Below are 137,852 nucleotides of genomic sequence, written 5' to 3'. Positions count from 1 at the left end.
CAGAGGATATAATTGCATGGATTCTAGTACATCTTAAAATGCATGACCGAAGGTCAAATGCATTTCGATTAGGGATGTCAATCCAACCCGAAACTCGTGGATCAGCCCGAATAATCCGATAATATTATAGGATCTATATTTTTACAACCCGAATATAAAATGGGCTATATGGGCCAACCCAAGTGGGCTGGCGGGTTAGGCGGGCTTACCTGATAGGATTGTGGGTCAGCCCTATGGTTACACTTTTCAATTAAAATAAAATAAATTTAAGATTTATTTTAAATATAGATCATGCTTTCATAATTTTATTAGATTTTGCTTTCATAAATTTTATGTATACAAGATTTCAATATAATATTACTTATTTTAGAAAAGACAAAAAGGATTCAATTACGCTAAACGCTTTTGTTCTTTGCAAATTTATGATTATATTTTTAGAATACATTAATTTTAAAATTATTCTTTTTCAAGGTTCATGAGATTTATTTAAAAAATTATTATTATTTTATACTTCTTCTGTCATTGCTATTCGCTCTTTTCTTCTTCTTTTTTCCCTCGTTTTAAACTATTTGCACTATTTCTATTTTAAATAAGAATTATCGTATTTAATTTAAATATTATAGTTAATTAAGTGTCTCTTATAGGGATAATTACACTATACATACAAAATATTTAACAAATGTTTCAAATTAGTACAAACAGTTTTAAGTTAGTATATATCATACAAAAAAATTGACTAGTATTTCAAATTAGTACATTCCGTTAAAAAACCACTAACACCGTTACTTTTATTTTATTTTTTATGCTATTCTTTCCAAAATTATTTCTTACTGGTATTATTTCTTCAAATAATATCTCGTGCATTGCCATATAGGCATCTTATCACACAGCAAATGTGCAAATAATTGTAGCTAATCTATATAAATAATTTTCAACGAATTTTTCATCCTCCCTAACTGAACGCATGCACAAACAATTCCACCTTATCTTTGATAACGTATATAAGCCATATATTATACTATATATTTTAGTGAATGATTCATCTTCTTCTAGCTAACCATGTAATTTTTTCTATTTCCTTTATCCTATTCTTAATTGGTTTTAGCCTTTTTTTTTCACAGACAAACACACATAGATTCAATCTCTTTCTCTAAAAAATAGTAAAATAAAAATGGACGTGCTGCTGCAACTATAGTAGCTAGTTTTTGGATGACTTGCAGCACCGAAATGACCTTCTTCCACCCCAATTTCGTTATGCAAATTCCTCATGAAAATACTTATCTATTCTAATCATATTTTTAGATGATAATTTTAGAGTGAATAAGATGAAAAATAAGATAAAGTAACGGTGTTAATGATTTTTAACGGAATGTACTAATTTTAAGCACTAATTAAACTTTTTGTATGACATGTGATAACTTAAAATTTTTTGTATTAATTGAAACATTGATGAAATATTTTGTATGAATGGTATAATTACCCGTCTCTTATAAAGTGTTCCCTTATTACACTTAAATTATTAATTTAATTACACTGATTACTCCATTCTTAATTTACGATTCAAAAAGAAAATGTACGAGTAGCATGAGATGGAAGGAGTACAATAATTGTGTTATCATTATAGTAATAATTATATTGTTTATAAAATAAAGAAGAGTAAGTAATCCAATTAATTTATCAATGAGAAGCAGTGGAAATGAATTATAAGTTTTAATTAAATAAAAATTGGAACCAAGCATTGTTGAATATTTTGGCCGATTACCCCGATGGGTTAGGGTCGAAAAATCACAATCCGAATAGTCTGTTCCGAATAACCTTACAACTTGAACGCCTCATTTCTCTCTCTCCCTCAACGGTATCCAACTCCTTCCGCCCTGCCATGCGCCGCTACCGGCCCCGCCTGCCTCTCTCCGCTTGCCTCGCCGTCCACCGCCCACTTGCTTCCTCCATACTCGCCACACCTCAAAGCTCGCCCAGTTGTCGTTCCCCGCCGTCCTCAGCCTTGCCGCCTTCGTCACCCGTCGTGTCGCTGCCTAGCCGCCCTCACACGCCAGCCTAGCTGTGGTGAGCTACGGCGACTCCATCGGCCAACAATCGCCCTCTCCTGTTCTCATCTCTCTTTCCGTCGCCGTTGCCACCGCCGCCCGCCTCGCCCGTTTTTCTCCTTCCTCTCCCTTTCTTCTTCTCGTTTTTTTTCTCACGTCTCTCTCACGGTCTCACGCCACCACCGCTGTTGACGTCACTGTCGCCACTGCATTCAACGGCTAGACTCACCGCCGTCAACCGTTTCGTCTCCATTCACGCCAGCGTCGTCGCCCGTGTGAGGTATTTTTCTGTAATTTTAAGTCATGTTTTCAAGAGTTCTAGTTTATAACTTATGTTTTGGTCGTTAGGTGCTCTAAAGATTTTACCTTTATCCCTCACTGGACAGTAGCATCGCTGTCACTTCCTCTTCATCTCCGGCATCTCTCTCGCCGTCTCACCCGCTTGCTGTCGCTGGAGTCGTCGCCGGATTCCAAGCAGAACCTCACCTATTATACTGCAATCAATCATAAAATAAAATCAGTCCACAAAATCCAGATTCTAGTGCAACTATTTAAAAATGTTTTAAATCTTCTTCAAAAAATTTACATTTGGTTGCACCATTTTTTATCCTATTATTTTTAACATAGCTCTAGAGTCTATACAGTAAAGTCATAAACCACTCATCAAAAATGGTAACATTTGTGGGAAAAAAAATAATTACACAGTCAGCTTCCATTTTTCCCTCCAAAAAGGGTGTTATGGTAATTTCAACAAACTGCCACTTTTAATTATTTAAAAGTGTTTTAAATCTTCTTCAAAAAGTTTACATTTGGTTGGACCATTTTTTATAACATAGCTCTAGAGTCTACACAGTAAATTCATAAACCACTCATCAAAAATGGCAACATTTGTGAAAAAAAAATAATTGCATAGTTAGCTTCTATTTTCCCTCCAAAAAGGATGTTATGGTAACTTCAATAAACTGCCACTTTTAAGTAGAAGTAGTATAAAATTTGCACTGAAATCTCATTCCAAATAAAATTAGGGTCAACATCTAAATATTATCTCGTTTAAGACAGAAATTTATGTTTGAGTTTCGAATTTTCTCCTCTAAGATGAATGTATTGATTTTCAATTGTGGGAAGTCCAAAACACGAACAAAGTTTGTAAATTTTACAACCTAATTTTAAAATTTATGAATCCGTGCAATATTGTACGGCTCAGGTGAATTTTCACAATAACTTGATATTATCTACAACACCAATCAAGTACCAAAGTATTCACAGTCAATACATTCGTCTTTGCCAAATTTAAATTCAATACATAACAATATATACTCACGTTTCAAGATTTTGGAATTCATAAAACAAGATACATGGATTAAAATCTTAAACAAAAATATATTATCTCAAAGAAAAAAAAAACTTAAATTTTAACTATATATAACTATATACATAAATTAATCAACTTGTATATCTAACAAAACTAAATTAATTCATTTATAAATAAAAACTTTAATTAATTTCTACCGAGGAGTACTAAAATAAATTACTACACCTAAATTATTTACTTAAATAAAAAAGAGTTAGATTTGTAAAAGCCCAAACTGATGAAAGCCACGCCTCCATATACCTCTTCTCTCCCCTTTCCCGGCGAAACCCTCCCCTCCCTCTCCTACTCTCTCACCTCCGCCGCCGCCCTCTACACACGTCAGCTCGTCCAGCAGTGAAGGTTACTACGTGATCATTGTTTGTTTGCAGGAATACTTAACACATTATTCTCGTAATTAGAAGAATTTATAGTCTTTCCCTCCAAAATTTAGCTCAATGGAATTGCTCAAAATAGTCCCTAAACACTCTTTATATTTGTATATTCGTATAGATTTCCACAATTGGAGGCGATTTCAAGCTTCAAATTCAAGCGTAGATTCACCCTGAGAAGTACAAGATGGTAGTGAGAGAAGACGATGCTGATTTGTTCAATGGTTTACATGAGAAAGGGTATGCATATTCAGGCAGTATATGTAAATATGCCTAATTTATATAGGCAATTGATATACAAAGATGGCCGTTTTTCAATATTATGATCACTTTAATTTGTGTAAGTAGACTGAATATCGACAAACAAGCTCTTGCTGCCCCGGTGAAGAAGGCCGTGGACAAGTTCAAATTAGTCCCCGAGTTTTTGAAGGTATGATCTTTTCATTGTTTATGTTTGTAATTGCTGTGCTTATAATATTTTTTTCCTAATTGTATGAGGAAGTCAAGTGTATGGGACATTGGTTCATATAAAATAGGTGAAAGTATTTGTTTTTTTACTTTATAGTGATCTGCTGTTCAATTTATTGATGATTCCTCCGGTTGAAAATGTTTCCGAATATCCTTTATTTCTTCTTCTTCTTCTTCTTCTTGTTCATGCATCTCATAGGGTATCACTTGTTTTGTTTATAATTGTTTTGTATTAGCTCTGCATAAGAACCTGATACGATTAGGATGATGATAAAATGATAAATAACCGGGGAGGAGGGGAGGGGGAATTATTGCTAATTCCATGTGAGACGGCTCGTAAAACAACATTTCGACTCGTTAAATTACTTTTGAATGAATTATATCTTCACTATGTTTCGGCTGCTGGTTTATGTTTTTATGTAGGTGAGAGGTCTCGTCAAACAACATTTGGATTCCTTTAATTTCTTTGCACGGATTGGGATAAAGAAGATTGTTCAAGCCAATAATCTCATCACCCATAGCCGAGACCAAAATATTTTTTTGAGGTGAATAAGTTTATATTGGTAGTTTTATTTGCAAGGAGATATGCATATCAGGACATAGATTTACTAAAGTTTGTTGTTCTTTACATAATAACAACCTTTTACTATTAACTTTGTTGCAGATACAAAGAAGTAAGAGTTGGTGAACCATCACTGATGAGTGACTCTGTCACTGATAACCTTACCCCCCAGAAGTGTCGTCTGTACGACATCACGTGAGTCCCATTCGTCACAATTTTCTACCTCATATCTGATAGAGTGAAGATAAAGTTATCAATAAGTGTTAACTTTCAATTTTTGACATGCCCGTTAAATAGCTTAATGAGTCTTAAAACACCCCACCCCATTTTTATTGAAAGAAGACATGATAAAACATAAGATTTTGTGCTTATATGAAAGATGGTTTGATGTTTATCAAATGCTGATAGGTATATGCATCTTCTCAAAGTTGCTTCTACTTTTTTATCTTGCAACGTAATCGAAAAGGTTTGTCCCAGTACGGAACTTTTGGGAAATTGCATGTTTATAAATTATGACAATTGACAGTGATAGGTTTGTTATTAGTAACAAAGAACTAGTTATCACGTTATTCCTTTTGGTATTCAGCTTGTAGCTCATCACTAAAGTTTATGCAGAAAATATGAAGTAGAAGTTTCTGTATGCAAAACTCAACTACTCAACTATTACACCTCGAAGCTACCTTTTCGTTGCTGCGACATAGTCATGTGCACTATTAACTGCTCTTATGCAACTTAAACGTAGCACCCAAGATTCTCTGCTCTATCATTTCATCTTCTAGACACCTTTCAATAATCTAGGGAGCTAGCTTAAGTCATTCTTTTGATATGCTTTTTCACAAACTTAAAAGCCAATTGTCATTAGAACACACAACAATTCTCAACTTATGTATTTTTTCTTTATTTTGTCAGCTATGCAGCTCCAATATACGTGAACATAGAGTATTCGAATGGTGCAAATGAAAGGGTTCAATCGAAGGTGATTTCACGCTTTATTATTGTGAAATGTGATTTTTGGATCAATGGTATATGCACACTAACTATTTATGCTACATTTTACAGAATAATGTCATTATTGGGAGATTGCCTATCATGCTAAAAAGTTCCTGTTGTGTATTGTATGAGAGGGATGAAGAAGAACTTGCCAGATATGGTATAATATCCTATGGTTTCGCGATTTGATTTTTATTTATTTATTTCAAAATTCATATTATATCCAAGAGCTAGAACTATTTTCTTTACTTCTTTGCTTGTCTGCATCTGTTTCTCAGGTGAATGCCCACTTGATCCTGGAGGATATTTCATAGTTAAAGGGACAGAGAAGGTGACATTTATGTATCACATCATGGCATTTCTATTTTGATGCCCAAGATATTTTTCTAAGATCATCAAATTGTGAACTGTGTTTATATTCCATCTATTCTTTCAGGTGATTTTGATGCAAGAACAACTTTCAAAGAACAGAATAATCATTGATACTGATCAAAAAGGATGGTGAGATGTTTTTTTTTTGAGAGGGGATGGTGAAATGTTTGATGTTTATCTTTCTTAAAGCACGGGCAGTTTATAAATGCATACTGTAGTTGTTAAAAGCAATAAGCATAATGTTTCAGAATTCAGATTCCCTAAGAAGTTTACACTGGTATAATAGCTAGAAGAGTCCCTGTATATTGGGGAATGAGCAACATGCTCAATTCCGTCAGTCGTACAAGAAAATCCATTTCATTGAATCATATATGGAATAAAATTTGATATCCATCTGTTCCACCCTTTTTATCATATACTTGAGACGAAAGCAGACAAGTTGCAAAGGGAAATAGATCTTGGCTGCGGACTGCTCTTAGCTTCTTCCACAGAAATCAGCATAGTTCTCAGTGCTTGTTAATGGCATTGACTAATTACAATCACATATTTTGAAGTAATTTGTTATTATGAGGACTTTATTGTTGGATGTTCTAAAAAAATAGTTAAATGAGATCACATAACCTGGTGGCTGGATTAAGGAAATTCAAAAGACAAGAAAATCAGAATAACTTAGCTTTGTGATAACTTTGATTTCCATCTTGTGATTGTTGCGTTCTCTGACTGAATTCCTAGGTCCTTTTCATTTCAGTGTGCAAGCATCTGTTACAAGCAGTTCGGAGACCAGAAAAAGTAAGACTGTCATAAGGATTGAGAAAGAGAAGATATATCTTCACCTGAATGGGTTTACAAGCAAGGTTGGCATTACTCTTTGAATGTTGCATTTGAAATATCTGGATCTTATTGATTGTTGCACTTCCTATTTCCTGATCATAATTGTAGGTTCCCATTATGATAGTCCTGAAAGCTATGGGTATGGAAAGTGATCAGGAGGTTGTCCAGATGATTGGAAGAGACCCTCGATACAGTGAATTGCTATTGCCTTCGATCGAGGTATAGACTGAAGTACTCTTCTGATAATTTTGTTCTTTCTTTGCTTAATAAAACTCCAATGGACCTCTTAAACGAGAGCCTGGATTGTTTCCAATGCAACAGAAATTGGCTTTACGAGAGCCTTAACTGCTAAGATAAGCTCCAGAGTAATGTTGTTTGTACTGTCTACAGTCTGAATATGTACTTACATAAGTATCTTGTCTTGATTCCAGGATAGTGTGAAGGAAGGTGTACATACACAATCTCAGGCCCTGGAATTTCTTGACCGAAAGGTTTTGATCACTGAAATGTTCACTTGTTTCTTTTCTTTTTCCAAATAACTGAGAAGAGAAAAATTTGAACTGATAGGCTATTGCTATATAAAGATAATCAAGCAATTATATGAATTAATTAGAGTACGAAACTGCCAATGTCTAGATTGATCATTTCATTTGAATTATGTTTGCAACATAAAGCTCTTGATGAAGCTATACTATAAGCTATTCCGATGCAATGACTTTTTATTCTTTTGATGAGCCTTTTCTTTTTTTGAGATATTTGGGAGAACCTTTGGGTAGCTACTAGAGGTTAAAACATAACGAGATGAATATCACTATGTGAATTGCCTTGACACACCTTAATTGCTCTATTCTTAGCGGTTCATCTAGCTGGTGGCTCAGTCTAGAGTTGTAGATAGATATTTATAATATTGAATATTATCTCGATATTTAGCACTAATGTTATTGTTTCCTGTTGTAGGTTCAGAAGTCCCAATTTTATACACCAATAGTGAAGGTTGGCTTAGTCATATCATAATCCTACTTCTGCCAACAATTTTTTCTTTAGATTCTAAACACTTTTATGATTCTTCTTTTGCCATACAGGAAGGGCGTGCTCTAAAAATTCTTCAGGAAACATTTCTTGCCAATGTTCCTGTAAGTTCATTTGAATATTCTTTTGCCATTGACTTATTAAATATACTAATATGAGACCCACTCACTTCCATACCTCTCCAACCCAAACTACCCCATCTCACACAGGTGCATGAAAACAATTTACGTCCAAAATGCATATATGTTGCTGTAATGCTGAGACGCATGATTGAAGCAATATTAAACAAGGATACATTGGATGATAAGGTACTCTATCCTTCCTTACTGCTTGAGCTTAGTATTTCTTCACATAATGACCATCAATCTATTGTCTTATGGTTTTGACTAACTTAAGCTGTCAAAAATAATGCTCGGGTGTATTCAAAGTTATTGTATCCTAGTTACTGCCATGAAATTCCTGGAAGCAAGAGAAGAAATCTTGGTAGCCAACAAGATCTGGCTATTTTCTGTTCTACTAGTTTGGGGGAATAACAAATTATTCAGTTCGTATTTTAACTTAAATTCTGATTACTGAATTGGACATTCAATCTTTGCTCAAACATTTCATGATTGGGAGACATCAGTGCATATTTAGGCTCTCATATTATCCACCTTTCTTGTGCACTCCCTTGGACATTTTCTTACTGACTTCTTGAGCTATTTTCTGTGATAATCTTTAGAAAGAACCAACTAACCCCGAGGAGCAATCAAGATTTTTCTATTTCTTATGTAGTTGTTTGTAATCACACATTGTTAGTGACTGGACTCAGACCATCTTGCTTTTCTGTTTTTCTTTGTTTTGTTGGAGCGGAAATATATTTAAGGAATTTAACCTCTATATTATTGTTCAATTGTACGCTGTACTTCAGAAGAACCACTTTGTGCCATTTTTTAGCATTGTCATTTGTTCATCATTCATTCCAGGATTATGTGGGCAATAAAAGAGTGGAGCTATCTGGCCAATTGCTAGCACTACTTTTTGAGGTATGTAAGTGGTCTTATCTTTAAAATATTCCACTTATATGATAAAATCTGGTAATCTCTTTCTTTGATTTGTATTCTAGGACTTATTCAAGACAATGAATGAAATGGCCCAACAAAAGATTGAAGCCCTCCTAAATAAGACAGCGCGTACTTCTCGGTTTGACATTTCCCAGGTTTGTCCTAATGGCTTTAGTTAAGATATCATTACATTGTAGAAAGGTATTCATAAATGTTGGAGTATTACTTTACTTCTAATTTCTAACCATTATATGCATCTAATGTTCTTTCATACCTTAATAGGAGGTATGAATCTTTCACGAGTTAGGCAACTGTTGGTGTTCATTCGCACAATTATGCTATATCTCATATATTGCTCTTATAAGCCATGCCCATAATTAACAAAGCGAAAATCATGCTGTAATCTTATAACGATACCCGTATTCCCGTAAGTGATCTCAATCTTTGTTAGATCAGTTTTATCTTTTCTAGAGCAGTGGACCCAATTCCTCCATCCCATTTGGTATGTTTACAGGGGGGGTGTGGGTGGGGACCATTAAACCCCAGACAGCAAGTTAGAAAAACCCGTCTTTGTAAGGTAGCTACCCACTACTACTTGAAGTAAAAAATCTCACTTCTTCCTCCCTTGTTGTGCACTGCATTCCCTTTTTCACTTTCTTCTGTTTGGCAGACTTAGCAATCTCTCTCCTGTCTCTCTACTATCCCTTTACCAGTTGGAAGATTTCTTATTACAATCGCTCCATTTTCCGTAAATGTCTGTTCTGCTTCTTTCTATTAAGGAAAACTTCTTACTGTAATTATCATTATGTATGTCCACAATTACTACAACAAAGTACACATCTGAACCTCATTCCTCTTTCATTCATTTGGTAATTTGTTGCGTGCTTCCAGCATATAAGGAATGACTGCATTACTAATGGTTTAGAAAGAGCTCTCTCTACCGGAAATTGGGATATCAAAAGATTCAGGATGAACAGGAAAGGCATGTCACAGGTGTGTATAACATTGGATGTTTATCCATCTTCCTCTCAAGTGATTGTAATTATTATTATCAATTTCTTTGTTTCTTTTGCTTGCTTTTACAGGTTTTAGGTAGACTCTCATACATAGGAACTGTAGGGCACATGACAAGGATCGCTCCACAGTTTGAAAAATCTAGAAAAGTCAGCGGCCCTAGAGCTTTACAGCCTAGTCAGGTGAACTGATAACATTCTCAGAGTCATTATTTATTTTAATCATTTAATATATTGTTTGAGACACCGAACAACTTCATCTGCAGTGGGGAATGTTGTGCCCTTGTGATACTCCAGAAGGTGAATCTTGTGGGTTGGTGAAAAATCTGGCACTGATGGCGCATGTTACAACTGATGAAGATGAGCGCCCTCTCATTGCTCTGGTACTCAGCATTAACTTGACCTGAGATTCAGCTTGGAGTTTATTGTTGTCAAAGTCACATCATTTTCAGGCCCCTCGCCCACCTAAACAATCACGGATAATTATCCTTTGGCACGTTACACGTGAAATAATTTATTAGAACTAGGGGTATCTACAGTCCCCGACTTATAAAGTGTCTTGCATTTTGATCTGTCATTGATTGAGGGAATTTTGATTCTGAAAACTAGGCTAGCACTACTATCCTAAACTTAGCAAACTATATGGTGACAGAACCTAGAGTTATCAGATATTAGTTTTACAGAGATAAAAATTCTAATTTAAGCTATACTTTAGGCAGATGTCTCTATCATTTCTATCAAGTATATCTATTGATTTGAAATTTGTTACTTGTACGTAGTTACTATAATGCATGCAGAATATATCAACACAAACTGAACAGTTTTGCTTCAATTATTCTCTTTTATCCTCTCTTCCTGGGCAGTGGAGAAAGACTCTTGCTCTAAGTCTCTAATTAGAACATACTTCAAAATAAAAGGAGAAAAGCATGACTGTGATCTAATTTTTGGGTTAAAGAGAGTGAAAATGAAGGATTTGATAAGTAAGAGACACACACTAATTTGCAAGTCAAAAATGTATGTCTTCTTTACATGCTTTTGTTTTCACCCTTCAAATTGGCAACTAAGCTCATTGCAAATCATATTGTTGGCTTTATGTGATAGTGCTTTATGTTCCAAACTATTATGATGGTGCCGTGACTTGATAACACATGCATGTTCATGTGATAGTGCTACGCTCTTGGGGTGGAAGATTTGGAATTGCTCTCTGCCGAAGAACTTCACATGCCAGATTCGTATTTAGTTATGTTCAATGGACTTATTCTTGGCAAGCACAAAATGCCACAAGTATGATTCTACAAGCAAAAAGTCCTTTTATTCTATGTTCAACTACACATATTGTCATAATCTTTTCTTGTCTTTTGGTGTTCATTTTTAATATTCACTCTCTTTATCAGACATTCGCCAATTCAATGAGAAAACTGCGAAGGGCTGGGAAAATTGGCGAGTTTGTAAGCATTTTCGTTAATGAAAAACAGGTTAGTCTTTATCCTTTTGAATCCAAATTAATATACACGAGAACTCAGCATCCTGACGTTGATTTAGCTGTCAGTTGTATTTCAACATTGATCTTAAACCTCAAAATCAGTACTTGTTTCACTCTTTACTTATTTTGGAGCAGTTGCTCCCAGAATGTGCTAGAGATTTCTCATGTGTTGATCTCATATGAAAAAGTTTAACCGCACCAAATTTTAACAATTACTGCCTTGTGATCAATAGAATATATGCTCTTGCAGCGCTGTGTTTACCTTGCTTCCGATGGTAGTCGTGTTTGTCGTCCACTTGTAATTGCCGACAAAGGTGTATCAAGAATTAAGGAGCACCATATGAAAGAGCTGAGGGTAACACTAACGATGTTCTGTATTTTTCTTATATGACTTCGACCACTGAGCTGAAAAATTTGTTTGCATGAAGGATGGAGTCCGCAACTTTCAGAGTTTCCTGAAAGAAGGCTTGATTGAATACCTTGATGTAAATGAGGAGAACAATGCTTTGGTTCGCACCTGTCTCTTGTTATTAGACTTGTTTAGTTATTAGATTCCCCATCATAGCTTGTCTTACTTATACATCATTGTTAGATCGCCTTATATGAAGAGAATGCTAGAGAAGAAACGACCCATATTGAAATAGAGCCTTTTACCATATTGGGCGTGATTGCCGGGTTGATACCTTATCCTCATCATAACCAGTCACCAAGAAATACATATCAGGTACTTTTCTTTCTTTCTTTCTTTTGTTCGTTCGTTCTTTCGTACCTTGAACTTCCCCAAGTTTCCTATCTAATAATTCTGTGCATTGTTACATTTGAAGTGTGCTATGGGGAAACAAGCTATGGGCAATATTGCATATAATCAGGCAAGTTACTTAACATGACTCGTCTTGTTAGTTAAGCTGTATAGTATTTGTTTGAACTTTAAATTTTTGGGGATTTAGTGTTTTGACTGCTTTATAGAATATACATAGCTTTCTCTTTTTTGTTATTTTGGCACATAATGGCCAGATTCTTGATGGATGTTGTTGGTTACTTGAAACTTGTCATGCTCAGATTTACTGGTGCTTGTTCTAGAAAATGAAATAAGTGAGTAGAATACAATTTCTGCTTGTGTAACAACATGGTCTCCAAACTGCTTGTATATGGCTTAAATTGGTCTGTGATCTATGGACTAGAGAAGATTTCCACACGTTGAACTTTTGCTACTATATTTTAGACAACACCCGCTATTACTTTTGATTCTATGATAGTGCCAAATATATGTTTGACTAGTGTTACTATGAGATTTATGACAGTTTCCTTGTTTGCTCAAAAAGTAGAAAATTGTTCTCGACCTCTCAAACACATGTTTTTCATAAATTAATGCAAGGAAACAAGGGCATTCTGCCGAGCATGTATTCTACTGACTCCTGCTGTCCAATATAATTTAAATCCTGATTTTTTGCATTTCAGCACACACTTCATCATGATCTTTTGCTTAACGATATACTCCCTCCATCCGCCATTAGGAGTCCCATTTTGCCATTTCGTTCCCTCCGCAATTAGGAGTCCCGGTTCACTTTTACTATAAAAAATAGTATATAGGTCCCACATTCTACTAACTCATTAGACTCACCAATACTACATATAAATATGGGACCCACATTCCACTATCTTTTTCCACCCATTTTCCTTTATATTTCTGAAAACATGTGTCGAACTCAACCGGGACTCCTAATCACGGACATGTGGAGTATTTCTAAGTTTTACCATTAGTCAGAATTCCTGATTAATACTAGTATTCATTTGACATTTTAGTTTTTTTTTTTTTCTGTTTCTGTACATTTTCAGTGAGCTATCTTCCTGATTTATGTGTCCTCTCTTCTCCAACCTATCTTGAAATTGTTTGTCTTTGCAGTTGTGTAGGTTTGACAGTTTAATCTACCTCTTAGTTTATCCACAACGGCCATTACTAACTACACGAACAATTGAGCTGGTTAGTGGATCCTATTTGCCTTTTGTAATATGGAAGTCATGAGCACACAACTAATGATTTCTTCTCAGGTCTCCTATGATAAACTAGGAGCTGGACAGAATGCTACTGTTGCAGTTATGAGCTATAGTGGATATGACATAGAGGATGCAATTGTTATGAATAAGTCATCATTGGATCGTGGTTTTGGTCGATGCATTGTAATGAAAAAGTACGTGCGCATCTCCATAATTAATTTTTAGCTATCAGTTGAAAGTGTATTTCCTGTGCTTTGTGTAGACAATTCTGATATATGTTTGGAATGTGTTCTGGCCAACAGACTGGTAGCAATTAACCAGAAGTATGCAAATGGCACCTCTGATCGCATTATTAGACCCCAAAGAGATGGACATGATGCTGAACAAACACAGGTATAACGTCAAATGATGATTGCTCTGTAAATTGAACTACAGAATACGAAAGTTGGTTAATGCTATATGCTTTATACTCCCTCCGTCCGCGAATAGGAGTCCCGTTTTTCCATTTGGTCCGTCCGCGAATAGGAGTCCCGGTTCATAATTAATATAAATGGTGAAGAGGTCCCACATTTCACTAACTCATTCCACTCACATATCATTTAAAACTAATATACAAGTGGGACCCATATTCCACTTACTTTCTTCCACCCACTTTTTTTTAACATTTGTTAAAACCCGTGCCGGAAATAAATGGGACTGAGCATGGTTAGGATGCTAGTAGTCCCATAGTTAATTAAACTAATCACACATAGTATGTTCTGTGGTTTGAGAGCTTAAGGGACTTTATCTTAATCACACCGATTCAGTAGCAGTTCATGATATTTTTCCGACTTCAGTTCATATTCTTCTTGTGCAGATTTTGGATGATGATGGATTAGCATCTCCTGGAGAAATAATTCGTCACCGTGATATCTATATCAACAGGCAGTCCCCCATAGACACAAAAAGCGGAGGCAGTATCAGCAACACCGTAAAGCTTAAGGATAGGTCTATTCTTATCTCTCAGTCAATATGTCATGATTTCTTCAGTAGAAACCTGCAAACTTATTTTGCATATTGGTAATTTCAGTCAATATAAGTCAAGTAAACAATATTACAAAGGTACTGAAGGAGATACAGCTGTCGTTGATAGAGTGGCACTCTGCACTGACAAGAATAGCAACTTATGTATCAAATATATGATTCGTTCTACTCGTAGGCCAGAGGTAGTAAAATATTTCTGGATTGATGATTTTTTAAATCTCAAGTGCTTTCAAGTATCTTCACTAAATAAAAAATCTTTTACATAGGTTGGTGACAAGTTTAGTAGCCGTCATGGACAAAAAGGAGTTTGTGGCACCATTGTTCAGCAGGAAGATTTCCCATTTTCTGAACGTGGAGTATGTCCAGATTTAATCATGAATCCTCATGGATTTCCTAGGTACGAAACTACTATCTGCTTGAGCTCTTAAATCCTACACTGTATATTGTGATTATCTTGTTTTAGATAGCTTGGTGATAGAAAATCAGTCTCTAACGATGTAATAATCTACATTATTATGCTGTGTACTATCAGCCGTATGACTGTTGGGAAGATGATAGAACTTCTTGGTAGCAAGGCTGGCGTTTCTTGTGGTAGGTTTCACTATGGCAGTGCATTTGGGGAGCCTAGTGGTCACGCAGATAAAGTTGAGACTATAAGGTACAAAATGCTGCTTACCTATTAGACCTCCGTTTTTTTGCTTATCTTCAGATGTCAGCATTTTTATTCATTTTTCTCTTGTTCACTAACCTTTTCTAATTTATCAGTGAAACCCTTGTGAAGCATGGTTTCAGCTACAACGGGAAGGACTTTCTCTACTCAGGTTTTTCTATTGTACAGTTTTACTTAAGTGAAAGAACCATCTCATACGACTTTATCTAATCGATACATGTATTGTGTTGCAACTTGTTTGGAGGCAGGAAACTACGTACTTGAGTTGCTTTGGTGAATGTTAGTCTTATATTTCTTTTACAGGCATCACCGGCGAGCCACTGCAGGCATATATTTTCATGGGGCCCATCTACTACCAAAAGTTGAAACACATGGTAGTGATTGTTTTCTCAAATTGTGTGCATATAAAAACAGATCATCAAGGATAACATATTTGAAAATTTATGTGTATTGTTTAACTAGATTGAGTGTTTGTTTATGACATTCTGTTTATTGTGCTTGAAAGGTCCTTGATAAAATGCATGCTCGAGGTAATGGGCCACGTGTTATGATGACTAGACAACCCACAGAAGGGAGGAGTAAAAATGGAGGTCTGAGGGTGGGTGAAATGGAGCGTGATTGCTTGATTGCGTATGGAGCGAGTATGTTAATACACGAGCGCTTGATGCTCTCGAGTGATCCTTTCGAAGTTCAGGTAAGCTCTGTGCCTTTAGCTTATATGACATTTTGTTTGTTATTGATCATTCTGTGATCAAAATAATTATGTTACACCGTTTGCCAACTCGTGATGCAGGTATGCCGCAAGTGTGGCTTGATGGGGTATTACAACGAGAAGCTCAAAACGGGTATCTGTTCCATGTGCAAGAATGGGGAGAATATATCCACAATGAAAATGCCATATGCTTGCAAACTTCTATTCCAGGTAATAATGCTTGTTTTTGTGTAAATCTTCACTATGAATAATCTTGAATCGAATCCAACACTTATAAATACAATGTATTTGCATGTGGCAGGAGCTACAGTCCATGAACATCGTCCCGCGTTTGAAACTAACAGATGTATGAACGTGGGCATCGCATGCGTCACACTGTACATAATAGTTTTGGTGATAATATACCTTGTGTTGGACCTTAGGGGTTTTTTCTTTTCATAAATTTTGTGAAATAGTGAAGGATTAAATTATGTTTCTTTTGTTCATATTTTGGGATTTGAGATCTTATTTTTAGTGTTTTGCTTGCTCTATTTACATACGGCCATTAAATAATTGGGAGGTATTCTTCATATCTTCTGTCATGATTGTTTCTTTGAAATTTAATTCAGTCCATAAGGTTTAACATAATTTGGTGGAAACCGACGTTACAAGTTATCTACTATTTCTTAACATAAGGTTGAATTTCATCTTGTTAGTTCAATTTCAAAGAAAATCAACCCATCAACTCAATATAGGAGTATCATTTTTAAGATATGACATCCTTGTATAAAATTTATTTTTGACGCAGATAACAAGTCATCATGTGACATTATTGTGTTACAATTCAACCATTGAAGTGTTTTTTATCGATGATAACATTCATGGAGTTTGAAAGAGTTTGATTTTTGCTATACTAGTTTCAGTGTTGTGTATTGTGAAAAATTCGATCTTTATCATCCTAATTTTTTCAAAGAAACTTGATTTAGTTTACAAGTGCATCACGCACAACAAGGGTCCATAGCTCAGTGGTAGAGCAATTGACTGCAGATCAATAGGTCACCGGTTCGAACCCGGTTGGGCCCTTTAATAATTACATTTTATTTTTCTATTTTTGACTCAAATAAATTCAAAACTCCACTTGGTTTAGTTTATTTTCTTGAATCTTGTATAAAAATAATAATACTCTATTCGTATTCCTTTAAAAGTCTCAATTTATATTTTATAAGTAAGCATCACAATCGATTAAATCATTTATAAGATAAGTATATATCATTACTAAGATTAATATTCCATTACTTTAGGTTGAATATTTAACGACCAAATTTGTTAGTCATCTTGGTCGAATTTCCTCACCTCCTTCAATTACATTCCTTTCAGTAAAGACCGCATATGAATCGATATATGATTCGATTTCACCATAATCTCCAATTGTGAACACGGTCAAAATTCAACCTAGTTCCCCCAAATCCTTATCCTATCTCCGCCGCCAACACTCCCACACCCTATTCTCAGCCGCTGACGTCAGAATTGAGTATATTTAAGGTGCAATGGTGGCTAAAGCTCTTGATTTTGAGAAGGTCAAAGAAGAAGAAGAAGCAGCAGCAGCAAAGGTTTCAGTGGTGCAGAGGCCTTTCAAGAGATCTAAAAAGAGCTACATTCAACAATTCCTAAGGCAGAGAAATGTGAATTATCCACAAATTAAGCAAGAGGAGAAGATTGATTTGATTGCAAGTGGATTTGAAGGGAGGGTGAGGAAAATTGAACAATTGCTTAGGATATTAAAGGAAGGGGAATTGACATGCTTCCCTCCTAAACAAAATTGAACATTGTAGACTTACACTTAGTTTGATTTCGTTGTAATTTAGAGTTGTTCTTTAATTTCCTTGTAATTTTTCAAAGCAAAAATTGAAACTTTGGATATATTTATGGAGTAAGATGAATGCTAGTAACATATTCGATAAAACACTAAAACGATGAGACAAAATCGAACAAGAAAAAGAAATGGTAACGTGATCAAAGTTTGATCCTCTTTCATTGATGTGAAATATATTGTTTTACACACAATTAGCACTTTCTATATCTTAACTATCATTGTATATTAAGTTACACACCAGCAAACCGATACCTATGTGTAAGAATATCGCCTTACCAGCAGCAAAAGAATTAATAATGTCACACACAACAGCAGTAGTAAAGCCATCTCTGCTCTTTGAGATGAAGCAATATGTAGTGTCTTTAGGCATGAGTATGCCCAATCCAAGTTCCTCTCTCATTTCAGAAAAACCCACGTGTCGTTGCTCGTTGATGAAGCCAGGATTCGACTTCAATGGCTGATGTTTAGCCAGCATTATGTCTGTTTTGCCTACATGGAGAAAGTGAGAGACAACAAGAAATTACGAGGCAGAGAAGGAACATGTGTCGTAAGAACGTCCGGAAGAATGTTCGGCTGAGCTTATAAGCTTTTTAAAATACTAGTAACTTATAATGTGTTTAGAAGTTAAGATCTCACAAAAGTATCACAATGCAGAATGGCAAAATTATTCTGAAGTAGATTTTTGTATCACACCTTTTTCAGATATTTCTTGTGAAGCTTCATTGCACTCGCGCAAGCTTTTTTGGCATCCAAGCTACCAGTAACGTCGTTGAGAATCTGAAAGTGCAAATGAAGAAGATAAGGACATCAGAGTATTATCCAGAATGTCGATGACAATATATGCAACAAAACTGTCCTCTGTGTAACCATAACTTTTAATTGTAAATATTTATCAGAAAAAAATCCATGGTACGAGGAGACTGGGGGAGATTGGTCTAACCTTAATAACATCATCTAAGCCTCGAGCTTCGGTTAACTTCGAACTCTTGTGCTTAAGGACACCGGCCACTAGAAAAACAGAAATAGGGAGAGGTGCAGCAGCATTTTTGCCTCCACGCCTCAGGTTTTCTCTTTCAAATTTTCCACATTGCCGTCTTGACTTGGACTTCCCTTTAGATCTCTCTGTATTTTCCTTGGTTAGTTCATCATCCTCATACGTGGACACTAAATCAGGGTCATATTCTAGGGCCCACATCATCTGTTCAGTGGATCAATGATTAAAGGAAGTGAAAGGGGAACAGGTTTTAAAATCTTATCATCAATTTTTAACTTGATTCTTATCATCAATTTCAGAGTTCATAAGAGAAAGGCAAATGAGTAAGTTATGGAGAAGTACCTCCCAAAGATATAATGAATCACCAAAAGAAAATTCTCGGCGAAACAAAACCATGAGCATTCGGAAGGCAAACAAATAATCCGCACCACCCAGAGTTTCTGTTCTCGAAATTAAAATGAATAATCATGAGTCACCTGCTTTATTACTTCTTCATAGAGGTGAGAACAAATATACATCCAATTTATGACAGCAACATCATAAATGGCATAAAACTACTAAAGCGTTTATAATGAAATCCTCAGCACCTAAAAAGCTTCCATTTGCGTTTCCAAAGGTCTGTGGTGTGCATTTTTTTTTTAATTTCTTCTTTTCTTGCTTATAGCTAAGTGATCAGTTATAGTGCACAACAATACTCAAATTAATAGAAGTAAGTGCAAGCAAAGTAGAGGCAGAGACTCATCGATGAATTATCTCAATTAAAAAAGTGCATGCTGGTTATGCCCTCTCAGCAATTGACTAAAAATTGATGAGAAAGGGAAAAAAAGAGTTTTACATTTGGTATAGCATCTCACCAGAAGCAGCAAAAGGTATTTAGCTTCGCGTTGCAAAAGTCTTAGTAAAAAGGGGGAAAGACAAACCACACAAGCAATTTATATGATTTACCTAGGTGTTGATGAAGCTTAGGATCAATAACTTGTGTTATGGAAGCTAGGTTACCAAGCTGTGCCTCCACTCCTATAGAGTTCCCAATGCATCTGAAATTTCCTCGCTTCATAGAAAATTGTAATTACCAACAAATACTACAACCATAGGGAGCTTGCAACTAGGAGAAGGTTCTTTGCTTATAAAGATAATAGTTGAAATATAATATCATGCTGAGAGGAAAGCTTCAAAGGTAAAAATAGAATGAACAGAAGATGGTACCAGTCTGCGCATTAAGCGTTCAAAGCACCAAAATGCATCTGCCTCATCCTCAAGAAGAATAATCATCGGCGAGCAAAGATCACTCATACCTGTTCAAAAATGATATTAGAAACAAGCTGTCTTGCATGTTGCATCATGGACTTGATTATTCGAGTGACAATCCAAATCCTCTACAGTTATGAAATTGTTTAAATGTATTTGAGATGTCATGCAGAAAAGAATTATTCGACGGTTGTGTTAGTTGGGTAAATGCTGCTCAATCAGTTATCCATACGATACACAAAACAAGAAGATTTTGTAATTTTCTATACTAAGAACTTTGTCACATGGGCTACAAGTTATGCATCATACATAGGATTAGCAAATTGTGTTGAAGATGAGGTAACGGTAGATGGAGTTGCATACACCTCGTGCTATTGTATTCAATCAAACTAAAATCAAAGATCAAAAGACATGAGCAAACATTGAAGAATACATTAGTTCTTGTGACTCACCTTGGCAGTACCCAATATCTGGGTCAAACCAGGAATAGACAGCCAGGATATCCCAAAGTTTTGACAAATTTTCTTGCTTCTCATAAAATACCAGCGTTCGGTCGGTGCGTAGTACATCAAGACCTACAATGAAACCAAGTAAAAGTCACCCAAACATATATATGCAACTCCAAGTTCACAATATTATGCATACACCAAGCAAGGCTATTGAGAGTTAAAAAAATGAGAGTAAGATAAGCATGTACTTATCTATCACTAACAACCTATTTGATGTAATGTAAGTTTCCACTGGATCTCTTTCTTGTCCATGGGACCACGTCCATTTGAGAGTTTCAGCACTTCAGAACTAGAAGCATCAACTGATGCAAGATACAAGATCAAGGTATTAGAATTAATCTGCAGCCATAATGAGTTTTTAAATTCTTAGTTTGCTGTATATTATAAGGATCAGCTGAGTTTCCTTTAATACCATCCAAATTAGTAAGAGGTGCAGGTTCATCTTCAAGATTAATTTGTTGGAGTACAATGGGTTCCCGTATAGGTTCACCGTCTTCTGTGATAATTGGCGCAGTTACAAATTTCCCCATCCCAACCAAGGGAAACATTTCACGGCACTCTTCTTTCAGCAATGCATATTTTACTCTGAAAGGATGTACAGCGAAATCATGTACTCCCTCCGTCCCATAAAAGTTGAGACAAAACTTTTGGGCACGGAGATTAAGAATTTGTATTAAATAAATAGGAGAGATAAAAAAAAGTAGGAAAGATAAGAGAGAGTAAAGTAAATGATGGAATAAAGTAAGAGTCTTTTGTTAAAAAAGGAAATGACTCAACTTTGTTGGGACGGACTAAAAAGGAATACGACTCAACTTTTATGGGACGGAGGGAGTACAAACCTTTTAAACAGAAATTTCTTGAGTGTTCAACTAACTCTAGAAACAGAATATAAAATCATATTGATTTGACCATGTAATATGCAGAGCAGATATAATTCACTGCACCCAAACTTGGGTGTATTGGCAACTCAGAACAACAGGGAACTATAAAGCACAATGAATGGCTTATGCAACTCCCCAATTCAGTAAAAAAATGGGTTAAGCTTTAGATCTAAAAAGAGCAGAATTTGCTTTCAGAAGAATAGTGCATAGGTAGAACCTATCCAATTTTTCTTGCAACACCCCCAAATCCTAATATTGCCTTCTTGAAAACTGTTGCATAATAGCATTGGATGTTTTGACTAAAAGGAACTCCCATATAGAGCAAACAACAAGAAATAATTAAAAAAGAAAGAAACTAAAGAAGCATAGTAGCTGACTGTAAGAAAGATATAGTTAGAGCACTGAATATCTGAACTTCTGAAGTTCAGAACAAACGTTGATTAGGTAAAGAGCAATGTTCTCAATGTTCACATATTATATAGTGAAAATGAAGCCGTCATATTTGAATACAGATATGCATACATTTCAACCCCTGAACCAACATATACCTAACAGTAGTATGGATTCACCCATTGTTACATCTCCAAGCTTACTTGGTCAAGCTGGTCGGATATCATGCTTCCAATCACAAGAAAATAATCATTCTAACATTTTAGAAAGGAAAATACCTTCGACGCTGTCGTATTTGCTCTCTTTCGTCAAAAGTGCTGTTAGGATCATAACAACCCAATAAAAATTCCCAAACTTCACCTCTAATTGACGGATGAACACCCTATTATTCATCAAATAAAAATGAAGAATTACTTTCAAAAACCATATTTTTATGTAACTGAGCAGTTTCAATACATACAACGGTAGAAACAAAGCAGAGAGAATCGAAAGAGTGGCTTACCCCACTCTGGACTCGACTGAGAATTTTTCCAATATCAAGATAGCCTTCAGGAGAGAAAGCAGCATGCCATTTCCGTGCACTTAAAGTTCTACCAGCCTAATTGCATATAGATAATCCCATACATGGAAAATATAGGAGTTAAAGGGACATGTAAATGTGGAAAATGAAATATTAAAAGGCTGGATTTGAACTGGATTAAAATTTGCATTCTTCCCATGCTCAACATATTTCCCATGAACCACACTATATCAACAAAACAAAGAACTGAAAAATCAAAAATTGTACAGGAGAGACAGTCACACGCTTCATAAAAGTGGCTGATGCTAAAGTTTTAATTTTTTGCTTGCTGAACGTTGTGCAGCTTAAGATACTCCTACTCATCCAATACCATGCATTGTTTATATTGGTCAAGATAACAGCAACAACAAGTACAATAACAATAAGCATTTTTAGCACCTAACCCAATAAATTCATCACAAAAGTCCGATGTAAAGAGAAGGCACACGTCTTTCACACATTTCACTTAGCACGGATAAAATTATCATGCGGCACTCAGTACTATTATCAGTCCAATTGGTTGAATAAACCTTCTGTGAGAGTACTCTGAAATCCATCACCACATAAATTGAGCTGAAAACAGTTTTCATCAGCTACTGTTTCAACAGCATGAACCAATGCATCCTAACCTAATTCTTAAAAAACTTCATAACATATATGTTATCATGTACGAACTCCAGATCTGCAAATCATTCCGAAATTGAGATAAAAACAGATTCTAAATCAAATATATTATCCGATCGTCCGTTTTAGAAAAGAGAAAGGTTCTTCGATCATTTCCAAAATCAGCATATAAAACGAAAAAAGAAGCTAAATCAAACAGCTTGATCAAACAACCGTAAACTCAAAAATATAAAAACAAATGAATTCAAAACCAAAAAACACACAAACCTTGATTCTAAACTTGCTTTGGGGCACATCAGCGCAGTCAGGGCGCACTTGATAGTATGAATCGGCTGGAGTCCCTTCGTCCTTCCACATTTTCCGCGATGCACACCGAAAGATCCTCTCCCTACAACACATTTGAATACAAAGCCGGCTTCACTCTATTGAAAAATTAAACAAATTGAGCTGCGTAATTCACAGAATTCAGATCAGAATTCGACATTACAGCATTCCCCCGGAGATCACTGCCTCCTCCTTCTCCCTCTCTCTCTCTCTCTCAACAGATTTTCAGGTGGAGAAGAATTGAAGATCAAAGAGAAAAATGAATATTGGAAAAAACCGCTGGAACTTGTTTTTCCTTCGCTGGTCTTAATTCTTATTTAATTATTAATTAATTTGATTAGATTGTTGAATAAAAAGAAGCCTTTTTGTTAAAAAATGAATTATAGTTTAGTTGTTCAATAAATTGGAGGTTTCAAATTATTACGTTATTAATGTGATATTAAGTAATGAAATAATATGAAGTAATTGGAAAAGTTGAAGTGGTCGACTTAATTTGGTATGCCTTTTTTTATAGTAAAGTATTTATTTTGGTTTGTTTTTTCTAGAAAAAGCTTTAGTATTTACTTAAAGCAGGTTGAATTGTTCTTCATGATTGGGTCAACATAGAACGTGGAGCTTCACAACATGCCATCATTGGATGTTCCTATGTTAGATAGAAAGAATTAAAATTTTGCCTTGGATGATCTATATATTATAATAATGGAGTATTTATTATTATAAGGTAATTCTAGATGCAATTTGGGATTATAATTATAGGTTTTTGTTAAAATGATAACACCTCTTAAAGTGATACCGTGACACCACATATACAGCAATATTATAAACGCTACATAGCAATCTATAGATTGCTGTATAGCGTGTTGGATATTGTTGGCCGAGAAAAATTGTTGTATACAGTGTTGCATATTGCTAGCCGTGTTTTTTACCCTTTTTTTTTGCCACATAGCAACTTATTATTCGTCCACGTGTACAAATAATTGGCTACGAATTGTGGTATGATATTATTTTAAGAGGTGGTGACACACCCTAACACTCCCCTATCATTATAAATTTATAATAATGTTTATTATTATTTGTCCCAAGACACATAATTTTTAGGATTTTTGTAATATAGAAAATGTATCATGTTAAATTTGAACATGTAGCTTACTATTTTTATTGGGTATTTCGATTAATTCATGTCCTTTCTCATTTAAAAAATAGGAGCGACTAATTGCATGTGTCTATGCACCAATGATCAGTCTTTATTTTTTTCCCTAAGTGCTGCAACTATAATAAAAATGTAACTGTTGGAAAGAAATAAATTGGGAATCAAATATTAATTTGGTCCCATAAATTAGGGAAGACGGTATTTACTTTTAATTGATACTAGGGCAAATCTTAACCATGTATAGAGATTGGCATCGTTTATTTAGTCTGCCTCCATTGGTCATTGTAAATTAAGTTGTTGAATGAATAAAATCAAGTCTTTCAACAGTAACGAAAAACAACTATAATAAAAATGTAATGAAAAAAAATAAAAAATAGAGAAATTAAATAGGAGTAGAAGGAGCCGAATATTAAGGGGATATAACATTGATATACTTAGGCTCTGTTCGGTTGAGCTGACAGTCCCTGACTGCATCCCTTCTTCTTCTTTAATCTCACGTTCGGTTGGTGAGATTGTTCTTTTTCTAGGCCCGTCTCTCAACCGCGGCCCGCATCTAGACCCGTCTCCCCAATAGATTTTTGGATCTTATCTCGCGACTACCCATCTGGGGCTGACCCCTCCGATTATTTAATCTCACCGTCTCTGCGCTTCATTTTGTTCTACATTCTCTCTCTATATGTGCATACTTATCATATTTGCATCTGTACGTAAATATTGAGGTGGGAATTGAATATTGACTATTGAGTTACATTGGAATTTGGATATTGTAATTACATATTATGAGTTATGACAATTTTTTATTAAATAGGGGAACAAAAATTGTAAAGCTGCTATTGGAAAGTAGGTCTTTGATGATGAACTGGTATTATTGCTCCTAATTAAATTGCTTCACAATAATCAAATAAAATAATAATTATTTTTATTTAATTAATTTATTAGTTAATCATTTAAATAATTTGATTTAATATTTATTTATAGTGAATATTTTTTTTAATATTAATCTTATTAACAAATAGGAGTATTGTACTAAAATTATCTTGACAACCAAACAACCACATAACATCCTATACTATTATAGTCTTGGATAAAGCCCATCTCCACTTATCCCATATTGTATCTCAGTATTATTTAATCTAATGAACCGAACGCCACCTTAGTTCACAAACTACAATCCATCTCTGTGATATAACGGATTCATTGCTTGTACTCAAGGGATTGCATAGTATGAGTTGACATTTCGTGGAATTGCTGGATAACTAAGACTGTGTAGTTGGTCCTAGGGCTGGGGAAAAATACCGAAAAAATGATATATCGCTCGTATCTTATTGAAAAATATCGAAAAATTATCGAATTTTTGGTATATCGTAATTTTCGATACGATACGGTATCGTATCGTAAGTTTCCGATACGATAACGATATGAATTTCCTTATATCGCGATATATCGTTTTATATCGAATATATCGAAACATATTGAAATTCAATACACATTGAAGTTTAAAATTATAAATATTTATAAATCCATTTAATTCATTCATATATTTAGAAAATATATATATGAAACCCTAATAAGAACACTATTTATTTTATTGTGTTGAAGTTTTATTAATTTTTGTGTTATTTTTCAGTTTTGAAATTATATTTTTCGATATATAGGTATTCGATACGATAACGATATTTCGATATATCGTATCGATCTTACGATATATCGAAATATTGATACGATAACGATATTGATATTATCCATATCGAAAGTTCAATATATCGAAAGTCGGTATATCGAAACTTTCGATACGATATATCGATATTTTCGATACGAAACACGATACAACGTTTTCGATACGATATATCGTATCGACCCAACCCTAGTTGGTCCTACGACTAAGCTAATATGACGATATCAATCATACATGTATGATCCTAGCATAACTTAACGTTTCATATTTATAGGGGGTAAGCGTGTCAAGCGTCCAATCGAGCGCCACACAACATTGGACCCGTGTTCATCCCGCACTGCTCCATGGTTCGAACCATCTAACTGCACCCGAGTCGGTCGTAGCCAAATTTTTAATTATATGAAGCGCATATATCATTGTAGTAACAAGACATATATTCCTCAATAACTATCCATGCAAGTAAAGTATAATTGTGCAACACATAACAAAAAGTGTACCTTTATATATACTTTGCACTCGAAGCTAAGAAATCACGAGCTTATATATATTGAAGTTCAACCCTCAATAATCATTCATAATCTTCACCATCAACAACTTCAATTTTGAGGAAGAAATGGCTCGAAAATCATATCAGATTCTCAGCCTGGTATGTTTGTTGTTGCTAGTCGAGACGAGCAACGGGTTCGAGTTCAAGGTCGGAGGGCCAACTAGTAGTTGGACAGTTCCTAGCGATCCTAGTGTTGCAATCTACAACCATTGGGCGGAGAAAACTCGCTTCCAAATAGGAGATTCATTGCGTAACTTTCTTCTCTCATTTCCCTTTCTTTCAATTATGCATATATAGTTGCTTAATTTGCTACTAATAATACACACACAAAATAGGGGTGAGCAAAATATTTTAATTCAAATAATCGAATTCGACCAAACGTAAATGTTATTCGGATTAGATATTAATTTTATTTAAAATAGAATTATGTTAATTTTATTTCTAATTTATATAAAACTCTCTATGCATTAAGAATTTTTTGGATAATTTGGTTCAAATCGTAGTTTAGAACTTTTGGGTTTCCGATGGGTTTTTTGTTGTATCATACAGGTTTCGATTTATACTCTCTCAAAATTTACTTTCGGATAGATTTGGATTAAGAAAATTCTTGACTTGAAACACGAATGATCACTCCTAATAAAAAAATTACATCATACATATAAATAATTCAAACGATTGCACGGTCAAAATATTTTCATATTTTAAATTACTGTTACATACATCGTTGGTGCAGTGTTCGTGTACGACAGTAGCCGAGACTCAGTGTTGCATGTCACCGAAGACGACTACAACAACTGCAACACAGCATCACCCCTCCACAAGCTGAGCGATGGCCGGAGCTCGTTCCGTTTGGACCGTTCAGGCCCTTATTACTTCATAAGTGGAGTGGCTGAGAATTGCCGGAAAAACGAGAAGTTGGTGGTGGTGGTTATGGCGGATAGAAGCAGCAGCCATAAGCCGGATGACACAGCATCGTCGCCGCCTCCTCCCGAAGAGGAAACCCCTTCTAACAGAGCTGCCTTTGCAACGGCCGGCGCATTTGCAACTCTTCTTGGCTTTTCACTTGTTTTAGTCATTTAAATTTGAAAATTTATCTCTTGTTGTAATAAAAATAAGTTTATTATTTGCTTGGAAATATATAAATTATTCCGAATTTCATTATCACATTAGAAACCAAACACACATCAGATAAATGAAATGGGCAGTTATATGATAAACCTTAAATTTCATCAAAATTTTAACAAAATGATTCTCAATCTACTCGATTTTAACTTATATCTAAGTATATATAGCCAATGTTGTATACAGAAATTGGTTTCCTCCGTTACATGTTTGCTGATTTCTACTTTAGATCAGAAGTTCTTCCCCAGTTCGATTTTTTTCACCATCCGAATCGTGTTGTGTAGAACAGAGTCCAAGATACCAGCAACCTGCAAAAAATCAAACGAATTTCGACTTCGGTAATCTTAAAGGAGAAGAATCCAATGGATGTCAGGGAGTGGATAAGGAAACGTTGAGCACGAACCGTGAAAACACCTCCGATAATGGCACAGACGTTTGTGATGAAGTGCGAAAAGGACTTAGTGGTGTTCTCGGTTATTAAAACCTGATAGGGGGAAGAGGGTAAAGAAAACGGGAGTTGAAGAATAGACACAATTTAGAAGAAGGATTGCTAGAGCAGCTTAATTAATACCTGCATTGGTGATGGCTCGAAATGAAATTTGGCAACGGGGACTTGAGGACTGTGAATCAAGCTGCTATGGGCAGTGTACTCGTATTCCTCAACTAGTCTATAAGATTTTGTCATCACCTCAATTTTTACAAGTTGAAGATAATGCTCAATCTGCAAATGTAGAAGAAGTTAATGAATTTACTGGTGGATCATCCATGATAGGTTTAACAGTTGAACATTATCCATGAAAGGATAAGCGTGCAATCTCGTTTTGCCAGTAATCAACAAAGATATCCATTAATCAAATCAAACAAAAGATAGTGTCTCCTAAGCAATCACCGAGAAGTTTCCTTATGCAACACTATTGTGAGTCTGTGACTAATGTCGATTATCTTTCTTTAAATGGACGCATCTGGTCTTAGTTTTATAGTTACACATAGAGCGCAAAGACATTGGGATAGCAATTGCTAGATACACTGAAACAGCAGGAATAAACAATATAAGAGATATGGAAGGATGAAAACAACGAGATAAAAACTTACAGTTACATTTGCATTGGAATCGCTTGGATTAGTGATGTACGACAACCCATTCAAGCGGTCATGACTTCCACCCAAATGTGGCAGCAGCCGCTTCAAATCACTCATTACCCGTGGAGTGATCTTTTTACCAAAAGAAAAATGGGAAATAACATGTGACATATTCATTTGAGAAGCTTCAAAAGAATGGGAAACAGAATGAGCAGATATGATAAGATTCCCCGGAACCTGCCCAATAGAGAGAGAAGAGGAGATCTGATATTAAAAATAAATAAATAATGCACTTGTATAGTTTATACATGCAAGTAGGTATGATTCTAGGCTTCTAGCTTTGAGCTATCTCAAGTAATGTTAACGTATGCAGTTCTGCCACATAAACACATCGAATAATGTGTTCCTACCTTCTTCACACGTACAAAACCCTCGATTCTACAGCCTCCTGCTGAAGGTGCAGGCCTTTTCGCATCATCTTTTATCTCCGTGGCAATATTATTGGAAGCACCTTGTGACTGCAACGAAATTGGTGCTACTATATCCTCTACCATCTGCAATGACAAAATATAACTGAATTCCTCATAGGAAGAAGTTATTGGGTTGAGATCACCAAATTTGTCTTAAAAATCCCACTCTCATGATTTAGCAAGGAAAATTGTGGGTCTAGATTGAGATCAGTGCATTATAATTTCTCATTCTGTAACCTCTCCATCCAAACATACTTTTCCATACAGAGTCCAAGCATTCTTACCTTCACTAGACTATCGGTATCTCGGTCGCCATAATATGACTCATGCTCATGGTGGCCATGATCCTCCCTGCATAGGGAAACAGATTTTAAAAGTGGTCAAGTAACAGATTAACAAATTATTGAAACTCTTTCGGTCAAGTAAATAAGCAGAAAGAAATCAGGAACTCAAAGGTATAAACCTGAAGAAATGGGGGAGTGATCAATTGCTAACTCATCATTTAATTGCTAACTACAACTAATTTAAGGCCATAGGATTTTAGAAAACGTGTGGTCTACAATTTGCCACATGTAATTTTCATTTTTATTAATTAAATCGAAAAAGATAAAAAAAAAACTCCAAATTAGGGTTTTGGATGAAAATGTCAATATAGTGTTCCGAAAATATCAACTCAATGCTTTGAGAATGTCAACACAATGCTTTAAGAATGTTAACCCATTGCTTATATTGACATTCTACATGTATTATATTGACATATTTTATATAGTATGTTGACATTTCTGCTTGTACGAAAAAATTAAAAATTTTCGAATTTTTTTTCAAATTTTGACGTCGGAACATATGCATGTAGGATATCGTTGGAATCCTTATGAAATTATCTTTAATTTGATATATATTATATGAATTTAAAGTTTTGGGATTTCTATTAAAAGTTAGTTATAACTAAACATGTAGTTAATTGACATTAATACCCCTATTGATATTTTTTGGAATTAATCCTATGGCCTTATTGATGTTTTCCGTTGATCGTATTGACATTTAGGGATTAATGATCTAAACCCTTAATTTGAATATCTAATGGCTATTATTTAGTTGCAGTTAGCAATTAAGTTATGAGTTAGCAATATAACACTCCCCGAAGAGATGATAGCTGACCTTACATCAGTTCTTTTACGGAAGATCCGAATTGATGGATATCCTTGAATGTGATTCCTGCAAATTTTGTATATAATAGACTTAATACCCAAAACAGAAAAAGGACAAAAGAAGAGAAACATAAGAAATTTAAATATATAACTTAGGATCATGGAAGTGCAGAAATTGATACAAGGTGAAACACGAAACCTATAATGTGAAACAAATAGACAAGCTAGTAGGTGTGCATATACTTGTTAATCGTGTTAGTACAATAATAAAAAGAATATGCAAATTCCTCTCCCCCACACCCCCCACCCAAAAAAAATTAAACTATACTAACAATAATAATAAAAGAAAAGAATGATGAAGACGAAAAGTAATTGGACTAAGTAACAAAATATTATCTCGAAAGTACCTCTTACAGAGATCAGCTTCTTCTGTGCAATCAACCTTGCCCATAAGTATACGTCCATCAATTTCTGGATCATATCTAAAAGAAAACAGATGATGAGCTTCTACATGTGTTATTTGATAAAGATGCTAGTCACTCTATCAAGCATATAGTGCAGTAGTTATAGGTAACTTTCTTTGACCAAGTACAAAAGTAATATGAGAGACGACACCTTTCTCTTATAATTTTGGCTGCTTTCTCCCATGAAGGTTTCTGAAATGAAAGAAAGGAGGCAGATGTGTTACACTATTTACAACCATCCATCCGTTATTTCATTGATTTCCCAAGGGAAAGATAAGAAATTATTGGATTAAGAAATAACTTTGCAGAAAGACAAAGACTAGTGAGGTGCTGATACCAGGCGATTGCTCCAAGCGCACCAAGGGGCATAGAAGTTCACTACCAAAACAGCATGACTGTCGCATGAATCAGGAATATCAGAGGTGCACGTGTAGTAAAAAATAACAATCTGATTTTTAAATTAAAAGTATATGCATACTCATTACTCACTTGTGTGAAATTCTATCAAAATTGAGTCCATTGAGTAAAACAGAACCTTCTCCATGTTCTTCATCAGTTTCTTCGTCATGCTTAACAGCTTTAGTAACTGGTCCTGAGTGAAACTCAAGACCAGTAGGGTTTAATCTGGAATCTATTGAATACTTTCGTATAGTCTTAGTTATGTTCAACCTATTCTGAGAAAAACAAAAAGTGGAGAAAGTCAAATAAAAGTACAATCTGATTTCATTACAAGGAAACGTATACTAGAGCATGAAACTATAGGAAATCTCTTTACTCCTAATAATTCAAAAGAATACTTAAAAGAATTGGAAAGAATGCTTTAAAGAATTCATAAAGATAGTGTATTTGGAGTCAATGAAATAGACATACTGTTCCCAGGACGTCACTGACATCAACCGAAGCAAATTCACAAGACAATGCCGGAAAGCTACAATAATATTTAAGAAGATATCACCATAAGATAAATGGCGAAGAAGGAAAGAACAAAGATTAAAGGAAAGAAGTCATAGACAATATCAAATAATTTGACATTAATAAAATAAATTACCTCATATTGAAACTAATTTTTAGAAAGTCCGCATCAGAACTCTTGTCAACAACAATTGATGTTGAGGTGCTCACTCTCATATAATCATTCAATTCCTACATATGACAGCACAATCATAAAAAGGACAGGCATTTTTTTGCGCCACGTGGTATGAGATGTGGTGCATAAAAAAACAAAAAAAAAAAACATTCATACAGCAGCATGATAAAAATAAATAAAACGGGAGTTATTCTGACTAAAGATTGAATCTCTTTTCTTAGTATGAATGTATGATACGCCATGAATCCATCAATCAGTATCCAATAAAGATTAGTTTCCTACCATTCCAAATAGAAAGATCATGGAAAAGGCTGCTAGAATTGACAATCCAGCACCTGATAATGATGCTTCAGTCAAGTCTCTTGGAATTTTTCTGCAAATATGAGAGAAAAGGAAATGGAAATTTAAGTAAAAGGAGCATTTACACCAGTATCAATGAACATTCAGGACATACTATTCCAAAGCATCATATCTTATAATACTATCAAAACCAGCAGCAGACTACTTGAGAGTTACACTAGACTCAGTAATAGTAGAGATTCATACTCAATACGTGTACACTGTCTTCGATTAAGGCAGTATGCATACATCTAACCATATCATATATGCGAATCACTTATGGTAAACAACATATCTAAGAAACTGCATTAACATTAACTATTTCTATCTACTACAACCATTCCCTGCTTCAAATTGCTTCTTCACAAACCACCTCCGCCAAACCATAGCAAAGAAAATCCATATAGTAAATAAGATGTCCAATTACAAGCTTAAATGTGAAAATACAAAATCTAGTATCACTTGCACAGACTTTATCACTTGAAAAAAACAACGTAAAACACTAGCTCAGATGCGGGAAGAGAAAGAGTATCTAAACTCAAATGCTAGAATTCAGTTAGCTGAGCATCAGAAAATGATCCAAATCAACTCACAAGTGCATAACAGAAGTTAGAAACAAGAAAAAAGACATGAATTGCAGCGAAATGCGGAGACTAAAACAGAAAAGGGAGAATCACCTGTAAAAATCGACGGATTTGATTTTACTGGTTGAGAACATGATTTCGATTTTTCGGATGGATGAAAAAGGGAAGCTAATGGAAACTGCTCAGATCTGTGGAAAGAAGTTAATGTGATTGAACCGAAAGCAAAGGCATTAGCTTTCGTCAACAAGGGGGCAGAGGAGCAAAAGGAGTTTTCAGCTGGAGAAATTTTTTGTTTTCACGATAGTGTGCAGTATAATTTTAATATTTTTTTAATTTTATAAATTACGGAAATTAGATTTGATATTTAAGTAATTTATTCAAATTATAAAGAAAATAAATAATTAGATTTTTTAATTTTTCAGTAATTTTATAAAATTAATAACGCCAAATAATGTTATCGGGTGTTAGAGTAATTATTTTATTGATTATAATAACTAATTAGTGATTAACCTAGCATAATATCATTCAAATCATAACTTTTCATAATCTCAAACTCTCAACTTTTGAAACTATAATATAAAATCACAAGTTTCTTCAATCTTTCCAAACTACATCATTTTGAATATGCTGAAATATTTTAATTAAAACTCAAAATATAACAATATCATTTTATTGTCATATCATATTAATTTTAATTTTGATCATCATCAATTGAGAAAAAATAAAAGATTATGATTTAATATTGTATTAAAAAATTCACTATGAAATTAACTAGTAATCAAGAAAAAATTGTTTTTGAATGATAATCCATAAATTTATCAATACATATTTGAATAAAATATTTGTACTCATAATTATTAATTATGAACAATAATATAATAGCAGAAGTCATTCACATGTATATATGCTGCTCTAATACTGTAAAAGATAAAGAATTAGTATTAATTCTCTTTTTTCTTTCTCCATCGATCCAAAAATGGCCGAAACTCCCAAAACCTCTATTTTAGCTACATCACTTCTCCGCCCGACCTCACTCCGGCACCAGATGGGGCGGCGGCTTGGCCTACGCTGGCTCCATCATTGTTTGCATCTGTATTGTGATCTCTACTAATTCAGAACATGGAGGTGGTACTGGAACGGGAACGAAGGCTATTCTGTCGGAAGAACGTCCAGAATCGAGAAGTCGTGGGGAGGGGGACCTGCCACAAGAAATTAGTACATTCGTCAGTTAACACGATATGCATGGAAATGCAAAACTATGTTGTAAAGGATATTAATAGACGTTTAGTCATAATATAAGTTTGATAATATTCACGTCCACAACCAATAGTCACGTTTTTTCCATTTTTGGTCGTTCATCTTCTATTTTTAGCAACTTAGAAAGTGAGTTTTATTTTCACTACTTCAGCCACTTCTTCTATCCATCTATCTTCCTATTTTACCAATTTTGCATTAGAATATGAAAGGGAGCAACTGTGATAGTTACTTAAGTAGTCATTTTGAATATGAATGCTTACCTTCTTGACCACCTAGGATGTAGAATGGAATATGAGCTATCATTTTCTTATGGCCTTCATTCCAGTTTATGGTGCCTGGGTGTTGTGTTAATTTGCCCGACGTAGAAGGGCCCAAGACCGATAAACATATTGCAGGCTCGTTCATTAAACCCAAATAATCCTGGGCGCGCTTCCACACCCTCGCATCTGAAAGTCGAGAGCGTGCAACCTGCAGATATGTGCCAAATCACTAACAAATCAGGTTTATTTAAGAGGCAAACATAAACAAGTGTGGCAACGAAATAAAATGACCAGCGTTCACGGTTTTGACCTTTGCTAAAGATACACGGGCCCTTGGAAGTAATTCTCGGTGATAAGTGGCAAGTTTTGCTATGGCAGTCACGACAAAACATAGAAGCCTTGACTGGGAAGATTTTCTGAAACTAGAGCTCCCTGAACCATGCGCTGCTTCACCTAACCCCAGGCGACTTCCCAAAATCGAGGACAATATGAGTATCAGCCTATCGGGATAAATGTGAGACCATCCATATCATGCGATTATCTATGAATATGATACATACCTTGCTGATAGATTTTCATATAAAAGTAATTCCAAACTCTCAAATAGTTCACGAGCTGCATCTTTGTGAGATTCACCACCGCCTCCATACTCCCCAATGGCCCAACAGAGCTGTAATCCTAACTCAGTCTGTACAAGAATAAGAGGGGAGTTTGATGAAACAGAAAAGTGAGAATATTTGTACGTTCGTAAGAGAAATGAGCATGCTCTTCAGACCTTTCCAGGATTGTCAAAAGCTTCCCCAAGCCTGTCCACGATAGGCTTCTGCATTTTTTACAAATTAACGTCTCACACGAGTCAAAAACAATTTGATGCACAATTTTAATAAGAAACGAAATTACCCAAACTTCTTGACATTTACCATGTTAGTGCAAGCATTGATTTCTTTTAGGAATAGTCTGCTATGAAATATGCTGGCTTCTCTTTCAAATTGAAAAAGAAGCATTTTCCACTAGTGGTTTAAGAATGTTTAGTGTCCAAATAAAGCTAATTCTAATCATACTTTGGGGGGAAAAGTTACAGGATTAAGCACTATTTGTGGAAGTAGGTGGTGAATAGGAAGTGACTTAATGTGGTGCCATCAATCAATAAAAAGTAGCGATATCAAAATTTAATAAGCAGCATCCAACTTATCTACTTTCTTATAAATGAACTTGAACTTGAACTTATTGCTTGATTTTATATGGTCTAATTTTCAAAATAGATAATGTAAGAAATTACCTTAAGAAGTGCAATGAAATGAGGAGATCGATGAAAGGCAGAAAGCATAAATTCTAAGAGCCTCTTCTGTACCTGCATTGTACATAAGACAAGTCATACCATTCATTAAATAACACTTTCATCACTGGAGTATTCATTAAAATCTGTATTATGTTTAAAATCTGTATTATGTTCATAAACATGTATTGGGGAGGTGGTGCCACAATGGATGTAGGGGACGAGGCCAAAAAAAGGGGTAAACGAAAAGAGGGAAACATCATAAGTGAGGCTGATAAAATGCTATTATTGTTTATATAACATGGTAGTATTACATGGAATATAAAATTGAGAGAAAATATAATTTTACTTCATACAGATTGATGCGATAAGGATGCCAATATGGTGAAGAAAAAAGAAAAAAAATTACCTCATAGCAAAACATTTTGTCTGGAAATAAGGTTGAATATCTCGCCATAATCAAAGGAATCAGAGCACATATTAACGCTGGCATACAGATTAGTTAGAAACCAACATCAGAGTCCAAGAAAACCACTCTGCCCAGATGTACTTACGAGCTTAATTCAATAAATCATATTTTGATAAAGATATAATAAAGAAAAAGCAATCTATATACGTACAATCGTTAGCATCGTAAACTGCTAGTTTGAAATAGGAATCTAGAAGCTGTGGAGCTATTTTCAGTGCTTCTTTCAGTCTATTGGACAAAGGGGTACTTATTACTGCCTGCAAAGCTGATGCCATAGCGGGAGAGGTCCAATGACGTTCCTGAAACATCAGAGAGAGAACAAGGTAGATTTCTTTTAGTATGCCTGACAGTAAGCATATTCCCTAATACTGGATTTTATTTCTTCCTCAATTGCCAATTTCATCTAAAATGGTGGATGGGGATAAAATGAAGTAGAGGAAGGAGTTAAAAAAAAGGATGCCGAGTTCGATGAAGAAAGGGGGGGAAGAAATGCAATATTAATTCTACCCATTACAGAAAGTACCATACAGCAAGGCCCTCATTCTCATCCTTGAGGAGATCAAGAAAGATAGGGTCAGCTGCAGCCATAGGAGCACTATCTTCAGATTCAGAATCTGCACCTCCATCTCCTATCATTGAGCCAGTATATGCCTCATCCATGAGAGCAAGCAGCATCTGTTTCATATGGGAATAACTATCAGTTACAAAATAAAACATAAATGTTCACTGTCATTAATTCTTACACACCTCAGGTGCAGCACTTTTCTGAATTGAAGCTATGCTGCTTCCCACAAGTGACCCTGAACTTCTTTCCACCTTTTCCAATGCCACAACCAATACTAGTTAAAACATAGAGAAAAGGTGTCACGGTCTAGAAACATAAAAAGCAAATTATTGAAAATAGTAGTGACGTGAGAGCAATAATATAGGTCTCAGTCACTTATTCACTTATATGAATCCACACATGATTCAGTATCAACCAATGTCAGTACATTAAAAAGAATGTAACAATAAAACAAGTTGTCAAAGATTTCCCCTTCTTCTTGTCAGCTACTACATTTTTTTGCATGAGAATCATTACAGGCATCCTTACTATGCCAACCCATTTAGTATTGGTGACTTTAACAGGAAACAGAGGGATATGTTTCATTGTAAAGCAATATAAACATTAAATATATGGTTTGAAACTTGTTATCATTCTTAAACAATATATGTACACTAATACACACACACATATATTGTAAGATGCTAAAGTAAGCCCTCTAAGTTTCAAAGTACAAGGGAACTGGAAAGCATCAGAAAAGAAAGCATAAAGTCAAGATAAATGTACTTACTAGGTAAGTCTACAAGGGCCGGAAACAGGGGAATGAACGACCCAGGAGAGATAAATCCAGAGAAAATACTCAGGAATAAGTTTTTTAATCTGCGTGACAAAGGTGCAATATAAATGGGCTAACCAGAAAATAACAATCAAAATTCAATATTCAGAAGACAATAACACAGTATGAGACTTACTTCTCTCCATTCCATGCAATCAGTTTCAGCATTAAAGGGAAGAACTGCAATTTTCAATATAATTGACATACATAAGCAATTGAGACAAACTTTAAGGGGGGAGAAAAGAATGTGAAAGAGTTCAATTCATAAGCCAATGTTTATATTTTAGACTATTATGTGCTTAACAGTATAATACATATATAGGAGATAAATCTCAATTTCTGGCTGTTCACACAGAAACCAAAACAATGTGTTGAATCTCTATGCCACTGAACTTCTAACAACAAAGTATAGCATAAGAGCTGACATGAGTTACAATGCCCATAATGTACATCAATATAATAACTAATTGACATTTTTCAGAAACTCAGTTGTACAATACCACTCTAAAAAATAATTGACGTTCCATGCCACCAAATGGTTGCCCATTCATAAATACGAACAGAGCTTTTTGGGCATAAGTCTTATAGAGTTAATCAGAAATGTTCTTCAAAAATCTATTCCGGGAGTTTTTCAGTTCCCCAGTGTAAAGGTTTTATAAATCCAATCAATAAGTGTCTAAGAAGAGAAAAATCATTGGATTGGACGAATCCTCAGCTGCTGGTACCTTTAATTATTTTTTTATTTTTTTTGCACTTATCATGGGTGATGGGACTGAGCATTGATGTCAAATTTATCGTACGAGTTGCGATAGTTCCAGTTATAAGAATTATCCAAATTATACCTGCGGAAATAATGTAGGGAAAGCCTTCAGAAGTTTTGTTTTGTTTGAGCTCAGAAATGCAAGTGATGCTTCTGCAACAACAGGGTCTGCAAACTCACTGCACCAAAAATTAAAATGGATAGGAGTATAATGAAAATCAAATTAATGATTTGAGATCTATGTGAGGGCATAAGATAATGACTGTGAGAATACATAAGCTTAGAAAATTGATAGAGGAAAGATAACTTACTTTCTTTTAGCTTCAACTTAGCCACAAAAGCAATTGCAAAACTTAGCCAAAAAAACAAAACTTTGAAGCGCCCTCATTTCACTTTTTTATTTTATTTGTTTATAAGAAACAAACAAATTTTATTGCTAAAGAAGATACTACTAGTCAAGCCTAAAATATAGATACTCCTTAATCCAAGCAATACAAATCCAGTCATAGTTAAATCTGATATGGTGTAGGCTTTTTAAGCTTGTTATGATTTGACACCCACTAAGAAACTTAAAGCTTAACCCTGTTTCATACCACTTGAATCCCTTCCCAGTCAAAGAGACCAGCATAGTGCTGAACGATTAGCTCCCATAAGGATGGGTTCACCTTTTTTTCATTAATGAGACCCATAGGACTCATTTGATTGTTAGTTGCTTGAGATAAACTGAAATTTGCTCAATCCCTCAATGTGAGGATTAAAAAAAACCTACTGTAAGTAATCATGTTTATTGATTAATCAAAGTTCACAAACAACAATGATCCTAAGTGAAACCATAAGTAACTTACTGCACTGTTCATACTTGCAATTGGCATTATTAATCTTTTGTATTTATTTGAGACTGGACTTTTAATTACCAAAGCATACAACTCGACAAAATAAATTGGTCAATGCATATGCTGCCACTCTCCCAACTCTATCTTAACCTTATAGGAGAGAAATTAATTTGCTTACCGGCTCAAACACGAGCGGAAAAATGTCCTCAGACTAGGTTCAGCATCGAGTAAAACTATATCTCCAAAATCAAGAAAAAATTGTAGAATTGCCTGATGACAAAAGAGTAACCAAACAATGAGAAAACCACTACAGCAGGCATGTATAAACCAAAAAGGACCTGAACACTATGAGTACTGGCATGCTGATATTAGAAACACCTTATCTAAAGTTGAAAACTTGAAATGTCTATGAAATTCTATACAAACATACAATATGTATTTAGATGAAAAAGTATAGGAAATTCCAGAGCGATAAGCCTAAAGTTACAACAAATTGTTTAGTCAGGAGTCTCTTCTAGCAACATCGTGACAAGGATAACATCAATATCCTCCAAATACCTCATCCAAATTATGAGATTGACCCGACCATAAAAAATTCAAATAACTAAAGAATTTGAGGACGAACTATTGACATGGCTTTATCGGTAACAAACAGTTAGGAATATGATTATACATCTTGAGAAACAGCGGCGATAACACAAAAAAGGACATGTACCAGCAAAAGGAGGCCGCTGGAGGCTTGAGTCTGCGAAATTGAAGCAACACAGCGATGAAATATCTTATTGAGCAGTGGATAAACCCTAGCTACCAGCTCGTCCGATTTCTCGCCTTTGCAGAGCTCATAGAGACTCTTGACCTATACAATCCACATAGGAGATCAGCAAATCAGGAAGAAGATCACCAAAATTGCATAGGCACAGCAAAAATGTAGAAATTGTGATACGAAATTCAACCGAATTAAGAAGGGAAGGATCGGCGGCGGGGTCGGCGGAATCTCTGGCGGCGGAAGAGAGGGATCGGAGATGAGATTCCCATTCTTTATCTTTATCCCCCATTTTTTCCAGTGAAGCTGAAATTGCGATTACCTTGCTCGATTATATCAATCGAGGCGCGCTGGTGAAATCTTCAATCTTCGAAGTGAATCAGTGATCTTCACTGTTCTTTCTTCAGTTTACATGTTTTTGTTATTCCGTGAAATTCAACTGCTCCATTTTTTCATAAAATTTAAAACATTTAGCATTTTCATATTTCAACGTAAAACTATAATCTACTATCATTTCTAAAATTGTGAGATTTATTTAATCACCATATGTGATGATAGTTATTTTAGCATTATGTCCTTTATTCTGTCTGATTTTGACGTTCTATTTGGACTGTGCACATGTTTTTCTACAAATTTCTTATTTCAATTAGTATATTTTTATACATTTTATTTGATTTTTATTCCATACAATTTAAAACATATTATCATTTTCATTATTTACACATAATACCATCTTATCTACTCCATATAATTAAAATCCATGACATATACTAGTTGGAAATATGACACAGACTCTTCAAATTATTTTATATACTTTCAATTTTTTACCAAATCAATAGATAAAACATTTTCTTGCAATCAATAAATAGGGATTCATTGCCTACTCAAAACGCCACAACTTTGTAAACTGACATGGGACAAAAAACAACTGATATATATTGATGGATAATATCGTATCACAACAAAGAAAAGAAGTTTGTCAAATTCAAACACTAACAAAATCTGGTCATACCGCTTGGTACAAAAGCAAATTATGTGTTTCACACATAGGTATCGATCAAAGATTTCCTCATTTCATCGACCAGCGCACTAGGTTTAGAGTCCCTCAGCTTAAACACACTCTCGATAACAGACAACTCGGTCGCTGTGGTGTCTGACCCACAGAAAGCCGTCCAGTCATTCACTGTCAGGCCAGCAGCTATCACGTCGCTACCACGGTTCACAGTCCCAGCGACCAAAGGAACTTGGAGGAGTGTCGAGAGCTCATCTAGATCTTCAATGGATGTATGAGGATGGACCTGTCAAAACGAACAAATTTGTAACAAAGAAAAATGATCCAGATCCTCTTCAAAAAAGAATTGAAGTCTTACCAGGCCACCTCTGTTGGAAAAGGTACAATAACTCCCGACAAGAATATTGCCGGCTACAGTCTGACGGAAAACCTCCACACCAAGCACATCTGCGATCAATTCCTCAGTTTCCTAACAGATATTATTGAACATCAGTAACTTTCTTGAATTGCATCAAGACTAATGATTGGCACCGTATTCAATACTAAGCAGGAGCTAAAAACTTTGCAGTTCCTTAGAATGTTTACCTTGTCGAGGTCAGGATGCGAAAGAGCAACGTGATCATTGCAGGAAATGCAGTTACCTAGGGCAGATAATCTCTCCTCAATTCGCTGAACAACAACGGAATCAGGGAGACTGTTCCTTAAGTGCTGAAGCTCTATTATAAGCACAACACAGTAACAACATCAGGTCTACGAAAATCAGATAATCAAGTAATATTCTTATTCGCAAAAGAAGACCACATCATAGAGAAATAATCAGAATTTTGCAACACAATGACACAACAATATATGAATAAAAACGCTTAATGTGAGCTGCACAACTAGGGCTTCCAGCAGTTGCAGCATCCAAAACAATCCTTTCACAATCCTAATACAGCTATAACTCTAAATTATTACTACTATTAAGTTTTGGGATCACCTTGATCAGTAGTATTGTGAGGCAAAAGCAAACCATTCTTATTTCCTGCACACATAGTAAATTTATTCGTGTAAGTCAATAAGTAGTGTGACTAATTCAAGGAGTCAATAAACAAAACACAACCAAACGCCGACCTGCACATAGACGTCCAATAATTCTGGTACCCGCAACCGAGGCTTTCACCACAGGAATCACATCAGCCAACTCAGCCTCAAATGTGCTGCCACCAAACACCAAGTATTACACTAACGAAATAAATACATAACCACTGCCAAAAGCCGTTACTCGTATGATACCTGTAGAAGTTCTCCGAACCCCCAATCGCAACCAGACAGTAGGCATTGGTAAGCTTGGAGAAAACCCCAATCTCACAGTTATTCTCGTATTGCAATCCTGTGAATCCAAACAAAATTAACAATGACTCTATTCTCTAATACTCGTGTTTAACCAACCAAAAATACTCACTTGTTGCCATAGTAAAGGATAAGGAGCTGGACGATGAACAACAAACGTTCAAATCTGCACATCAAACAATAGATAAAAACCGAATAAAAATCTCCACTACAAAATAAACCGCAACTTAAAGCTGAATACAACTATGAGAGACACTAAACCTAAAACCCTAAAACCCTAAATCCCAAATACTACTAAATTCCAGCTAGGATTGTACAATCGCCGCTATATAGAAATTAAATTAACTACTCAAATTGCACTGCAAGATCAATCCAACATTAGAATCGAATAGTTGCAATACTACTGTTTCAAACACATACACCTTTCTAATTTTTGAAAATGTTGCTTAGATAAACATAGAAGGGGACAGAAATACCTTAATTAAGTAGAAGAATAAGCGATTAATCTCAAGAAGAAGATAAAAAGCGGCGGTGCGGTTCCTAGCCGGAAGCAGAAGCTTGGAGATGGGGGAGGTGAAGAAGAATTTTAGGTCAAGATTTTATAATTTTATTTAATTTTTCTTTTAGGCTTTAAATATTCTGGGCTTGTTTCTGGGCTAATGATTTAGTTTCAGTGAAAACCCAATCAATTGTCTTTGGAAAAAATTAAACATCTGGTTTATATCACAAATTTAAAAAATATTTGAAAAATTGGTAGTAATTTTTAACTAAAGCGACGTTATTTTATGCATAAATAATCGACATATTTTGACTCGACAATAACATTCATTATGATTTCCTAAATACGTGCAAAAAATGAAACAGGTCATATTAACTGGAACTAGGACGGACAATTTTTGATACAACATAATAACATGATACGGACCCCCACGAAATTAACACGACACGAACACGCACGTTCAAGATTTGGGTCATTATTGGGTCGACCCAATAAGAACACGAAGATAACGGGTTGGGTCTGATCGTGTTTGGGTTACACGTGAAGAAAAAAATAATTATTTTTTATTAATTAAAAAATTATTAAACTTTAATTTTTAGTTATTTTTGTTGATTAAAAATATTATACTTTAATTTTATTAATTAAGAAATATTAATTAATTTTTTATGATTATCAAGAAAATATTATGCTTAGATTTTATTTAAAATTATTTTTTTTAATTATTTAATTTTATTATATAGATTTAATATTACAATACTTTAATTTTATTATTTTGATTAAGAAAATAATTATTTTAATTTGGTATTTATTTATTTTATCGTGTAATATCATGTTTAAATCATATAATAACATCATGTGAAGCTAACTTACTATCATTAACAGAGAGTTAAACTTTTTTTAGGTACACAATAACACGCACGAACCCGTTGGGTTGAGACACGATAAGAACCCGATGATTTTGGGTTAGGTTGAGTTGGGACACGATTGGGTTGGGTCGACAATGGATTGACACGATAACGACTCAACCCGCACGATTTGACAGCCCTGACAAGAACGGAGAGAATACTAATGACTAACTCGAACAAAACATAATTAAATTCTAAAATTGAATAGGAAAGTGGTTTAATAATTTTGTAAATCAGAACAAGATCAGTATGAAAAATACGTCTCAACAACATAATGGTTTTGTAAATCGTATTGGTTTTAGAAAAAATGTGTTTCCAATCCTCTTCTAATGCAATGGTGTTTGTTACTCCCTCCGTCCCAGGATAAGTGAAGCACTTCTTTTGGGCACGAGATTTAAGAAATTAATATTTAAAGAGTTAAAGTAGAAAAAGTAAAGTATGAGAGAGATAAAAGTAGAGAAGTAAATAGAGAATAAAGTAGGTGGAGAAAAAAAGTACTCCTAATGCCGGACTAAGGGAGTAAGAGATAAGATTTTTTGCTAAATAGAGAAATAACTCACTTATAGAGGGAACATCCGAAAAGTGAATATGACTCGCTTATTTTGGGACGAAGGGAGTACTTATCATGTAAAACAGTTGAATAACGGTACACATTTTAAAGGAAATACAACAAAAGCCATAATAGGAAAGTTTGCAAAGCAATATTGTAAAGCATTAGAGAGAGTGTACTATGTTGTTCATGATTTGTTTTTCGATAATTATATCATGCTTAATCTGATATATATGTAGCTAACAAGAGAAGGATCTAGAAATGATGCCACACATAAAACTCCTCTAGTGAATGTTGTTGTAATTATATCACGCTTTGTGTGCGTGTTGAGCACGCCCATTGCCAATGAGAACTTCCTTCCAACTAGTATTATGACGTGACAGATCTTTTATTATAGCTTTTATTATAGCTGTGGTGATAACGTTCTCATGCATCGCATCTTGATCTGAGAAGTTGAGCTTGCACTAAGTGGATAGCATGATTGCTTTCTATACATAGGCTAACACATGTCAATGCAATTCATATTTCATAATGTATATCATTGGGGGTTCTTTATTAAGTTCACAAATTATAGTACTATGTTTTTATTACAGAACATAAAATATGTGAGTAGAAATATTATTAACTCGTTTTGAGGTGGGCTCAAGAGGGATAGGTTGTATTGGGACTAGGTGTTTTGAAAAAGGCCCAAATAGCGCCTATTTCATAAGTATCATAGCTCAGCCCAATTGCTCAATCAGATTTACTTGGTATTGTTAAACATATGTGCTATGAGATTTCATTAACATGTCCAAACATTTTTTTGGAATATAAGTACAAGATTGTACTCCATAAAAGTACAATAATAATAATAATAATAATAATAATAATAATAATAATAATAATAATAATAATAATAATAAGCTACAACAAAATATGGTCTATAATAATAAAAATACATTAAAATTTACTTCATAAAATATTAATTATTATTATTGTTCTAATTATTATAGGTTGCCTTTAAAAAAAATATATTGAATATGTAAATAAATAAGAATTCTAAAATTGAAAAAAATAAAAGTAGGGGGAAATATAGAATGGTGGTAATTCTAAAAGAATGCACTACTTCCATTAATTCTAGAATTCTTATCATTTTTAAACAAAAAATAATCAAACACTTAAATTCAATTTATGATCAATTCATTTGCTCACGACATAATAATGCCAAAAGTCGACCTACATATTTTATTTTCTTATTTTTCAAACACCGTATTATGTTTAGAGCACAACAAAACCATCCAATACCAAATTTTTTGTGCATTTAAATTTTCATGATTCCAAGACAATCAATAATTTTTTCACTTCTTGAGAATTTCTTTCCTTCTGATTCGGATACGAAAAGGAACAAATATTTAGTGGAATATTTATTTTGATTAAAATAGTAATTTTATTTAGGCTATATAGGTTGGTAGAGAGTCAACTTAGAACATTACGATAGGTATGTTAATAATTTTTGTTAGTATTGGACGGTCGGCCATGTTGTATCATATTGTGTCCCCGTCCTGTTTTACGATAATTTTTTTTAACAAAATGTAATATAAATATTCAACTGCACAATTTAGTGTGTTAGTTCAATTTCATGATAATTAATTTAATCTGCATTTGTCGAAATATAACGTGAAATATTTAAAAACAATTATCACCAGGATTGATTATTTTATAGTACTAGTAATGTTTAAGCTCCAAGTTTGTTGCGATCGATAAATATTTGTTAGGGTTCATAAATAAAAGATAGATTTTATTGAAATAGTTAAAATAGACCATATGTTAGATACAAAATTGAGGAATAGAAAAGATAATAATTCATATAGATTTGAATTCTATACATTTGTAAATCATAGATTTAGTGTGTTTGTTTGTTCAAAGTCGATTTGGATGAATGTATAAACAATTAATGTTCAAAGCTATCCACTTCATTAAAGCTTTGGGAAATGAGAAAGTATCCCATATTGAAGAAATAAAGGAAAACAGCCTTTTTATGTTTAAAATTCGAAAAATTATTGTATACTAATATTTTTATAAATATCCATTTAATTATAGATATGTATATTTTCCATAATATTTCAGTCTTGGTCATTTGAACGATCAGATCCATTCGATCGATTAAACCATGGATCAATAGCTTTTACGATTCATTCTCTTATTTTTAAAACTATGAAGCAGTCCTATTTCCCACGCAAGAGTTGTCCTTATTAATATTTCTGTTTATTTATTTAGGGAATTTGATAAAATAAATTTGGAGGATCAAATGCCTAATTCGGTTCATCCGGCAGAATAATGGGGTCCTTTTTTTCGTGCACTCAACAAGGTCCGGGGAGTGTTAATCAAGCCATGATTAATTTAATTAAGTCATTAGCAATTCTGATTAATTAACTAAAAACATGTCTACTTATCCAATTATGATATCAATTTCAAATAACTATATTATTCTTTTCATGTGGTTCTTTTGTCACGATCGTCAGGCCTAACTTGGTTGATGCCAATGGAAATTAAATTGTCAGATGTTGAAGGGTTACAAAAGGCTGAAATTGCATGAAGAAGAAATAAAGAACAAAAAAAGTAAAATATAATTTTATATTAATATAATCAGCATTCACATATATAATTATAAAATATAGATCTAATGGAAACTTATAGCAGCATTTTTTTTTGTTGCGTCCAATCCTCCAAATAACCTCTTAATTATAATAATAACAACTTATCATATACTCCTAATTAATTTGAAAATATTAGGCATAAGATAACCTAGCTAGTTGATAAGTCAATTCACCACCAATCAAAAAATCAAAACATAAAAGATAGAATTACGTTGAGTCGATATCAAATGTCTTGGATTCGAGTCTACAAGATTATCGAGTATTATAAAAATAACAACATCTACAAATATATTATGCTATAACAATTATTTATCCTCAAACTCTCACAAAAAAAGAAGCTATTTAAATCCCCACAAACAACCCTTAAATTCATACTCAACCAACCTCTCCATGCTAGAGAGACAATGGCCAAAACCCTAACCCTCCTCACCATCTTCTCACTCCTCCTCTCCCTACCACTCTTCCAAGCCTCCTTATCCTTCGAAGACGGGGAAATCGAGGGGGAATACTACCTCCTCGACTCCCCTATCCCCACCACCAACGCAGCCAGGTCAAGAACCAACCGGTTCTTGGCCTCTGCAGTAAAAAAAGGCGTGAGCTGTGGCGCCGCGACTGCAGCGAGCCACCACAGCGTCGCGACATGCAACGGGATGTGGGCGAACAACGGCACGTGCCTCCTCTACTGCTGCAAGAAGCACTGCCGCAACGTGCTCGGCGACCACAACAACTGCGGCGTCTGTGGCCACAAGTGCCGCTTCGCGGAGCGGTGCTGCGGCGGCGTTTGCACGAATGTGTTGGGAAACGCCGCGAATTGCGGCAACTGCGGCAGGAAATGCCCTCTTGGAGTCAAGTGTGACTTCGGTTATTGCGGTTATGCATAAAAGAGAGAGTTTTTTTTTTGGGGGGGGGGGGATTCCTTTGATATGTAATAAAATTATAGTATAAATTAGTATTGATTTAGCTAGTGTGATACTATATTATTAATTCTCTTTTTATTTCTTTATGCATGATAATTAACTGTTATAGCGTAAGATTTGCTTTTTTGTTAGTCGTCGAAGAAAAATATAACCATTAAGAGAGAAGTGCGAAAATTTATACTCCTAATTACTGTCCACGCTAATAAAATGCATCAGCAACCACGAATGTTAGAATCAAAATTTTCAAAGACTAGTTTTTTATTAATGTTGTTTTTATAATAAAGGGCTATGATGAATAAAATATGAGCAACATATAAAAGAATTATCCTTATTTAATTGTAAGAGCTTCATGTCATCATATTGGACTAAATTGTTAAGAGTTTGATGGTTGAATTATTGTCATGTACTTGAGGGCATGAGGTTTTGGACCGAGTAGTCTTTGGAAATTGTGGAGCCCAAAAACACATACTCCAATACACTTTAACGGTGCTATATAAATGTGCTATTAGACATAAATTCCAAAATTTCCACAATTCATTATGTTAAATTCCCCAAGTTCAACTTTCTATCTCGTTACCGAATATATGTATGCATATCTAAGAAAGTAAGAATTACTTCCTAGGTCCGTTATTAGTAGTTCTATTTAAATTTGCCCTGAAATTTAAGAACTGGAGTATAAAGGAAAGTAAGTGAAAAAGATATATAAATATGTGATCCATTTTATAGTATAATAATACTCCCTTTGTCCCATTAAATATGTAATATTTAGAAATTCACACGAGATTTTATGTAGTATTGTTTTATGTGTTAATGAAGAGAGAGTAAAGTAAGAGAGATGAAAAAGTAAAGATAGAGTTGTTTCTAGTTAAGGAAATGTTTCATTTTTAATGGGATAACCTATAAATTAAAACGTTCAATTTTTAATGAGACAAATGGAGTATTAGTTTTATAATAAAATGTGAATGGCTTCAATTAAATAGTACTCATCCGTTCCATATTCGTGAAGACATTTCTTTTCAGCATATGATTTAAAAAAATATGTTAAATGAGTTAAGTAAACAGAGAATAAAGTAAGAAATGAAAATGTAGAGAGATGAAGGGAGAACAAAGTAAGAGAGAATAAATTAAGAGAGAAAAAATGTATTGCCTTCTGCTAGAAATTGACTTTCACTATTATAGAACGTATCAAAATAACACAATGATTATACTACTACAAAACGAAGGGGGTAGATGTAACAAAATATAGGAAAATGAATCTAAATTGTCACAACATGATACATGCATACTTCATCTATCCCACGATAATACGCAATTTTGATTGAGTAAGCATTTTAATGCATAATAGCTAAAGTATAAAAAAGATTAAAAATAACAATAATTAAAATAATGTTAGTTGAGAATGAGTCTCATCTCAAATCTCAATTGAGAAAAAAACATTTCTTAAATTAGAATGTGTATAATCTGGTAGGACGGACAAAAAAAAAAGTGTACGCAATTTTGATTGTGTAACATCCCGGGTTTTAGAACCCTAATTTTTGAGCCCTAGAATTTATTGTTGATGACGTGGCATCGAGAATGCATTTATTTCATGTGATACTATGGCCGAGTTGAGTTAGGGTTTGCGTTGAAAGTTTGAAAAGTCAAACTTATTGACTTTATGATGTGGCATGTGATTTATTTATTTGTGTGATTTATGTGGTAAATTAATTGTTTATGGGTGAGAGAGAATATTAGAGAAAATTTCCATAAATACTTATCACCCTAATTCTTGTAATTTTCGAACCCTAGACCCCTTGGAGGAAGAATTTCTATTTTTCCGGAATTTATTTAATCCTTGGGATATTTATCCAAATTAAATTCCAAGAGCCAATTATTTCCTTGTTTAGAGATGTAAAAATCGAGCCCCCTTGTTTTTCTAGTGATTTTCGAAAATCACTTAATTATGGGAAGGAAAGAATTATTTTATTTTAGTTAATCCCTTATTTGATTCCTTCCATACCTAAAATTTAATTATTCTACCAAATCTTTCCATACTTCAAGAGATCTTGCCTTACTTTATTTTAATCAATATTCAAGAAATCCATGCCTTATTTAAAGGGCATAGAAATCGGCCCCTACCTTGTTTCATGGAGGATTTTCCTTATTTTATTTTGCTCCATGATATTTTATTCTATATGGAAAAATACCAAAAACAAAACCATGGCTAATTACCTAGCCTAATTTTTGAAAATTAGGAGATATTGCCATCTTCTATTTTTGTTAATTCTTCTTCCCTACTTCACAATATTATTTCATTTATTTATTTAATTGGGAGAATGAGATCTTACCAAATATTCTATTCTAATTACCTAAAGATCTTGTTGAGTACTATAAATAAGAGAAACCCCCTAAACCTAGCCCCCATATTTTCGGCCCCCCACCCCCATTCACTCCCTCAATTTTCTTCCACTTTACTCCATAAATCTTTCATCTTTTGAGAAGAAATCGAAGTTTAATCCGAGGATATTGAAGAACCAAGTCTCTACTTTATTTCTACCGATTGATTTTCTCTAAAAAGGTATTTTTGCTTAAGAGTTATGTTGTTCTTCTTCTACCCCTTCTTTTCTTTTTCTTCCAACCGATTTAATCGGTGTTCTTGAACCTTCATGCATATTAATTGAGTGAAAAAGGGGTAAGAAGGGATATGGGAACATGTGTGTGTGTGTGCCGAGAGTGTGTGAGGTGTGTGTGCCGTGTGTGTGTGTGTTATGCGTGTGAGTGTGTGTTGTGTAGTGTGTGCTTGATGGCTAAATACTTTTGTATGACATATGATGATAGATCTAGGGTTGAGATGCTAAGAAATATATGTATGCTAAGCGTGACTTGAAATTAGTAATTTATGATGAGTGTGACTTGAAATTTATAAGTTATGAAGATTAAGGTGAATCGATGGGAAAGAGGGAAGTAACGAGACATGCATAACTTAAGAGTTATAATTGGACCTAATTTGTGAATATGTGCCTATGTGAGTTTAAAGGTGAAACCTCGGTTGCGAAGCCAGATAACGGAAAAGCGAAACTACTTGAAATCTAAGCAGTCGAGGTGGGCTTTACTCACAAAAACTCTCTTTTATTTTGTCAAAGATAATTATCGGAGCTATAAGGGTGGTTTAACTGTTATGCCATGCCTATGTTTGTTTTATTGTGAGATTGTGTGCCTGATGCCTAGTTTGTGAGTTCGCTCAATTGAGCTATAGGGCTATGGATATGATATACGAATTCGGGTCTGAGTATGGGCCGCAAACCCTACCAGGCTGTGTACACGAGGGGATCGGGAGCCGTCCTAGCCAGTCGGCCGGTCTCGTGGGCGAAAAGCGTGGCCACGCTTTCGTCGCACCATGGAAAGATTGTGATATGTGATTGTGGAATTTGATGAGAAAATGGGGAGTTATTTTTGACTGGCCAGTCTATGGAAAATATTTTGTGATACTCGTGATATTTCTCTTAACTGCTTAAAACTCGAGTTCACTTGGTAAGGGTGGCATAACTTTTGAATAAAATGTTTTGGCAACGAGCTCACTGAGTATTTCAAAATACTCAGCCCTGCATGTGTTTTTCCTATGTGCAGGTTGAATGATGACGAGCGGTGGCGGGTGTTGAGCAGCTCAATTAATTAATGGATATGTCGAACTCTAAGTGCAGTTGTGTCTCCATACATAGCTATGCTTTTTCTCTTGGTCGTTTTCCGCTAAGTTCTAATACTCTGATATGGATTTGGTTGATTGGCACTCTTCTTCGTTTTTGAGGCCTTATACTTTTCTCGTGACGTTATCTTGAAACCTATGTCATTCTCTTAAGTTTTGATCGTCATTTATAAAACTCCCTTTTGTTTACCTATTTAAGTTTCTAGGTTAAGTTGTTGCATTAAATACTCTGATATTTCCCTCGTTTCCTTGGTCGGTACTCTTTGAATGAAATCCTAGCCTATGTATTGATTGCTTGGAGTCGGTTTTGGGTAACAGCCGCCGCATTTATTGTACCCTAGGAGAGCGCGCTGTTACAGATTGAGTAAACATTTTAATGCATAATAGCTAAAGTATAAAAAAGATTAAAAATAACAATAATTAAAATAATGTTAGTTGAGAATGAGTCTTATCTCAAATCTCAATAGAGAAAAAAATATTTCTTAAATTAGAATGTGTATAATCTGGTAGGATGGAAAAAAAAAAAAAAGTGAACATATTCTTACTAGACAAAGGAGTAGGGCACAAAATAGGCAATATATCTGTGCATATTTAAGAAATAACAAAATATAGGAATATGAATCTCAATTGTCACCACAGGAACATGCATAGGTCCAAATATAACTACGTACTACTACAAGGTTTCAACATATATATAAAATGGAAAGGGAAAAGATAAATGTTAATTACTCGACGTAAACTACTACATGATGCTAGATAACCAACACAACGAGTTAACAATAAGTTCTTACAAGCAGCCCCACAACAAAAGTACTAACATAAAACCGAAAACATTAAATGTCTCACACGCACACATGTTCCACATTCCCATAACAAGCTAGAAATTAACCTCCACTCAAACTAACTAACATAGACACCCATATTCCTAGGTCAGGATTAACGCCACATGCAATCCAGCTCACTCCCAACATTTCCATAACACCCCATCTGATCGGCGCCGCCCTCCCCCGCCGCCGGAGGCGGCGGCGGCGGCGCAAAGAAGTACGGCAGCTGGAGATTCTCCTGCAGCGATCTCAGGCTCGGGAAGGCCGGAACCCCAAGCCCGTGCCTTGGCCAATAAGAAGCATAGGACGACGACGACGGAGGAAGCTCCGACACCATTGGCGGCGGCGGTGGCGGAAGGAAAAGAGAGTTGTTGGAGAAACAGGACACGTGCTCCTTGACGTCGTCGTAGGAGCAGCTGGAGGCCGTGGAGGGCTCGAGAAGGGCCGGGAGGGAGGCGGACGACGCAGAGCTGATTTCAGGGTTTGAGCTCACGGCGGCGGCGGGCCGCTTCTTGGCGGCGGAGGAGGAGCTGCCGACGCCGATCTTCTGGAAGAGGCGAGAGATCACCCACTCTCCCTATATAGATTGCCACGTGGCATAGAAAAGTTACATCAAAAACTTTTTAAATTATCGAAAATTGATTTAAGCAATGTTGATTGACAATTTGACATGAATCAATCAAATCTACTATTCGTGACAAGGCAATTAAGAGATTGATGATATCTAAAATGCAATCCGGAACTGGATTTGAATGACTACACAATTTACATGTCACGTCGCATGAGCTGAATATCAATAAAAGGAATTAAAAATCGCTAATAGGAGAAATTATTTTGATGAGCATGTAAAATGTCATTTCGCTATCGTATTAAAACACCATAAAAATGAAAAGGATAGATAATTAATTAGCAGCTTTAAAATCACTGCTGCCATTAAAAAAGCAGCGCAAATGGCGCACAATTATTTCCTTCTGAAAACTCAATAATGCATAATTAATTAGGATGAACAGATTTTAACTGAATGCTCACTCAATAATGCACAATTATTTCCTTCTAATAAAAATTTTGGAACTAAAGCGTCAGGTTAGGTTGAATAGATTTTAACAGAATACTAAAATAACCAAAATAGTAAAAACATCGCATAGCTTTAATCATTATGTTAATATTATTTATTGTCATAAAAATCCCTAATTTTCATTTTTCAAACATTTTTCAACTATAGACACTACTATTATTCTATATATTCTGCTAAAAATATTAACCTATTCACACATGTATAACTAAAAGGTATAATATCAATTTTCACAATACTTCACAACATAAATTAGGCTAAAAATATCAACTTGTTCACACATTATTCTTCACTCACAAAAAATGATGATTTTTTTTCCTAGTACTTTATTTTCCTTCAATTTAACTCAATAACAAGATTAAAATATTTCACCTATGTTACATAAAATAAATTAAATATTTATAAAAAAAATTACCTTAGAATTAGGAGACAAGTAGTGATAAGCAAACTTCCCTTCAAGGCGATACTCATGCATAACCCAATCACTCTTCTCCCCTTTTGGCGCTCTTCCCCTATAGAAAACTAGGGTTTTCTTCATCCCCACCATCGCTCCGCTTCTCGAGCTGTAAATCTCCCGATCCTTCCCCGTCGCCTTCCAGTACCCGGCCTCCGTCGCGCGGTTCGTCCTCAGCCCCGTCGGATACTTCCGATCGCGCAGGCTAAAAAAGTACCACTCCTTCTCCCCCATCTTCGCCCTCCCTAAACCCCCAAAAAATCTCAATTCCATCAATAAACACAAAAATCACCGAATCGAAGAAGAAATTGAACCTGATCCGGCCTACCTGGAAGCTGCCACGGCTCCGATTTGTTGAGATCGACCTCGGCGATGGCGCGGCTGGCGAAATCGCAGTCCAGGACCTTCTTCAGGAGGTAGTACGTGATGAGCTCCTCGTCGGTGGGGTGGAATCGGAAGCCAGGAGGTAAGGCGGCGTTGTTGTTCTCCATTGAGATCGGATTCTGCGATCTGGAGTGTTGAATTGGGGATTTATACGGGGAGAGGATGGAATTGGGGAGAATCAGAGGCCTGCTGCAATCGGCAGCGGGGATAGCGTGTGTGTGTGTGAGTGTGTGTGTGAATTTGTTTGAATATGCGTGCGTGCGTGAGGAAGTGTGCAGGTAATTCTATGTCAGTGGGGGGAAATGAGGAGAGAGGGGGAGAGGTGATGATGAATTTCACCATGGATCGATAAAGCTGATGGATATCTTCGGGTGTCAGCGGCACAGTACAAGATTGGAAAATAATCGTGTGGACAGAGACAAGGTAAATCCATCTCTACCTTTTTTCCTTTTTTTTCTTCGTTTTTTCTGCGATTCACCGCTGTAGATTCACTTTGTCATCACATGCTCTATCCTATACCTGTTCATCTAACTAGCCACGTCACCCTCTTTTTTTTTTGGAACTAATTCATTATTTACTTTATTTTCAACTGTCTCAAATAGTTAAAATTAAACTTAATTTGCTGCAGTAATCATGAATCTAAGTCCAATTCTAGCTAGCGTATTGCGTAATTTTAAAAATCAGTTATAAAAAATGAATTTTAATGTTTTTCTTAATTTTTTACATAATGAAATATTCTGATTTTTAATATGTACTGCTGTGTTATTGATTTGACACTCATATTGTAATGCCAAAAACTCTGATAACTTGAAATTATAGTTGCATAAATGTACTCCCTCGTCCTGGTTTAGGAGTTAGAATTGGTTATGGATGAGTTTTAATAATTTAGTGGAGTGAGTTATAAATAAAGTGAGATGGTGGAGCCGTGGAGTGTATAATAAATGAAGTGAGTTGGTGGAAAGTGAGATACTTTGACTTTTCGGTTTTTCATTTTTTTTGTTTATTTTTATGTAGATAATGACATTTGGTTGTAATTTTGATGAATAATAGGGTAAAATTTTATGTCCAGATATGGAAGATTCTAAATATAATTCTTAAATTGAGACGGATTTTTATGGTAAAATGTGACTCTTAAACTGGGACAGAGGGAGTACTGTAGTAAAAGATTAATCAATGCCTATGGCCTATGGAGTATTGTTTTAAATTGATAACACAAAATTTTCGAATATGGAGTAGTACTACAATTTCTCCAAGGCCAAATCCCAATTGAAAATTAGAAAGATAGTAGGAGTATTAATATTCTTGGCTTTTATAAGTCCCATTAAAGTATACTCCTATATATAAAAAAAATAGTAACAAGAGATTTGCAATTGGTAATGGCTAGGTAAGGCTCTACTCAGGGCTATCATTTACTAACTACCATAAGTTTTCAGAAAAAAAAAACTTGTATGTTAAGCGATGAGTCATTAATTTAGTCAACGAATTATCCAAAAGAAAGGACTACTAATTATCTTAACTGGATGGTTAAAATTTCGCAATCGCATTAACTAACTAATTAATGTCCTACCTTTTTTTGTGCCTAATACTAGAATTATGCTAGATGCAATGACATAACCCTATTTTCAGTTTTGAAAAATGGAGTATTTTTCTACTTTCACGTTAATATTTTAAATTTTTTAAGTCATAACACCTAATTGTAGTGTTGCATCATCTTCTGCCTAAAAGTCAGCCATGAATTTAATTTTATTCATTTCGATATAATTTAATTATTCTTTAATTTTATATATTTATTTATATTGCCATATGATAAGTAATGATTCTTTAAAATTACATGATTCAGTTTGAACCTGCTCAGTTTGATAGATAAGCTATACTATAAAATCGACAGATACTGAATTAAAATTAAAAAATTACATTAATTAAATAATGAAAATTAGTGATTTAATTTTCTAAAATTACATGATTCAGTTTGAACATGCTCAGATTTCCACAACGAGCTAGGCCTTCGTGAAAAGAAGGAAGCATGTCGACTCAATTATTAGAAATGAGGCCACTTTGAGATAGATTGCGCTCGCAACTCTCTAGATCTAACTTCTTAATTGACTTAATTAGTTGTATGCGGTATTATAACAATCATTTTCCTCCCCTACGATCTATCAAATTTCGATAGTTTGTATATGTAAATCTAGAAACAAGAAAAAATGAGCGAATTTATAAACGATCTAAGTTGTGAACTGTCATTGCAAGATTACCAAAAACGAAAATACAACACCATTATATTATATAGTGAATGACCTATCAATCCTTCATATAAGTACAAGTGTGTGTTGTTTCTATTTTCATTATACCCTCAATCAAGCACATATTAAATGCTCTAGATGTGCTCTCTTTGATGAAAAATAAAGTACTACAAGAAGTAAAATTATTTTTTCTTCGTCCACACCTTGACACGAAACTTGTAATCAGACATCCATTCGACCAATAGTTGACTTTGGAGAGGCATGAGAAAAGACAAGAGATATGCAGCTGTAGCATAACTTATAACAAGTTACTTATATAAAGATGAGAGAGAGATAGATAGAGAGATGACGACAAGTGAAGTAAGGTGCGCGCCGCCCTCAAGTTTAGGTGTGGCAGTGGACGTAAAACCCCAAATATACACAAATATTGAGTATGGCGTGACCAATTGGTATTCCACCTGCTGCTCACTGTAATGGGACCACACCATCACACACCAGATCAACCCCTCTCTCTCCCCTTTATTTTCTTTTTCTTTTTCTTTTTCTTTTATTGGATTGAGTAAATTGTTAAAAAGAATCATGATTTTGGTTGAATTGTTATCCATTCTATAATTTTTAAAATTTTGTTTACAATTATGTCCCGGTGAAAATTGTTCTTGGAATTCATCTCATATTTGTATAGCATTGTTGATGAGTTAAACGATATAATTTGTAGTACTTTGTTCTTGAAATTTTATTTGAATAATTTTTATAATTGTAGGATAAATTAGAATTTGAACAAATTTCACGCTATTCAGTAACCAGATTATAGTTACACCCAATTTACAAATTTGATTTGATTTAATATTTGGCAACCCGCACTCTTTGGGTTCGATTGTATGCATATTTGAATTTATTTTATTTTACTATATTAGGTATGGTAAACTGTCAATATTAATAATTTAATTTGAATCCTGATCTGTTGTGCAAATTTTAAAAAAAGTTCAAAGTTTGGATTTATTTACAATCAACTCATGATAAAAGTTCTTAAGTAAATCGTAAGTATGTGATATGAAAATCATTAAATCATATATGGACATCATCCTCGGGTCAACTTCTTTATTTTCATTTTATTTTAATTTTATTTATATTATCTTATTTTCTTAAGTAGTAGAACATATTGTCGGAAAAATCATGGAGTTAGGGTAAATGCTGGTCTGTCAAGCAATTTTAAAAACTAGCAAAAAAATCAAAAGTTAGATACGTTTGCAGTTATTTCATATTGAAATAGTAGTTGGTATGACATACTACGTCCCAAGTTATTTGAGGCGTATTTCATTTTGGATTGTCCCAAATTACTTGAGTCATTTCTTTTTTGGTTAAAAACAAAACATCTAATCAAACTTACTTTATTCTTTCTTTTGTTTTACTCTCTCCCCTCTCTCTTACTTTATTCACTCTTCTACTTTATTTAACTTACTAAACACAATTTTCTTAAATCCAGTGCCAAAAAGAAACGTCTCAAGTAACGTGGAACGGATGGAGTATATTAACATTACGAAGAGTGGAGTTAGTTAAATAATGACACCCTTTTGTTAGAGTACATTGTTTGGTTGAAAAAACAACAAATTAAAATATTGTATGTAGGTTAATATTTTTTTTTATTGTGAGATAAATTAAAATTTGATCAAATTTTATACCACAATTTAACTAATCTAGTACTTGTAGTATTAGATAACTAGATTTCTAATGAAGCCCAGTTTACAGATTTGCTTTGATACCTCGTCTCATTGAAATTAGACTACCCGCGGCTCTTTGGGCTCGCTGTTTGAAATGCTCATTGAAAAACACAGGGCACCCAAAATTTATGGGTCCAAAATAAATTTATGGAAAAACTGTAACTGTCACAATGAAAAATAGTGGAGTATTCATTTTGTGAAGTTTTTGGACTTTGTTTGTGGTAAACTGTATTAAATGCCAATATAATGCAAGGTATTAATACTATGTTTAGTTACATACATCTAGTTATATGGCACAATTAAAAAGTGAAATTATAATGGTTTATTTCAGGTATAAAGTAAAAATAGTATTTCCTACATTCCACGGCAAGTGAGACACTTTTTATAAGCGCGATTTTTATAAAAATGATACTGCTTGTACTTATTAAATAGTTAAAGTGGGAAAAAAGTTAAATAAATAATAAAATAAAGAAGACTTTTTTTTAGTAATTTATTCATGTTAACCATTTTTTATATAACTAAAATGTTAAGAGTTACTCCCTCCGTACCGACTAAGATGAGTAGATGACACATTGCTTAGCCGGCACGGGATTTTAGGAGTTATTAGTTAAAATGTTTAATTGGAGAGAGAGAAGATGAATGTAAGTATTAAAGTAGAGAGATAAAGAAAGATGAATATTTTAATAGGAGTGAGAAAAAGTAGTTGAGTGTATTAACTGGAGAGAGAAAGTTACCAAAAAAGGAAATGTATCATCTTAGTTGGGGCAAACTAAAAAGGAAAACGTATCATCTTAAGCGGGACGGAGGGGGTACTTTATGTCTAGCAAGTACTCCCTCCGTCCCACATAATTTTACACAATTTGACTTGGCACGGGTTTTAAGAAATGTAATAGAAAGTGAGTTGAAAAAGTTGGTGGGATGTGGGTCCTACTTTTAGGGCATGTTTGATAAGTTTGTAATACCAAGATAGAGAATTATATATGGACATTTCTAATTGTTTGATATCATAGTTAAACTTAACTCAAAGCCCAATATAAGACCAAGACCCTATCTAATCTTACCAAAATTATAACATTAACCTTGTTTATGTATCCCACCAATTTGTCAAGTTAAGCCATGTTATTTAATATACAATACAAATTTAGATAATTTCTTTTCTATCAAACAACAACGGAAAAAAATCATATCTTTGCATATCTTGACATGAAGCCCGTATTTCTTATCTTGTTTTACATATCTTCTCATATCCCATCTTTTTTATCAAACGAGTCCTTAAAGTATTGGTTTTATAATAAAATGTGAGTATGAATAAATTAGTGGAATATGAGGTGCACTACTAAAAATGATAAAAGTGAAATGAGTAAAATTATGTGAGACAGACTAAAATAGAATATTGGGTAAAATTATGTGGGACGGAGGGAGTAGATCAAAAGTGAAAACTAAAATAATAATCAAGGCATAACTAAGACAAGACATAAAATAAAGTCGTACGCTTTGTATGTCGTTGAATTAATGGGTTCTTTCTAGTAGGAGTAGTACATTGAATTTAGCACAATTATGTAATTTCACAAAGTTTCCAATAATTAACAAAATACAATTTTTAATTGGTCCAATCAAGTTATAAATGTTCCCAATATGCAAAAATGTGGGAGCCAGTTGAAATTAATCCAAACGTCAGGTAGGAAACCCTAGATTAGGACCACCTCAAAAAATATTTTGGCAGATGCCAAATTTAAGTTCAAAGTGCAATCATGGTTGCTTGCTATATTGATACATGAACTTAGCTTTTATAACATCAAGTCTTACGTATTATGTGGGGATACCATGTCTATCCACCTGCTATATATATAGTACAAATATATCATGTTGTAACATGTACCTAGTTTAGTGATGTCGGAGCCGCGTGCTGATCGCACATGTACGTTATAGTACGTACACGAGTTGTGCTGAACACGCGGCACCCGCGGACGTATGCCTACTTGAGCATGCGAATTCACTGGCCAGTGAGACGATATGAGACCGACTATTTTATTTTATTTATTTATTATATAAACTACTGCTTTCTCAATTATGTTTTCCCTTCGATAAAATTACGTGACTTTATGTAATTTTTAGTTCTTTTAATAAAATTATGAATTTATGTTTTATTCATAACTCTTATTACAATTAAGATTTATTAAATCTCGTACCGTCCTCGATTTTTTTTTTGGCGTAGGAATAAAGTTATTTATTTGAGATTCAATATGTATTCCTTTTATTGCATTCAATCAAAATCTCAACTCAAAAGTTGGAATAAAAAATAAAGTAATCCATCCCCGCATAAAAGTTAAATTTAGACATCAACCCACGGGAACTATGGACCCAATATCAACTAGTGATTAACAGTACCATTGTTCTTTAACAATATATAAATTCAAATATATTGTGTTGAAGTCATAAAACATGTAATATTATTTATAAATTACAGCCCAAATTTAATTTAATTATGGCGATTTTTAGTATGGATTTAAATAATTTATAAATATAATTTTCAATTATCTTGGTATTTTTTAGCTATTTATACTACATCACTATTACACCACTAAACAATAGTTAAACACAATTTTCCATTTAATTACATGTAATAATTTAGTATGTTTTTAAGTACATCGTATATGAGATATACTAATATGCTAACTAATTTTAAAGTGATAACGTACATCCAATCACGTGCTGCCACGCGGCACGAAAAATGCAGTATTGTAAACACTAAAATGCAATATACATTCGTAGAAATGATAGATGCATTTTAGCAGATTGCATTTTAGTTATAGGAAGATTGCATATTTTATAGTTAAGTTTTGCATTTAGATATTGACTGTTTAATTTGCATTTTATATATAAACGGATTGCATTTATATATACTCCTAGTTTATTTTCCATTATAGACAATTTATGTTAAAATGCAAAACTTAACATTATAAAATGCAATTTGCCTATAACTAAAATGCAATCTGCGGAAATGCATGTACAACTTCACAAATGTGTAATGCATTTTTGTGTTTATAATATTATTTTTTTCGTGTCACGTGGCAGCACCCGATTGGATCTACGTTAGCATTCTAATTAAAAATGCACCCTAGCGCTCCCCCATCATATATGTTACAGAAATGTGATCATTACCAGTGTCTTAACTAAAATTAAAAGATACAAATAAAATCATCCAAAAAAAAAAAATATTATGAAGTGAGTGTTATTATTCTTGGTGTCTCATTTGAAATTAAAAAGCACAAATGAAAGCTTCGAAAAAAAATTAAAATACAATCGACAAATGTGCTCTCAATTTGAAGACTTTTTTTCGCATTGCGTCTTTAATTTTATTTACTTGGAGTGAAATGAGAAGTTGGATGTGGGACACATTTAATTTATAATAATATAATATTCTCAAGTATACAATTGGCTGTCACATACATCAAATAAATGCAATTCCAAATTTACTTGTCTATTTATGGCAAGGATGAAGACTAATTCGTCAAAAAAGTTGTGCAATTTGATGTCAACTTGCCGGCGGCGGTGGCGTCAAACTTTCTAATAAGTCTTGGATCTGAATTCTGACCCCAATACCCATTGGCTTAACCATTCTCAGTCCGTACGACTTTTGATTTTCTTTAAAATAGCATGAGGAAAATAGAGTGCATCTTTAATTAGTAGAATATGATATAGTAGTAATACTTTACCCATCTCTTCAACTTAAATTTAATTGGGTGCAAATCGAATTAATAAATTAATTATCTCATTTTAGACATAGTTTTACTGTCATTAAAAATGTATTGTGGGTGGAGAAAGTGATGGATCATGTAATAGGAGTATATAAGTTGATATATGGAGGGTAACATGTTGCAGCAAAATGATTCATATATCAACTTATTATTAACTTTGTAAACTCCATTAAATTAGACCCTTGGAAGTTGGGACTATCGCCGATCCCACATTGTGGTAGCTCTGAACCAATCCTCCGGGGTTGGGTTGGGCCCTACTTATGTTTTTAAGTTGGGACATGCATTAAACAACTATAGTTGTTGCACCATATCTTCACACATCGGTGGTGATCTTCTTCACTATAACAGATAAATGAAAAATAAAAAAACATGAAAAAAAAAAAAAAATACAAGATAAATAAAAGGTTTTGAAGTGTGGTAACTAAATATGCTAGGAACTAGGAAGTGATTTCAATCCCTCTAATTATATGCTTTATCATTGTAAGAGAGGATGACCCCACGTTGTACACTATCGGAAGCTAACTAAGTCATACTATTTGAAGCCACATAAAGGAAAAAAGGCCACCATATATGAGAAAGACATAGAAATTCAAAGGTCTAATTCTCAAACATTGCAAATATTCAGCTGTTGTTTTCTGCTTTTCGTTGGATTCCAGATACATATATGTAAGAATAGTCGCAGGTTCCACACTTTTGTTTATCAGACAATTTATATTTTATACAGATATACACAAGAACAAAGGCGCCTATAATGCCATGACGTGTACTGCTCGTTTGCTCGTTTGCTTCTGTTTCTTGTTTTTGTGTGATTTTAGATAGTACACTTGTTTTTGTTATTTCGATGATTTCATTACTTTTTATTGCTGTTATTATTCCTAACTATTTCGCAATTGATGTTATTACACAATGAATCCATGATTCTCGTTTGCTTCTATTTTCTTGTTCTCGTGCAGTTTTTGATAGAACTCTTAATTACCTTATTGTTTTGTTGATTTCTTTACTTTTCTGAACAATTTCGTAATTGTGAATTCATATTATGATTCATTAGATTCGAACACAACCACTTAATTGTAGTTTACCATAATCTAAGGCTTGAAACTAATTCTTATCTGATATTTTTGCACAAAAATTACATGCTACACATTCAATTAGACATCATGTCATCAATTGAACCACACACTAACTTCAACTTAAAAACAGTAACATAAACTATTCAAACAGTTTTATCTTATCCAATTCTCCATAAATAAATGGACATGATCTTGTTACTACAGTTGTGTAACCAACTCTATTTTATGCTAGTGACAAAAGCATACTCTTACTACTACTTATAATACACATATATCCATCTTATTAATTCAAATTCATTTAAAGCAAAACCAAGTTCATGCTCCAAACTTGGAACTCGATCTGTATTGCTATATTATAACCCAATTATTCATCTTAATCCCCAACTAGATAACCTATTTTATTAACTAGAATATATATATCCCAATCCCAAACCCCACCCCCAACCCCACAAACCCTAAAATCAAGAATAGAATAATAAACAAAAAAAAAGATAGCCTATTTCTAGACTTTCCATTGTAGGACCAAACCCACGTGAAAACAGTTCCCTCATGCATGAGAAGTCAGCCACCACCACCTATATCTATCTATTTAATTAAATAAAACAACCCCAAATCTCAATTTTTTCAAACCCCACTTAAATACTCATTAATTAGTACTTGCCTTCCCACAACAATCACCAATTTTGACATTCCTCCCTATTTATACACTCTCTCACACATTCCCCAAATCCCACATTCAATCCCCCCCCCCCCCCCCAAAAAAAAATTTAAAAAGAAGAAAAAAAAATGAACAATCAAGCCTCAAAAACATGCAAAATCCAGAAGAAGCGGCTGAGCCAGGAGCAGGTTCGGCTCCTGGAAGCCAGCTTCGACTCGGGCAAGAAGCTCGAGCCGGAGCGGAAATTCCAGCTGGCGCGGGACCTGGGGGTCCCGCCCCGGCAGATTGCCATCTGGCACCAGAACAAGCGGGCGCGGTGGAAGAGCCAGAGCCTGGAGCTCGACCACGGCGCCATGCAGCTGCGGCTCGACGCGGCGCTGGCCGAGAAGAGGGAGCTCGAGAAGGAGGTCGGCCTGCTCCGCGCCGAGTTGAGGCGGGCCCAGGACATGCTGGGCGCCGCGGCTCGGGGCGGGGGAGGGCCGCCCGTCTCGTCGCAGCTGTCGAGCTGCTGCGACGAGACGGGCGGCGGAGGGGGCAGCTCGAGCCTCAATGAGGACGTCGGCTGCTCGGCTAATTGGCCGAATGTGGAAGAGCTGTATGCTTGTTTGATGGCTAAGCCGGTTTCGGAAGTTGTGAATGAAAGAGATTATTGGGTATAATAAACTAACTTTTTTTTTTTTTTTTTTTTTTCATCTTTTTGGTTCAAATAAAGTTTCATATAATATTTATATTATATATAAATATATAATTGAATTTATCTCACTAATTTATTCGGGCAAATTATTAGAAAAATCAAACTCCACGTTTGTTAAAATTCTAACTTTAATAGTCGAAAAACCATGATTTTATTTTGTGAAATTGTATTTGGTCACCGTCAGTAAGTTAAACGATGCTATCATATATTAAAAAAATAACGACGTTTGCTTGATTTGCGAAACTTCATGGTTTTGCGATTGTTTTTGAAGTTATGGGAGGGATGTGAATTTGACAAAATTTTATGATTTTTTGGTGATTTGTTGGACTAAATTTGATCACGTTTGGGTTGTTTGTTTGTTCTTTTGGTTGGGAATATACATGTGGCAAGGTAGATAAGAATTTTTGAGAGTTGATTTCGATATTAGTTAAAAGAATTCGTGGAATATTCATCATGTAAAAGTTTGGTGAACCACTATGGTATTCGATTCTATGAAGGATGCAAATTCTTTTGGTACTTGGATTCCCTCATGAATAAAGGTTGAAACTCGAGATATATTGCTATTGGTGTTTTACGTTTAATTGACGAAGATATATATCGATAAAACATGCTACTTCTATTATTCAATAGTATTAGATATAAGATGGATTGGATGTTATATTTTGATGTCAATTAAAATAATTTGGGATCGATAAAGAGTTTATAGCTATTGTGAATTCTCGTGTTGGGGTATTGAATTCGTTGCCAAAATTGTTTGAGGATCGTATATGTTCAAACTAACTAGATCGTGACTTGTTTTTATAATTTGCCTCTCTTATAGTAATAAAAAAGTTAAAACTAATCAATCTTTAAATATAAAATGACGGATTAATTAGTCAATGTTTTCTTATATATTCTGTTCGTCGTCATATAACTAACTATAAAAGAAACAAATATCAAAATAAATTAAGTTGTACGTGACATTCACTTCTAAAGGTAACACACTAATCGATCTGACAAGCTTGAAGACAGACGTATCAATAAGCACATGCAGTATCATACTATGTACTTTTATGATTATGCTCCGATTCCGATTTGAAATAGAGAAAACCCGACATTCCACATAAAAAAATTAACACAATAACCAATTTGACAAGCTTGGAGAAAGACATATCAATAAGCAATTGTAGTATCATAGTATGTACTTTTACGATTATGCTTCGGTCGGATTTAAAATAGAGGAAATCCGATATCCACATAGAATGCATTTGGATCGTCTAATCTTAATTTTGAAAGCGAGATAGGCGCGAAATGCAATTGAAATGCTTTCTACCCTTAGATCGTGATTTGAAACTCTATAGTAGATTCATCGATCACTTTTTCCCTCAACTTTTGGTTTTGAGCTCAGCTCATTAAGAGCAAACTATCCAATTGTTGAATCCATACATTCACATTATTTAACAAAGATTCCATAGAAACATAATACTAGTACTAGTTAACTTATATTCTGTTGAAAATTAGTAATTATTTAAAAGAGATTATATGAGGTGAGCTATTAAGTTCATCTATATTTCCATAAAATTCACATTGTTCTCTAATAAATGAAGTGCATGAAGGTTTCTTAGCAAAATTTTCTTCCTCATTGTTTCACATTGCAAGGTTTATTCCTCATCATGACAAAAGTTTTGAAATTCAATATATTTCCCTATATTTCCCCAACCTTATTCTGTTATTCATCTAAAATCCCTATATTTTAAATATTTTCAAGCCAATTTTTTATTGAGAAAAGTGCATAAATTTTTCATTTTAGAAATTTCATAGTTTCATAACATATATTGATGGATATAAATACACACAACCATTTCTTTTATAAATGTACACTATTTATTTTTATCGTAAATATTACCAATGTTTTCCTATAATAAATTATTTTAAAAAAAGAAAAAATAAAATATTTATTTCATACACCGTAGTATTTTATTTCCAATTCTCATAGCAATAATATTTTTTATAATTTGTGATTTAAATAAATTACTAGTAAATATAAAAACATACTATTTGAAATTGTAGCCCTCAATTTTAGCTTGACGGCCATGGCCACTCGGTGCCTTCCCCTGCTTCGCCGAGCCCCTCTTCTCTCCCCTCATCCGCCGCCTTTCCTCCACCTCTCCTCACTCTCCACTTCCATCAATCAGCCCAAATTCAAACCCTCAATCACCCGTTGCTGCGCCTCAATCGAAGAATCCGCGCCGTCTACTCTCACGCAATCTGAAATTCCAACAATGCGCAGAAATTCAAACTGGAAGCCAATGTGCTTGTACTACACCCAAGGCAAATGCACCATGGTAAACACGCTCGAATACCTTCGAAACATGCTGTTAATTGATAGATTAGTTGGATAATGTGGAGTGATTTTGTGTAGATGGATGATTCTATGCATGTTGAGAAGTTCTGCCATAGCTGCTCGATTGAGCTGCGGGATGGAATTCCGGAGCTGAGGAATCTCCGGGAACAAAAGTTCGATTACTTTCTGGTGCTCGATTTAGAGGGCAAAGTTGAGATTCTGGAGTTTCCTGTGCTGTTGTTTGATGCGAAAACTTTGGATGTGGTGGATGTGTTTCACAGGTATTGTACCTTTTCCTGCAATTGGTGTTGGCTTACTTGTACCTAGATAGTTAGCTTGTTAATTTTCTTTGAGGGGATGGTCACTCTGGGTGATAGACTAGGGAAAAATTCCCAATTCGGGGTGATTTTAGAAAAGCGGTTCCAACCTTTTTTTGTATTGTATGAAGGTAAACATGTCAATGTTAACAGCGTGTTTCAGTGCTATAAGCGTGTTTAAAGAGAAGGCGGAGGTTTACACGCCATGAGAATTGGCGTGCTGTCATGTTTCCCTTTCGTAGAATGCAAAAAAAGGTTCACATTCAGGGGACCTTTTTTCTAGAATCATTCAAAACGAGAATTTCGCGATAGATTAGATTGATGATAAATAGGGCTGTGTTTTTGAAGGAGGTGTTTAATGTTTATTTTGAGTGATAGATTAAACGTATGATTGAGTGTTCTATGGTTTTGGATGATCAAACAACCTCAAAATTTATCAATCCATCACATCACCTAGAGGAAACACCCCCTCATAGTCTCCTTTTCACATGGAAATTCTTTTGCTTTGAGATTCCTCCCTATGGACAAGACTTCAAGATGCTCACGTCTCCTTCAGCCACCAACTTGCTTCCTTACTATATCCGCACCATCCTTCGATCACAAATAAGATGCTTTCTTTAGATCAATCGTTGAGTTGGTCTTCACATCCACATTCATCAAGTTCCATCACAAGGAACTGCGCCTTTTGATGCCTTCATTCGGACTCACACTTGCAACCTTTTGATTTATCTATCACATGATTTTGTTTGTATATTTTGTTGGGTGCTGTTTGACTTTATCTGCTGCTAAATCTGGGGCAAGCATTGGGTGTTTACCATGCACCGTGGTATTTATCAAGATTAACTCACTACTTATCAGATTTCTGTACTTTCTCCTTACTTCTTCAGGTTCGTAAGGCCTACAAAGATGAATGAGAAAAGAATAAATGAGTACATTGAGGGAAAGTATGGTGCTTTTGGGGTTGACCGGTATGGTCTTTCTCTCAATTACTTTGTTCTATTTTTAGTTCTATTATTCTTCTTACATTCAATTATTTTCTTTTGCTCTGCATTGGAGGGTTATTACCTGGATTATGTGGATTTAAGGACCGCCTTTGCAGATTACATAGAACACATAACTAAATTATATCATCGTCACTCAAAAGCGGGTCCTCTTTTCCTTCATCAGAGCCAATCATATTAATATCTTCATCCTCATCATCTTCATCCACAAAAGTATAAGCAGGCATAGAGTTTGAATCTTTTTCCTTGTATTTGTGTGACCTCATTGTTTGTACAAGCCTTCACTGTCACTTATCTGACATCATTATCTTTTAAGACGCTTTGTTCTTCATTGCTCTCTTCTTTTGGCTCCTAGCCTCCTATATTTCTTAGAGATAACCATATGATGCATAATTTTGATAATTGTTGCTTGCTTCAAAAACTTATCCAAAATATGTGATGTTTGTAGTGTCTGGCATGACACAGCCATAACGTTTCCTGAGGTCATTGAACAATTTGAAAGTTGGCTGAGAGTGGAGCGCAATGTGGGTAGTAGGTTATGGACAGAGGAGGGAGATGGACGTCTCAATGGTGCAGCATTTGTAACTTGGTGAGCTGCTTGCTAAAATATCTATGTTCTTGGAAAATATACAAATGCAACATGCTGTTTGGTTGATGAGTATGCCTTTGCATTATCATATGATAATATTTTAAACCTTTATGAAGTCCCCTTTGCTTGATAGTTCATATGCTCTGTAATTCCATTTACTTTGTTTTTTCCATTTTCTTTAACTTGAGCATTTTACCCTTGCTAGTTCCAAATGACATGATTATTGTCACATTCTTGAATTAGTTCGATTCATTTGCTTATATTGTTATGACTAATGCAATTGGTATGCACCAGTGGGAATTGGGATTTGAAAACCAAAGTACCCCAGCAATGTGAGGTATCCAGGATGGAGCTTCCACCATATTTTATGGAATGGATCAATCTGAAGGACATCTACCTAAACTTCTACAATCGAAGGGTGAGTAACCTACATGCTATGCTCCATGTGTCGATCTGGTAATCAAGATTCATATTTTTGTCCTTATATATCCAAGCTTGATGGAAATCGATAACTTTGTGAATTCGTGCACCACTTGTTGAATCCATATCGCAGAGCCTGATCCTAGCTTATATCCGTCCCAAAATATATGTTGTTGGTGCTGTATGATTATGTTGTTGAAGGACGATGGCTTACTGCACTTGTAGACCTTGCTTCTTGTTACGTCTGTCCATATTCACTTGGACATTGCTTGTCTGGATGCAGGCACCGGGAATGCTTTCAATGATGAGAGAACTCCGTTTAAAACCATTAGGAAGCCACCATCTTGGCATTGACGATTCAAAAAATATTGCAAGAGTGTTGCAGCATATGCTCACGGATGGCGCCTTCATGCAAATTACCGCGAAAAGAACTCACAGCTCCCCTAGCGCTGTCAGATTTCTCTTTCAGAATCGTATCTAGTTTCTCGGTAAGTAATGAGGTCGACTTTCCCCTCAGACTGAAATTCACAAGCTTATGGTTTATTTATGTGAATTGTGAGTTTTCGTTAGTGGAGTTTTGAGCTGAATGTTTTTTTTTGTTAATTGCGAGGTAGCTAAATTTGTTGGAATTTGGAAATATGTGTGTGTGTGTGTGTGTGTGTGTGTGTATTTGGTTTAATTATGTCTCAAGGTTTAAACTTTTAATCAACTACAAAAATATTGGAGTACATTTTTCTTGTTTGTTGTTCTGGAATTTTCCTCTTACATAAGCATGGTAGCATTAGACTGTTTTCTGTGTAGAATCACAAGTTAATAAGGGTGAAGCTTATTGAGTGTGTGTGTGTGTGTGTGTGTGGATTTCAGGTATGTGTACTGCAAATATTGAGTTTCATTAGTAGAGTTTTGAGCTGAATAATGTTTTTTGACTTGTGAGGTAGCTGAATTGTTGAGATTTGGAACAATTTGTGGAAGTGTGTTGGTCGTTCTGGATTTTTTCCTATTGCATAAGCAGGATAGCATAAGGCTGTTTCCTGTGTAGAATCACAAGCTAATTAGTGTTTGAAGCTTGTTGTGTGTGTGTGTGTGTGTTTGTTGAGTGGACTTCAGGTCTTTTTATTACATATATATACACATTCATCAAAAATTGGTTGAGCATATGGATGGTGGAGATTTTTATTTAGAAGTGTTGAGTGATTGATAAATAACTGCAGGGTATGGCCGTGACAAAGTGAAAATGGATCACAAGGAGGCTCAGGGGGTTGCTGAGAAAATGAAAGAAAGGTGAGGACCGGGAGTGTGGTTGGATCAAGTGTGGCCGGCTGTGTTTGTACAGCCCTCTCCATCTCCGGAATAGGCAGAGTTGCACTTGCTGCCCTTCGGGAACTTGGCTTTGTTGCCGCTTCTCCACAAAACTCAACGAAACTATCTCGAGTGAGGTAGGGAAAGCATATGGCAGGATGATGTAGGTTCACCTCTTTTGTGTAGTTATCCGAGTGTGTTATAGTTCAAGATATGCTCTTTTCTTCACATCCATAGCCTAGCTTTCGGAAAAGAACTTAGAACTTTTCTTCAGATTCATCTGCTTTATATTGGTGAGTAATTGTTCTACTTATGCTTGTATGTGTTGGTTGATTAGTTAATGTTTGTTTTAGCTACCTAGTCAAAGTTAAGATGTAATCTTCTTCCCCATATGTAAAATATTGATTGATGAATTTCTATTTCTACATTCTGCAATATTTTGGATGCATCCACTTCCCCTCTCGTAAACTTAATAATCTTGTATCTTGAAATTGAAAAACGGGCGAACCTCACTTGCCACACACAAATGTTGATTTTCTTTTCTGGTCAAATACCAAAAGTTTAATGCGGCCAACAGTTTATCTGGAAGAAGATATATCAAAAGAAGTAAAAACACAAATAAAGAGATTTACTAAAGGCCATGCCTGGTAACCCTATCAAGAGAAGTAGTAGAAAACATAACAGAGTCACCGTGAATATCATCTATCAGAATGTGACTCTCACAGTCATCTATCAAATAGTACTCCCTCCGTCCCGCTTTAACTAACTTTTATCATTTTTACAAAAATAGAGCAGAAAAGTCAATAGAACTGCTAAAGCGGGACGGAGGGAGTATTTGTTTCACATGCCTATGTTCCTGGCATAAACCAAATTCACTGTGTGTTCCAAAACAGAGTCATATGCACAAAATATCATCAATCAGAACAAAATTTGAGTCATTTGTTGCTGCCAAAATTTGAGTCATTTGCTGTTGCCAGTTTAATTTATGTGGGGTTTGGGTGCAGCTAGCTCCATCAGTTTTTAGGCTAGTTCTTAGCCGTGTGGAGGAATTGTTGATCAATTTTTGATCTAGGCAGATCATCCAAACTGATATATCTTCTTTGATAGGGCTTGTGTCTCTAATGCAGAGCATCCCCACTTCTTAAGCCTCAACTATTGATCTTTCCCAAAGCCTTTCTTCAATGCTCTTTTTAGCAATTTCATTGCAATTCCCTGTACGAAACGTAGAAACTTTTAGACGTATGAACTTTTGAAGCATATGCATGGGCCTAGGAACTTTTACCTTTTGTGGCGACATGTGAACAATCTTAGCCACTTCTTGATCGGAGAGTTGGAGATAGTCCACGTGAAGCAAAGATGACGAATTTGTCCTTCGGTCCAAGTTTGTAGTTGAAAATGGAAGGCTCTGATGACAGAACTGGAAATCTTTCGTGCGTTGTCTTGTATTTCTCGTCCGACACTAGTCTATTAAATTCCAATGTCCTAAGATAAGCGTCTGCGATGGACCTTGTAGCCTGAAATTGAACAAAATGTTTTCTGTTATAATGATACAATGGATACCAGCAATGATTAACATTGAGTTTCTCACCATTGTTAAGTCATTCACACGATACTTGCCATCTGTCTTTTCGAAGCCTACATCACGTGAATCGATTTGCTTCCAGACCTCCTCCCGCGCGTGCTGTTCACTTGCACAATGGTTCACCGAGGTTGTCACAATATTTGTTTTAGGCTTAATTAGGCCCCATAACACTGCCTTAGAACTTCCCGCAGTCACAACGCGTACCTGCCCCATTAGAGCCCTCGAATGCCCGACATTCGCTACATGTACAAAACCTACACAAATAATACCTACCAAACAAGATGATCCTACACAGAGCATGTGTGGTGTAACCTCCTTTTGTTCATTGACCAGCTCAAGAAATTGGGTGTTCAAATTCAGAATTGCTTGTTTTAAAACGTTGTTTGAGATTTTCCCATCAGGTGACGTTAATCCCCCATCACACGAGTAACATGCAAAGTAATTAGCTATACATGCTTTTATAAAGAGAACAAAAGACATCACAACTTCAACTACATTGATTCATGCAAACAAATTCTAACATAAAAACAACAAACCGACCTGTTAGAATTAGGGTTAGGTCGATACGGTGTATTGTACCAAAAATTTTGTATCGCTATCGTATCGAAAATATCGATATGAAAGAATTTCATATCGTTACCGTATCGAAAGTTTCGGTATACCGAAATTTCGGTATGAATAATATCTATAACGTTATCGTATCGAAATTTCGGTATATCGTACCGAACTTCAGTATACCGTTCTGAACTTCGAAAGTTAGTTATTTTTATGTCTTTTTCATTTACCTTCTTCTCTTGGAGTCCATTAAATTTTGAGAATGTATAATTACCTTTTTAAGAAGATAAATGAAAAATATACCTTTTCCCCTTGGAGATGCTTTTACCGATTCCCATTGTCTTTCAAGATGAATTGGAAGAAAATGCAACTATGATTTTTCCTTCTTGTTAGCAGTTGTTAATATCAGTGCTAATTAAACAACTGAGTTTCTCCCGCTAATTTAATCAATGAATTTGCAAAAAACACCTCTGTAATACCGTAATTTCACTCTGCCCCATTATAATAAGTAATTTGCACTCAACTTGTTTCCTCCTTTTCCATTTTAATCTGTTCCCAAAACGATAATTTTTTTATAATTTCATAAAGTTATCATTTTATATTTATAAACCCTTAACAATTTTTATAATCTTTTGCCACATAACTTTATCATGATAGCGATTTCTAATGCGCTTGCATTTTAGATGATCCGGTTCTGCTAACAGGTTTAGCACGTTCCGTCTCAAGAAAAATCACATGTTTAGACCTAAGAGCATGAGCAGTAGAGCAATAGTGCTCTTAATTAAGAGTTCGCTCAACACTATTCTGGACCCTACACCACTTTTATCCATATTTTTTCTTTCATTCCTTAACTAAGACACAACACTTACAACAACAATTCCTTTCATCAATATTCATGATTCCCACTATTTCACGAATTGTTCATTTTAATTTTACTCAACCAATATAATTTTAATTAAATATTAATAATGAAATTCTAAAAATGCATTTATATTAAATATATCATCATATTACCCATAAAATTTAGATAAAAATAGAAACTACAAAATGTAGTTACTAAATACTTCCTCCGTTCCATAGTAATGAAGACATTTTTTTTGGCACAGAGATTAAGAAAAATTGTGTTAGGTGAGTTAAGTAAAGAGAGAATAAAGTGGAAAATGAAAAAAGGTAGAGAGATGAAGAGAGAAAAAAGTAAAAGAAAGTAAAGTAAGTGTAGAAAAATGTGTTGACTCTATTACTATAGAACGTACTAAAATGACAAAATGACTCTATTACTATGGAACGGAGAGAGTACAATTTATTAAAAACAATAAAATTAAAATTCATCGAACAGACTACTCATCCCCAAATTTCGCCTAAACATGTTCGAAGGGTGAGTAACCTACATGCTATGCCCCATGTGTCAATCTGGTATTCAAGATTCATATTTTTTTCCTTACTAGCTTGCATAGTGACTCCCTTATATATCCAAGCTTGATGGAAATCGATAATCGCAGAGCCTGATCCTAGCTTATGTCCGTCCCAAAATAGATGTTGCTTGTCTGGGTGCAGGCACCGGGAATGCTTTCAATGATGAGGGATAGTTCTGCCCCCAACCAATTTAGATTTGAAGTTTGCTTGAATTGCTTCCATTCTTCCTCTCCTATCCATTGTGAGTGACTTTCCCACCAACAACGACCTTTTCACAGTGTATTATTCCACATATTTTATATACTGAATCCGTTATTAGCGGAATACGTAGAGATCTGTACATGTCACTATTGATAAAAATATTTGCAGGGTGTCTAGCTTATCAACAACCAAAAAATCATGAATTTGACATTTTTCGTAATTGCTCCACATACCTCTGTTGAAATCACACGTGATGTAACAACCAAACTTTGGGTTTTAATCTCCTCGAATCTTCATATTTACAATCACCATAAGTTTCACAACAATCAACCCCGATTCGGCCACATTATGAATTTGAGACACGTATGCGCCACACCAACTACGCGTAAAGACGTAAATACTTTACCATAGAATAATCGCTAAAGATATCAACTTAACAAATTTTAAAATTGAGGGACTACTACATATTTAAGTTTAACCACATGTTCTGATTTTCAATAAATTAATGTGTAGCCGTTCACGCGCTGACGCTGCGTGGCTTTCAATGGTCCGTGCGGTAGGGGCTGGTTTCAAGTTTTGAGAGAGGGGGAGACCGACTCGCGTGATGATGAATTCAGCAGTCCGTAGCTGGCTCATGGCTGCGGCATGCAAGAACGGAAAGGAGCGTGGGATTCTTCCTTGTCCGAAATTACTTCATTTCATGGTTAATAGACTCGTGTTACGTGACTTCTTGGACTCTTCTTGCTCAGCTCACCTCGTCACTTTCAACTGCCCAAGTGAATTGTTTTAGCAATAAAGCCTTTCCTTCCCATTAAATTATCGCAACTGTCATTACCCTACAACTTTAACTTGTTGATTTTGTTGATTTTGTTGCATGTGACAATTGGACTACTACTTTCGTCAAAAAGTGAAATTAAGTTTTAAAAAGTGGTTGGTTTTAACTGATCGCCAAGTTTGTGTACGTACATGGACATGCTAAATAGAATTTCCCATGAATTTGGGATAAAAAACTGCAGGTAATGGAGATGAGTTTCATCAAGAAAATTACTCCTTTGTAGACACGAAAATACTGGTTTGAAATCATCTTCATTAAGGGTGGATGCTGTTAGAAATTTGGGCTTCCACATGACTAATTTAATGTATATGGCTATTTTTCAGTTGCCCAATTAAAGTGATCCATTAAAGTTTAAAGTTTGGGCTAAAGTGTATTTATTTGTTATGAAAATAAGTGTAGATACCATATGGGATTTTCTATTTGATGAGGGACCGAATAAAAAATAAAGGGGTTTATATTTAATATAAATATAAGCTAGGGTTATAGGCCCCAGACGTCAGAAGAACGTTCAATATCTTTGTATTCTCTCGGCGGACTATTGTGAAGGACGTCTCTGATCGTTTCGAAGATCCATAGCCGCTGCAAAGCAATTCCGCCTTTCAATTCATTATGGATTAAGGTACGCTTCCGCTTCACAGTTTATGCTCCTTCTCTATAGTTCTCTATTCATTCAATTATTACAACAGATGCAAGTTGCAATTTGCTAGTGGCAAAAGCAAGCAAGGAAAAAGGAATCAGAATGTAATGATTAATCACTTATTATCTTCACCAACTCACATTGATGGGAATGACCATATACAGTACAGTATATGTTAATACCTCCTCAAACTTTTCCACCATTGACCATATCTCTCTCTCTCTCTCTCAACACAAGAAAGAAGCCATGTCTGATATATCACAGCCAAAGAAGCTCCACATCTTGATGTACCCATGGGTAGCCATGGGCCACATCACACCCTACCTCCAACTAGCCAACTCCACCTCCTTCCTCCTCCCTCCAAAGCCCCTCCTCCGCCTCAGCCACCTCAACCTCCACCCTGACCTGGTCCACTTCCACCCCATCACAATCCCCCACGTCCCCCTCCGACATCGAAATCATTCATAAAAACCCCCTCGCCATCGCCTTCGACGCCACCGCCCCTCAAGTCCACTCCCTCCTCCTCTCCCTCAAACCCGACCTCGTCTTCTACGACTTCGCCGATTGGATCCCCGCCCTCGCCGCCGCTGTCGGCGCCAAAACCGTCTGCCACAACGTCATCTGCGCCTCCTGCATGGCCATCGGCGTCGTCCCGGCCGACCGCCCGATGACGGTGGAGGAACTGGAGACCCCTCCCCCAGGGTACCCGTCCTCCACCGTCGTCCTCCGCGGCCTGGAGGCGCTGTCCCTGTCCTTCATCGCGATGGACTACGGCGCCTCCCGGTTCGCAGCCACCATGCGCGGCTGCGACGCCATCGGCGTCCGCACATGCCGCGAGCTGGAGGGCGGCATGTGCGGCTACTTGTCCGACCAGTACAAAAAACCGGTTCTCCTGACCGGTCCGGTCCTTCCTCCAGCTTCGGGGCCGAAGCTGGAGGAGAAATGGGACACGGGGCTTTCAAATTTCCCGCCAAAATTGGTGGTGTACTGCGCCTTTGGGAGTCAGATGATACTAAGGAAGGAGCAGTTTCAGGAGATGGTGTTGGGGTTTGAGATGACGGGGCGGCCGTTCTTCGTGGCGGTGGCGGAGACGGTGGAGGAGGCGCTGCCGGAGGGGTTTATGGAGAGGGTGGAGGGGAGGGGGTGGGTGCAGCAGGTGGAGATAATGAGGCACCCGTCGGTCGGGTGCTTCGTGAGCCACTGCGGGTTCGGGTCGATGTGGGAGGCGCTGCTGAGTGACTGCCAGATCGTGCTCGTCCCGCGGCTGGCGGATCAGATTTTGAACACGCGTCTGCTCGCCGCGGAGCTGGGGGTGGCGGTGGAGGTGGCGCGGGGGGATATGGGGTGGTTCGCGAAGGAGGATCTGAGCGCGGCGATCGGGGCGGTGATGGATGAGGGGAGCGAGACGGCGGAGGTGGTGAGGCGGAATCATGCAAAGTGGAGGAAGACCTTTGGTGAGGAAGGGTTTATGGAGAATTACATTGATGCTTTTATCCAACACTTGTATCAACTAATTTAGATTTTATGTTTTTACATATTTCACATGAAATAAGTGTTTGCATAACTATTGGACATTCTCCGTTCCATACTCATGGATGCGTTTCTTTTCGGAACGGAGATTAAGAAAAATTGTATTAAGCGAGTTAAGTAAAGAGAGAATAAAGTGGAAAATGAAAAAGGTAGAGAGATGAAGAGAGAATAAAGTTAGAAGAGTAAAGTAACGGTGGAAAAATGTGTTGACTTTTACTTAAAAAAAGGAAATGACTCTATTACTATGAAACGTAAAAAAATGGCAAAATGACTTTATTACTATAGAACGAAGTGGGTATGTTGTTTATGCAATCAATGAAAAAATAACACAGTTATGGATGGAAATCAGTCAAATCACATAATGTTGGAGTTTTGACAATCTAATTTCCTCGATATTGACTGTTTTTTTTATTTTTGTTTCAATGATTATATTTTTTTTGTTTTTAACTATGTACTCTTAATTTCTTTTTGCCTTAACACTGGATTAATTGTTATGTGGTGCTTGATTGTACGTCAAACCTAGGATTGGACGAAAATAATTAAATAAATACTCAGCCACATGGTATAGCTTCGTTTTTTATTCATTTGATTTGATAATTCCAATTTGTGTTGAGAATTGAGATTACCAAACATGACTTGTATTCCAATAACCGTCTCATTTATTTGCAACGTGCACAAGACTTTCATTTGTGGTTTTGTGTTCATTGTACGATGATGCCATAGCTGTAGTATTTGGGTAGGAACTGTCCATCCATGGTTTTGGAAAGGGTTATATTTATAATATATTCGCTCTGTTCCATTAAGTGGGAAACATTTTCTTTTTTTAATTGTTCTACTTAATGATACATCTCCTAAAATGGAACCAATATAATTTCTACTTTATTTTCTTTCACTACTTATTCTCTCACCGCTTAACTCACAAAACAATACTGTATAAAATTCAAGACGAAAAGCACATGCTTCATATTTAGAGAGATGGAGAGAGTATGTTTTACGTCCCGAAAATATTTCAAAAAATATCCTCAACTTATAGCGTTTTCATGAAAAGTTTCGATGTGTAAAATCTAGGCGGAAAAAGTTGATTCAACTCGTTGGAGTCTAAGGTTAAAAAATTTTCGCACCTTAACAACAATAACAAACGTAACCCGAAAACACAACAAACTAACATAAAGGTATGTGCTGAAAAGAAAATTAAAAATATTTTTTACAAAGTTGAGAATAAAACGCTATCAAACCGATTTAAATTGGGATGATTGAGGATCTTTACGTACCAAAAAATAAATGACTGAGGAAAGTTGATATATATAAAGCCATCAATCGATTTAAATAATCAAGTGGTTCACGCAGTTGGCCGGCGGCACCGCCGGTTCAGATGGTTACAATCTTAAATTATCGATACTTTTTTGGGTACTTTTTCCTTATTTCAGACGATATACGCATACGTATTTTATACAACATGGAGTATATTTAAATGAAATCGAAAATATAAATTATGATATTTTATTAGTATAAGAAAAAAATTGCATACCATTTAATCACTACAATACAAGGATTTTTAATGGTTATATTTTTAGATTTCTTTTAATATGCATAAAATTTATAATATATGGAAGCAACCAATTAAGAGTCGATAATTCGGTTTATTTTATATTCATCTTTTGTATCTTTTTATCAATGATGTCACAAATGAGATGGATGTATTTTAATTTGTTTTGTAAGAGTTTCTAGCGTCCCTTATGTTAGCCTTAATCATAGTATTTTTCTTCTTAATTTATAAGAGTGAATGAGCAGATTTTAATGGAGAAACGCACTATTAGAAATGAGTCACTCACCCTTAAAATGCCTTATAATGGGGAGGGTTATCTATACTTATATAGAGGAGCTAGGAACATCACAGCTAGGATTTAAGATTTTTAACACACCCCCTCACGTGTGGGCCGGAATGACATATCGGACTTCCATCACGTGGATAGACAAGAGAAGAGATAAAGAGATAAAATCCATCATCGACTTGTGCCGACTCTGATACCATATTAGAAATGAGTCACTCGCCTTAAAAGGCCTTATAAGGGAGTGAGTTATCCATACTTATATCGAGGAGTTAGGATAATCACCAAGTCGGTGCGGAATAAGATCTAAGAGTTTTAACCCGCACCCCAACTGGCAAACGATTAATCTTCGACTAATAAATTGAGGATTCGAATTAATCAACATTACATTTGATAAATAGGAAATTAACGAATATTGAATCCTTCATTTTCTACCTAAAAATATTGTATAATCAAAGTTGGGCCATAACTTAGATGTACTGGGCTAGGATTAATTAAGAGAGAGGGCTTAATTTGAGTTAGTGTTTGAACTATTAGAGAAATCCAAAATCTCTGTTTATTTAATTGTTTCCTCTATTTTACATTTTTTTTTACTATACAAGTGATAGTGCATATGGTCAAAGAAGGTAAGTAAGTTCAACACATTAATAGTTTGTATTTAAGACATTGTCTCATCAATAGTAATTGTATCTTCAACTCTTTAGCTATATATGTGGCATGCAAAATATACAAAATGTCATTAGTAAGTCTTCAACTAAAATATTTTATAATGTAAAATTATTAATTATATTAAATTTGTTTTATTAGCGGTTAAAATGGATAGCAAAAAATTAATTTTACAACTAGTGATTATTTTGTGGATTTTTTCACTAGCCGTTAAAGTGAAAAGCTTAATCCTCTCATAATTAACTACCATAAAAACATTCAAAATCGTATCCCTTGTATATATAACCACTTTAACAAATCCAAATTTCAAATTTGTATGAGAGTATATATATATTTAGTGGAGTGTAAAAGCTTGTATTGCCTCTTCCAAACCAAAGTCAATCAAATTCTCATCTTTAATCCTTCAACAAAGGTTCAATTTCAGTTACGCTACACACCTTGTTTGTTGTTGTTTTTTAATTCGATTCGTGACCAATTTTAAATAGGAATATTTTGTCATAGATTTTTAATGTTTCAACCCTTGGGGATTTTGGATTTTAGTAGAAAAGCATTATTTAATTGTATGAATGTTATGTTAGAAAAAGGATTACAGTTAATCATTTTACAAGTTATGTTGCATATACATGTATGGTGGTTTTTGTGGATATTTGCTGAATTTTATGATTTTCAAATACTACTAATTACTAAATTGAAAAAAAATGTATGTATTGTGGTTCATCATCTTTTTCTCTCTATAGCTAGTGTTAACTGGTCTTTGATTTTGATGTAAGGTGAAGGGAGTGATTATTAATTAATTAGTAATAGTATACTTTGTGTGACGTATAGCTAGGGCGAACTGTAGAACATTATCCGGGTGGGATTGTGCTTATCGTGCGAAAGTAAGAGGAGCCCTGTGCCCCCTTCTCACATGATGGCTAAGAAGTGGAAGTTTTCGACAACGACATCATCTGAGCATCGTGACTCGAATCGGCTGACTGAGATCGCCACCCCCTCTTCACAGCGAGGCAGGAGAGCCATGCTTGTTTGGGGGGTTATACCACTTATTCAATTGATTACTCCCTCCGTCCCTGAAATTTTGTCACACATTTTCGTCCGTTCCACAAAATTTGTCACATTTCATTTTTTTTACCATTTTTTGGTAGTGGATCCCACGTTCTATTAACTTATTCTCATTCACATTTTATTATAAAACTAATTCTTAAAAATAGGACCGACATCCTACCAACTTTTTCAACCTACTTTTCATTACATTTCTTAAAATCCGTGGCCGGTCAAACTGTGACAAAATTTGGGAGACGGAGGGAATAATTCTCATTAACCTGAATTTTATGATTTTCAAATAGTACTAATGAATTGCATTGCAGAAGTATGGTTCCAAAAGAGAAGATGCACTCAAGAACTTCACTATGCGCAAGTTTGGTTCAACAACACAAGCCCGTGACGACGACCTGCGTCCCGTTGCTAAGCGTGTCCGGAGTTTCCTCCCTCCGAAGCTGCTGAGTCAACACTGGGAAGTCAAGATTCTTGGGGAAACTGATTCTGAGGTCAAGGCCAAAGATTTGGATTGTGTCTGTAGTGAAACTACAACTCTCAACTTAGTGAAAAAGGTAATACCAATACTAATTGATACACATTACTTATAACTAACTCACTCAACTCAACAATTAATGCATTATTTGTATATAGGGTCAAGATCTTACAATTGGAAAAATTGGGGACTCGGGAGCTGTACTAGGGATGAGAGACGAGAATAACGCATTCGTTCCAGTGATGAACGTGGAACAAGACGACTTTGTAGTCTTAGTGCCAGCCGGGGTACATTTTTTTCATACTCCACTACATTTTGGCATAAATCTTTCTAAATTTTTCGCAGGTTTGGGACGAGCTCTTGTACAGGGATGTGCAAGCTATCGTGGCCAGATGCCCTACATGCTTGCGTGCAGCTCGAGCGGTAGTGAATGCAGCACTTGCTAGATGGAGGCGTATGTATAACGTTTATGATGACGATGAATGTGCAGTGATCTGCCTCTTCCTTGACTCGCCTCAAGAGTCCGACATGGCAGAAAAGAGGACCAAGACCGGACTTCATGTTTGCTCTCGTCCGGAGCTGTTTGTCGAGCGAGTGTGGCTATAAATATAATGATACAATACTAGCTAGCTCGCTTTGTTTTTTCTAGTGTAAGGGTTGTGAATCTTTAAAAAGTGACGTTTTGTTGATATTTTCTGTTGACATTAGATCTTGAAATCCAACTTTAATCCTACTTTTTTTTTATATATATAATAAGAAGTGAATGGGTTTAATTTGTACATCTAATTGGATATGAGATCACATGTAATTTCATGTGTTAAATTATCATTAGTGAGACTTATCCCATTATCATGTCAACATAGGTGACGTTCGGTTGTCATAACTAATAATCATGAGACTATCCATCTAGGATTAAGTTGTGGATTATTTTAGTTGGAGGGGGGAGGCTATGACTAATTATCATGAGATTATCCATCTAGGATTAAGTTGAGAGGTTAATCTTATGAACCAAACATGATACACATTTAATCATGAGATTTAGTCTTGTCAACCGAACACCCCTATAGTATACCTAAACTACTAAATTTTTTCTCATTATATTAGGCTTAATAATAATAAAAAATTTAATTTATAAGAGCGACTGAGATGATTTTATCGATGAAATGCCGCTTCATTTGTAAGACGATTCAATCGTTGATGAATAAATTAGGGATCAAGTCACTATCACTTTGGATAAATAAGAAATTGTTATTAATTAAGTAGTACTCCCTCCGTCCCATAAAAGTTGAGACAAAACTTTTGGGCACGGTGATTAAGAATTTATATTAAATAAATAGGGGAGATGAAAAAAGTAGGAAAGATAAGAGAGAGTAAAGTAAATGATGGAATAAAGTAATAGTGATTAGATGTTTTGTCTTTTGTTAAAAAAAGTAAATGACTCAACTTTATTGGGACGGACTAAAAAGGAATACGACTCAACTTTTATGGGACGGAGGGAGTACTATTTTAGAAAAATAAAGAATCTTGGGTAGTCCATTCTCTAACTAACAATATTGTATGATCAAAGTTGGGCCATAACTTTCTTGTGTTGGGCCAGAATTAACTGAGAGAATGGGCTCAATTTGAGTTAGTGTTTTAATTAGAAAATCATTGTAATCAACATGTATAATTATTTGCCGCACCTATAATAAAAAAAAATAGAGGCATTATAGAGTTTTATTTCACACAAATATTGAAATAAGGCTTTAACACTTGTACCACTCGTTTCCAAGATAGTACCACCATTTTATCGCTAATGTATAGAATTTCGAAATTCAACAGCAAAATTATCCTAAGAATTAAATCAGCCACCACCAGATGTTGCTTTCTCAGCAGCAGCTCCGCCTCTTCTCCGCCCCAATCCACCTTCTCCCCTCCTTCCCATTCTCGCATTCCCTCAATTCCCCCCTCAAATCCACCAAACAATGCACTCGCTGCTCCGCCCCCAAATTATCGATTGCGCAGCTATCCGAAGCCCCCACCGCCAGCTCCCCGCCGGAGGAGGGCCCCGTCGAGATCCCGCCCTCAATTTCCCCACTATTCGCCACCGACGACGACCCCACACCTCTCCAAACTGCCACCAGCGTACTCCTCACCGGCGCCATCACGATTTTCCTCTTCCGCTCCCTCCGCCGTCGCGCCAAGCGTGCGAAAGAGACGGTAATGTTTGTGCTTTTCTCTCTCTAGAATTTCCCTAATTTTGCGTATCTTCTGTTTGATAAAAGTCGCAGCTGAGTTTTCTTATTTTTAAATTGATTCGATAAATTAATCTAATTATATTAATAATTGATGATTAGTTTATAAATTTGTAATTCCAATATTAGCTTATTGAATATATTGAAATTTGAGATATGTGTTGAATAATTTAGCAATGTGTAAATATATGATTTACATAGCTAATTTTACTTGTTTATTTTGTGAATGAGAGAATTGTTATAAATGTATACATTGTTGAATCCACATTTAACTTGTAATTTGTGAGCTTTCAAATAACTGGTGATTTTCTTGAAACAGAAATTTAGATCATCTGGTGAAAAGAAATCGCTCAAGGAGGAGGCGTTGGATAGCTTGAAATCCGTTACGCTTTCGCCAGCTGATACCAAGTCCCCGCCTTCGCCTGTGCAGGCGTTTTTGGGCGCAGTAGCAGCTGGCGTGCTCGCACTCATTCTGTACAAATTCACGACCACGATTGAAGCTTCTCTCAACCGCCAAGCAATTCCAGATAATTATTCAGTATGTTTCTCTTCGATTCTTAGAAATTGCTCGAGATAACGAATTTGGAAGGGTTCGTTCACGTGAATACTAATGCTAAAGTTTTGTAATTTTCCGTTTCCAGGTTCGACAGATAACCATAACCATAAGGTAATTGCGCTGTGCTGCTACGTGAATCATCTTATTCGAACTAAACTAATCGTTTTTCTGATCACCTCTTGCGCAGGACGATCATCAATGGTTTATGTTACCTCGCTACGTTTGTTTTTGGTATCAATTCTCTAGGTTTGCTTCTTTACTCCGGCCAGCTTGCGTTTAACTCGTTAATGGACGAATCCGAGAATGAGGACGAAGCGCCACCAAAACCAGATGATGACTCTGGCTTAACGAGTGCCACCGAGGATCAAAGCTCCGATGAAACACAGTAATAGATACGGCGATTGGATGGCCATATTCGTAGAATTCGAGAACTCTTTGTGCCGTGATACGGTAGTGGACTGGACAGGTTTGTGTCTTCTATTTGTATATGAAGAATCATTGATCTTTCACACTAGAGAAGAATCACAAACTTCCCAATTATTTATATGAAATTTTTGGTATTATTGTTATTGCCACTTCCTTTGTGTTTTGACTATGATATGAAGCAATAATACATGTCTTATAGAACAAGAAAAACACGAGAAAATCGAGTGTCCATCGATCTTCCCTCTCAGGCTCAGTGATCATCGATCTTCTTGTAAGGGTCGCAACTCAGTGGCCGAGCATACTGAGGCAGTGGGCATGTGTTCCTATCCAAGAACTGCAGAAGCATCACTGTGATCACTGAGCTGAGAAACATCGGAATCGGGCCAAAAATCCACAGCATCAAATTGGTGGCTAAATAGAGCGATCGGAGCCCGACCACCCAGAAATTACATCCCGTTATGACTGCATTCTCGACATTGCCCGCGAGCATTACGCAGTTGGGCAAGCTTATGAGGAAACCGGCATGAAGGAAGCTCGTTGCTGCGTGGACGAAACAAACAAAGGCAATCACGAAGCTGGTGAGAATTGCCAGGTATTTGGTGTAAACAATGGTTGGACTCATGTTTCCATAGACTCTCGCTGCTACGGGTTCGTTGTTGTACGAGTTTCCAATCCATGCCACGAGCAACGAGCAGAGAACAAGGGCGATGGACGCTAGAGACATCGCTGCAAATAAGTAGTTCCCTGTCACTGTAAGTGCCTGATTTCTATCCTTTACTTCAACCTGCAAATTTGTTCATCTAAGCTTAGTTATTGTGCAAAAATCACATAATTGGAATTGATATTCGGAATTCCAAATAGTTGCAAATTTGGATACATTCCAAAAACACAATACACACATTGTTCGCGCGCGCACACGCATAACACACACACACGTACACAATTCCGTATCATTATTTAATTTTTACCATATTAATCAATTTTTACCAAAAAAATTTGGAATTGAAATTAGAATACAATTCTTTCGAATTCAATTCCAATTTAAGGTACGAAATGGGCCCTTATTAATCTTACTTCTTTTTCTTCAAAAAATGTCCACAATTTGCTTTTTTTTCTCTTTAAAAAAAATCCCTGACTTTTGAAAAGTGTTTGATCGACAGTTTCTAAATTGAAAATGTACGTTGAGGACAGTTTTTCCACACGAAAGTTGGGGGGACAGACTAACTAAAACAATATCTAACCTCCAGCAATCGCGACACCCAAAGTCTCCGGTTGTGGTTTTCATATCCGACAACTGTGGTCTCAGCCCGATTGATGCATCTGTGGAGATGAAACATATGATATCCGACCATGACCAGTAAACCAGCGGGGACTAGAATGAAATCCAAGTGTTCTTTCGTCCATGTCGGCCCCATTTCCGAATTACCCAGTCTTAGATGAAGATAGTGTATAATCCTTCATTTATGATCCGTAGAGATATCACTGTTTGCCTATGTAATTAATCAGCTGTTGATTAATATATTGGTTAGGTGTAGGTTACGTTAAGGTGGCTTGAAATTATCTAGAAGTAATTCGCCGTCGATCATGTTTATTCATAAAGTGAAGTGAATGTTACTATCAGTGAGGTAATTGTTGGGAAAATCGACCCCCCTCTTTGTATTAATTACAGTCTCTGAATGGATTAGGTGAATGTTAGTAGTAAATTTTAGTTCATGTCCCTTTCCATGCAAATCTTAAATAATAGTACTACTAATTTCTTGATCCATTACCAATAGCAATAGACGTCACGAGTTTTAATGTGAAAATGATAAAGTAAAAGAGAGAAAAACTTGATTGAAATACAATAGTTACAAATTATAGATGAAGTGGAGGTTAATGTTATAAAAATAGAATGGTCCCAAAACCCTTGTGTATATTTCCGAGCAATTGAAGATACGTAACAACGAAAGCAAATTACACATCCGTTGAGATATGAGGAATCATTTTAAAGATATTTTGAATGATCCAAAGCCATCAATCAAGATAAAGTTCTAACAAGTATAGTTAGAAAACTCGTTGATTAATGGATCAAAGTTCCTAGGCTTATCGACCCAAAATGTGGAAGATGGATGTCACCTGCTACCTAACCAATTATGTAAGCTAATCGGTTTGGATACACGAGGGAAAAGGCTAGGCAGACCATAACAACGAGTCACCTATTTACACTAAGGTCGAAGCTACCCCATAAATCATGTCAAAATACACACAAAAAGCCAAATATGTGACTCAAAAGTGACCAAAGGCCAAAGCCAAATCCCATATCCCTAGACCTTAAATGTGAAGCATGCACTCTTGCTTAGAATGTGATCATTGGAGACCTACTCTTCTATAGGAATATTGTCTAATTTTAACTTAGTTGCCTTGTACACATTCTCCATTGTAAAGATTAACTCAATCCTAGTTGGAAATATTAATTCTTCACACAAACCTACCTTACTTCTACGAGAACTAGAGATCTATCGTTGCTCATAATTAATGAAGGAGATTTTTGTTAGATAAGTCCAAAAGTAAATTGAGTATGTTTTAGGAAACAACAAATCTATGTAACCAAATTTTGTACAACCAAAAACTAGTTTATTTGTATAAAAATAGGTTTATTTATGCATTTTATTAAAATATATGGATACATATATAGTACATGGAAAGTGTATAATATTATGGTCATATATTTATGATTTATGTATATATTTTTTTAATTTTTTGGAACCATTAATTTTATTTAGTGCATACTTTAATTCAAAATTTAAAAATAATAGAAAGAAAATTCAAATATAAAAATAAAAATGAGGTTAAATGCTAATAAGTCTTTTTAACTTATCCACTTACTATATTTATGATTTTAATATATAATTAATACATCAAATATTAATATTACCTTATTTTGGTTGTACAAAATTTGATTGTTTATCATTACCCGGAAGTAAAATGGACGAAATATAAAATAATACTCCATGTTTGCATGGATGGATCTTTTGGCGCAGATTATTAGGAGATGGTCTCACAAAAAGGAAAAAAAAGGTCTTTTTTTCTTTAGTATTATTTTCACTTTAATTGGATTCTCTAATTTGTCATGTTGTGTATCAATATGGTCAAACTCGTACAAAGTAATCACATTGACCCACCACTATCATTTTACTTATCATCTTTAATAGTGTCTCCAATCCATTCTTAACCACAATTGGCACCTTTTGTGTCACATCCAAATGCTACGACCATTGCATTAAAAATTAACAGTTGGACACAATGACCATTTCAGGTGGGCTCCAAATTCAAAGGGAGACCGATTCCATCTCTAGTATATAAGTATCGAAAAATTTCATTAAATTCGACTTTAAGACTGGTGCAAACTCTCATGGTAGGACAGTTTCTGTCCCAACCAATTTAAATTTGAAGTTTGCTTGAATTGCTTCCGTTCTTCCTCTCTTATCCATTGTGAGTGATGTCCATCGCATCCCTCCTGCATTCCGACACCAACACCAACCTTTTTATGGTGTTTCATTCCACACATTTTGTATTCTGAATCCGTTACTAGTAGAATACGTAGGAAAGTGTACATAACTATTGATCAAAAAGTTTACAGCTTAAATATCAACTATCAAAAAAAAATCATGAATTTAACATTTACCGCAATTGACCCCCGCACCTTGAATCGGGTGAAATCATACTTGATGTAACAACTAAACTTTGGGTTTTGATCCTTGAATCTCTTATGAATTTGAGACACGTATGCGCCACACCAACAATATACTACAATATACTACGCGTAAAGACTTAAATACTTCACCATAGAATAATCGCTAAAGATATCAACTTAACAATTTTTAAAATTGAGGGACTGCTACAAATTTAACCACATTTTCTGATTTTTAATAAATTAATGTAATCATTTTCAAATTAATCTGTAGCCGTTCACGCGCTGATGCTGCGCGGCTTTCTATGGTCCGTGCGGTAGGGGCTGGTTTCATCATAGCGGCTTTATGTTTTGAGAGAGGGGGAGACCAACTCGCGTCACGAAGCGCGTGACGATGAATTCAGCAGTCCGTAGCTGGGCTGTGGCATGCAAGAATGGAAAGGAGCGTGGGATTGATAGATTCGTCCTTGTCCGAAATTAGTTCATGGTTAATAGACTCGTGTCACGTGACTTCTTGGACTCTTCTTGCTCACCTCGTCACTTTCAACTGCCCATGTGCATTGTTTTGGCAATAAAGCCTTTCCTTCCAATTAAATTATCGCAACTGTCATTATTATCTTTTGACCATATAAATTGTTATTCTATCTATTTAATATAGTTAGAGCACTCCCAATGGAGTTCCCTAAAAACTCCCTTATTTCTCCCTAACTCCTGCCACATCAGCGCCACATCAGCACCAAAATTTATCCCCAGTTTTTAGCCAAGTGCTACATTGGTTTCTCCCTTATTTCTCCCTTATTTCTCCCTAACTCAACATTTCATTTTTACATCATTATTTTTTATATTATTTAATTTTCCCTACAAATGTATTTAATAAATAGACTAATAATGAACAATTCATCGTTGTATTAATCATTGGAAAATATAATACAACGAGAAAAAAAAAACTACAAATAAAAAACGCAAATAAACAAAGATTTAAAAAAAAAAAATCTAAGACGGAGGGGCCGGAGGGGCGTCGGGATCGAGCCCCAGCGTACTCTGCAGGTGTTGGATGCATTTCCAGAGGGCCGCCTTTTCTTCAGGGGTCCCGCCGCCGGTGAAGTACAGCGTGTACATCTGGGTCAGATTGGCGACATTGCTCGAATAAGTGGCTTTTTCTAAGTCGATGACGGATTCCGACGCGACTTCCGACGTTGCGCCCTTCCCCTTCCGCCTCCCCTTCGCCTTCTTCACTCCCTCCGGGCGCTCGTGCGGACCATCCCCACTCAAGTCGATGTGGGCCGCGCTCCCCTCGCTCTCCGAAACGCTAAGTCGCGAGCGCACCGATTTCCCGTGCAGCGCGTCGTGCATTCCCGTCCGGAATTTGGGGAGATCCTTCAGCTTATCGTAGATGTTCCAATACTTGAAGCCCTTCGTCGACAAGTACTGGCTACTATACATCCGGATGGCCTCATCTCGGACCATGTGCTCGTTCTGGCCACTCGTCATGTGAGTCATCAAGTTAGAATAAATACCGTTGAAGTGCCCGCAGTCCCTCATGAGGCGCTCCCAATGCCGACGGATCGCCTCGCTGCCATGGTCCTTCATTGAGGCAGTCTTGTGGCTCCTGTACTTCGCGGCAATCCGCTCCCAGAATATGATCTCAGTCTGGTAGTTGCTGCGCTCCGCGTCCTGTGACGTGTCCGCCCAGCAGTCGGCTATCAGCTCGGACTCTTGCAGAGTGTAAGTAGTCCTTACCCGCTTCGGCCTCTCATCGGAACCCGTATCAGTCGCAGCCGACGACGCCGGCGCCTTCCCCCTCCCGCTCCTAGAAGGCGGCTCGGTGGGCGTTTCTTCCACCTCGAAGTCCTCCGCGCTCAGTGTCGCGGCCTGAGATTCTTGGTCGCCTGGGGTTGATCCGGGGGTGTCGAACTGGGGCCGATACACATCGTCGGCTGGAAAGGGCATTCTGCCGGCAGAGTTGAAGTACGGAGAAAGTCTCCGCGCCGGAGGAGTCTGCAAAGGAGACGGACCCCCGTATGGAAGTTGGCCGGGAGGAGAACCCATCGCCAACAACGACTGCATCCACTGCTCGTTTGCTTCATCCGTGTTGGGAATTTGTGAACTCGACTCTTTCCCCTTACCCTTATCCTTACCCGATCGGGAACTTTTCTTCCAAAAGCTCATAATTTTGATGAAAATTGAAGATTGGGAGAAGAGATTGAAAATGGAGAGAATGAAGATTGTGGGTGATGAATGGAGGAAGTGGAGGAAATATTTATAGGGGTGGAATGTAAAATAGCCGTTGGGTTCAAAAAAAAAAAAAAAAAATTTTAATTATCGCCGATTATCGCCGAGCGTCGCCACAGTGGCCGGCGATCGCTCGGCGATAATCCGGCGTTAGAACGCCACTCGGCGAAGCAACGGCAACATTATCGCCGAATTATCGCCGACTTCGCCACAATGGCCGGCGATAATTCGGCGATAACCGGCGATTTATCGCCGAGAATTCGCCACCTCCATTGGGAATGCTCTTAAATCGTAGTTTTAGGCAGCTGCAGTTTTTTTTTCTTATTTTTCACATTTTATTACTTATCTCTTTAACTTTAATTATTAAACACTAATTTGTTAAGTTTCATACAAAAAAAATGTCAATTAATTTAGGACGAAGACTCACTCTGTGAAAAAATGTCATATTATTCTGAAATATCCGTAATTTAAAGTTTCATTTTATTTTTATTTTTTTTAGTTTAGATAAGCAGATTCATCATTCAACTAGATTATTATACTCACATTCTGTTGTAAACCAATATATTAAAATAAGGTCCACATTTTATTAATTTATTTCTTCATTCTTTTTACAAAGTCAATAATTTCTTAAAACTCGTACTGAATTAAAATGAGACTATAAATAGCGGACAAAGGGAACAAGGCATCAATAACTAGAGTATTTGTTTATCATCGCAATTGGATATTTATGTCCTCGTTAGTGCATTCGAATCATTTGTCACACTCATAGAACAAATTCTAATAATACATGATAAGACCACAACACGATCATGTTACTTCAATTAAATCTCATTGGAATTGGGCTTGGAGATTGTGATCGACTATTAACACATACGCCATTGTTAGCAATCTTCGAATGTCAGTTGGCAGGGGCGTGGCTACATGGTGGGGGTCGAGTCCATTGAGCCTCTCCCCTAACAATTCTGCAATTTTCACATGGGTAATTGTTATGTACTTCATCGGTCCAGCCATAAATAAAATTTTTTTTTAGATGCAAAATTTATAAAAATGATATTTATAGAATAAAGTAGAGAATGAATAAAGCAGACTAGTAAAAAGAGGATAAAGTAGAAGAATGAATAAAGTAAAAGAGAGTAATTGTGCTACGATATATTTATCCAAAAAAAAAGACTCATTTTAGGCGTGATGTCTCAAGAAGGAATAAATGTCACTTGTGATATCGGGTAATTAGTTAAATATGAGAATAATATTAATTTCCAGATATTTGATAAATTTTTACTCAATAACTAGGTTATGGAAGTATAATATTATCCGTGTAACATGCCTGGCTCCATCACAGGTCTATATGCCATTTGTAGACGAGGTTTCGTTTATGATTGAGGTGTGCCACACTGGCATCTATTTTGTCAGACCGACTGAAATAACATCGTCTCTGTCTTTGAAGAAACCACCAACACCATATCGATCCTTATAAACGAGACGAATATCAACAACATATAAGTTTATAACCTATATATCAAAATTTCCATCAATTTTATTGAAATTTTAGAGCATCTCCAATGGTCGGCTAGCGACCGGCTAGCCGATTCACGGCGTTGGCCGATCGGCTAGCCGAACCATTGGAGGCGGCCAGCGGGAAATCGGCCAAAATTTCGGCGTGGGCTGGCCGATGCGCAGGCCGACATTGTGGCGTGCCGATCGGCCAGCGATCGACCAGTGCTATTTTTTAATTTTTTTTAATTCTTTTTTTAAAAAAAATTTAATTCTTTTTTTTAATTTTTGAAAAACTATATAAACGCGATTTTCTCTATCTCTAAATTTCTGTACAAGAGCAACATCTAGCGATGGACAACAACAACTAGCCCAATACAAAATTAAGACCTAAAACAGAAACATGTCATACCGTCGGGACCCCCGTTCGGCTAGCGGCAAACTATAACGGATTCAAGACATACTAACATTTTTTAATGTATTTTTTTAATAAATTAGTGAGGAGTAGAGTGGGGCGGTGGCTCGTGTGTGGAAGTCCAGATTTTTTTTATTATGTAATTTTTTTGATTTTTAGTTAATTTACTTTTTTTATTTAAATAAAATTAATGAATTTTCCCGTATATGTCTCGTAAATTTAATTTGGTAATTTAATCGTGATTTTAATTCCGTAAATGTAGTATATTTTGAATTATTTTTATTGCGGCTGGCCTATGACTGGCCTAAATCTGATATGGCAGGTGGATTTTTAGTGCTGTTGACGTGGCAGGGAGAGAGTGGCTGACCTATTGCTGGCCTGTTTAGCATCCGAATCGGATATGCTCTTACGTAATAAATCCATAATACAAGTGAAAGTGAAGTAAATCCACCTCTTTCTACTGCATGATCGCCACAAATACAAAACACAGCTTTATCAGCATTCCCCACTCTCCCTCTCATTACCCCCACCATTCGTAACTTTTACATCAACACCCATTCGCCACCAAAACACTAGCGCAGTAAAAAAAAAACACACACTAAAATCAAGAATTAGTAGAGCAAATGGACACAGACAGACCCCATTTCCTCACCTTCTCCTCTTCCTCTATGAAGCTCTCCAAATCCCTCCTCAGCCCCGCCCGCCCCGCCCGCGACGGCCCCCCCGCCCTCTCCTCCTCCCTCAGCCGCCGCCTCCGCCCCAACGGCAGCCTCAAATCCGGCCACGCCTCCCCCTTCTTCCCCACCCCCAAGAAGCGCGGCTTCGACAACCCCGAGCCCTCCTCCCCCAAAGTCACCTGCATCGGCCAAGTCCGCGTCAAATCCAAGAAGAAGAAGAAGAAGAAATTACAACCCCTCCCCTCCCGCTCCCTCTCCCGCCGCCGTAGCGCCGCCGCCGAAGATCTCAGTTTCAGAAAAATCGACCCTCCGCCGCCGCCGCAGCCGCCACAGGAGAGTCATCGGAATCAGAGATGGGTGCATCTCCCGATCTCGATCTGCGAGGCTTTGCGGAGCTTCGGCGCCGAATTCAGCTGCCTCTTCCCTTGCCGGAGCTCTTGCTCTCCAGCAAGGGAAAAGAGCGAGAATAAGCGGAGCGAGCACGGCTGCGGGGCCGTGCTCGCGCGCTGGCTCGTGGCGGAGCGGGAGATCGAGCTCGTGGTCGGAGACGGAGACGGAGACGAAGAAGGAAATGAAGAGAGGAGAGTCTCGATTAGAGCTTCGAGAAGGCACGTTTTCGAGGATTTTGAGGTGAAAGAGGAAACGGCGGCGGTCGGCATTTGCATTCCGCCGCCAAATGCGCTCTTGCTGATGCGGTGCAGATCTGATCCAATGAAAATGGCAGCTCTCGCTAACCGCTTAAACGATTTAGACGGCGACGACGAAAATGATAAGCTGCATTTGGTAGGAAATGTTGAAATTGAAGAAATTGGGGAAAACGCTTCGGAATCGGAAGAGAAAGGGGATGAATTAAAGGAAGGCGTCGTCAGCAGCGAAGAAGAGGTCGAGTCGAATATGTCGTCTTTCGAGGCTCTCCTCGACCAGGAAAATGCAGAACAGTATGAAGACTGCTGCTGCACTGCTCAAGTCGAGGAAAGCCCTCTTTCTGCTGTTACTGAACCCAATGAAGAAGTTCAAAGCAGAGAAGGCGAAAGCGAAGAACATGAAAAGATGGAATTTAGTGATGTAATAAAAGATAACGACGACGAGGAAAAACACGAAAGGGAAGGGTTTAGTGTTGTAATTAAAGAGAACGATGAAGAAGAAGAAAACGAAGAAATAGAGTTGAATGCTGTACTGAACAACGACATGGATGAGGATGAGGATGAGGATGGAAATAAGGAGAAAAAAGAAGCGGAGAAGAAAGGGAAAGAGGAGGCGTTATTGCCGGAATGTTTGCTACTGATGATGTGCGAGCCGAAGCTATCGATGGAAGTTTCTAGAGAGACATGGGTGTGCAGCACCGACTTCACGAAATGGCTGCCGGAGCGGCCGCGGAGGGCGGCGAGGGAGCCGGTGGTGAAGAGGCGGCTCAGCGTCGATTCCAAAGCCAAGCCGAATTTGAGCGCCGAGCCGCAGCCGCCGAGGTCGTCGTGCTCGCTGCCGGCGGCGGCGGCGATGGCGTCGATGATAGAGCGGAAGCTGGCGGCGTGCGAGCCGTTCGTGCTGACGAGGTGCAAGTCGGAGCCGATGAGGACGGCGGCGGGGAAGCTGGCGCCGGAGTCGTGCTTCTGGAAGAACGCGGTGAGGAAGCTGGAGCCGCACGCGATGGGAGTCGGCGCGGCTGGTGTCGGCTTCTGAGCTGAGCTGAGCTGGCGTGGGATTAATTAGTGCACAGTGGTTTTGCTTCTAAGGCATGTTTCCTGTCTGTAAATCTTTTTTTGGAATTTTAAGAAATTAGGTTTGATGAATGATGATACTCAATTTTATTTTATTTTTATTTTTTTATAAATTTTAATGGAATTTGTATCTTCTATTTTGGGTGTTGTGATGTAATGTGAAGGGTATCTTCTTTTAGGATGTATTGTTTGTATATATATATTTTGTTTTTGTTTTTGAAAATATAATTCATAATGAGCTTAGCCAGGTACAACAGATTCTTTGTCCGTTTTTTCTATCGTTTTGTGCAATCTGCTCATAATAATTAAATATTCTTTCCATTTTATTTAAAGTGATTTTTCTGGAACAAGATTTTGTATAGCTAATACTATTATGTCAGTCGAGAAAATTTATTTTTATTCTTTCTATTCTGTGTCGTTCACTAAAATTAGCATCTATCCCGGCGCAAAGTGAGATACTCTCTGCGTTCTATTTTAACAGAGGTGTTTCATTTTCTAAACTCATTTTAGAAAAAATAATAATAAATTATAGAAAAACAAGTGCAGGAAATGAATCACTTCTATTGATATATGAAACACATGGGGTATTTTTTTTAGCATGAGATTTTAAAAAAAATTACTATAATAAATATAGAATAAAATAAGAAAGAATAATTATAGTAGAACTGAAAAAATATTTATCTATTAACACTTGTATTTATTTTCCTCTAATAATGCTACGAACTACTTTTATTAAGTATATCTCTTATTTAATAAATTTTGTATGAAAATTCATGTGGTCTACTACTAAAATTTGTACGTAATACTCCTACTAGTACTATGATACTACCTCTGTCCCTGAAAATTTGATACATGTTACCATTTCGGTCCGTCCCTGAAAATTTAATACACTTCATTTTTACCATTTTTGGTAGTGGGCCCCATATTCCATTAACTCATTCTTACTCACATTTTATTATAAAACTAATACTTTAAAAATAGGACCCACATCCCACCAACTTTTTCAACTCACTTTCCATTACATTTCTTAAAATCCGTGTCGGGTCAAAGTGTAGTAAATTTTGGGAGACGGAGGTAGTATTATCTATAAAAAGATTACTGTACATTTTTATTTAAAAAAAGCATCATTTGTAACGGTCACATTTTGTGTTGTATTGACATGCCAAAATGAGTTAAAATTAGAATAGATTTGAACCATATATAATATGCAATCTAGGCATGTGCCTCCATCACAATCACTAATAAGAAATGTTTGCAATCACATGAAAAAGAATAATACTCTTATATAAATAAAGTAGATTAGATTAGATAATTGGAAAATCAAAAATGGATGAAGAATGTGGAGGGACAGTCGACAGGCTGGGGTCTAGCATAGTGTTTGTATGTATTTGTCGATTGAAGCAAAAGGAGATATCAAAGACATGTGAGGTTCAACATTGGAAAATACAGAAGCAACAATTGTTGATATAATAAAGATTATGAAAGTTGCAGTCAAATGGGGCAAAGGCTGCCACCTACAAAAATCAATGCCACTTTGGCCTATTTTTCATCATATTATTGTATATTTGTACGTATATAGGAGTAATATTATTATTTTAAAATTTAAGGTTTTAATTTAATAATATAATATTCTTTAGAGGGGTAAATAATGTTCTCTTCCTCCGATAATCCGTTTTTTTGGTTTGCATAATTCTGTCTCAGTCAATATTGGTTGAGTCGTATTTCTTTTTGGATTGTTTGATTATAGCTGAGTTATTTTTTCTTGGTAAAAAAATACTTTACTCTTTCTTTATCTCTCTATCTTTTTCATTTCTACTTTATTCTATTTATACTTAATTCATTTAAAACAATTTTTCTTAAATCTCGTGCTGAAAAGAAATTTCTCTACTACAAAGCGACGGAGGGAGTATTTTCTACATGCATAATAATTTCTACAATATTGTTATACTTCCTCCGTTCCACTCTAAGTGAAGCAATTCTATTTTGATACGGGATTTTATATAATAGTGTTGTTTTATGAGTTAAGTGGAAAAAATAAAGTAAAAAAGAGAAAAAAATAGAGAGACTTATGTTTCTAGTTTTAGAAATGTGTCATTTAAAATGCGACTCCCAAAAAGGAAAAAAATAGAGAGACAAAAGGAATATGTTAAATGTTGAGAGATAATGTTACAAAAGATCAAATTTTTTCAACACAAAATTTAAGAAAATGATATTTATTGAGTTAAAGGAAGAGAATTAAATATGTAAGAAAAAAAGAATATGATAGATAATGAGAGAATAAAATAAAATTATAATGTTACTCCTTTATAGAAGAAAAATCAATCACTTTCCGTAGGACAATCTAAAATAATGTATAGTTGATTACTAGGGATATGAGTGATAATAAAATAGAAATAGTGCTCCCTCCATCTCCTATTATTATGTTTCCGTTTTTCATTTTGGTCTGTCCCATATTAATTATCTTACTTCACTTTTACTATTTTTAGTAATAGACCACACATTCTGCTAATCCAATTTCACTCACATTCTATTATAAAACTAATATATAAAAGTAAGACATCATGTCACTAATTTTTCAACACACTTTCTTTTACACTTCTGTTGCAATTCTATCCTCCGAAATCAATTGTGTTGCCTTTGTGAGCATATTTCTTAAAAAGTGTGTCGAGTCAAAGTGGACACGTATCGGGAGACACATAGAACAACATTTTCATTTTTAGAAAGGGATTGCGATAAAACACAAAATTTGATTTGTCCGATGCTCTTTAATATGTAAATGATGCGTTATTCTTCTGATAATGTATGTGTTATGTTAGATTTGAAGATACTGTTGAAATATAATTGGAAATAATCAACATATTAAGTCAATAAAATCGACAACGTGCTAAAACAAAATTGATTTGAACAAATATTCAAATTGTTAGTCGATTATCATGCTCTTGACACTCTGTGCCGTCACAAACAGAGAAACTGAAACAAGAATCACATCATCACCATTTATCTTGCAGCAGACCCGTCTCGCCCAGCCTCGGCAATGTCCACACCGCTGTCTTCTTCAATTGGCTCGATTGGTGAGCACCACTTAAAAAAAGTGCACTCTTTTCTCCCAAAACCAAAGTAGAGCCTCCCTTTTAGATTTGCCATGGCTTTTGACGATTCGGGACGAAGCAAGTTTCTTGCAATTGCAAGACGAGCCGAAGGTCACATCGCCCGCCAATCTCACCGGACCTGGTCCCGTACCCTCTCTGTAGGTCGAACGCTCCATAGATTACGAACTCGAGTCACAACAAGAACTAGTGATCTTCGTTTTTCACTCACCGTCACTTAAAATGAGAGGAAGAAAATGAATCTTATTTTATTTAGAATAAATAATTTTATTTTCAAATAATTAAAAATTATCACCAAAATGATTAAAATACGTTGATTGTCAATATTTAACGGATCCATCTATTTTGGTCTGATTGTGATCCTAGTTGAAATTATGTGATGCAATAATTCAAAACGTAATATATTGGACCAAAATTATAAAATAACCATAAATTTAGGACCAATTTTAGTCTTCACTCTGAATTACGAATTGAATAATGATATACATTCTATTTTTAAATGACAATGGTTCATCTAAATTCATTGAAAACTAAAATAGTTCAAGAAATGCTAAAAGAAAACAATCTAAAATTATCTTAAGACATTAAATATAATGTAAATTAGACTGAGGCTAATTTTCAACGTGAAACTAAGCTCCCACTATACTCAACAAGCAGCGTGAGCTCCCCGAATTGATGTTCGATAAATTATTTTTTTGTATGTAATTTATTACAAGAATGTAATATTAATTAACATTGTGATCCGATTTAAAAATGGCGAATTGTGAAAAGGCGAATACCATTGGACGTGAGCTCCCCTGCTCGATAAATTATTTTTTGTATATAATTTAGTACACGGATGTAATATTAACATTGTGGTCCTATTTAAAAATGCCGAATTGTGAGAAGGCATCACTGAATACCATTGCACGAAACATGGTCTTCCAAAGGATGCCTATAAACTTATTGTTGGAATATGAGAAATATGTCGGAAGAGTAATGATGTGTAGGAAATATATGACAGAATAATTGGTAGAATTAGGAGATGGTGATATGCGCAAACTAAATAACATTTTATTTTCAAACTTCTCATCTTGTACAAAATGATACAATTCACATATTTATAGGCTTCCTTATTTTTAAATTTAGATTTTTCTCTATAAAAATCCAGATATATTTTTAGATAATATCTATATTCTAGATAATTCTATACTTTACTAAAATTATCTGATATTCTAATACCTAATTCTAGAAAATTCTATTACATAATATTTAAATTTAGATAATATATAAATATTATATTGATGTTGGTATGTGTACGGTGTTGTAATTTACCATATATAATAAAATGTCAGTATGCGACAGTATACCGCGGTATATGAAAGTTTATACGGTAATCCTACCAAAATATTTGAATAACGTATCATATCTTATCGAAAATTTAGTGTTTACAATATTTTTTCCGATACGAGAAGTTAGTATATTGGTATTTCGATACTTTTACCCACCCATATTCCTAATTTTGATTGAATGTTTTTTTCCTAATTAAGAATATCAAGACTTTTGTGGTACAAAAATAAAGATATTTTTAGATAAATATACTAAAATAAATAAAATATACATAGAAAGTAGAGAATTCCAAAGGAAAAAAAATAAGAAAAAGAATACACCTCTCCATTTCTACTACTATTAAATTGGGTGCTATATCTGCAGCCGTTGCATTTTAACATAATCTTGATGAATCCAGCAACTGCAGAGTTGAAACATAAACAAACTCAACAAATACCTATGAATCTTCCTTGTGCATTGATGGACCTTATGCTAAAGCCATTTCTCCACTAGTTTGTGAATGCTTTGATGTATCATCTTTTTCCTTAACCATAAATTCTCTAGCAAGATCGCGAAGCTTTTCCTTGATCGAACCCGGGGAGGCTAATATATGCTGATTCCGATAGAGAAATATGGAGAAGAATATTGCTAAAGCTGTTGATGATGCTAGCCCTACAATGAGAAATAAGCCCGTAAAACGATCCAAATCAAGGCTTTCCAAGCCATCACCCGAGCAGCCTTCTGGCCCAAGCCATCTTCTTGTGATTGTATCGATCTTCCCATTCTCCTTGAGATTCAATATAACTGTTGAAAAATCGGGGACTAGTGGCGAACCCTTTCTAAACACCTGTCGTGTAAGATTTTAGTGAGAGTATGCGACAAAGTACTAATGCCCTTCTTGGTATGATGAAATGGAATAAATGTGAAATGAAACAAAAATTTCTTTGCGTTTTCATTCCATTATACCAAGAAGGGCCTAAGACAGACTACTTACAAATGCAAAACCAGAAGTCCTGAGGTGTTTCGGATCAATCATGGTGTACTTGTGGCAGTACTTGCTGAGGAAGAGCCTGAGATACGCGATTTCATCAACAATGGCGGCTACGCCTCCATGTTTGCTACCTTTGGACAAGGCCTCGTCGTATTCCTCAAACGAGGTATACTTTCTGGAGTTGTAGTCGCCTAGTATTATACCGTTGGAGAATCCGCGGGTCAAGAAGCCAGTATGGAAGCCAACGTAATCGCTTTTCTTGATCATATCGGTCGACTTGAGCTGCTGTATCGTTAGCATGGATGCCAAGTTTGCGGTGTAACTCGACGACAAAACAAGCACCACGAACACCCATACAATCACCACAAATCTAGTTAGGTTGCTCTTCACTTTCTCCCCTGTCATAATAGTAGTTCAAAACTTTAAACTAGTTAAGACATGACAAAATATGGTATTTGAGTAAGTATTGGGGACCGATATCAGTTGGCAACACAAAACATATCAATACGGATATATTTTGTACTACCAACTGATGGTTCTCATATTTAAGATAGTTCTAAAATGTTCCATCTCCGTAAAGACTATATGTATCACTTACTATGTGCATAAACAAGTGTTGAGAAGGAGAACCAGAAGATCATCCCGACTTGCTTCCCAGGTGGGCCTTGGAAATGTTCATTTACACGATGCTCAAGAACCCACACAACACATCCAATGAAGACGAAAGATGCCCCAATGGTCAGCCATAGGCCGGTTGTTAAAGGTTTCATGAATATCCAAGCGCTCTTCCTCTCATTACCCTTGATTGGGACGACAGTGGCGATACCTGATTCTGTGTAAGGGACGGTGAAATCGACGTACTTTGTTCTGTTCGCTAAAATGGTCACGTCTCCCACAACAGCATCGTATCTCTGTCATTGACACAAGGATAAGTACTTCAATGAACATGTGATCAACGGAAAAAAATCATGACTAAACAACGCTTGCTTACATCGAGATATATTTGATAAACGAGTTCATCGTAATATTCGACACTCCATGCATCCGTGGTCTCCAAAGGAATATACTCAAATGGAACAGGATAAGGCAATGATCTGATGACTTCTTCAAAAACATCAATGCAGAAACCAGTTGCTTCAACAGCATTAGTTTCTTGATTCCTTTCAACCTTGATGTACTCATTGAATCCCTTTCTGACAGGAACTCCAACTCTCAACTTCTTCCCACTTGCTGGAATCTCCCAACCTTTAGGCACGTTGCTCGTTTGCCCCGGCCACAAGATGCCTCGAAGATTCTCCTTTTCCGTTGAGTAAACCGCCTCATCACCATCCAACCTCACATCCTTTGAAATCCCATATTTCTCAGTCCAAAATCCAACAGTGTTGTCCACTTTTCCAATCACATTCACTACCTCAAACGCAGACGGCTGCAACTCCCCGTTGGTTATGCTAAAATCGCCACTCAACCCTTTCGAGGCAAAGTTTCTGAGCACACGAGCAAGTGATGAATTTCCTTTAACTCGCTCGATAGCTTGTCCTAAGGCTGTCATGCTGTCATAAGCCCACAATCCGAAAACATTGAGTTCTGTTCTGTCCATATCCGGATTCTCCGCATGAAGCCTCTTAGCGAATCGCCTAAACTTCTCGGATCGTGGAACGTAAGCCTTCACGCCTAGTACACCCTGCATCGCTTCAATAGCGACCGAATCCACAGAGCTCAGAAAACTGGTTAACGGATCAGAAATCAACCAAGCATACCCTTCACTCATCATCCCAACTTCTTTCGCCATTTGGAAGAAGCGAGACGCGAGATCTGGAGGCATGTGCACGATCAAGACCCTCGTCCGCATCCCCCTCAAGGCATAGAGTTCATCAAGAACTTGATCATCATCAGCATAAGGTGATATACAGCTCATGTTTGAGACAACAACATTGTTTTCTTGTAGCTTTGCTGTCAAATGTGGTAATAATCCACTCCCAAATTTGGTATTTTCATACACAATCACAACTTCCCTCCAACCAAAAGCTTTAAGTAGTGCTGCGATTGCTTTAACTTGAGAAGAAGACGGCCTCGTTGCTGGAGATATGACCGGAACTCTCTCCCTGTCGCCAATATCCATCACGAGGTCCGCCTGAGTGGACTTCTGTGGCCCGAGTATCGCCATCACACGCGCGTTCTTCACCAAATTGTTAGCTGCAAGGAAAAAAAAAACTAAACAAAATTAGTCCTTTTTTTTTCCTTAATCCAAACTGTTTAATATCACAAGTTGAATAGCATAACAGCATCACCAGCAGAAGCTGCAGCAACGACATCGCCCCTCGAGTCCCTGAAGTGAGGCACGATCATCACGGTGGTGTTGTGATCGCGGTTGGAGTTCCTATCCTCGACTGCCATCGTCATGCAAGCCTTGCACATCTTCCCAAGAGGCGTATCGAGATCAAGAATCACTCCTACGTTCGCATTTCCACTTTTCGACAAATCAATGCAAAAGCTCATCAAGATAAGCGTAGCAAAGCAACACAATCTTGAACTCTCCATTGCTGTATAATCCAAAATGAGTTTTTTTAAGATAACTAAAATGAAATCCTCAGAGATGTGGAAGGAATCAAATTTTCCATATTCCCTTAAATAAGTGCTCAAACTTTGCTTGAATTTAGACACTTGGTGGAGATTTTATGGCATTGGATTTGCCACGAGATAAAATAACTTTCCAAAAAGGGGAAAAAAGAGAGAGATCATGATAACGAAATTACTGACCTTTTTTTTTTCCTCAAAGAGACTAATTTCATGTTTCACACTGAATGTTCATAACTTCATATGGCTGCCTAACCATATTCAAATCCATCACATAAACAAAATGTAATAGAAAATCTGTTTGAGAAAGCTTCTGTATATACTCAAAAGTCCAAAGCTGAGTTCATACTTCGTCCAACTTGAAATTTAAAATTTCTACTATGTGAAATCATATAATTAAATTATATTTATCACATTCTAAAAGTCCAAAACTGAGTTTTTTAATAATGTCACGTGAAAAATTAATTATATAGTAATTTTAACCCAGTTGAATATTGAATAATTGAAATTTTCTTAAGAGTCCGTAGAAAATTTGACCCTCCAACTAGGAAGTATAAAGTATACAATAAAATAAAAATATTTTCATTTTAAAAAGGTTAATTGCCTATAATTCATAAAATTAACTTGATCAAATTGTGATTAGTCCAACCGCTTCTAGATTTTAAACAATAAATCATGAAGTTAAAAAAAAAATACTTGGCACATGGGTTATTCTTGTGATAGATGTTTCTAGTGGATTGCGACTTTATTGTTTAATACATGCGTTGATGTGAAATTCAATATTATAGTAGTACTCCCTCGTTCCAGATAATTCGACCCAATATTTTATTTTGGATCGTCCCTCATAATTTGTCCCACTTCATTTTTACCATTTTTAATAGTGGACCCCATATTCCACTAACTTATTCCTACTCACATTTTATTATAAAACTAATACTTTAAAAGTAGGACCCACGTTCCACCAACGTTTTCAACTCACTTTTCATTAGATTTCTTAAAACCCGTGCCGGGTCAAAGTGTCCCAAATTATCTGGGACGGAGGGAGTATATGATACTCCCTCCGTCCCGGAGTATTAGACTCACTTCTTTTGGGCACATGATTTAAGGAATTGATATTTAAATAGTTAAAGTGGAGAGAGTAAAGTATGAGAGAGGGAAAAAGTAGGGGAGAGAAGAGAGAAAAAAGTAGGTGGAGAATAAAATAAGATAGATGCTTTTTGCTAAAAAAGGAAACGAGTCTAATATGTTGGGACATCCCAAAAAGGAAAGTTGGTCTAATACCTTGGGACGGAGGGAGTAAAAAAAAAAATTAACATGTAGCTTAAGGCAATAAAATAGACAATGATGATATATTTACCTAACATATAATTTTATTTATTCATGTTTTTGGTCGGTTAGTTGACTTAAAAACGTATTAGCAATTCTAAGTATAGTCAAGTCATCCTGAATATCAAAACAGAGAGAAAACTATGAACAAAATAAAATTAAACATGTCTAATAACAAAATTCAAAAATCACGTGCAAAATTTATGACAAACAATCTTGTGTAGGCGCTTCGCACTATCCCCGCCGCAATTAACCTCCCCCCAAGATCTACACGCATCAGTGACGGACCTACTAAGGGGTTTGGGGTCCTATGGAACCCCAACATTTTCACTATTTATACTACATATAGTTATAGTTAATTAAAATTTGCTTGTTAGCTCAAGTGGCTAACCACTACTAGGCTCGGTAGTTTCCTTGTCTGAGTTTGAATCTTAGAGTTGGACACCTCAACGTTAAAATCTTGCGTCCGCCATTGACACGCATTATGAGCGCACGCTCCCGGGAGTATATCTCTCAAATCAATCAACGCTCCTTTGTTTGTTAACGCGAAGTTTTGAGCTCAACCCATCCACATGCATGTGTATTTACCAAAATACCCTTGACAGTCATATCCACTCTCCGTAGGAACTGATGAAATATCTTCGAGAAACTGAAAAATTAAAACAAAATAATGCAACAATTAACGGCAAAAGACCTACACCTCATAATTATAAATTATAATTAATTCGTGATTTTCCATTCAAACCCATATTTCCCTCCAAATTGCAGAAAACCCCATCTTTCATTCACCTCGGTAATCCTTCCATCCTCTCTTCACCCGTCAATTCGATCAAGAAAACATTTCAAAATGTAGTTTTTGATTGTTCCGATAGTTTTCTTCTTCAATTTTCAACACACATTTCACTAATTTTTATCGATTTTTACCGAGTTGTAATTTTGATGATCATGAATCACTACTCATTGCAAGTATCTTGTTAGGGTTTTTCCGCCCCTTTTTGTTTTTCAGCTCATCGCAGGAGCTGAAATTGGGTATTTAATTGATTGCTTGTGAAGAATCAAAGATTGGAAGCTGCAAAAGGTTGGTTTGTTCGATTTCTTTTTTAAATTCCTGTTTTACATTTTCACTGCATTTAATCATATGTTTCATATCTGTTAGATGTTGAATTCAACCAATTTCTTGTTTAATTATGTGTTTGTGGCTATATTAACTTAAAAAATGAAATGTAGATGTAGAAATTATCTTGCAACAGAGATTAGCAGAGATGGATCTGTTTGCCCTGTTTCTGTTAAGCATTAGTTGATAGAGCTGATGAGTGTTATAGATTCTTGGTTTCTTGAGTGACGGCTAATTTCGTTCGTTAAATGGATATACGAGGACTTCAGAGAGTTTCGGGATTTTATACTTTTTGAGCTATATGTGTTGATTGTTTGCAGTTTTTGCAATTCACCATTTTAAGCACATTTACTTTCACCTCTGTTTGATAGAACCGATGAGTTAGTTATAGATGCTTCGTTTCTTGGAGTAACGGTTAATTTGGTTCGTTGAAATGATCATACTAGGACTTAAGAGAGTCTATCTTACTTGATGCTTGTTGAGACTGTATCTTAGTAGTTAATTATACATGTTGATTGTTTGCAGCTAAGTTTTGTCGATTTTGAGCATATTTACTTTCACCCTCGATTTTAAGACACGTGATAATGTAAACGAGGATGTTTCCCCAAATTAGGCCTGAGTGGAAACTATGAGATATTGCTGATTGAAGTAAAGGCGTAAACTGACCGAGCTAAATTTGTATCTGTTCTGTATAAGCACCTGATCAGATATGGAGCATCGGAACAATCAGCATCCAGAAACAGGTCAAGGCTCTGGCCAGCAACAGCCCGATCCTCCCGTACCTAATCCCATTGTCCCGAACGTCCCTCAGCCTAACCTACAGCCAGTTGTTCCTTTGATTGCAGTATATCAATATAGTACTGCTGTCTTCTATGGCACAGCTGACGGTGCACTATTCGTCTATTATTATCACCATTATCTTTATTATTCGTATACGGTACTGCCAAATGGAGGAGTAGTTTATTGGCCTACATTTCCTGCCCCTTTTCCGCCAATAGTACACGTAAATGATCCAAATATCAGACATCACGACCCTCCTCGTTTAGAAGCTGTGCCTGAAGATGTAACATTTTTTTTTATCCCCCTTGCTCACCTCTTGTTTTCAAGATATATCTGTTGGTCATAAGTTATGCTCTTGAGATGGACTAAATGAAGTTATGGTGATTGTTTCGACCCTTTCGTGTTGGCGGCCATGTTTAGGAGGTCGTGGCTCCCGAGATTCTTGGCCATGATGAAGATGCGGATGAGCTAGATGTTCTGCGTTACTATCCAGGTGGAAACTCTTATGAGGTAATAAGGGAGTTTATCGCTCTAATTTAACGCGCCCTGGATATGTCGAACGAAATCACGACTGATTGCTAATGAGTTTTCCTAAGGTCTTGGTTTTGACATTATATTTGCAGGAGCTTCTTGAATTGGCAGAAACGATAGGCAATGTTAGCATCGGATTATCGTCAGAGTTCATTGAACGTAATTTGAATGTACGAACGTTTGAGTCGTTGCCAACTCGTGACAAAAAATGGGTTATATGCTTGGTATTGTTCCACTACTCTCTGATATTTATTCTCAGTTTTGCTTCTTGTTTTGATTTTGGTTAGTTAAATATGATCATCTACTATTGTGACTGATTCCGGTTTTCTATGTTTAGGACGAGTTCAAGGCCGGAGATATTATCGGAACCTTCGAATGCAACCATGAATATCACAAGCACTGCATAAAGAGGTGGTTGCGGGACCATAATACTTGCCCGTTGTGCATGTCCCCGGCCCTGAGAGTCGGTTGACGTTGGCCGGAATGTTAGAACCTCTTGCAGTTGATCTCTTGGTTACTATTCTATAATCAAGAGCATTCAATATACTAGTAGTATATGATAAAAAATAATGATGAGATGATCTATTTACTTAACATATAATTTTATTTATTCATGTTTTTGTTCGCTTAGTTGACTTAGAAACGTACTAACAATTCCAAGTGTAGATCCTGAACACCAAAACATAGAGAATACTAAACGAAAAATTAAACATTCTATTAACAAAATTCGAAGATCACATGCAAAAATTAAGACAAACTCTTTTGTGCGAGCGTGTTGCACTATATCTGCCGCAATTCACCTCCCTCGGAGATGCACACGCATTGTGAGGGCATTCTCGTCTGCATCCCTGAGCATTTTGAATTTCCCTTTTATAAAAAAATCCCATTTCGTGGGAGTATATCTCTCAAATCAATCAACGCGCTCCTTCATTTCTTAACGAGAAGTTTTGAGCTCAACCCATCCGCATGCATTTACCAAAATACCCTTGACAGTCATATCCACTCTCTATAGGAACTGATGAAATTTCGTCGAGAAACTGAAAACTTTAAAAATAACGCATCAATTAACGGTAAAACCATAATTATATTATATATAAACCTCATAATTATAATTAATTCGTGATTTTCCATTCAAACCCATTTCCCTCCAAATTGCAGAAAACCCCATCTTTCATTCACCTCGGTAATCTTTTCAATTTCTCTTCACCCATCAATTTGATCAAGAAAACATTTCGAAATGTAGTTTTTGATCATTCCGAGGGTTTTCTACTTCAGTTTTCAACACACATTTCACTAATTTTTATCTATTTTTACTGAATTGCAGTTTTGAAGATCATTAATCACTACTCAATATGTATCTTGATTAGGGTTTTTCCGCCCCTTTTTGTTTTTCAGCTCATCGCCGGAGCTGAAATTGGGTATTTAATTGGTTGCTTGTGAAGTTGTCAAAGGTTGGAATCTGCAAAATCTTGGGGCTCTTACATGATAAAAAGGTTAGTTTGTTCATTTTAAAAAAAAATTCTGTTTTGCACTTTCACAGCATTTAATCATATGTTTCATATCTGTCAGATGTTGAATTCAACCAATTTCTTGTTTAATTATGTGTATGTGGCTATACTAACTTAAATAATGAAATGTAGATGTAGAAATTATATTGCAATTAAGATTAGCAGAGATGGATCTGTTTGCCCTGTTTCTGTTAAGCATTAGTTGATAGATCTGGTGAGTCTTATAGATTCTTGGTTTCTCGAGTGACGGCTAATTTTGTTCGTTGAATGGATATACGAGGACTTCAGAGAGTTTCGGGATTTTATACTTTTAGAGCTATATGTGTTGATTGTTTGCAGTTTCTACAATTCACCATTTTAAGCACATTAAATTTCACCTCTGGTTGATAGAACTGATGAATTAGTTATAGATGCTTCGTTTCTTGGAGTAATGGTTGATTTGATTCGTTGAAATGATCATACTAGGACTTAAGAGAGTCTATCTTACTTGATGCTTGTTGAGACTGTATCTTAGTAGTTATCTATACATGTTGATTGGTTGCAGCTAAGTTTTGTCGATTTTGAGCATATTTACTTTCACCCTTGATTTTAAGGCACGTAATAATGTAAATGAGGATGTTTCCCCGAAAGCACTTTAGGCATGAGTAGAAACTATGAGATATCGCTAATTGAAGTAAAGGCGAAAACTGACCGTGCTAAATTTGTATCTGTTCTGTATAGGCACCTGATTGGATATGGAGAATCGGAATAATCAGCATCCAGATGCAGATCAAGGCTCTGGCCAGCAACAGCCTGATCCTCTCGTACCTAATCCCATTGTCCCGAACGTCCTTATCCTACGGCTTCCTGTTCCCACAAACCAGTGGAATCTTACCATTCCCCTGATTTTAGAATATCGATATACTGTTGTTTTCCCCTATGGTTCCGGCTATTATTACTATCATTATTTTCATTGTTATGATGGAGGAGCAGTTTTATGGCCTACGTTTCCTGCCCCTTTTCCGCCAGTAGAAAACGTAAATGATCCAAATATCAGACATCACAACCCTCCTTGTTTAGAACCTCTGCCTGAAGATGTAACATTTATTTTTTTCACCCTTGCTACTTCACCTCTTGTTTTCAAGATATTTCTGTTGGTCATAAGTTATGCTCTTGAGATGGACTAAATGAAGTTATGGTGATTGTTTCGACCCTTTTGCGTTGGCGGCCATGTTTAGGAGGTCGTGGCTCCCGAGATTCTTGGCCATGATGAAGTAGATGAAGTTGCAGATCAGCTACAAGTTCAGCATTTTGATATAAATGATCACTCTTATGAGGTAATAAGGGAGTTTATTGCTCTAATTTAACGCGTCCTAGATATGTCGAAGGGAATCACGACTGATTGCTAATGAGTTTTCCTAAGGTCTTGGTTTTGACATTATATTTGCAGGAGCTTCTTGCATTGACAGAAGCGATAGGCAATGTTAGCATCGGATTATCGTCAGAATTCATTGAACGTAATTTGAATGTACGAACGTTCGAATCGTTGCCAACTCATGGCGAATGTGTTATATGCTTGGTATTATTCCTTTACTGTCTGACATTTATTCTCAGTGTTGCTTCTTGTTTTGATTTTGCTTGTTGTGACTGATTCCAGTTTTCTATGTGTAGGACGAGTTCAAGGCCGGAGAGATTATCGGAACCCTCGAATGTACCCATGAATATCACAAGCACTGCATAAAGAGGTGGTTGCTGGGCCATAATACTTGCCCGTTATGCAAGTCCCCGGCCCTTACAGTCGATTGACGTTGGCCAGAATGTTCGAACCTCATCAAGAACATTCATTTTTGTATACACATTTGTTTGTTGTGGTTATCATGAGATGCAGTATTTTAGTTGCCACCACACTATCCCGAGAAGAAGTATCGTGTATCAGATTGAATCCATCTAACCGAACAACATTCATAAGACTGTATTCATTCGAAACCGAACAACAATTGTTAAAAGGCTTGTAGTATAGATATTAATATGTAGTTCCACATACATTACACAAGAAAGAAAATCAAATCAATGTAAATTCTGTTCACTTGTTCTTTAACTTGAAGATGAATTCCGGGATCACGCGCTGCAGCAACCGATCTTTTTGACTGGTGGAGCATCGACGTTTATGGTTTGCCCCTTCGGAATCGCTGCCGGATCGTCGCCAACCTCAAGAGCTTTCCGACTGACCACGGAGTATATCTGTGTGAGCACTTCCGTGAAAGCATTCTCAACATTCAAGGACTCAAGTGCTGATGTCTCCATGAAATACGTCTTCTCCCTCTCGCCGAAACCTTGCCCGTCTTCGGTCGAGACAGCCCGGAGGTGGCGCAGATCCGCCTTGTTGCCTACCACCATGATCACGAGGCTTTGATCCGTGTGGTCTCGGAGCTCCTTCAGCCATCTCTCAACGCTTTCGAAAGTTACTTGCCGGGTGACGTCGTACACGATTAGCGCCCCGACTGCTCCCCGGTAGTAGGCACTGGTGATCGCGCGATATCTAGAGGCATAAGTAATGATAACAAATTGATTAGATTCATTTTCTAGAAAATATTCCGAATTTACGCATTTGATATTTTTCTAGAAAACGCTAAATCCACCTAAGAATTTGACAATCTGACCCATCATTTTGTTGCCAAGTCACGTCAAGTGGAAAATAATCCAAAATGATGAGTCAAGTTCGTCCAATTCTTAAACGATCCATGTTTTCGATATTTTCTAAATCCACCTAAGAATTTGACGATCCGACTCATCATTCTGTTGCCAAGTCACGTCAAGCGAAACATAAATCAAACTTTTTGCAAAACGAGGGAAATTAAATTATCATAAAAAAGCAAAAAATTAGTGAGGTTTAGCAAAAGGAAACCATGGAGATTTCTGAATTGCAAAAGCCAAATCACATTTCATTCTTAAACATCAATCAATGAATCTCTGCTACAGTTAAATCAGCTTAACATCCAATCAAAATCAAATCAACCTGATCTACATTCTACAAATCACAAATTCGTTCGGAAAATGCAACAAAAACGAAATTCAATCCGTTCAAATCCCCAAAGCCCTAATTCTTCCCCCAATTGAGAAGAGAAATGAGAAAATAGAAGAAGGATTACCGTTCCTGGCCGGCGGTATCCCAAATCTGAGCCTTGATGACCTTATCATCGACGCGAATGCTGCGCGTGGCGAATTCGACGCCGATGGTGGACTTGGAGTCCAAGCAGAACTCGTTGCGAGCGAATCGCGACAGCAGATTCGATTTTCCGACGCCGGAATCGCCGATCACCACCAGCTTGAAGAGGTAGTCGTAGTCGTCCTCCGCCGCCCTGTAGCCGCCCGCCATCTCCGCTTATCCAAATGCGTCAGTGTATGTGTGTTTATATAGATCGATTGGATTTGGATCTGGATGATTGGATTTGCAAATTGCAATATCGCAGGCAATTTCCCGAGAGATTTGTGGGGATTTGTGAAGATGGTAAGTGGGAAAGAGCGATGAATGCATAATGCGAAGCAAAATTTTCTAGATTTAAATTTAGCGCCATTAATGAGCTCTATGTATATGTATAAAATCCTTGAAGTATAGTGAATAGTCAATAGTCTCTGTTGAAATGAGAAACTATTATCATAGAATTTGATGGAATTCACTAAATTTTGCATATAATTATGTTATAATGTTGTAAATTTAATACTATCAATGCTGTAAATTTATTATTATTATTTTTATTCTATAATGACACATGTGTTTTATTCAATGACAATTATAGTTAACTAAATTTAATAATATGACAAATTAAATATAATATTATGAAAAAGTGTATTTTTTTTAAAACCTTTAACTATCATGATGTTAACATACATGTGTGATAGGATAAATCCAGTGTTATCACGACATACATTCAATATTTTGATAAAGTTAATTCAGTATTACAATGAAATGCTTTCAAAATTATAAATGCATCCCTAGATATGAATTGATCGATCCAATTGAAGGATTTTAACCTGTCACACCCACACCCACTTAAATAGTTATGTTTTTGTATAAATGAACTACTTTCATTTCGAACAGTATTTGGAAAAATTCGATGAAATGGAAGAGTCGCTTAATAGATAGGCCAGCCTATTAAATCAAAATATAATGGATGAATTAAATTTAAAAATTAAGTACATATAGAGTTTTTATTTTTTACGAAAATTTTAAGTAGATTCAGAGTTGAAAATTACTACTACTATTCAATTCCATAATATTGATTGTAATATGGTTATATTTGGTTACGTTAGGGCAGTGCAGCACATTTTAGTATCATATGTCCACCCCATGTGCACTCTTTGCTTTTGTCCCCAAAATTTCCTTCTTCAGTTTCTTAGTGTTTTCACTATATACCAATTGGCCCATGGGCCATACACATGTAGTAGTATCAGAGAAATGTTATCTCTACTTGAATTAAGATGAAGTCATTAATAATTTGAAATGATCTTATAATTAAGTGGCTTGTTTGGGGTGTACTTATTGAGTGGGTATATATTAATTAATTAAGCGAATTTAAGGAGACACGAATAATGATTAGCGAAAAGTTGCATGTCACATTATAACGACTGTCATGCCTCATAAGAATTCTTAATTTTGAAAAGTCTCCAACCCTTAAAAAGTTGAGTAAAAAGTAGAATGACATTGGTTCGTGTAAATCGATTAAGCAAACCCCCTAACTAGTAGTATGAATTCCTATCATAAACGAAAGTGACTCAATTTTTTGAGATAGAGAGAGTACTACTACTAAAATTGGAAATAAATAAAAATGAAGATAGGTTCCAAAAATGTCACATCGGCACGTGGTGGGCTGTTGCCCCCCTCATTATACAACCTATACTTTCCATCAAAGCTGTTGGTTCAGTCACTTAGATTATCATCTTAAAAAATCCCCCCAGCTGTTGCTAGCTGTCCAACTTCCATGTGACACTCTTTCCCTCCTATTTCTTCATTACAAACAGATATGGCTAGTATTTCCTTCTTAAATGAAAAAAGTTCTTTTTCTTGGTATGAAATTTTACACTCCATTATTATTTTATAAATTATATCAAGAAAAAATAAATATGAGAAAAGATAGATGTTTCCAAAAAAATATATGTAGCATTACACTTTAAATGGAACGTCGTGCCAAAAAAAACAAGTCATTTTAAATAAGATGGTGGAAGTACTGCCTCCATTCACGACCAACGTAAATCCTTTTTTATTATAAGTCATTTTCTCTTTTCTATTTCTTGTACATTTTTCTCAAATGTATTTAGTCTCATTTTCATTAACATTGCTTTTATTTTATTTTTTCATATTTTACTATTTTTTACTCCATTTGATCCCAACTAAGTTGAGTCGTATTCCTTTTTGGGATGTCCCAACTAAGTTGAGTCATTTTTTTTAACAACAAACAAAACATTCAATCACTCTTACTTTATTCCTCCATCTACTTTATATCTTTCTTACTTTTTAATACAATTTCTTAATCTCCGTATCCAAAAGATTTGTTTCAACTTAGTCAGGACAGAGTTTACTATTTTTTATAGTAAACTCATGACGTCACTATTACAAGTTACAACTCACAACTATCCCTAGTAGAGTAGTTTACATTTTTCTATTCAAAAAATTTTCACAACATTTACTAGTTAAAAAATTGTCCAATTTAAACCAAATAGACTTTATTTGAAAATAACAAAACGCATATACCATGTCTCTGTAGTCCTCACTCTATATATACACAGACATAACATTGTCCCATCAGACACCTTAATTTTCTCGACATCATAAGGACATCTTTTGGTTTGGTTTGGTTCGGCTCGAATTTAATTAGGTCACTTCGATTGTTAGTTATTGTCACATATCGTTGTACAAAGTGAAACAAGAAATTGGAATCACATTCTTTCAATTGAAGTGCATGGAACATTTGCCCCCCAAAGCCCCCACCACCATGGCGGCGGCGCACAACTGGCCATCGTTTCAATTCCACAATACGCTGGCCGCCGCGCCACCAAGCTCATGGGTGGACGATTTCCTCGACTTCTCCTTGATGCGGCGAAGTTCCCACCGCCGCTCCGAGAGCGACCCCATTGAATTCGTCGAGGACGCTCACGGCGGCGGGTTCGATCGGATCGACGACGAGGAGCTTCGGAACATGTTTTCCGACGACCTCGTCGCGGTCGGATCGTCGTCGAATCCGTCCAGCGTCAACCCCTCCACGCCGTCCGATCAGAACAGCGACGGAGAGATTGAGAAGAGGGCCGCGACGGAGCTCCACCGCGTTCAGCCCAAGGCTGAACCGGTGGAGGTCGACAGCTCCGATAAAGCGGCGGAGGCGCTGCAGACATATAAATGCTCCGACAACGCCGCCGGAGATCCTAAACGAATCAAAAGGTGAAATTCTGTTGAATTAATTTTGCCCATGTTTTTCTTTTAATAAATTGCAAATTTAATCAATAATTTTTGAAATCTTTCAGTTTAAACGAATAATTTTTATTTTGACAAAAATCGACCATTTTTATACTCCATTTCAATTTTTTTCTACTTAGCAAAATTATATTAAAAATTATTTTTCTCAATTAACTTGAATAGGAGAAAATCGATCATTTAATTTTTCTTACTTTATTCTCAATTATATTTATTTTCTTTCTGTTTAACAATACAATAGTTTTCCCTATTAACTTGAAAGGAAGAAAATATTAAATTGATCTCTCTATTAATTAGTATATCTAGATTCTAGATAAATAAATATTTACACCTTCTCCCAAAAAAATTGTTTGTATTTTCATTTTGGTTCGCACGTTAAAATTAGACACATTCTAATAAATGAGACATGACTCATTTCCACTATAAATATTCAAAAAAAGTTTTGTAAATATCGTATTGTACACAGCAAATAGTTGTGAAGCAATACTCATGATTTTAATAACTAAGTAAGTATTTTGTCAATTATTCAATTTTAATATGGATTATAGTAATAATTTTATTAAACTCTCTTGCAGAATCATGGCAAACCGGCAGTCAGCCCAGAGGTCAAGAGTGAGAAAGCTGCAATACATTTCTGAGCTTGAAAGGAGTGTTACAACCTTACAGGTACATCAAATAAATAACATAGTTAAATGTTTAATTCTGTTTTCATGCTAAATAATTGCCAAAAAAGTAATTATGATAATATATTAGGCAGAGGTATCTGCATTGTCGCCAAGAGTAGCATTTCTGGACCATCAAAGGCTGCTACTGAATGTGGATAACAGTGCTATTAAGCAGAGGATAGCAGCATTGGCTCAAGACAAAATATTCAAAGATGGTAACTACAGTACATTTTATTTTTCAATTATCAAAAAGTTTATTACGGAGTACAATATTTCATCTTGTCAGGTGTTAGAAGTCTCATTTTTAGTAACTCAATTCACTCGCATTCAATTACAGTATAAAATTTGTATAGTAGAGATGAGACTCACCTTTCACTCAGAATATACACACCCAATTAATTCATTAAATTCTATATCAAAGCAAATGAGACTATGGAATTTAGTCAAATTCTAGTAATCACAAATTGACATCTTTTGGTGGTACTCAAACGGTATTGATGTTACGAGAAAATTATTTTTTTCCTTTCTTTTAATTTCTTTTCTTTTTTATTTTTTCACATTATTGCGAAGACTATTTGAGCATCACCAAAAGTCGGCATTTTGTATAAATATGATACGATCGAAAAACTTTAAACTTTGTGATTCAGTATTTCATTTTTAAACATTATAGATTGAAAGAATTTTATCAAATTTCATGATTTTAACAGATATGATCCCTTTATTATTTGCAAGTTGGGCATGATTTTTGTGTAAATTAACTTTTCATTTAATGTGGAATACTAATTAGTGTAACAACACGCCTCAAATTAATCTACCTAAACCGATTCACAACGAATAAAACTTATTGTTTGACATCGGATATACAGCCCACCAAGAAGCACTCAAGAAGGAAATAGAGAGGCTGAGTAAAGTCTTCCACGAGCAAAACATGAAGAAGAATGTGGAGGCGCCACCGCCGGAGCCGCCTTTGAGCAACCAGCGGCAGGCGGCGGAGAAGGAGGAGGAATAATATAATGATATTTATTAATTTAGGGAGAGAGAAGCATCACATGGTGTGTCTCTCCCTTTTTTTTTCTAATCTAATAGTGGGACTTTTTTCTATTTTGTTCTTTTTTAAATTAGGTGGGAGAAAAAAAAAAAGGGAATTTATAGAAACAAATTCTTGAAAAAATTCATTATTATTTGTTTGAGTTCGGTCCGTATATAACTTTGATCATTATTTAGATAATTTTTGTATATTTTGTTTAAAGGAAATGTTGTGCTACACATATCTTTAGATTTGTCCCTATTAGCCAATTTGACTGATGAGTTACATTTATGTGACTTATAGAGATATAACCAAATGATAATTATAATTTGGTCATTGTTAGGCTGTTGGATTTTCGAATGTGATGTTAACATATGACATATAATGTCAACAAAATATCTTATTTAAACTTGGTTCGCATTTTTATGACGCAAATTGATGTCTTTCATATGTTTTATGCCGATGAACATTTTTATAAAGAAAGTTGACATTTATGTATTTTAATCCTGATGATTCATTCTCTAAATCCAACCATCAATATTAGATTGTTATCCACAAAGATAGCTTAGTAGGACTCTACCTAACTATTAGTGTTGCATACTTGCGGCTCGTTTGATAAGAAAGATAGATATAACAAGATTTGTTAAATAAGATAAGAAATGCGGGCTTCGTGTCAAGATAAGCTCGAATGAAGGTTTTTTCGTTGTTGTTTGGCAGACAAGAAATTATCTAGATTTTGTATTAATAAATCATAATAAATGAGGTAGAAATGCTATCCGATCAAATTTATGAGATACATATCTTTGTATTTAAAGGAAAAATTTGCAGGCTCGGATGGGCCATAGAAAATACCACGGGCTGACATAATAAGTTAACTATGATATCAAACACTTAGAAATAGTCATATATGTATCTATATCTAGGCATTACTAACTTATCAAACGAGCCTTTATGGGTAACAAATGTTGCTCTTCATATTTTTTATTTGATAGTGTTGTAACCCATCCAAAAGTTAGGATTGTAGAACATGAATGTGCATTTACCTTCCAAAAATCCAAAATAAATCTCTCCCTCGCTATAGAAACACGCAATATCTAGCTCAGGACAATGAAACCAGTATCCCGAGCTAGGCTAAAAAGACATTACAAACAACTTAACAGTACATTCCACATACCTAAAACAACTTCCTTTTCCTGATCTTGAAACTGGATGACCGAATGACCTCATCGTCGGCAAGTAGTGTGTCGGAGAGAATTTTCAACGACTCGGGCTTGGTGAAGTAGGTGAAAAGAAGGTAGATCCCATCCATGTACGTGTTCGTCTCTCCGGCCTTGTTCTTCTTCTTGATGCTGTAAGCAAGTGGGATCACGCCACGGTTGAACACCTCAACGTACATCCCACCACCAGCTACTAGTAACTGCACGACAACCCACATTCAACAGAGTTTTACATAAACCATAACTTGTGGAAATGAATATTCTCCCTAAATTAGCCAGGTTGAAGCGCAATTTAGTTGGCAAGATACTTCTCATTTCCCACAACCTCAATCCCATCCAATTTCACACCAACACACAAAAATTATCGACCCAATGTTGTAAAATATAACATAATTCGCCTTAATCATCTAAAGGTCTATTTGCCAGGGTAGATAACTCCGCTATCTTGAGGTTATGTGATCTAAAATGATCTAAAATTTTTGTTCTTTATCACGTTTTACCTTATCTATCTTCTCTGCCCAATGACCCCTAAAGATTGTATTTATGACAACTATCTATCAATTGATTCAATTTCTCAATTAATGGCTCCCTAAATACGTCGATAGAATCTCATTCCTATAAACTCAACTTGGAACACGATCAACTCAACTTCAGATTCATCGACAACATGAACGCAAGTACGCTTCGTTCTCGATTCACCGAAAACTTCTAAAAATTTTGAAAATAAAAACAACAAAAAATCAAAATTCATCACCTCTTCATATTTTTGAGTGAATGTGAGGCGCTCGTCTTCCGACATGTCGGGGCGGAGGACGACCATGGTCTCGTACTTCCGGAGCCCGGGCGGGCACTGCGGCTCCTCCTTGTCCTCCGCCTCCGGGAACCCCGGCGTGGCCGGCGGCGCGTCGCCTCCTTCGAGGTCTCTCTCGAAGTAAGCGAGGTCGAATTCGGCCTTCACAGCGGAGACAGACGAATTCGGCCTCGCTCTTCCCGGGGTTCGGATTTTGAAGGAGGTGAAGGCGGAGAGGGAGGTGAGGGAAGAGGGTGGCTTTGATACTGTGAGAGCACACGACGGTGGAGAGGCTGTGGAAGCCATTGTTGTTTGGATTTGGAGCGGTTGATGGGGTTGTGATTTCTAGTTGATAGATAAGGTGATTCAAGTTATCAGCGACTTTTCTTTGCTGAAAACAGCGACTTTTCTTTTGGAATCTCAAACTCATTCAAAAATACCATAAATTTTTATTTTTATTTTTATTTTTATTTTTATTTTTATTTTTATTTTTCATCAATCTCTACTTGTATAGTAAAATAAAAGTGAAAATTTAAAGATAAGGATTGAGGAAATAGAGCCCGTGACATTTACACGATTGCAAAATTAATTACTCTGGATATCCTATCGTAATTAGGCCTGAAAATTTAATCCGTGGGTTTCGGGTATTCTCGACCCAGTCCCAATATCCAATGGGTTTTGGATACCCGAAACCCGAAATTATGGATTTCGGTACGGGTTTAGGTAGTTAATGTTAGGATTTTTCGGGTTTAGGGTACCCGAAACCCGTATTAGGGTACTCAACTAATACCCGATTAAACCCGATTAATTATGTATTTGTGATAAATATTTTTATTTAGTATATGACCTATGGCCCATAGGGTAAATCTAGGGTAACTTTATTTAATCACATGTAGATTTATAAATTTTTCGTGTGCCTCACTTTTTCAAGTTTCCTTCACGCCGTTGCTGCTGCTCTCTTTTGGCCGTTTGCTCTCTTCTTTATATTCGTGTTCGATTCATATTGCATTATTTATGTTCTTACTTGTTATCTTTTGAAAATATATAGTTAATTAGTTATGCTTTCTCCATTTTATTTACATGCTCATGCATGCTCATTTAATGTCTTAAAAAATTATTTTAATCTCTTTTATGTTTCAATTTATACCAAAAAAAATTTAATTTTAAAATTAAGTACTGACTATTTTTCTAATGTCTATTTTATAATATAGAATTGTGGTCAATAAATAGTACTCACTCCGTCGGCGAATAGGAGTCCCGGTTGAGTTGGGTGCGAGTTTTAAGAAAAGTTTGAGTGTAATAATTAAAGTGTGTGATAGTGGAATGTGGGACCCATTTATATTATTATTTATTTTATTCTTTGGAATAATGAAATCTAACATTAAGAGAGAGAGTGAGAAATTGCAATCAAAGTGAATTAAAATTAATTGCAGCTTCTAAATTAAGAGAACAATGGGGTCATTTTTTATACTCCCAAGATAAAATGTCTAACCGGGACTCCTAATGGCGGACGGATGGAAATGGCCAACCGGGACTCCTATTCGTGGACGGAGGGAGTATAAGTATTGTGTGATTTTTAATAATTTATATTCTCATCACAATTTAATTTATTATAAAAGATAAATTTAAAATATAATAATTTCTGGTTGTTGGGTACCCGAATAGTTGGGTTCGAGTACCCGCATCGGGTATTAGGGTACCCAAATTCACATACGGGTCAGGTATTGGGTATGATATTTTTGAGATTTCGGGTTCGGGTACCCGAATTTTCGGGTTTGGGTACCCGCGGGTACCCGAATTTACACCCCTAATCGTACTAGTTTGTAAATTGGTATTAATTTTTATGTTATTATTTAATTAACTTTACTATTTCATAAACTAATATTTTGATGAGTAGTGATAAATGTACATAATTGTACGTATATAATCGAATTTTTTAAATATTTTACATTAAAAATCGATTTGTAAACATTGATGGATTTAAAATAAATATCATACTAATTATTTTGTAACATTTTAAAAAATTGAAATTTCTTAAATATTTGTATATTATTTATTTTTTTACTATATACTGTATAATTAATTCGAATCAAACTTGAAATCATATTACAATTTAAAATAAAATTTCTACATCACTTCTTTTTTATTTAACAAATAATAAAATTAATTTTTAATTAAATTCAATTAAATTTTAAAATTCAAAGATATTATATACATATAAAATTTATGTATCTTTTCTCTATTTTGATTTATGTTTTTCATCAGTAAAAATCAACACCACCACACACCAATAGGCACTCGAACTACCCTTATGAAAATTGTATTTTACGTTATAATTTTATCATTTATCAAGGTTATATTACTATCTTTTACCTTAAAAAAGAAACAAAACAAGATACAAAAATGTTCGTTTATACCAAATTCCTTAGTCCCTTCCAGGCTTCCAACATAAAAAAAAGAAAAAATATCCTGAATCTAGACAACTAATTGCTTAATTAATTACAAATGTCTCTTTTGCACATTCTTTATCAACCAAGGTCCCGTAGCTCAGTTGGTTAGAGCGTTGGTCTTATGAGCCGAAGGTCGCGGGTTCGAGCCCCGCCGGGACCAATCGCATCTGTTAATTTTTTATTTGTTTAAAATAAAATACTACACAACACAACTGTATGAAAAAAAATTGTTTAACATTTTCTCCTATATTACATACAACCTTGGGCTTCCATAATGATTTATTGGGAAAGTATCATTATTTCAATGTCTAGCGAATAGCGATATAAAATATGTTTCTCCTAACCATTAAAACAACGTGATAATGAACCAAAAACCTTAGGATATTGAGCTGCGAACAATGAATATGACTATATACCACATAGCATGATTAAAATTTCTATAACTACTAAGTAACTCCAAGTAAAAGAGTATGGATCAATGGCGGATCCAAAAAACGAAAACTCATGGAGTCAGAGATAGTATATCAGGTCATTGTTGATGTCGGAAGGCAAAGACAGTGCCGATAGTCATTGCTAGCAATAGAAGACGGGTGATGAAATAAAACTAAAAATATGTCCTACAAGGTGGGGAATGGATAGAGCCACCGCACCATGGGGTCAACAATATCTCCAAATAACGAATTACTAAGATGCTATTCTTCACTCTTCTAGGACTCATGCAGTGAGTGAATTAAGATGTACCAACAACCATTGACAGACACCATGTCTTTGCAAAACATTTTATTTATCTTTTTTCAAATTTACTTCTTTGTTGTTTGTGTGTGTGAGGTAAGATAGAATTTAAGCTAGATTTCAAAAGATTTTAAAGGCACTGCAGGGTAGGGGACCATGAATACATTGATGACTAAGTTCCAAATATTGATGTGTGTGTAGTGAAAGGGCATCTTCTTTATTTGGCATCTCATTTCTTAGCCCATTGGATCTTCTAGTATTGTTCACTTAGGCACAGTGCAGTCTCATTTAATGAAGCATACCTCATATTTGAAGAAACTAGTTGTGGTCTTATATTATTTGAAGTGCATCCCATACATAGAGGAGAGATATGGACTAAATGCAGTATCATTCATTGAAGCATACCCCGTGTATACTTTGATTTCTTTTTACTTCACAATTTCGATACAGTATAACTCAATTCGTAGTATTTAATTTGATCTTATTCGTTGAAGCATATCTGATAGGTAAAAGGAAATCATTCAAACCTAAAGATGTTCTATCTGAAAACTAACTGATAATAGGAGGACCGACTCACAGTCTATATTAAATCCCTCCCTTATCCGGTCTGACTCGGGGGGGTCTCGATGTTGGTGGAAAACGACCATTATCCGAACGCTCCCCAACACCCAAGCACGGATGGAGACGGGGAAGGATGAGTCGCTTTACCTATTCCTTTTGCTGGACTAAAGAAGTTGATGAGCTTTCAAGTAGTAAAAGCAAAACAAGTAAAGATATAATTAATGACTTCCAACTATCTCTTTGACACCATTAATTTCTCTTCAAGTAACAACCTAATTATTCCTAGTTGTGTCATCTAAATTATACTCCTACTAATAAACAGCTCAATTAATTGTATTTTTCATAGAAAATGCAAGATTTATGGCATTCATACTACTTCACATAGTAAATATAACAAAATTCAAACTCACTTGATCAAACCTCAATCAACATGACATAACACCAAATTAAAAGCAATTATTGAGTTGAGTACATGACACTAGTTGAACATACAAAAAACAAAGTAGCAAACGAGAAACGAAACAATACATTACACGCAGACGACCAGAGTCTCTCGATCTTCTTCCTCGTCTTCCGCACAAATTCCCGATCTCTCTATTTAAAATTATTATAATATCCATTAGACAGACACAAATAAAGATCTAGATTCATAACAGATACTGTTCCGTATTTAAAAATTTAAATTTTAAACACAACGGTTAGAGAACTTACTTATCAGTGACGAGAGCCGGAGGAGGCGGAGGATGGCTTATCGGAATAGCCGTCCTCGTTTCGCGCGTGGGTGGCGAATCCGGAGAAGCCGGAGGCGAACGGATCGTCGGCGGATGGATCCATCCACGCGCGAATTGAAGGTGTGGTATTGGACTGAAGGGTTCCCCTCTGTGAAACAAATTGATTTTGACCTAACATTTGCTGAAATTGGTGGTGCTCCGCCCATCCTTCGATTCCGATCTGGATCGGATGCTGCTGCTGCGGCGGCGGCGGCTGGTGGTGGTGGAGGAGAATCGGCTCCTGAAACGACTGCAGCGAGAGCCTCAGATCCTGGCTGCGGAGCAAATCGGAGTCGGCGAAGGTGTGAAACAGCCGCATCGCGGCGGATCCGCTTTCCGGCGGCGGGAAACTCGAATTGGAGGCGGAATCGGCGGCGGAGAGGTCGAGAGAGGGCGGAGGGAAGGCGGAATTGGAATTGTCGGCGGCGGCGGAGGGGGCGGGGTGCCAGGGGGGGAGCTGAGCGAGGTCGTCGATGGCGGATTTGGCGTGGCGGAGGAGCCAATCGACGGCCTTGCTGGGGCGGTCGTAGCCGAGGCGGTCCTGGACGTCGTAGAATTGGATGGCGGTGTGGGCGGCGAGGCGGACGCGGCGGTCGCGGGGGCCCTTGGCGGTGGAGACCTTGCTGTGGCGGTCCTTTTTGCCGGTGGAGCGGACGATGTAGCCGCCGTCCACCGCCACGATCTCGCCGCCGGCGTTCCTCATAAGCGCGAAAAAATCAGATGTGGAATAATGTTTTGATTATAAAATATTTCATTTAAAGGAAATGCACTAATAAAATTGCATTGTGTTGATTTTATTCATTTGTGATTTAAATTATGTAAAGAGAGAGAATCGAGAGATGGATTTGGAGTAGCATCACTGTCATGTTGAGAACGACGTGATACAGCTTTTGTGGTATTTGTGGGCACTCATTTTTAGTCGAAAATATCTTTAATTTTGGCTGGAATTTGTTATTTTCGGTGAATTTTGAATTTCATCTTCGTAATAATTTAGGTCGTTATGTGAATTTGTTATGTTTGGGCCGGAATAGAAAATAATAGCTTACGTGGCAGTCCAGTGGCACTATATATGACATGGTTATGTTGTTAATTTTGTTAGGCTTAAAAGCTCGGTTCAAGTCAATGTATGCTACTCCCTCCGTCCCCCATTAGGAGTCACACTTTGATCGGACACGGGTTTTAAGAAATGTAAAGAAAAGTTGGTTCGAAAAAGTTAGTGGAATGTGAGATCCATTTTGTTATATTGGTTTTATAATAAAATGTGAGTGAATTGAGTTAGTGGAATGTGAGACCTACTTACCATTTATGGTAAAAATGAAGTGTGACTCTTAATTGGGGACGGACCGAAATGGAAAAGTGTGACTCTTAATAGGGGACGGAGGGAGTATCTCATATCTACAGTACCAAGATTACATTATACTTTCATAATTAATTATCTCACTTTTTTCCTAAGGTTAATTTAATCTTTAGATAAAATCTTATTTTTGCTTATCATATAATTGTAGTATCTCATTAGCATAATTGTCTAACAAATTAAACGTCAGATTTCATCCTTCATCCTGCGTGAGTGACTCTCTTCTTATTTTACTAAAGAGGATTAATAATGAGACTTATCTTTTTAGTAACAAAAACTCCATATTTATTACACGGAGGATAAACATTTTACAAATTAAGTTGTGTTTCGTGTTTCGTCTACCTCTTTTTTTTCACCTTCTCTAAAAGAGAAGACATGCCAATATTTTGACGTCAATCACCTCTGCTAATTGTAATTGACATAATTTTTTACCTCCCACGTCTGGGGGGAAGATTGATAAAGAAAACTAAATACGAAGTTTATAATTTTGCTCGACACAATTACAATAAAATGAAATAAAAGAATCAACCGAAAACATATGAGCTTAAGCGTAGCCTTGGAGGCCGCTTTGTGGCGCGGCGTTTCGTCTCAATGGACGGCCCAGGTAGTTGGGCCAGGTTACGTTCTCTTGGCTTGGTTGGCTTGCTTTTTTAGATCTACTCGGACTTGTTTATAACATAATGTCAATAAAATAACTTTATTTCGAATGCATACCAAATAGATCATGATACGACATAGAATATGAAAATTTATAAACTTCTTATTATAAAAGGAGTACTTAATAAATAAAAGGAGCGTCCAACTGCAATATAAACCACATCGTCGGCTCTTTGGGCATAGTGAGAGTATATTCCATCGTTCGCAACAATATTAATATCATAGACCACATAAGATTTTGAGGCAGAAAAGATAAAATGGTCGGTGATAGATCATTTAGTTAGTGCTAGTTTCTCTTATGATATTGGTTTTCTTTCGGTTAGTTGATTCTTCCCTTTTGAATGATTCCAACTACCCCAAAAAGTAAGTACTTTAAAACAAACAAGATAAGCATAAATTGAAAAATTGAAAACAATGGGAATTAGTGAGTGATCCAAAACAAATGCTTTTTCCATAGTTCTATTTTGGGTTTAGTTAATTACATAAAAATATTGCCACTTTTTGTGGTGGGGATTGCATTGGTCGGCATTTTATTTCTTTGTTGAAATTAACACTTAATAATACTACTATAATTTATACTACTATTTTTCCTTGCCCAATTTTCTTGGTAATAGTAAGGGCACACGCAATGCAGCCGCCCGGACACGGCTGCATTGCACAGCCCATTTCTCGTTCAGCTGCCTGCCAGTCCATCTCGACCGTTGATGGTCGTCTGGCCTCTGAGAAAATCTATGTTTAATTATATGTTTCAATTACTTTTTTTAGTAAATTTTTCATTGTTCCATTAAGGTTTGTTGAAGACTTGAAGTGCATATTATTTAAAGAGGATTTAATGTTTCTTTTCCATTCAATTTTTAAGTGCATCTTTTAGTGCTAGTATTATTTAAGTGGTTCAGTACAGTGGACATAAAATCACTAAGTGATAGGCTATCTATGTTCTAATTTTATACATATGTTTTGCCTTTCTGTTTTCTTTGTTGTTTTGTGTAGAATATGAAAGTGCTTCTCTAGAATCCAAAAATCACAATGTTTATTTTAACAAACATTTAACTTTTGAGTACGTTTTACGTAATCTTGTCTGTTTTATTTAACTTTGTTTTGTTACAAATTCGAAACATATTATCTCTAGCTGGCATCCATATAAATTTTGCCTAAATATATTCTGCATTTTTCCTGCAACCTCCTTTTATTATTGGACAAATTCCTATTTGTTCCATATGCCAATGAATGTCTATATTTTCAAGACCAAGAAAAATATTTGAATTTGGCTGCCCTAATTTCTGAAGTGTAACCATCCAATTAATTACTATACTTGAAGTTGGAGGTACATGTGTTGTGGTTATTTGTGGTATTTAATTTTATCTAGTTTTCAATAGATCTCTATTATTCATGTGTAAAATCAGCATCCCAAATTTTATCACAAACTCTAACTATACAGCCACAGATAAGTAGTACTAGTAGACATGTACTGGTTATAATGGACCCACTATTTACCTTTTTATTTCATTATCTTAATTAATCCTTTATTTCATAATATACGTACTTAATACAAAAGTCTAAACACTAATTGTGATTTAATTACAAATACGTCAACATACTGAAAATAATAATAAAATAAAATTAGTGCAGTTTTGGTGCGAATTGCACCATAACTGCGCCAACTAGCCCCACAAACGTCAACCGCCAGATCAGAGCCACGTCTCCCTGATCCGGCAGCATTGCATTGTGGATGCAGGATGCCCTTACATGCATGCAACCCTCCACCCATAAAAATAGTAATTATTGGTGGAATATCGTGGCCCTTATAACAACATGATTCATAACGTCGGCATATCGCAAGAATTCAAACTAAGTGACTTGGCAAATGCTTTTCTACTATTTATCTACCACTTAATCAAATTTTCACCTCTCTATTCAATTTATATTATATATATTGGGATGAGGCAAGTGTCACGGGGAGTTGGAGTGCATTGCATATCAATCTTACTTTCACTCCTCATGGAACTTACCGTTAGAATTAATTTAAAAATATTATATCAAATTACTAAGCAAAGATCACTTTTCAACCTGCTAATATTTATATCCTCTACCAAACAAGCTACCCTAGCTAATACCCCTAATATTTAAAAAAACAAAACAATAGGATAAGGATAAAGAGACATAAATAAATTAACCCTTTGAACTAACTAACTTCAACCTCACCCTATCCATGAATTATAAGACAATAAATTGGCTCTCTCCACCGGAAAGGCGGCAAAATATTGGCAATTGAGACTAAAGGAATGAATATATAACTTTTAAATCCACGTCGGCAATTGAATATACTTCAAATGGTAATGATACCCTCACCACTAACTCCACATCATATGCATAGAGTCTCAACCCCAAACCGAAAGAGGCGTAAGCTTAATTATCATATCACGCTTGACGGCCGTCCACGGTGACTAGTGGCAGACGCAGAAAAAAATATTACTATCAGGAGTTTTGCTACCTTTATAGGTATCAATTCGATTGAGATGTTTCATTTTAGAATTGATATATTTTATCAATATAATAACTATATAAATACTGGTATGTTTGATTAAAATGAAAACTATATATGTTTATTGATATAAGTTGGTCTAAAATATCACAAACTTTACATTTTGTTTGTTATTTCACATGGCAGGTCAATCACCATATCCAACTAATGTCCGTGCATTTTTTATCCTACTTAGACTACCGAGTCAACATGATTTTCTACGTAGCTTTTTATCCTACTTGCCGCAAACTTAAAAAGTAGTCTAAAATATCATAAATATTTCACGGTTATCCACATATAATAAGATTTTTGCCGAAGATTATTTGGACTGTCATGGCTAACAAACAAAATGTAAAGTTTGTGATATTTTTAGACCAATTTTAAAGTTAGTGAAAAATACTAAAATTTGACCAAAGTTTATGATTTTAGGGACCAATATCCCTAATATATACTGACTCAATATTAATTTGCATATTCATGGATGTTAGTAGGATTTTGTAATGCCGACTGATATAAACTAAGTGTAGTTTTCCTCAGGAATTTGATTGCATGGCGTTCCAAACATGAGCCCACTTTAAATCTCGAGTGGAAAACCTTCCTCTAAATTTGGCTTCTTATTCTATTCTCCTTCTATAAATAACCTCTCTCCAACCTCCACATTTCTACCTTCATCTCTATTCCTACACACACTTGTAATTGACATACACACACATATATACATACAATTAACAACATGGCTGCCCTCAAATTCTGGCTTTGCTTTGTCTTGATAGCATTCACATTCTCTGCCACTCAGTCGCGTCTCCTCCCTCGCACCTCTGCACCTCCCGAGGGACGGGCATTGATCGACAACGCCCGAGAGGCGATCAAGGAGAGCTTGGAGAGGAAAGAAACGGCGGAAAACTGGTACCACGAAGACCGGGTCAGCCCGGGCGGACCCGACCCGAAACATCACTAATGTGTTATAGCCTATAGTGCTAAGAGTGGCTGTAAAGATGGAACATTAGAGACAATGAATGTGTTTCGAGAGAGTGAGAGACATTTTTCTTCTTTTTTAATTAAAGAATCAATTTTGTTTCTCCTTTTATCATGTGGATGTGCTGATTCGAAGCTCAGATTTATTAGTTGGAAGAGAAATGTTAAATGCTAGTACTATAGTTTTTCATTTTCACATTACTTTTCCCTTTTTCCTTTTTCCCATGCTCTTTTAGTTTGATTTAATTATACAAAACAGTTGGGGTCACTTGCAACCAATTTAATTTTTATGTACTTTTGGCCTATTAATGGTCTTTGCATTTTTCAATTTAATTAGTTTATAAAAGGGAGAATGCTTTACAGCTAAGTTAGTACAGTATAGTTTTTGTAATTCACTCGGTCTCATATTTTAACTTGACACAAATTTTAAAATGGAGTATATAAAAGTAAATAACAATTATTGGAAATTAAATCCTATATTTCAATACTCTAAATTAATGAGCTTTAAAGTTAGATTTCAGTGCAAAATGATGATTTTATACTTCCTTCTCCCACTAAAAAAATAATCTCTTCATTTTATTATTTACTACTACTATTTTTTTTCCTTCTTTTATTTCATATTCCCTATGTCCCATTATAAAATGAAACGTTTTCCTTTTTAGTTTGTCCCATTAAAAATGAAACGTTTCCTAAAATGGAAACATCTTTATCGCTACTTTTTCATTTCTCTTACTTTACTCTCTCTTCATTAACTCACAAAACAACACTACATAAAAACTTGTGCCGATTTTCAAATGTTGCATATTTAATGGGACGAAAGGAGTATATTTTACCAATTCCAAGTTTAAATTTATTTCATCTACTAATTAGGATGAAAAAAAATATTATTCTATTCACAATATATTAATATATTCATTACACTCTCCGTTCCACAATAATTGTTACATTTATTGTTAGCACGAGTTTTAAGAAATGTAAAGAAAAGTTGGTTGAAAAAATTATTGGAATGTGAGGCTCATTTTTTAATATTGATTTTATAATAAAATGTGAGTGAAGTGAGTTAGTGGAATGTGAGACCTACTTCCCATTATATTAAAAATGAAATATGACAATTGTTGTGGTACAGACTAAAATGGAAAAGAGCGACAATTATTGTGGAACGGATGGAGTACATGATTACCTCACTTCTTACTAGAGGCCATGTTTATTCTTACTCGTCGTCATGAATCTTCAACAAATGTTTCTTGGCGCAGTTTTGATGCAACCCGAAGAAACAGTCGGAGCACTCATAAACCAAACCATCATCACCCAATTTCAATTTTTCCCCACAAGCTCCACACCGCCGCCCGGCGCAAACTCCATCCTCCAGCCGAACAAGCGCAACGGGACATTCGTGGACATCCACACGAACATCCGCACCCACCTTCATCCTTGAAAGCCAATCGACCGAGGGAATGCAATCATAGTGGAACCACTGATCACACTCTCCGCAGCTGTAGTGCCACCGCGGCGGCCCCTCTCCCTCCAAAATCTCCTCACATACCTCACAGAAGAACTCATCCCGACTGCTGTATCTGCCCTTTGACTCTCTGGGGGCGGCTGTAGTTAGCAGGAGAGGGTGCGGATCGAATATATGGCGAACTGTGCGTGGAAGCAGGGCGCATCTGACGTGGAGGTTGAAATCGGTGCAGCTGCTACAGCTGTAGCTGATTCCGGTCAGGGTAGAGCTGCAGCAGCTGCACTTTTCATCGAATTCGGTGGTGGGAGACATGAAGAGGAAGTGGTTGCTCCTGTGAGGCGCGTGGGTTATTGCAGGAGTGATGAGGGCGCAGACACAAGGTGAAGTCGCAGGTTGTGCAAGAGTAGGCAAATCCGTTGCTCCAAAGATGACAACCTTCGAGAGACACATGGACTATATTAGGATATTCGAATTTAGAACAAACAGCCAGAAAAATTGCGAATTTTGGTTAAATTGTGGTCCGTCCTACACTCCTAATAATTTTAAAATTAAATGTAATAATCATGAATTTTAACATTTATCAATACGACCGCTAAATCATCAACATGTTACTACGAATAGGAACTGCTGATTTTTTAAAGTAACAGTATATACCAAAATTCATGATTTTTGTATCAATTTTGCCCTGAAGTTAAGGTTGGTTTTAATTGATTAATGTAAACAAAAGAATGGAAGTCATTGAACATAAAAATTCAGAATCTTTTATTGGACAAGTAATACGCTTGTTGAATCAGAGGTGTTCTAACTCTCTTTGATTGAACCATGTATCAGAAATTATTCCTTCATATCGATGGATTCACATGCAAGATTTGATTAAACGGTAAAAGCATTCACAATGGTGGTGGAGCCTATCTCACAGCCTATCTCCATTTTTCTCTTGTCACGTTAGCATTTTACACTAGCTTATCTCCCTGCAATGGTTCGCCCTATCTCACGGCCCATCCCACAACCCATCTCATTTCTACATCAGCACTATCTTGTTTTAATTTTCTGCACTATAATGATTATTATGTTATCAAATAAATTATGTGTGTGTGGGAACCACACCAGAGAAACGTGTTTTGAGCTGGTGGGCTTCCCGGAGTGGTGGGAGGAACGGACCGGCAAACCAATCCCGCCGCACAGGGGAGGAAAGGCAGCTGTAGCGGTGGCGGGTAGCGGAGGTGAAACCGTCGCCACCGTCAGAAGCAACTCAGGAGGAGCCGCTACTAACCAAGGCGGCGGGCTACCAGTGGGCGAGGACACTAAGACCGGAACTGCCTTGGTCGGAATTGCGGCGACGGGGAAAGCTTCCACACCGACGGAGGCGACGCAAATGGAGTGGGATGGTAAGTTAGGGTTAGGCGTGGGAAACTTAACCCTAAATTCTCCAAATTCTGCTAAATTGGAAACTGACCCCAAATATTTATATAAATTACACTTTGTACCCCGCCCAGATAATCCTTCCCTATTTCGCCCACCTAAAAACCGCAAAATACAAAACCGACCCCAAACAGCCCAAAAGTCCGAAAATAGCCCAATACTTTGCCAAAATTCCTTTCAGCCCCTCAATGATTTACCCAGTTCCTATGCTTTGTGTGCATCGTTGTTAAGTAAAAGTAAAAGTTGGATTTTTGATTGTGGAGCCACCGACACAATCACTTACGATGCGTCAGATATTACTGATATGCACGATGCACCACAGAATTACATCCAAACTGCAAGTGGAGAATTAACTGAAGTAAAAGGGGCAGGAACCGTGAAAATTTCACCATCCCTAACATTGTCGAATTGCTTATATATCCCGTCATTATCTCATAAATTGCTCTCCATAAGTCATGTTACCAAGGAGTTAAGCTGCACACTTTTTGTCTTTTACAGGATATCGGAACAGGGCGGATCATTGGACGTGGCACTGAGAGGGACGGTCTGTACTACGTTGATGAGATAGCTCAAACCGGAACCGCTATGCTGACTCACGGGTCTACAGAAAGGGAGGCGTGGCTTTGGCATCGCAGATTGGGGCATCCATCTACGGGTTATCTAAAAGTACTTTCTCCTAAGTTTTCTCTAGATTTAAATTGTGAGACTTGTTCATTGGCCAAGAGCCACAGACATTCCTACAAATTGAATAATACTCTAGTTGATTCTCCTTTTTATTTTATTCATTCCGATGTGTGGGGTCCTTCACCAGTTATTGGGGGTCAAGGTCTTAGATATTTTCTTCTCTTTGTGGATGATTGCACTCGTATGACATGGGTGTATTTTATGAAATAAAAAACTGAGGTTTTTGAAAACTTCGTTCATTTCTTTAAGAAAATACAAACACAATTCCAGAAAACTATCAAGGTCCTTAGGTCTGATAATGGGGGGAATTTGTGAACTCCACCATGAAAATTTTCTTTCTCAAAAATGGCCTTGTACACCAAACCACTTGCCCATACACTCTAGAACAAAATGGCGTCTCAGAGAGAAGAAATCGTACCCTTCTAGAAATGGCTCGTTCCATGCTGATCGACTCCCACACTCCACGAAAATTTTGGCCCGAAGCTGTTGCCACTTCTGTCTACCTTGTAAATCGTCTCCCAACAAGCACTCTAAACCTTCAAACCCCACTCAAAACACTTTCAGTCCATACTCAAATTCCTTTACCTTTAACCCTTCAGCCTAGAGTGTTCGGTTGTTCAGTTTTCGTCCATATACCCAAATATGAGGGGAGGGATAAATTATCTGCTTGTGCAGTCAAGTGTGTATTCGTCGGATATGGGGTAGATCAAAAGGGATATAGGTTTTATGACCCTAAGTCAATTCGCGTTGTTACTACCATGAATTGCGATTTCCTTGAAAGTGAATACTTCTTTACCCACCTTAGCGGTCAGGGGGAGAGTGATACCATAGACCCGCTAAGTCATTTGTCAATGCCAAGTCAACCCGAAGACCCTTCAATGCCGAGTCCACTGGAAGTCATCAGAATCACAGATCAAATCTCAAACGTACAACAGACCGCGACTCCTAGTGACATTGTTCCAGATCTTCCCCTACTGATACCTACTGTAAGTTCATCTGAGCCTGAAACTGTCGCTAATAATGATACTTGGGTGGCTGATAATTCTGAGACAGATACAGAGGCTCATATTGAGCCAGAAATTTGTGACTTAATCGAAGAGCAGGTGACTGAAGAGGTTGGTAGATACATGCTTCCGCATCGGTCAACAAGAGGAGTGCCACCTAAAAAATATAGCCCGGAAAGGATAAGAGGAGCGAAGGCCCGATACGCAATTGTGAATATTGCAACGAGGCATATATCTGAAATGGCTAAAGCATTTGAAGCAGCATTATATGAAGAAGAAAAAATTCCATGCACAGCAGAAGAGGCTTGGAGACACAAGCATTGGAGGGAAGCAATGCTAAAGGAGATGGGGGGACTAGAGAGAAACAACACTTGGGAAAAATGTCAAATCCCAGATGGAAAGAAGGCAGTGGGATGTCGGTGGGTCTTCACAATTAAGCGACGACCTGATGGTTCTATAGAAAGATACAAGGCACGACTGGTTGCCAAGGGATATACCCAAACCTATGGTGTAGATTATTCAGAGACCTTCTCCCCGGTGGCAAAGATGAACATAATCCGAGTTTTACTATCAGTTGCTGCTAATAGAGATTGGCCGCTACACCAGTTCGATGTGACCAATGCATTCCTTCATGGCGAGTTAAAGAAGGAAGTGTATATGGAACCACCTCCTTGTTTCAAGAATGGTTTCGAAAAGGATGAAGGGTGTTGTCTGAAGAAAACCTTGTATGGTTTAAAACAGTCTCCTAGAGTATGGGTTCTGAAGATTTACTGAGACTATGATGAAGAATGGGTTTAAGCAGAGTAACTCGGATCACACCTTGTTTCTAAAAAGGCGTGGAGATCAAATTACATGCTTGATTATCTATGTTGACGACATGATCATCACTGGAGATGATGTTGAAGAGATAGAGCGTCTCAAGGGGAGTCTATTCCAAGAATTTGAGATGAAAGACCTCGGAAACCTGAAATATTTCCTAGGGATAGAGGTATTGAGATCAGAAGGAGGAATCTTCCTAAGGCAGAAGAAGTATACTTTGGACATCCTTGCTGAAACAGGGCTATTGGACTGCAAGCCGGTCGAAACCCCAATGCTAGTGAATCATGGACTACAGATCTCTGAGAAGGCAGAACCAACGGACCAAGGGAGGTATCAACGTCTAGTTGGAAAGCTCATCTACTTATCTCACACCAGACCTGATATAGCTTATGCCGTCGGAGTAGTAAGCCAGTTCATGCATCAACCTCAAAAGGACCATTATGAAGCTGCATTGAGGATCATCAAATATCTCAAAGGAACAGTTGGACATGGAGTAATGTTCAAGAAGAATGAACAGCGAGGAGTCTATGGTTACACTGATGCAGACTGGGCAAGTAATCTAGTCGACAGGAAATCTACAGCAGGATACTTCACATTTGTAGAAGGAAACTTGGTCACATGGAGGAGTAAGAAACAAAAAGTGGTTGCACTGTCAAGCGCTGAAGCAGAGTTTAGAGGAATCAAGAGTGGATTGACAGAGATTCTGTGGCTACGAAGATTAATGGGTGAAATTGGACTAAGCCTAGAAAAGAGTCAACTTGTCAACTTTTCTATGACAATAAAGCATTAATCAGTATATCAGAGAATCCAGTTCCACATGATAGAACTAAATATGTGGAAGTCGACAGACATTTCATTAAAGAGAAGATTGAGAGTAGAGTTGTGGAATTCCCGTTTGTTCGGTTGGAACATCAGCTAGCCGATATCCTCACGAAAGCGGTCAACTCGAAGAACCTTATTAGTGTACTTTGCAAGTTGAACTTTGGAGACCTCAATGCTCAACTTGAGGGGGAGTGTTAGAAAATAAAACAAGATCAAATCAGAATCAAATCTTCACACCAAGTCCAGAAATAGATTGATCCTGCATTTAAATGTAATTGATTCTAGTCTCCACTCCAAGTCTTACCATGTACATAGACTATGTAAATCTCTATTTAAAGAGAGACCTACAATGAAATATACACACAGTAATTAAACCAAACATATTACACGCTCTTTTCCTTTCTTCCTTAATCTAAAATGTTGCTCGTACCATTTGAGAGTAACTCCTAAAATCCCGTGCCGGCTAAGGAATGTGTCATCTTAGCCGGGACGGAGGGAGTAACATTTTCTTTAACAAGCCTACATTATTCAATTTTCGCAGTCGTTCCGAGGCATCGCCGGCTCGGCCGTTTGCGTCCCCGAAAATTCTGCTAACAAAACCCAACTCACCAGAAAGTACTTTATTCAACATTGGCTCATGGGAATCCGGCCCAAGGTTTTAATTAAACTCAACCCAAGACTCATACACTTTGGCCCAATAAAACAAAATCCACCTGGGCCAACACTTAAAAGTAACCTGGCCCAATTTATGATAAAACAAAAAGAAAAGAATGAGGGAAGGAGTGAGGTTGTTCGAAAGTGTTGGGTGATTACTTCCGATTGATATAACCGATTGGATCACAATTTTTGCAGATTGAGGAGCTCTTGTACAAAAAAAACGCATGGAATAAAATAAATAATCCTCGTGGTAAGGAATTATTAAATTCAAATTGTGATTTCATCGTTACATATCAAACTGGTAAAATAAATTATTTAGTGCCTGGTGTTATTCCAAGCACTTAAAAACAATTAAAATCTATTCGTTCGAAAAACACAAGCACAAAATTAATCAATGTGCCTCATCGCGTAATAAATGAAGTTAATTAAGTCAATCGCGCAATCAACCACTTAATTAGGTCACAAAAATATCAAATAAAAATATCTAGTAACATGTATTTCACTCGAGGCATTTAAAAAAACATTAAATGCAAAATTAGAATTCAAAATGCGGGCGTTACATAAAGTCTCATTTATTCCCTTCATTTCACACCAGTTGATTCTAAGTTTTGACACGAAATCACATCATCCGACCCAAGTTGGTTATGGATAGAGTATGAAAATCACACCATCCGTCGCATCATCAGTTGAGTCATTAGTTTATCAATTTGTATGAAAATTTGTATCTACCATTAATAAGATTATTTGTAATAGACAGAAAGAGTATTATTTTACTAAGGCAAATGTATTCTATATTCATTATTTCATTACAGTGCTTCTAACTAAATGTCATGTTTATTTTGACTCATCGTGAATCTTCAACGAATGCTTTATTAGAATATTAAAATATAAACTTGTAAATATCTAGATATTATATAAATGAGTCATATTATAATGCTTATAGCACCCTAATCCAAAATCAAGATCAAATCTCCACCTTTAAATTTTAAAATGAGTGGAGAGATTAAATCTTACGAATCTCAATAAATAGTAGACAAAATACCAACAAAAGGGTAATATCGTCATTATGTTATCATATGATAATTTTCGTGAATGTTTTTTTCATATCAACAGTGTATTACAAATATCAACAATATGACATACGAATATCAACACTAGTACAAGAAAATATCTAACACATATTTATTGAGATTTTTACATGGTTTTATTGAGATTTTTTGATGTATTTGTTGATAAAAATCTGATTATTAACATTTACGAAAACTAAAATAAAAAATATCAAATTTCATCATCCGAACGTCGTCGGAACATATGCAATTGAGATCTCGTTGGAATCCTTATAAAATTATCTTTAATTTGATATATTTTTTGCAAAAAAATAATTTAAATCGAGAGAGTTACGTAAATTTAAAGTTTTAAGATGATTTTAATGAGAGGGAATTGACATTAATACCCTCTAATTTTATTTATTAATTTTCTTAATTAAAAATATAATCCGTGACATTATTTCAACCACTAGATCTTCTAATCTAATGGCTAAGATTTAGTCTTAGTTTGGGATTGCTAATTAGTTAGCAATTGATCACTTCCCTTATACAAAACAAATATCTAGATATTATGTAGAATTATCTAGAATTGGGGAAGGGAATATCTAGATATTTTGGTAGAATTAACTAGAGATAAAATTCTCTAGAATATAGATATTTAGAATATAAAAGTATTAAGAAGGAGAATATCTAGATATTTTGGGAGAATAGTCTAGATTAATAGATATTATGTAAGAAATATCTAGATTTTTATAGATAAAAATCTAGATATTTAGAATATAAAATTATGAAGTAGATGATTCTAGAATAGGAAGGGGATGTCTATAAATATGAGAAAGTTGTAATATTTTGTATAAGTGGACAAGTTGAATTCTTGAGAAGTTTGAGAAATAAAAGTGTGTCTTACTTTCCCCACATCATCAACATCTCCTAAATTATTTCCTACATAATCTACCCATCCTCCTCTCAAATATTTCCTCGAAACTAAATTACTCCAACATATATCTTATATATTCCAACAAAGCAGTACCAGAGCCATAAGTTCCTACCTGTAGTATGGCTAACTTGTCGTCGTTCCAAGTCCCCATGCTCAATAAGAGCAGTTTCGATAATTGGAGTATCAAGATGAAACTGTTATTGGGAGCCCACGATGTTTGGGAGATCGTGGAGAATGGCTACGAGGAGCCGCAAGACGAGACCTATCTATCCCAACAACAAAGGGATAGATTGTGAGATGCGAGAAAGAGAGCCAAGAAGGCTCTCTATCTCATCTACCAAGCTCTAGGGGACGACGATTTCGAGAAGATCTCGAGTGCAAGCACCGCCAAAGAAACGTGGAAGAAGCTCCAAATCTCGTGTGCTGGTGCGGAGCGAGTAAAGAAGGTACGCCTCCAAACTTTAAGAGGGGAATTTGAATCTTTGCATATGAAACAGTCCGAATCAATTTCGGATTATTTTTCAAGAGTCTTGGCGGTGTCAAATCAAATGAAAAGAAATGGTGAAAAATTGGAGGATGTTAGAATCATGGAGAAAATATTGCGCTCTCTAACCCCTAATTTTGAGCACATAGTAGTTACAATAGAAGAAACAAAAGATTTGGAGGAAATGACCATCAATCACTTATTGGGTTCGCTACAAGCATATGAGAAGAAACAAAAGAAGAAACAAGAAATTGTGGAGCAACTTTTGAAGTTGCAAGTAAGCCCAAAGGAGAAAGAAGAAAGCTCGAGCAATGGTGGTGGCCCACAAGGAAGAGGTTGCGGAAAAAGACAAGATCGTGGTCGTGGTCGAGGATATGCTCGTGGACGTGGACGTGGACGAGGATATTTTTCCAACAATGAAGAAATAAAGGAGTTCCCAAATATGGGACGAGGAAGGAGCAATCCACAGTCGAGGTACGATAAATCTTCAATAGAGTGTTATAATTGTCATAGATATGGGTACTATGCTTCCGAGTGCAGAGACAC

The 137,852-nt window shown here is 36.1% G+C and overlaps 20 protein-coding genes, 1 long non-coding RNA gene, 2 other non-coding genes and 3 pseudogenes across 38 annotated transcripts; 15 read left to right on the top strand and 11 right to left on the bottom strand.

Annotated features, from left to right (window-relative positions):
- Positions 1–3,619: 3,619 nt before the first annotated feature.
- On the top strand, positions 3,620–16,483 carry NRPC2 (nuclear RNA polymerase C2). 3 transcript variants are annotated; one of them, XM_048099469.1, is made up of 38 exons: positions 3,620–3,756; positions 3,907–4,025; positions 4,134–4,215; positions 4,677–4,798; positions 4,918–5,010; positions 5,725–5,791; positions 5,875–5,965; positions 6,084–6,136; positions 6,242–6,306; positions 6,926–7,031; positions 7,117–7,227; positions 7,440–7,499; positions 7,966–8,001; positions 8,091–8,141; positions 8,247–8,345; positions 9,003–9,062; positions 9,143–9,235; positions 9,972–10,073; positions 10,166–10,276; positions 10,360–10,476; positions 11,261–11,377; positions 11,488–11,568; positions 11,827–11,931; positions 12,005–12,085; positions 12,169–12,300; positions 12,401–12,445; positions 13,480–13,557; positions 13,626–13,765; positions 13,874–13,964; positions 14,428–14,558; positions 14,641–14,776; positions 14,861–14,991; positions 15,127–15,252; positions 15,360–15,415; positions 15,568–15,638; positions 15,770–15,958; positions 16,058–16,186; positions 16,278–16,483. In XM_048099469.1, the coding sequence occupies exons 2-38, from the start codon at positions 3,973–3,975 to the stop codon at positions 16,326–16,328; spliced, it is 3,462 nt and encodes a 1,153-aa protein (XP_047955426.1). In that variant the 5' UTR covers positions 3,620–3,756; positions 3,907–3,972; the 3' UTR covers positions 16,329–16,483. The 3 variants fall into 3 exon arrangements, with proteins under 3 accessions (XP_047955426.1, XP_088921841.1, XP_088921840.1); XM_089065714.1 differs by lacking the exon at positions 3,620–3,756 and adding an exon at positions 3,789–3,807; XM_089065715.1 differs by lacking the exons at positions 15,770–15,958; positions 16,058–16,186; positions 16,278–16,483 and having other exon boundaries at positions 15,513–15,638.
- Positions 16,484–16,966: 483 nt separating this feature from the next.
- TRNAC-GCA (transfer RNA cysteine (anticodon GCA)) lies at positions 16,967–17,038 on the top strand. Its single transcript has one exon. It is a non-coding gene; the product is annotated as a tRNA-Cys (tRNA).
- A 927-nt stretch (positions 17,039–17,965) lies between these two features.
- LOC125201100 (rab GTPase-activating protein 22-like) lies at positions 17,966–23,662 on the bottom strand. Of its 2 annotated transcripts, XM_048099028.1 has the most exons (13): positions 23,521–23,662; positions 23,301–23,421; positions 22,353–22,448; positions 22,129–22,232; positions 20,992–21,164; positions 20,786–20,881; positions 20,523–20,645; positions 20,029–20,117; positions 19,768–19,873; positions 19,165–19,262; positions 18,769–19,026; positions 18,522–18,605; positions 17,966–18,317 (listed from the first exon to the last, which is right to left on the bottom strand). In XM_048099028.1, exons 1-13 carry the CDS (start codon positions 23,523–23,525, stop codon positions 18,303–18,305), a joined length of 1,368 nt encoding a protein of 455 aa, XP_047954985.1. In that variant the 5' UTR covers positions 23,526–23,662; the 3' UTR covers positions 17,966–18,302. The 2 variants fall into 2 exon arrangements, with proteins under 2 accessions (XP_047954985.1, XP_088922170.1); XM_089066044.1 differs by lacking the exon at positions 22,353–22,448.
- Positions 23,663–26,751: 3,089 nt separating this feature from the next.
- On the top strand, positions 26,752–27,890 carry LOC125201861 (early nodulin-like protein 9). The gene is made up of 2 exons (XM_048100143.2): positions 26,752–26,979; positions 27,463–27,890. Exons 1-2 carry the CDS (start codon positions 26,796–26,798, stop codon positions 27,807–27,809), a joined length of 531 nt encoding a protein of 176 aa, XP_047956100.1. The 5' UTR covers positions 26,752–26,795; the 3' UTR covers positions 27,810–27,890.
- A 28-nt stretch (positions 27,891–27,918) lies between these two features.
- On the bottom strand, positions 27,919–33,325 carry LOC125201860 (protein disulfide isomerase-like 5-4). Its single transcript, XM_048100142.2, has 15 exons — positions 33,117–33,325; positions 32,383–32,473; positions 32,062–32,156; positions 31,884–31,941; positions 31,503–31,687; positions 31,351–31,408; positions 31,165–31,205; positions 30,957–31,031; positions 30,560–30,616; positions 29,686–29,752; positions 29,342–29,485; positions 28,944–29,168; positions 28,423–28,572; positions 28,255–28,335; positions 27,919–28,159 (listed from the first exon to the last, which is right to left on the bottom strand). Exons 1-15 carry the CDS (start codon positions 33,155–33,157, stop codon positions 28,082–28,084), a joined length of 1,446 nt encoding a protein of 481 aa, XP_047956099.1. The 5' UTR covers positions 33,158–33,325; the 3' UTR covers positions 27,919–28,081.
- Positions 33,326–33,798: 473 nt separating this feature from the next.
- On the bottom strand, positions 33,799–40,518 carry LOC125218740 (AP-5 complex subunit zeta-1). Of its 3 annotated transcripts, none has more exons than XM_048120518.2 (16): positions 40,211–40,514; positions 39,973–40,113; positions 39,436–39,527; positions 38,507–38,603; positions 37,801–37,844; positions 37,620–37,708; positions 37,033–37,124; positions 36,814–36,960; positions 36,437–36,584; positions 36,226–36,302; positions 35,820–35,891; positions 35,316–35,363; positions 35,101–35,228; positions 34,851–35,040; positions 34,541–34,748; positions 33,799–34,222 (listed from the first exon to the last, which is right to left on the bottom strand). In XM_048120518.2, exons 1-16 carry the CDS (start codon positions 40,310–40,312, stop codon positions 34,173–34,175), a joined length of 1,725 nt encoding a protein of 574 aa, XP_047976475.1. In that variant the 5' UTR covers positions 40,313–40,514; the 3' UTR covers positions 33,799–34,172. The 3 variants fall into 3 exon arrangements, with proteins under 3 accessions (XP_047976475.1, XP_047976553.1, XP_047976625.1); XM_048120596.2 differs by having other exon boundaries at positions 34,851–35,007; positions 40,211–40,512; XM_048120668.2 differs by lacking the exon at positions 33,799–34,222 and having other exon boundaries at positions 34,631–34,769; positions 40,211–40,518.
- Positions 40,519–40,933: 415 nt separating this feature from the next.
- Positions 40,934–42,982, bottom strand: LOC125210001 (eukaryotic translation initiation factor 6-2-like). Its single transcript, XM_048109581.2, has 8 exons — positions 42,841–42,982; positions 42,477–42,530; positions 42,308–42,404; positions 42,146–42,231; positions 42,012–42,056; positions 41,618–41,748; positions 41,391–41,501; positions 40,934–41,318 (listed from the first exon to the last, which is right to left on the bottom strand). Exons 2-8 carry the CDS (start codon positions 42,484–42,486, stop codon positions 41,061–41,063), a joined length of 738 nt encoding a protein of 245 aa, XP_047965538.1. The 5' UTR covers positions 42,487–42,530; positions 42,841–42,982; the 3' UTR covers positions 40,934–41,060.
- A 4,376-nt stretch (positions 42,983–47,358) lies between these two features.
- On the top strand, positions 47,359–47,835 carry LOC125204205 (protein GRIM REAPER-like). The gene has a single exon (XM_048102788.2). The coding sequence runs from the start codon at positions 47,359–47,361 to the stop codon at positions 47,833–47,835; it is 477 nt and encodes a 158-aa protein (XP_047958745.1).
- A 4,287-nt stretch (positions 47,836–52,122) lies between these two features.
- LOC125213377 (protein CUP-SHAPED COTYLEDON 2-like) lies at positions 52,123–54,394 on the bottom strand. The gene is made up of 3 exons (XM_048113892.2): positions 54,232–54,394; positions 53,865–54,148; positions 52,123–52,954 (listed from the first exon to the last, which is right to left on the bottom strand). The coding sequence occupies exons 1-3, from the start codon at positions 54,392–54,394 to the stop codon at positions 52,490–52,492; spliced, it is 912 nt and encodes a 303-aa protein (XP_047969849.1). The 3' UTR covers positions 52,123–52,489.
- A 186-nt stretch (positions 54,395–54,580) lies between these two features.
- LOC125213385 (uncharacterized) lies at positions 54,581–57,148 on the top strand. Its single transcript, XR_007174936.2, has 2 exons — positions 54,581–54,710; positions 56,754–57,148. It is a non-coding gene; the product is annotated as an uncharacterized LOC125213385 (long non-coding RNA).
- Positions 57,149–63,823: 6,675 nt separating this feature from the next.
- LOC125202207 (homeobox-leucine zipper protein ATHB-52 pseudogene) lies at positions 63,824–64,980 on the top strand (annotated as a pseudogene).
- A 1,500-nt stretch (positions 64,981–66,480) lies between these two features.
- Positions 66,481–70,822, top strand: LOC125212750 (Polynucleotidyl transferase, ribonuclease H-like superfamily protein). The gene is made up of 7 exons (XM_048113000.1): positions 66,481–66,749; positions 66,827–67,029; positions 67,953–68,033; positions 68,515–68,655; positions 68,950–69,073; positions 69,359–69,563; positions 70,287–70,822. Exons 1-6 carry the CDS (start codon positions 66,498–66,500, stop codon positions 69,554–69,556), a joined length of 999 nt encoding a protein of 332 aa, XP_047968957.1. The 5' UTR covers positions 66,481–66,497; the 3' UTR covers positions 69,557–69,563; positions 70,287–70,822.
- An 859-nt stretch (positions 70,823–71,681) lies between these two features.
- On the bottom strand, positions 71,682–72,169 carry LOC125189191 (putative protein phosphatase 2C 67). The gene is made up of 2 exons (XM_048086456.1): positions 71,963–72,169; positions 71,682–71,888 (listed from the first exon to the last, which is right to left on the bottom strand). The coding sequence occupies exons 1-2, from the start codon at positions 72,167–72,169 to the stop codon at positions 71,682–71,684; spliced, it is 414 nt and encodes a 137-aa protein (XP_047942413.1).
- Positions 72,170–75,820: 3,651 nt separating this feature from the next.
- LOC125213405 (anthocyanidin 3-O-glucoside 2'''-O-xylosyltransferase pseudogene) lies at positions 75,821–77,286 on the top strand (annotated as a pseudogene).
- A 3,688-nt stretch (positions 77,287–80,974) lies between these two features.
- Positions 80,975–81,829, top strand: LOC148931793 (putative protein phosphatase 2C 74; the record flags this gene model as incomplete). The annotated part of the gene is made up of 3 exons (XM_089064896.1): positions 80,975–81,229; positions 81,309–81,437; positions 81,496–81,829. Coding segments are annotated over 3 exons (645 nt in total), but the record flags the coding sequence as incomplete, so codon positions are not given.
- A 1,093-nt stretch (positions 81,830–82,922) lies between these two features.
- LOC125192061 (uncharacterized) lies at positions 82,923–86,079 on the top strand. Of its 4 annotated transcripts, none has more exons than XR_007171318.2 (6): positions 82,923–83,349; positions 83,704–83,922; positions 84,026–84,051; positions 84,128–84,406; positions 84,566–85,118; positions 85,614–86,079. XR_007171318.2 is itself a non-coding variant. In XM_048089550.2 (4 exons), exons 1-4 carry the CDS (start codon positions 83,008–83,010, stop codon positions 84,327–84,329), a joined length of 789 nt encoding a protein of 262 aa, XP_047945507.1. In that variant the 5' UTR covers positions 82,924–83,007; the 3' UTR covers positions 84,330–84,509. The 4 variants fall into 4 exon arrangements, 1 of the variants encoding a protein (XP_047945507.1); XR_007171311.2 differs by having other exon boundaries at positions 85,527–86,079; XR_007171313.2 differs by having other exon boundaries at positions 85,513–86,079.
- Positions 84,617–85,781, bottom strand: LOC125192217 (uncharacterized). The gene is made up of 2 exons (XM_048089767.1): positions 85,608–85,781; positions 84,617–85,150 (listed from the first exon to the last, which is right to left on the bottom strand). Exons 1-2 carry the CDS (start codon positions 85,779–85,781, stop codon positions 84,617–84,619), a joined length of 708 nt encoding a protein of 235 aa, XP_047945724.1.
- A 6,656-nt stretch (positions 86,080–92,735) lies between the features above and the next one.
- On the top strand, positions 92,736–94,750 carry LOC148931792 (uncharacterized). Its single transcript, XM_089063440.1, has one exon. The coding sequence runs from the start codon at positions 92,798–92,800 to the stop codon at positions 94,529–94,531; it is 1,734 nt and encodes a 577-aa protein (XP_088919566.1). The 5' UTR covers positions 92,736–92,797; the 3' UTR covers positions 94,532–94,750.
- A 4,472-nt stretch (positions 94,751–99,222) lies between these two features.
- LOC125202748 (glutamate receptor 2.7-like) lies at positions 99,223–102,587 on the bottom strand. The gene is made up of 5 exons (XM_048101196.2): positions 102,264–102,587; positions 100,967–102,168; positions 100,574–100,886; positions 99,979–100,373; positions 99,223–99,831 (listed from the first exon to the last, which is right to left on the bottom strand). The coding sequence occupies exons 1-5, from the start codon at positions 102,511–102,513 to the stop codon at positions 99,472–99,474; spliced, it is 2,520 nt and encodes an 839-aa protein (XP_047957153.2). The 5' UTR covers positions 102,514–102,587; the 3' UTR covers positions 99,223–99,471.
- A 1,976-nt stretch (positions 102,588–104,563) lies between these two features.
- On the top strand, positions 104,564–106,901 carry LOC125204644 (uncharacterized). 6 transcript variants are annotated; one of them, XM_089064594.1, is made up of 6 exons: positions 104,564–104,668; positions 104,854–104,953; positions 105,697–106,052; positions 106,190–106,279; positions 106,393–106,524; positions 106,638–106,901. In XM_089064594.1, exons 3-6 carry the CDS (start codon positions 105,699–105,701, stop codon positions 106,770–106,772), a joined length of 711 nt encoding a protein of 236 aa, XP_088920720.1. In that variant the 5' UTR covers positions 104,564–104,668; positions 104,854–104,953; positions 105,697–105,698; the 3' UTR covers positions 106,773–106,901. The 6 variants fall into 6 exon arrangements, with proteins under 6 accessions (XP_088920720.1, XP_088920723.1, XP_088920722.1 ...); XM_089064597.1 differs by having other exon boundaries at positions 105,686–106,052; XM_089064596.1 differs by having other exon boundaries at positions 105,603–106,052.
- A 602-nt stretch (positions 106,902–107,503) lies between these two features.
- On the top strand, positions 107,504–109,689 carry LOC148931791 (putative E3 ubiquitin-protein ligase ZFP1). Its single transcript, XM_089065855.1, has 5 exons — positions 107,504–107,793; positions 108,529–108,884; positions 109,026–109,124; positions 109,238–109,366; positions 109,459–109,689. Exons 2-5 carry the CDS (start codon positions 108,543–108,545, stop codon positions 109,591–109,593), a joined length of 705 nt encoding a protein of 234 aa, XP_088921981.1. The 5' UTR covers positions 107,504–107,793; positions 108,529–108,542; the 3' UTR covers positions 109,594–109,689.
- Positions 109,690–109,784: 95 nt separating this feature from the next.
- LOC125204635 (ras-related protein Rab11B-like) lies at positions 109,785–111,355 on the bottom strand. The gene is made up of 2 exons (XM_048103344.2): positions 110,937–111,355; positions 109,785–110,326 (listed from the first exon to the last, which is right to left on the bottom strand). The coding sequence occupies exons 1-2, from the start codon at positions 111,161–111,163 to the stop codon at positions 109,906–109,908; spliced, it is 648 nt and encodes a 215-aa protein (XP_047959301.1). The 5' UTR covers positions 111,164–111,355; the 3' UTR covers positions 109,785–109,905.
- A 2,230-nt stretch (positions 111,356–113,585) lies between these two features.
- On the top strand, positions 113,586–116,184 carry LOC125202158 (basic leucine zipper 34-like). 2 transcript variants are annotated; one of them, XM_048100511.2, is made up of 4 exons: positions 113,586–114,220; positions 114,829–114,919; positions 115,007–115,133; positions 115,785–116,184. In XM_048100511.2, exons 1-4 carry the CDS (start codon positions 113,745–113,747, stop codon positions 115,925–115,927), a joined length of 837 nt encoding a protein of 278 aa, XP_047956468.1. In that variant the 5' UTR covers positions 113,586–113,744; the 3' UTR covers positions 115,928–116,184. The 2 variants fall into 2 exon arrangements, with proteins under 2 accessions (XP_047956468.1, XP_088920508.1); XM_089064382.1 differs by lacking the exon at positions 115,785–116,184 and having other exon boundaries at positions 115,007–115,767.
- Positions 116,185–116,963: 779 nt separating this feature from the next.
- On the bottom strand, positions 116,964–118,292 carry LOC125202159 (small ribosomal subunit protein bS6c alpha-like). Its single transcript, XM_048100512.2, has 2 exons — positions 117,917–118,292; positions 116,964–117,362 (listed from the first exon to the last, which is right to left on the bottom strand). The coding sequence occupies exons 1-2, from the start codon at positions 118,256–118,258 to the stop codon at positions 117,120–117,122; spliced, it is 585 nt and encodes a 194-aa protein (XP_047956469.1). The 5' UTR covers positions 118,259–118,292; the 3' UTR covers positions 116,964–117,119.
- A 2,196-nt stretch (positions 118,293–120,488) lies between these two features.
- Positions 120,489–120,562, top strand: TRNAI-UAU (transfer RNA isoleucine (anticodon UAU)). The gene has a single exon. It is a non-coding gene; the product is annotated as a tRNA-Ile (tRNA).
- Positions 120,563–122,105: 1,543 nt separating this feature from the next.
- On the bottom strand, positions 122,106–123,266 carry LOC125209111 (transcription factor TCP4 pseudogene; annotated as a pseudogene). Its single transcript, XR_016135155.1, has 2 exons — positions 122,407–123,266; positions 122,106–122,289 (listed from the first exon to the last, which is right to left on the bottom strand). The product of XR_016135155.1 is annotated as a transcription factor TCP4 pseudogene (transcript).
- Positions 123,267–137,852: the final 14,586 nt, after the last annotated feature.

The sequence above is a fragment of the Salvia hispanica genome, chromosome 2 (genome assembly GCF_029641045.1).
Source record: "Salvia hispanica isolate PSC_SH4W2 chromosome 2, Shi_PSC_v1, whole genome shotgun sequence".
Taxonomy (NCBI): Eukaryota; Viridiplantae; Streptophyta; class Magnoliopsida; order Lamiales; family Lamiaceae; genus Salvia; species Salvia hispanica.
Note: the sequence above shows the minus strand (reverse complement) of the source record. Positions and strands in the feature narration are given on the sequence as shown.

Coding starts and splice junctions, on each gene's coding strand:
- LOC125189191 (XM_048086456.1), bottom strand. CDS start 72,169: ATGGGGCAGGTACGCGTTGTGACTGCGGGAAGTTCTAAGGCAGTGTTA. Junction 71,889..71,962: donor GTGTGAATGACTTAACAATG/GTGAGAAACTCA, acceptor GTTCAATTTCAG/GCTACAAGGTCCATCGCAGA.
- LOC148931792 (XM_089063440.1), top strand. CDS start 92,798: ATGGACACAGACAGACCCCATTTCCTCACCTTCTCCTCTTCCTCTATG.
- LOC125202159 (XM_048100512.2), bottom strand. CDS start 118,258: ATGGCTTCCACAGCCTCTCCACCGTCGTGTGCTCTCACAGTATCAAAG. Junction 117,363..117,916: donor TCACTCAAAAATATGAAGAG/GTGATGAATTTT, acceptor GTTGTCGTGCAG/TTACTAGTAGCTGGTGGTGG.
- LOC125213377 (XM_048113892.2), bottom strand. CDS start 54,394: ATGGAGAACAACAACGCCGCCTTACCTCCTGGCTTCCGATTCCACCCC. Junction 54,149..54,231: donor GGAGCCGTGGCAGCTTCCAG/GTAGGCCGGATC, acceptor TTGGGGGTTTAG/GGAGGGCGAAGATGGGGGAG. Junction 52,955..53,864: donor ACTTGTCTCCTAATTCTAAG/GTAATTTTTTTT, acceptor CAATCTATATAG/GGAGAGTGGGTGATCTCTCG.
- LOC125192061 (XM_048089550.2), top strand. CDS start 83,008: ATGTTGCTTTCTCAGCAGCAGCTCCGCCTCTTCTCCGCCCCAATCCAC. Junction 83,923..84,025: donor CAATTCCAGATAATTATTCA/GTATGTTTCTCT, acceptor TTCCGTTTCCAG/GTTCGACAGATAACCATAAC. Junction 84,052..84,127: donor CAGATAACCATAACCATAAG/GTAATTGCGCTG, acceptor CCTCTTGCGCAG/GACGATCATCAATGGTTTAT.
- LOC125212750 (XM_048113000.1), top strand. CDS start 66,498: ATGGCCACTCGGTGCCTTCCCCTGCTTCGCCGAGCCCCTCTTCTCTCC. Junction 68,034..68,514: donor GGTGCTTTTGGGGTTGACCG/GTATGGTCTTTC, acceptor TGATGTTTGTAG/TGTCTGGCATGACACAGCCA. Junction 69,074..69,358: donor TAAACTTCTACAATCGAAGG/GTGAGTAACCTA, acceptor GTCTGGATGCAG/GCACCGGGAATGCTTTCAAT.
- LOC125210001 (XM_048109581.2), bottom strand. Junction 42,057..42,145: donor TATTGGACGTCTATGTGCAG/GTCGGCGTTTGG, acceptor CTATGTGTGCAG/GAAATAAGAATGGTTTGCTT. Junction 41,319..41,390: donor TTTCCAACAGAGGTGGCCTG/GTAAGACTTCAA, acceptor TCGTTTTGACAG/GTCCATCCTCATACATCCAT.
- LOC125192217 (XM_048089767.1), bottom strand. CDS start 85,781: ATGGGGCCGACATGGACGAAAGAACACTTGGATTTCATTCTAGTCCCC. Junction 85,151..85,607: donor GGGTGTCGCGATTGCTGGAG/GTTAGATATTGT, acceptor ACAAATTTGCAG/GTTGAAGTAAAGGATAGAAA.
- LOC125201860 (XM_048100142.2), bottom strand. CDS start 33,157: ATGTTCTCAACCAGTAAAATCAAATCCGTCGATTTTTACAG. Junction 31,206..31,350: donor GCGCTTGGAGCAATCGCCTG/GTATCAGCACCT, acceptor CTTTCATTTCAG/AAACCTTCATGGGAGAAAGC. Junction 28,573..28,943: donor ATTCCAATGCAAATGTAACT/GTAAGTTTTTAT, acceptor CTACATTTGCAG/ATTGAGCATTATCTTCAACT.
- LOC125218740 (XM_048120518.2), bottom strand. CDS start 40,312: ATGGGGGATAAAGATAAAGAATGGGAATCTCATCTCCGATCCCTCTCT. Junction 36,961..37,032: donor AGAAAAGTGCTGCACCTGAG/GTGTGTAAGAAT, acceptor CATATGAAACAG/ATGCTGCTTGCTCTCATGGA. Junction 34,223..34,540: donor CATCCTAGGTGGTCAAGAAG/GTAAGCATTCAT, acceptor TTCTTGTGGCAG/GTCCCCCTCCCCACGACTTC.
- LOC125202158 (XM_089064382.1), top strand. CDS start 113,745: ATGGAACATTTGCCCCCCAAAGCCCCCACCACCATGGCGGCGGCGCAC. Junction 114,221..114,828: donor GATCCTAAACGAATCAAAAG/GTGAAATTCTGT, acceptor ACTCTCTTGCAG/AATCATGGCAAACCGGCAGT. Junction 114,920..115,006: donor GGAGTGTTACAACCTTACAG/GTACATCAAATA, acceptor ATAATATATTAG/GCAGAGGTATCTGCATTGTC.
- LOC125204205 (XM_048102788.2), top strand. CDS start 47,359: ATGGCCAAAACCCTAACCCTCCTCACCATCTTCTCACTCCTCCTCTCC.
- LOC125202748 (XM_048101196.2), bottom strand. CDS start 102,513: ATGGAGAGTTCAAGATTGTGTTGCTTTGCTACGCTTATCTTGATGAGC. Junction 100,887..100,966: donor TTTATCAAATATATCTCGAT/GTAAGCAAGCGT, acceptor TGTCAATGACAG/AGATACGATGCTGTTGTGGG. Junction 99,832..99,978: donor GGACTTCTGGTTTTGCATTT/GTAAGTAGTCTG, acceptor CTTACACGACAG/GTGTTTAGAAAGGGTTCGCC.
- LOC148931791 (XM_089065855.1), top strand. CDS start 108,543: ATGGAGAATCGGAATAATCAGCATCCAGATGCAGATCAAGGCTCTGGC. Junction 108,885..109,025: donor TAGAACCTCTGCCTGAAGAT/GTAACATTTATT, acceptor GGCCATGTTTAG/GAGGTCGTGGCTCCCGAGAT. Junction 109,125..109,237: donor TAAATGATCACTCTTATGAG/GTAATAAGGGAG, acceptor TTATATTTGCAG/GAGCTTCTTGCATTGACAGA.
- NRPC2 (XM_048099469.1), top strand. CDS start 3,973: ATGGTAGTGAGAGAAGACGATGCTGATTTGTTCAATGGTTTACATGAG. Junction 9,236..9,971: donor CTCGGTTTGACATTTCCCAG/GTTTGTCCTAAT, acceptor GCGTGCTTCCAG/CATATAAGGAATGACTGCAT. Junction 15,639..15,769: donor ACCAAAAGTTGAAACACATG/GTAGTGATTGTT, acceptor TGTGCTTGAAAG/GTCCTTGATAAAATGCATGC.
- LOC125201861 (XM_048100143.2), top strand. CDS start 26,796: ATGGCTCGAAAATCATATCAGATTCTCAGCCTGGTATGTTTGTTGTTG. Junction 26,980..27,462: donor CCAAATAGGAGATTCATTGC/GTAACTTTCTTC, acceptor TCGTTGGTGCAG/TGTTCGTGTACGACAGTAGC.
- LOC125204635 (XM_048103344.2), bottom strand. CDS start 111,163: ATGGCGGGCGGCTACAGGGCGGCGGAGGACGACTACGACTACCTCTTC. Junction 110,327..110,936: donor GATACCGCCGGCCAGGAACG/GTAATCCTTCTT, acceptor TTATGCCTCTAG/ATATCGCGCGATCACCAGTG.
- LOC125204644 (XM_089064594.1), top strand. CDS start 105,699: ATGGAGCATCGGAACAATCAGCATCCAGAAACAGGTCAAGGCTCTGGC. Junction 106,053..106,189: donor TAGAAGCTGTGCCTGAAGAT/GTAACATTTTTT, acceptor GGCCATGTTTAG/GAGGTCGTGGCTCCCGAGAT. Junction 106,525..106,637: donor AAAAATGGGTTATATGCTTG/GTATTGTTCCAC, acceptor TTCTATGTTTAG/GACGAGTTCAAGGCCGGAGA.
- LOC125201100 (XM_048099028.1), bottom strand. Junction 22,449..23,300: donor AAAGCAAGTTTAGAATCAAG/GTTTGTGTGTTT, acceptor ATATGCAATTAG/GCTGGTAGAACTTTAAGTGC. Junction 20,646..20,785: donor ACTTACATTACATCAAATAG/GTTGTTAGTGAT, acceptor GTTTCATTGTAG/GTCTTGATGTACTACGCACC.